Consider the following 144,179-nt stretch of genomic DNA (forward strand, 5'->3'; position numbering starts at 1 on the left):
TTAAGAGACGATCGGCTTAGAAATGGTAAGTCCGCCTTAGTTCTTGTTCCTTGTTTGGTTGTGGGCTTAGGGCAGACTCATTAAGTTCAACGGCCTATCGGATCTTAATTATACACAACCGGTATATGTCAAGTGATCTTAGGAGGATATCAAGCATGGAGCAAATCACAAGATTACATTTGGGTCACTACTAAACTCATAAAATTCATACATATAGACTTCCTTAATGAATTACATGCAAGATACTCTTAAGTCGGAGCATAATACCGAAAAATCTAGTTCAATAACAACCGACTTGTCTCTACTATTGGGAACTTACCGCCTGATCATCTTTACGAACTTATGACAGAACTATGTCGCCGAAGAAAAATTCCAGACCTCCAGGCAGCGCAGCAGCAGCACCACCTCCATAGTTTGACTCCGCAATGTTCCAAGCTGCAGTAACAGCAGCCGTGGCAGCCGCAATGTCACAAATTGGTACAAATGGTAACGGTGGTGCTGGATCTGGAGCCACAAATTCTAACCATGAGGACAGTACAGGACGTACGAGGGAATGTTCGTACAAGGAATTTACTAGTGCCAAACCCGATTCTTTCGATGGAGGCGGGGGCGCAATCACCTTGATGCAATGGTTCGAAAAGACCGAAACGGTCTTCGAAATTTATGCATGCCCCGAAGCAAACAAGGTCAAATTTGCAACTTACACTTTGTCTGGCCGGGCCCTCACTTGGTGGAAAAGCCACGTTAAGTCGCTAACGCTTGCAGTGGCTAACTCGTTGAGTTGGGAGGACTTAAAGAAGATGATGCTGAAAGAATATTGCCCAAGAGGCGAAGTGCAAAAGCTGGAGCAAGAACTGTGGGATCTCAAAATGACAGGCTCTGACCTTGCAACTTATACCGCCCGATTCTGTGATCTAGCACTCCTTTGTCCCGCTATGGTCACCCCAGAAGACAAAAAGTTGGAGCGATACCTCTGGGGATTGTCCTCCCAAATTCAAGATAACGTGTTGGCCTCAAGACCAACTACCTTTGAGAGTGCCAAGGAATTGGCACAACAACTCATCGACCATCGTGCCAGCCATGACACTGCGACAACTACCCCTGATCAAGCAAAAGGAGGAAACAACAAAAGGAAGTTTTGCGACAACAAGAGGGGCCAACCAGCCCATGACTTCACTAAGAAGCAACAAATCGTTGTTGTTCATGCTGCCACAACCCACGCCGCGCCAGCACCCATAAATCGCTATGCTGGAACTCTTCCGAAATGCAACAAGTGTAGCTTCCATCACACTGGGGCTTGCCGGGAGATGCATTGCTTAAATTACAACAGGAAGAGACACACTACCCGTTTCTGTAAGGCACCAGCACGATCCATCAACCAGGTCCCCGACATTGGAGTAAGCCCAACTTGTTACGAGTGCGGTGAAACGGGACACTTCAAGAGAGACTGTCCAAGGACAAGGAATGTCGGTGATGGTGGAAGGGTGCTTGCGATCACCGCAGGAGAGACCACCCCGGAACCGCCCGTAAATATCAGTACGTGTTTCTAACATCGACGTTTAAATTCTAAATTTCTTTTTATTGCTAAATCTAGCATCGATTAAAGTATATCAACCATGAATCTCGAGAACACGACCAAACCCAAATAAGTCTTATCATCCATATAAAAACGCAGGGTTTTTACAAGTGAATCTATGATGGCTAGTGTAAACATTATGGTCATATATCATTAAGATTCTATGGACTTAGAATGTGTGATTCCGCCTCATTCCCTATTCCTTGTCTGGTTGTGGGCTTAAGGCGGGGTCACCCATCCGGATGCCCTTGCAATCTTAATGATATAACAACTAGTTTACACCAAGCGATTATAAAAGAACTGGTAGGACTTATAATGCAAATTTCGTCATAATTGATAAAGCATTCGTAATGCTAGTACTCGCAAATTACATTATAAAATATTCATAGTAGTAATACCAAGTATAAAGCGGAGAGCATAAAGGCACACGTAGAATACACTATCATTCCAAAACAATAACTCCTTTAAATCGACTCAGCTCAAGTTACAATAAGAAATTCCAATGTCGTCATTTAACATCAAGCGGGTTGTTCCCCACCATATCAATTCGTTATGCTACGAAAAGTTCCCCCATCTTTCCTCCAAATTCTTGAAGTCCCAGTCGAAACACTAATTTCGGGACGAAATTATTTCTAACGGGGGGATGATGTGACAACCGTCAATTTTTGGCCAAGTCAAAGTCAACTAAAGTCAACAAGTCAAACCGGTCAACTCGTCTAACCCTTGTATGTTAGGGTTTCCATTATGATTCTTATTGTACTACTCGCAATCTTAAAATAAAGTATCACTTAGAGTTTTCACGTGCTTGGAAATTCTAAACCCTAATCAGGGCAAGTGATGAAACTACTAGATAAAACATTATTCCTTAACCCCCAGGGGCATATAACAATCATAACAAGACTTAACGAGATGTACAAACCTTGCGTTACAAAGCCAAACACTCAAAAAGGTCACAAAAGTAGTCTCTCCAAATCTCTTTCACTCTAACTCTCCCAAAACTCTCTAAGAAGGAGAAATCTCTCCAAGAATGTCAAATCTCTCCTAAATCTCTCCACGTATGTGAAATCTCTCCCAAATCTCTCTCTGTGGGAGAAATCTCTCCAAGAATGCGAAATCTCTCCAAAATCTCTCCAAGTATGAGAAATCTCTCCAAGTGTGTGAAATCTCTCCCAAATCTCTCTCAAAAGTTCCTTTAACTTTTTACAATCATTCGGGCCATCCCGACCCTTAACCGGGTCAAAAACCGCTTAAAACGGGGTAAAAACGGGTAAAATAGACTTAAGGACCCGAAACCCCTCCTAAAGGGCCGAACCCCCTTAGGGCCGAAGGTCCCTATAGGGACCGAACTGCTGAAGGACCGAAGCTGCCATGAACCGAACTTACCTTCGGACCGAACACTCCCTCTCGGGCCCGAACCTCGGACGAACCGAACCCGAAGCCTTCGCTTCCTACCTTCGCCTTCGGGCTATTTCGCTTCTTACCCTTTCGCTCCATTTCGCCTTCGGGCCCAGCAGCATTAGGACCGAACCTCGGCCCAGAACCGAGAGGTCTCGCAGGTAGGCCAATTTCACCCGGTTTTCGACTAGTTTTGCATTTAAGCCCGTTTTTAATTATTTTAACGCGGGATTTTCACCCAAAACTTTATTTTAACATATAAGGCCCCATATTTATTAATTTATCACGTTTTTGGGGATAAATCTTATCCAAGAAGAGTGGGTGAAGTACAAGAGGTGGAGTGTTGACTTTTCTTTAGTTTATGACACAAGCAACCACCCCCACACCCACTCCATGACCAGCCACACTCATTCCACCATACCTAGGTCATGTCAATGTACTTTCTCATCATTTCCAGCCATTTCCCACGTTCTTAGAGCTGGAACATCCACCCTCTCTCCTCACACTTCATTCATTCTCTCATTTTCCACCAAGAATCACACTCCAAACTCTCTCATCTTTCTATGTCAATTTCGGGAACTTCAAGGCATACTCCAAGGCTTTTCTCCTTCATTTGGTAAGTATCATCATCTTTCTTATGATTATTACACATCCTCCTACTCAAAATCATAGATTGCTTACACAAATTCCATCACATTGGTGTTAGGTCTTCGAATCTTCAAGCATCTCCCAAGTGTTCTTGAGTTGAACACTTCTTTTCACCATCATCCATCTACTGAAATCACTCAAGGTGAGTTCATACCCCTATCTTTTCATGTTTTCTTAAGTTTTAAGGGGAGGAATACAAGTTAAAACACTAAGAACACAACTAAACTCACTTAACAGCCTTCATCAGAAAAGTTTAACTCCATTCACGGACTGTTTTGGTCCACTTAAACATTTTAGTTTTTAAAACTATATTAGGTACAAATAGTTCAGATTCATACCTTTAAAATGACTACTTGCACATCCCTATACGATTTTTCTACAATTTATGGTGATTTTTACAAAACTGCCTATCATTTCAGAAACAAATTCAGACCAGTCTGTGAATATGAACATTTTAACACAAGTTAAAGACTTCTAAAAATCATAATAAAAATTATGACTAAACTAGACACATTTTGTGAACTCTCAGAATTTACGGAATCAGTTTTTGACTTCGTATGATGTTTTTCTAGGAGTTTTCTAAAACAGTGTAGAAAGGTAAAAATCTAGATAACAGTTTATAACTTTCATCACACTTTGTAACTTGTTGAGCAAAGTGTTAATCTTTGAGGATTTCATATTTTACATGTGTTTCTTGTTGTGGTATATTTATATAACAAAAAATACTCACTAAATTGTAAGAATCCTCCATTATTACCATTAGTACCAAAATAGGGCATGATAACACATAGTTATTTTTTGCTATACATTAGACTTACATAGAAAAGGGTCCTTATACATCACAAACAAACATGCTAGAACTATAATAGGTATAGTTTAGGTTCACTACCACTACCACTATTTGATAAATTATAATATGCATAATTCATGAGCACTATCACTACCACTATTCGGTGAATTATGATATGTATGGTTTATGTTCACTACCACTACCACTATTTGATAAACTATAATATGCATAATTCATGAGCACTATCACTACCACTATTTGGTGAATTATGATATGTGTAGTTTATGACCACTACCACTACACTCTATCTAGCACTGTTAGCTTCCAGCCATAATTACTAAGTGTATGTGCTAGAGTTATACAGAATTTAGTCATGATCGACTTAGAATTGGTGGGCCCGCCTTATCTCCTGTTCCTTGTTTGGTTGTGGACCTAGGGCAGACCCATTACATTCGACGGTTTATTTAACTCAAATTTTATATAACTTATATACACTTAGAGATTATAGAAGGAAACTATAGGAAATTCTAGGATGCACTAATTATTAATATAGAAACTTATGATTCACTCTTTAAGGAAAATATCGGATTTTCTTTGGAAATATACCTCTATTAAAACTACATTACGTCTAGAATTGTTAGGCCTCAGCTATGATTGCTAAGTGTATATGCTAGAGTATTATAAGAATTTAGTCACAATCAACTTAGAATTGGTGGGTCCGCCTCATCTCCTGTTCCTTGTTTGGTTGTGGACCTAGGGCAGACCCACTATATTCAACGGTCTATTTAACTTAAAAATCTTATATAACTTATATACGCTGGACGATTATAGAAGAAATCTACGGGTCTTTCTAGGGTTCATTATCACATAACATAGGAACATTCTTTTCACACTTAACTAAGAAAATATTGGATTTTCTGGAAATCAAACTCTATCGCTTTTACAAGGAAAACGGTTTCTTCCTCAAACAAAACTCTTATGAACTCACCAACTTAATTGTTGACACTTTTTTCAAAACTACTTGTATTCTCAGGAAATCAGTGAAACAGGAAAACATCAGCGCTTTGAGGATGGGACGTTAAATCGTCAAACAGTTTATTTTGTCATCATAATGTAATTGATTTTGAAACATGTAAACATATACTTTGGTGTAACTTTTTCAATTATATTTATGATGGTTGTATTTACTTTGAGCACTATTATACTCGTAGTTGTGATACTTTACATGAAGTCCTCCACCCCCGGACGTTTCCGCCATCCTTGGTTTGGGGGTGTGACAGTTTCGGGGTGTGACACTATATTGCTTCGGGGGATTCACTAGCAGCAAACGAGAATCAATGAGGACATCAAATGAGGGGAATGGAATAAGGGGTGTTTGGTACAGAGAAATAAAACAAGGGAAAAGTAATTGATTCATTTTCTCTTGTTTGGTTACTACAAAAATAAGGAATTCTGAAATAAACTAATTTCTTTTCCATTAAAACAATTCCCTATTTTAAAGAGAGAAAATGAGAGAAAAGAAACCCATCGATGGGTTGAGAATCGGAAAAAAAAGCGGAGGAATCATGTATACCCCCATTCGATCCCCCTTAAGTACAACAACCGTTTTTTTTAATCCCAGCGTATTGAATATCATGCAGTCGGCCGGCGATTCTTCTTCATTTGCCCTACATGTCGAACGATCACATTTAGCACGACATCAAGCACTGTGAAATACCACAACTAGCACGACATCACACTTCTGGTTGCTTCTTCTTGTCGATTTTGTCACCAAAATCTTCCAATTCAAAGTATACCTATTAATCTTGCAATGTTAAAATCGATTCTAGATGTTTGAATGTTGCTTTTGTGTTGATTGAATGTCGATTGTGACCATAGTAAATGCGATTATTGCTACTTTTAAATTCTTATTGTCATCATATTTTTAGGTAAGTGTTGAATGGTGATCGATAGCCATATGTTTCTTGATTGTGCTTGAAGTGTATGTAGAAAAGTAATTTTTGTTAACAATTTCAGTTTTTTTGCCGTAAAATCTTCATACAATCCGGGAATTAGTAGATTGTGTGACATCCCTAAATTTACGGCCATTTTAAAAACTCTTATTTGTGCTTATTGAAATCAGAGTTCATTTATAATTGCGGAATGAGTCCATTAAAAGTATTTACAAAGAAACTGAGTGGTTTAGGTTGGGAAACCTGGTGAGTACATAAGATTTTCAACACACAATAATGTAGTTAATATGTTTAATTATCAAAAAATTAACCCAATTACCCATCCCCGTTTTATTATTTATTCTTCCCTAAGGATCTATCCTAAGGGTCATCTTAGTCATCGTTCCTGAAAATACTGTTACAGGGATTTCTCTGCAATACATGTCAGTAGGTTCGTTTTATTTTCATTCCTAAGGCTTGTCCTAAGGAATAGGCACGCAGTCTATCGCTGCCAGTGTTTATCTAATAGGCACAAAGTCCATCATTGCCAGTGCTTATCTAATAGGTACGAAGTCCATCGCTGCCAGTGTTTATCTAATAGGCACTAAGTCGATCGTTGCCAGTGTTTATCTAATAGGCACGAAGTCTATCGTTGTTAGTGTTTATCTAATTAGAACTAAGTCCATAGCTGCCAGTGTTTATCTAATAGGCATGAAGTCCATCGCTGCCATTGTTTATCTAATAGACACGGAGTCTATCGCTGACAGTGTTCCACGTGACTGTCATCAATTAGTCCGGTGATTGTCACATATACTCTCCTAAGTGACTACATCGTCGGTACACTAGTACCATTCCTAAAATCATGGCGTCCTATCTTTCCGTACATCTTTCATCATAATATGACATCTTTCACTACCCTTCGTTACCCAATGTATTATATTTATAAAATACATATACTGTATATATCATATAAGATCTATCTTTATAATATTTCATCTAACATATAACATCTTTGAACATAAGCACATATAACATTCAATTATCTAAATACTTCATATCTATGTGTAAGATGATAGTAACTACGCACTCACCTGACTTAAGGTGAATGAATCACGATTTGGCAGAGCTTCGCCTTTTATATTTTCTTATGACGTGACCTAATGTAATTATTACTAAGTCTTAGTCTAGTTATTACCTGCTGATAATGGTAGTCTAGATTCCTCACTAATACCAATGAATACTGATAGTTCTATCAAATAAGGATCAACCAGGCAGGACAGTTGGGATGCAGGATCATTTCAGCATATAGCTTTTCTGGAATCCAACAACCAAGCCAACGTAACCATTCGAGACACCTCTCCTGTAAGTAGATCAATCAGTATAACGACATGGAATTATTGATAAATCTTATTTATAGGTTCATAATAACAACTTATGACTATAAATATAAGTTACACCAAAAAGACTAGAGTGTAGCTTAACTTACAGAGATTTCCTAGACAAAAGTTCGGAAATTGCACTGGCAGAGCTTCTGTTGGATAGCTAGTACTTTCCGGGAACTCAGGAGACCTCAGAGCTTCGCCAAAATGTCCTAAGTACTAAGAAAATTCTGACTAAAATAGAGAGAAATCAAGAGAAATTTATTTGTAGAGGTGCGGGGGAAGAATGAGCTCTCAAAGGATATTTATAGACTGTCTAGGGAATCTGCACGCCGCGCAAGGCATGGTGCGTGTCGCATACTGTGGCCTTGCTGGCTCCTATGGGTTTCTGTCACGTGTTGCTGCCTCGTTTGTCCACGTACACCTTTTCTAAAAGGTGGTACGTGTCACCTTCCTATTGTGCCATGTTTTATCATCTCCTTCGTCTACGTCGACATGTCTCAGAAGAAAGGGGCTGCCCCGACAAGGCCACATGGTGCTCTCTCGTGGTGCCACATCATCATGTGCGTCACGCAATTTGCGCGCACGATTTTTAAGATTTGTAAAATGGCGTAACTTCTTCATACGAGCTCCGTTTTTGACGTTCTTTATATCCTTGAAAAACTCTCAAAGAGATATACATATTTCCTTTAGACCTCAACAACTAATTCTCACTCTATCAAAAATTTATATTTTTGATAGGCTTAGGCTGTTAGAGATTGCTGCAGAAAGCAAAACTCCTACATACAAAATTCGTTCTTGATGATCTCCATATCGACAGACTCTTATTGACGAGATCTCCAACTCTCATTTAGATTGTTTAGGCTAACAATCAACTGATCTAAATGTCAATATCACTGCGCATGTTTTCGCTGAATTTTAGAAAAATCATAACTTCCTCTAATGAAGTCAGATTTAGACGTTCTCTATATGCACGCTCTCGGTTTAACGACTACTACAAATTTCGTTTATATTACTAAGGCTAAAAAGTAATTTATCAAAAATTCACTTTTTACAATACGCAGAGTGAGCCGGTTTAATCGCGAAATTTCAAAGAAGCATAACTTCTTCATACGAAGTCGGATTTCAACGTTCTTTATATGTACGAAATCCTTGTCACATATACAATGACTTTGGTTAAGACTATTTATCCTAAATAATCTTCTATTAAAAATTTATTTTTAACGTTTATTATCTCTAAATTAACTAGCCAAAATCTGCAGGCGTTACAATTGTCTCCTCCTTGGGATGATCACGTCCCAAATTGGCCACGTCACTTACAATCTGCTCGAAATCCGATGTCAGGTGCGCGGCGTGCGGAGACGCGCACGAAAAGATTTTCTAAAAATAATAACTTCTTCATGCAAGCTCCGATCTAAGCCCTCTCTATATCTATATGATGATCTCAATGGGTACTACAACTCTCCTTTAGGTTGTTTTTGGCTAGTTTTGACTTTCATTTTTGTGCTTAACGGGGGTAAAAATAAATGATTTTACAAAAATCATATCTCTCTCTCATACGGACCCCGTTTTCGACAAACTTTTTCCTAAACTTAATATCTTGAGGAGTACTATGAAACTCTTTTTTGCACTTTTAGTCAAAACTCAACCAATCTCTATGTACCATTTTGACGTAATTAATTTTAATTACGCGGTTGATTTTTATTTTTATAAAATCTATAACTCCTTCCTTTGGAGTCGGATTTTTACGAATCTTATATCCTTGAGATCACGTTAATGAGTACTATCCAAGTATGTTAACCAATTAGAAAACGTTACAACTTTTCGGACGTTAATTTTTGAGCTTAATGGACGTTTTTAACAAATAAATGTAATGGCACATTTGATTCTTATTATCTTAAAAATCAAATATTACAATACTAAGCTATTACATCTATTTTCTTACTCTTTCCTTATGGTGATCAGTGACGGAAACCTCTCGGTTGTCACAAAATACTTCGAATCTATGTGTAAGATGAAAGTAACTATGCACTCAACCTGCCTTAGGTGAATGACTGGCGATTTTGGCAAAGCTTCGCCTTGGTGATTTATCTTTTCTTCTGACGTGACCTAATATAATCATTACTAAGTTTTAGTCTAATTATTTATTGATGATAATGGTAGTCTAGACTCTAGATTCATCACTAATCCCAATGAATACTGATAGTTCTATCAAATAAGGATCAACCAGGCAGGAGAGTTGGGAGGCAAGATCATTTCGACATATAGCTTTTCTGAAATCCAACAACCAAGACAACGTGACCATTCTAGACACCTCTCCCGTAAGTAGATCAATCAGTATAACGACATGGAATTATTGATAAATCTTATTTATAGGTTTATAATAACGACTTATGACTATAAATATAAGTTACACTGAAAAGACTAGAGTGTAGCTTAACTTACAAAGATTTGCTAGACAAAAGTCCAGAAATTGCACAGGCAGAGCTTCTGTTGGATAGCTAGTACTTGCCGGGCACTCAGGGGACCTCAGAGCTTCGCCAAAATGTCCTAAGTACTAAGAAAATTATAACCAAAATGGAGAGAAATTGATTTGTAGAGGCGTGGGGGAAGAATGAGCTCTCAAAGGCTATATATAGGCCGTCCAAAGCATATGCGCGCCGCGCAAGGAATGGTGTGCGCTGCGCACTATGGCCTTACTGGCTCCTATGGATTTCTGCCACGTATCGCAGCCTCGTTTGTCTGCGTACGCCTTTTCTAGAAGGTGCCACGTGTCACCTTACTATGGTGCCACGTGTCACCTTCCTATGTTGTCACGTGTCACCTTTCTATGGTGCCAAGTGTCATCGTCTCCTTCTTCCACATCGACATGTCTCAGAAGAAAGGAGTTGCGCTGACATGTCCACGTGGCGCTCTCTCGTGGTGCCACGTCATCATGCACAAAGTCGAGCCCATTGAAAATTCACTTTTTACAGAGCCGAGCCGGTTTAATCGCGAGACTTCAAAGAAGCATAACTTCTTAATATGTAGTCGGATTTCAGCGTTCTTTATATGTAAGGAATCATTGTCACATATAAAAGGACTTTGGTTAAGATTATTTATCCTAAATAATCTTCTATTAAAAAGTCAGTTTTAATGCTTATTATCTCTAAATTGAGTAGCCTGAATCTGCAGGCGTTACAAATTGTTTTTCTAGATTGTAGTCCTCTGTCTTTGTTATTTTTTAGGCTCGGAAACTAGCTTAATTGATTAAGATATGGTTAAATGATATAGCCCTAAATTGGGGCTGTTAAGATTATTGTGAACTATTTCAGCACTTCGTAAAATTTTAGTCCAACTTTGAACCACCATAAAATCTTTATAAGATATTAATATTAGCTGATTTGTTTCCCAGATTGCACTCCTCTATCTTGGCTACATTGTAAGATAAAAAAAGTTAATTGATTAAGATTTGGTTGAGTTATACAACCCTAAATAGGGGCTGTTAGGATAGTTGTATAATATTTCAACATTTTTTAGATTTTTTATCCAACTTTGAATCACCATAAAATCTTCATACGAGATCCGCATGAGCTGATGTTTTTCCCGAGTTGAACTCCTTTATCATGGCTACATTGTTGGATAAAAAAACAGTTTAATTGATTAATATTTGGCTGAGTTATACAGCCCTAAACAGGGGTGTTACGATTGTTGTATAATATTTCAACATTTTTTTAGATTTTTTGTCCAACTTTGAACCATCATAAAATCTTCATTCAAGCTCGAATTGAGGCGATTTTTTTTTCCAAATTGTAGTCCTCTATATTGTGTACATTTTAGGCTCAATTAATAGCTTAGTTCGTTTAGTTTTGGCTGAGTTATGCAGCTCTAAACAACGGTTGTTAGGATTTTTGTACAATATTTCAACATTTTTTTAGCTTTTTTGTCAAACTCATCCTTGTTTCTATATATGTAGATGACACGATCACCTTTGACACAACGGATTGTACGGAATAGACAAATTGTTAGGACATCCGCCGTAAGAGAATTTTATGCAATGTATGTTATGATTCATTGGTGGATGATGTATAATTTTGCTATGAATCATTTAGAAAAAGCTACAATATTACGAGAAAAATACCTAATGAGTTACTATAATGGACGTGATTGTATCCATGATATGATTTATAAAAGTGATAAAACAAGTGTGGTTAACATAGGAATGAATATAAATGCATGTACAAGATTATGTGACATGCTTGAACAAAGATGGGGGGTTGAAAAATAGCAAAAACATGTTAGTTGACGAGCAAGTTGCTATGTTCTTACATGTGCTTGCACATAACAAAAAAAATAGTATTATAGTAGAAAGATTCAAAAGGTCAGGTGAAACTGTAAGTCGATATTTCAAGTTAGTTTTAGATGTGATATGTCGATTACATAAAGAATTCTACAATAAACCCGTGCCAAGACCCGATGATGAAACCGATGAGAGGTGGAGGTGGTTTAAGGTTAGTAATTACTTATTATAATTTTATTTAATTCAAATATTTATTAAATAATTTGTTTTATGTACAGGGTTGCCTAGGAGCATTAGATGGAACATATATCAAAGCTAAAGTCCTTGCAACGAAGAGAAAACCTTATCAAACACGCAAGGGTGAGATTTGTACTAATGTACTTCGGGTGTGTTCGAGAGATCTTCAGTTCATATATGTACTAGAAGGATGGGAGGGTGATGCAGTAGATAGTCGAGTATTGTGGGATGCTATTAATATACCACATGGTCTTAAAATACCTCATGATAGTATATACATAAAACATAAAGCTACATAATATTATCAATACAGTCTAACTAAATATGTAGAATTTATTGTAGGAACATACTACCTTTGTGATGTGGGTTATACAAATGGTGAAGGTTTTTTAACACCTTATCACAGACAACGTTACCATCTTAATGATTGGTCTCGACCACCTACAAATGCTAAAGAGTTATATAATATGAGGCACTCATCAGCAAGGAACATAATATGACGATGTTTTGGATTGATTAAATCTGGATGGGCTATTTTACGTGATAATGCATACCATCCAATAGAATCTATGCCACGTATAATCATTGCATGCTGTTTGATGCATAAATTCATACGTACAACCATGACCGAAGACCCCCTTGATAAAGAAATCCCTAGAAATCACACACAATTTGGAGACGAACATGACAACATTATTTATACCGTAAAGATCTTGCAAGGATGGACTGACCGTTGAGATCTTCTTACTAATACTATGTTTACTGATTGGAGTGCAAGGCGTGCCAACAATGAATTTATTCCATGTTTTTATGTAAACTTCATTATCCATTATGTGGTGTTGATACTATGTTTAATGATTGAACAACTCTTTTATTATTTCATTATTCTTGTTAATATTTTGTATTCATTATGTGGTGTGATAATATTTCTTTATGTTTGGATCTATTTGTAACTTATTCATTTATATTAGAAATATGTTTTTCAGTACAAGATGTATATAAAATAATATTAATTGATAATAAAATAAATTATTTGGTAACAAGTAATGTTAAAATGAAAAATTATAAATATAAAAGATGCATATTTTGACAAATTAAAATGTACATCGTAATGCATTTTCATAAAAAAAATGTTTTTTGAAAATGAATAAACAAGGTAAAAAAACTCATTTCCATTTCACTGCCTAATACAATTAAACAAGGGAAATGATTCTCAGAAACATTTCTCTAGTAGATTCTCATTTATACCAAACAGTGGAGTCAATTCTCTTTCTGCAGCTTAATTGTATTTCTCTGCATTTCCATTCTCTACTGCAATTCCATTTCTCTGTACCAAACACACCCTAAATCTCATTACCAAAAATACTGAAGGACAATTAAGTCAGGGGTAGTTATCTAGATAACTATGCCTAACAGTGGTCTGGCTCTGAGGTATTTTACCCCCAGACTCACCCTATCCAGCAAAATAACACCAGACATGCCTAGTAGTGGTCTATTACTGACACACTCTATTGGCTAGGGATGATCAAAGGAACCGAACCGACTGGAACCGGCCCGAACCGGACCCGGCCTGAGAACCGAAGTCAGCCGAAATTAAGAACCGAACCGGACCGCTGGTTCTACCGGTTCCCGATTCCTATCGGTTCTTGCTTTGTCTTCAATTTTGGAACCGGTCCTCGAGAAATAGGAACATACGGTTCTGGTTTTTTCCGGTTCTACCGGTTTCGGTTCCTACCGGTTCCCGGTTCAAAAAAATCCACAAGAATATCGTCCTGGTCCCAGCACGATCGGTTCTATCCAGTTCCGGTTCTGGTACCGGTTCCGAATGGTTCCCCGGTCCAAATGCTCATCCCTACTATTGGCAGTTTACGAAGTTACCTCAAGTACTTCGTGAAAGAAAAAGTTGACACACAAAGCTCATCAAAAGATTTTGCTTCAGAGAATCCTTGGCAGTTGAAAGTCAATAAAAGATGACCATGAAGTGGGAATGGAGCACATCGAATGAACGCACAGTCCTATCCTTGCGACTGGTATAATTTATTTACACTTGCAGACTATGAGTCTTTTGCTCTGCACAAGACGGGTGTCTATGGTTAACATCACACTCCGACAGATGCCCAAGCATACCTTTTGGTTGCCTGATCTGGACCCACCATTTTTGGTCATCCAAAGAGGAGGGGGAAATTCTATTATAGCATGCATGTATGTGGAATTTCCCCACCGATCATCATTACCAATTATCGTAGTGAATCAAAATTTTAGGAGGGGAGAATACATATGTAGTACTTCTGTACGTAGGACGTACCCCACCGATCATCAATCTTGTTACACGCATACTCCTAATAAGATGCTACCTAATATTCAAACTTAATTGAACTAAGCATCCTTTAGGGTATAACTAATCAAGGTTCTAATACCCATAATCATCCCAATGTTCCCGCTCATGTAATATCTTTGTAGTACATCGTAAATCTAACATCTCTTTACTTAACTCAACTAAGCATCCTTTGTAAGTATTATCTCATCACTAAGCAAGACTACAATACTTATAATCTACTTCCAATACCAACTCTGTTTAGGCAACCCTTGTTGGATAAGGTGTCTAAGTCCATAACAATATTTGGTATGTACTTGACCCGATTTAGCACGGTCCATTTGGGTTGCACTTCACCGGAACAATTTGGACTTTTGAGAAGAGGATAATTATGATTTATTAATATATTATAAGTTCTAATATATTAATATGAAATCATACTATTTAATTAGTATTGATCAAGAATTAATTTGGAATTAATTTTGTGATAAAAAAGAGACTAATTAAATATATAGGGACTGATTGTGTAAATCATTCATTCTTATAAAGTGGGCTAATGATCCAAGATTCCTTATGTTAGGATAAACCCATGTGGTGACCCATGGATACTCCATGGAGGTTTAAACCCATGGATCATGAGGAATGTGGAAAGTCATGCACATTAGGGTTTACATGGTGTAACCCTAATGTAACCACACTATATAAGAAACCCTTTGGTTCAAGAAATGGCACCTAGAGTTTTTTGCAAGAGTGTGGCCGATTTTGTGAGCTAGAGAGTCCTCTTCCAAGTTTCCAAGTGTTAGTGGTGATTTGTGATTCCACTTGAGGCATTCACATTATTGGTGATAGGCTCTTGAAGTTCCAAGCAATAAGCTACAACAAAAGGTATGTTATCTAACTTGTTTTATTACCCAAGTATCAAAGTTTTGTATGCTAGTTAGGGTAATACCTTGGACAATGAAAGTTTTGTATAATAGAGAAAACATAGATCCAAGGTATTTAGGGTTGCATGTACACCTTAGGAGTGTTAGAATGCTCAAAACCCATCAGTGGTATCAGAGCCTAGGCTTGTTTTCAATTATACTTGATGCTACTTGCTTGAAAATGCTTTAAAAATAAAAAATCCGCTGTCTCCACAGTGGACTCGCCGAGTCCACTGGGGGACTCGCCGAGTCCCTTCACAAAACAGCTCAACTCGCCGAGTTTGTTCATACACTCGACGAGTCGGAGCCTTTGAGTGCAGATTTTCGAGTTTTAAGGCTGGAATTGGACTAGGATCATTACCCTAAACTGTTTTTGAACTTATAAACCTGTTTTTGATGTGGTAATGATCATAATTATCCAATTCAAAAGATAATTGTGAAAATTTCATGTTTTGTATTAGTTTATATGATTAGTCTAATTACATAGAATTTGTTTGATTTGAGTTATCTTGTTCATATGAGTTTAATCAAGAACTTGAACATGTTTGTTAGTTTAATTGATGATCTTGATGATTTTAGTGGACTCCATAACTTGTCCTCAAGTTATGGAATTCCAAAAGTTTTTCATGTAAATGAATCATTAAAAGTCATAGGTTATAGAAAAATGACGAGTCTCATTTTAAAAGACCATTAAACTCATATGTTATGAAGTTGAAAAGTTTTGAAGAGTTTCAAAACTTGCCCTCATGTTTTGGAATTTGTAAAGTCACACATTAATACTTTAATTCCAAACCCTAGAATTTTAAAAGTTTAAAATTCAACCCTTATACTATTATAATATTATAAGTTTAATAATATATATATGTATAAGAACAAGTCAGTCTTACCGTTAGTAGGCCTCATTCACGAAGCCGGTCTATAAGGGGGGTATAAGGTTATTGCCTATAAAATGACAGTTTAATGGGTGTCCACTCTCACCCACCGCTTCCTTGACTGGTGGAGGGTCGTTAGCCGAACGGGTAGGACAATGACTATAATCCTCATTAAAACTATAATGATAATTATAAAGTAACTAAGCCTTTTATAAATTCCCAATCTTAGTTACTTTAGGAAAATGTGAAATTGATGCTATTCCATGAAATTACAATTTGCACCTTACCAAGTCATTCATGGAGCGTGTGTGGTTAACCGACACATTAACTTGGACTAGTGAGGGTGGCAAAGGGGAACTTAATGTTTATCATAAGGTCAATAGAGCATGTGTGGTTTACCGGCACATTGATTAAGGTGATAATTGACATTAAGAGTACCAAGTACATTTGCATGGTTATTCACACCTTGTTTGTGATCCTCGGTATCCCAATCACAATCCTGAAGGGCATAACCGAGATTAAACATGCCATTGAATTGTTCAATGAGTCTCAAAGGATCTAGGAATTTCAAATCTAATTAAAACTTAATTAACAAATTACGTTTTCATGGTGGAAATTGGTAAATCGTCATTTACCTACCTTCAAATATTTTGCAAGATGGATTACGGCATTACTCTTCCAAATTGTAAAATATTGTGTTAGGTCCTAGCCTTAATATTTCATTTTGGGTGTTATATTAAGGATTATTTATATCTAATCTAAACTTTGTCTTTCTTTCTTTTCAGTTGTCTTCCAACACTGCTTCAGGCTCAAACCCTACCAGCTCCTTCTCTCTCATGAACCTTTGTGGGAGAGTCATCTTCGATGGGACTAATTTCAATGATTGGATTAGGAACATCAGGATGGTCACTCGCTACGAGGATAAGGAATATTTCCTCGACAAGGAGCTTAAGGAAATCGATGAGTTTGCTGCTACTCCTCAGGAGATTGCTGGTTTCAGGGCACATGAGAAAGATGCCACCAAGGTAGCTTTTATCATGCTTGCCACCATGTCTCCTGAACTTCAAAAGTACTATGAGGACTTCTACCCTTTTGAGATGCACCAGGACCTGATGGAAAGATACCAACAGAGTGCTCGTCAAGAGCAGTATGAAATCATCTGATCCACGATTACAACAAAGATGAAGGATGGTGAACCTATCACAGGCCACTTGCAGAAAATGCAAAGGTTTTTGGACCGTCTGCTCAAACTGAATGTGAACTTTGATGAGGAGCTGGCTATAGATATTATCCTACACTCCTTACCTCCATGTTATGATCAGTTCTGCATGACATATCATATGAACAAGGAGGAAGTCACTTTGAGCAGACTTCAGGGCCTTCTGAGGTCTGCCGAAAGTGGTCTTAAAGGTAAAAATGTTGTAACCACTCCTACTGCTAATGCCCCTGTTCTGACAATCGGGCAAGGCAAGGGAAAGAAGAGGAAGACCCCTTCTAAGGGTCACAAGGGAAAGTCTCTTGATGGGTCTTATTCTAGCAAGACTAAAGTCGGTCCTGCTACTCCCTCCTCCAACCCAAAAGAAGCAGAGTGCTTCTATTGTCATGATAAGGGGCACTGGAAGCGAAGCTGCCCCAAGTACTTGCAGGATGTTAAGGATGGGAAGGTTAAACCCACCCATGCAGGTATTTATACTATTCTATCTAAAAACTCATCACATTCTAACTCTTGGGTTCTTGACACAGGTTGTGGAGTTCACATTTGTTCTGATGTGCAGGGCCTAAAAAGAAGTAAGGATGTGGAGCACGGGAAGATAAACTTGATCATGGGGAATAGGAAGGTTTCACATGTCACCAAGATTGGAGTTTACTCTTTATTTCTTAGTATTGGGTTAAAAATAGATTTGAATAATTGTTGCTACTCGTCTGAAATGGCGAGATATGTCATTTCTTTTCATGGTTTGTACAAACAAGGTTTCACATTTTCGTTTGATAATGAAATTGGTGAAATAAATGCTTATTATAATGACATTTTTTATTTTAAAGCATTACCTTGTAATAGTGTATATGAAACTGTGATGGTTGTAGACAACCTAGGAAATAATGTGTTGCATATCGATTCTTCTAATGATTTGGATAAGGCATCCTTGTGGCATTGTCGTCTTGGACATGTCAACAAGAAACGCATAGGCCAACTCCAGAAGGCTGGAGTTTTGGAGTCATTCGACTTAAAGTCAGATGACACTTGCGAGTCTTGTTTACTTGGAAAAATGACTAAGTCACCCTTCACTGGTTCTTGTGAAAGGGGTGAGGGTTTGTTGGATCTCATACACATCGATGTGTGTGGGCCCTTCAGAACCGCCACAAGGGATGCTAAGCGCTTCTATGTGACTTTTACTGATGATTACAGCAGATATGGCTATATCTACTTAATCAAGCATAAGTCAGAAACTTTGAGAAATTCAAAGAGTTTAAGCAAGAAGTGGAGAATCAGATGGGCAGGAAGATAAAGATGCTACGATCCGATCGAGGAGGTGAGTATCTTAGTATCGAATTCCTGGACTATCTTAAGGAGTGTAGAATTGTACCTAGGACACTACAACTTAATGGTGTGGCTGAGAGGCGCAACCGAACCTTGTTAGACATGGTTCGTTCCATGATGAGTCGAGCTTCGTTACCAATCTCATTCTGGGGGTATTCCTTGGAGACTGCCGCCCATATCCTTAATCGAGTCCCAACTAAAAAGGTTGCCAAAACACCTCACGAGATGTGGACAGGGAAGGTTCCCTCGTTAGCACACATCAAGGTTTGGGGCTGCGAGGCTTTCGTGAGGCGCGAGACTCACGACAAGCTCGAACCTCGTAGTGAGCGGTGTATTTTCATCAGCTACCCGCAAAAGTCCTTTGGTTATCTCTTCTATAGACCGAGTGACAATGTTGTCTTCGTTGCGAGGAGAAGGGTTTTCCGAGTGAGGGAACTCATATTCCAAGGGGACAGTGGGAGGCAAATTGATCTTGAAGAACTTCAAGAGTCAAGCGGTGAAGGAACCTCAAACACTAGCGATCAACCTGAGGAGGAAACTCCTGTCGATCCGATTGACGAGTCCGTACCTCTGAGGTGTTCCAGTAGAGTTAGTGTTCCACATGTGTTATATGGTTTTCATATAACATCCGAGGGTGATACATTTATCAGTGATAGCACATTGATAAATTTGGATGAACCTAACAACTACAGGGAAGCCATGGCTGGCCCTGAGTCTGCTAAATGGAAAGAGGCGATGGACAACGAGATTCAGTCCATGTATGACAATCAAGTTTGGAACTTGGTTGACAATTTACCGGGTCATAAGATAGTCGGGTGCAAATGGATCTTCAAGAAGAAGACCGACATGGATGGGAAGGTACACACTTATAAGGCGCAACTGGTTGCGAAGGGCTTTGCTCAAACTCCGGGAGTTGACTATGATGAGACCTTCTCACCAGTAGCGAAGATTAAGTCTATTAGGGTTATGCTAGTCATTGCTGCGTTTCATGACTATGAAATATAGTAAATGGATGTCAAAACCGATTTCCTTAATGGGAAGTTGGCTGAGGATGTTTACATGAGTCAGCCAGAGGGTTTTGTCGATGCTAAGTACCCTAATAGAGTGTGTAAGCTTGAGAAATCCATTTATGGATTAAAACAAGCATCTCGCAAATGGAATCTTTGTTTCAATGAGAAAGTCAAAGAGTTTGGCTTTTCGAGAAGTGAGGATGAGTCCTGTGTATATGTCAGAGCTAGTAGGTGTATAGTTAGTTTTTTTTGTACTGTATGTGGATGACATACTACTCATAGGAAATGACATCCTAACCTTGCAGGAGGTGAAATCCTGGCTTGGGAAGGGTTTCGCTATGAAGGACCTTGGAGAAGCTGCCTATAATAAGGATATTGAGAGATAGGAATAAGAGACTAATTGGACTTAGTCAAAGTACCTACTTGGACAAGGTGTTGAAGAGGTTCAACATGCATAATTCCAAGAGAGGTGACTTACCGATCCAGAGCAATGCCAAACTGAGCAAGGCTCAGAGTCCGAGTACAGAGGCTGAGATAGCTGAGATGAGTCGATTACCATATGCTTCCGATGTTGGCTCGATCATGTATGCTATGACTTGTATTCGCCCTGATGTGGCCTTTGCTTTGAGCATGGTCAGCAGATATCAAGAGAATCCTGGCAAGGCCCACTGGACTGCGGTAAAGAATATTCACATGTACCCGCGAAGGACTAAGGACTGGGTCCTTACACTTGGTGGGAGTGATGACTTGAGAGTGGTGGGGTATAGTGACGCCAGCTTTCAGACCGACAGAGATAATTTCCGATCTCAGTCGGGCTGAGTCTTTACCCTGAATGGAGGAGCAATAACTTGGAAAAGTTCCAAGCAGGAGACAATAGCTGATTTAACTTGCGAATCAGAGTACATAGCAGCAAGAAAAGCGACGAAGGAGGCGATATGGCTGAAGAACTTCATCGGAGACCTTGGAGTTGTACCATCTATAAAGGAGCTTGTGGAAATTTTCTGTGACAGCGATAGTGCGGTTGCCTTAGCCAAGGAACCAAGAGATCATGGCAGGTCCAGACACATCGACAGAAAATATCACTACATAAGACACAATATAGAAGAAGGACTCCTCGTGGCAAAGAGGGTATCATCAGATGAGAACCCGACAGATCCCCTCACGAAGGGACTGAGTAGGGTTAAGCATTTACAGCATGCAAGGCGCATTGGGCTGAGGGATGATATTAATTTTAATGATTAGATAGATGTTTCAAAACTTGTAATAGATAAATTGTAATTGATGTTTGATGCTTAAATAAAAGGTGTTTTTTATTTACTAGTATGGTACTGTCTCATGATAATTGTTTATTATTGTTTCATTTTCTTTCTATTACACATTAAAAAAAGCTAAATAAAATACACCCTAACCCCCACATTCTCTCTCTCTCTCTCTCTCTCTCTCTCTAACTCCCTTCACTTTCGTCTGAAAACAAGAAACAGCCACCATCGCCGCCATGTTCCGCCTCGCCCGAGTTCACTTCCGGTGACCATTGCAGACGAGATCTACACCGGCCCACAACCCCTCGTCATTATCCTCACTGAATAGATGCTTGATTTATTATACCTTCCGGTTTTCTTGAATTTGCGATTGATTTTAGCTTTGAGTTCCAACACAAAGCTTACTTGAGGAAATAGTTGCAGTTCACCTGTTAACCGCCACTACCACCACTATTTTCCATCCCAAACCCATCGCCGCAGTAAGGTACCTCCGTTTTTCTCCCAATACACCCCTTCTATCCATTTCTAAACTCGAAATCAAAATAAACTTTAGTTCCCACATCAAACCAATGTTGGAACCTACAAATCATAATTAATGCTTGAACTTGCAAATCAAATAAATATTTTACAAATCGAATTGATAATCTGCAAATAAAATCGAAGCTTGAAACAAGAAGAACCCCTAGAACATTTAATAACACAACAACAACAAATAACAAGTGTTTGCAAATCAAATCATATGTTATATGAATCCCTTGGGTAACTTGATCGAACAAGGTTTGAACAAAAAGGAACAAACCCCATGTTTCAAACGACAAAAAGTAACAAAAAAATCATTTTCCTTCCAAGTAAAGTATCAAATCAAATGATCAACGAGAGTATAAGAGGGTTTTATCTAACACAAATGACGAAGATCAGAAGTAGGAAGAGATAGAGTACAAAGAAGTTTCTGTCGATTTCTAACCTTAAAATTCATAGATTTCTTTGCACATGGAGGCGATTCTAACCCTAGATTGGTAAGGGAAAAGTTAAACGACACTATTTACTAGAGAAGGCCCTGGTGGTTGTCGCCCTTTTCAAATAGAGGTGGCACGCGTAGGGGTGTCAATTTATGGTACGACACATCAACAATACACGATACGAAACGAAATCGAAATTCAAATTCGTGTTCGTGTCAAGGGTAAAAAACACGACTTCGTGTCGTTTCGTGTTCGTGGTTAAAATTAGACACGAAATTGGCACGATTTAGCATGTTTTTGTTGTGTTATATGTGATTAACTATTAACTAAATAAACTAATAATTGATTTATTTTATGTTTGTCGTGTCGTGTCGTGTTTTAATCGACTCACTTTCGTGTTAATGAAAATAAACACGACATCGTGTCGTGTCGTGTTCGTGTTATATAAAAGCTTGTCGTGTCGGGTCGTGTCAGACAAAAACACGACACGATTGCCCGATTTGACACCCCTACGCGTAGGTTGGCAATACCCGAAGGAGGAGGCGATGGTTGTGATGGCGTTGAAGGAGGTAACAGTGTATGATGTTGGCTAGTGGTGGATTGTGTTTGTTGATGGATCCATCGTTTTTCCCTTTGTCTCTCTTGGTATCGCACTAACACACAAACATACACAATAATATGCGTGTATTTTGTGTTTCTCTACTCCGACGAGGACACAGGCTCCGGAGAGAGAGAGAGAGAGAGAGAGAGAGAGAGAGAGAGAGAGAGAGAGAGAGAGAGAGAGAGAGAGAGAGAGAGAGAGAGAGAGAGAGAGAGAGAGAGAGTTATGTGGGTCATATTTTCTTAATGAATAAAACTTTAAATTAAATAGATAAAAGTATAAAGAAAATATTAAGAGGACAATATAGTCATTTTAGTTTTGGGAGAGACCAAAACCACAACGAAAGATGTTCAAAAGGACCATAACCATAAAAATAAAAGTCAGTGACCGTAACCACATAAATCAACAAACCACATTGACCAAATTTGCGGTCATTTTAGTTTGGTATACTTCATTTAATTACACGTTCGAACAATTCGATCGATATATGTTTCTTACTTCTTTTGGATCTCACTTTTATCTTGATAATATATTAGAATTCTCTATGTTGACAATGTTTAATCTATTTTTATACCAACTAGGGTGATATTACCTCCGTTTTACGGATGACGTAATTTGTAAATTTTCTGTTAGGTAATGACCATTTCTGTTAGCAAACAACGGGGACCACATAACGTGTAATTAAACATTGTCAACATAAAGAATTATAATACATTATCAGCAAACCACATAAAAGTCAATGGACTGTAAACGCAAAAATAAAAGTCAATGGACCGTAACTAAATATTTTTTCTTAAAAAGCTACGAATTGAAATAAGTTATAATCAATATAATTTATGTATGCACTCTATTATATCTTGAAATGAAAATAACATTCGAACATTAATAAACATCGTGAACTGAAAATAGCATTTGAACATTAATAACCATTAATAATCATATTAAAAAGTAATAAAGTTTTTGAATATTAGACGGCAAGAACTAAACAAAAAAAAACTTACTGTATACGTTTTTTAAAATTAGATAAACAGTAGCCCCCATTTGAGCAGCTTCAGATTGATACAAGTCGTATCATACAACAATCATATACTAAAAATAAAAACATTTTTGGCACGACTCTCCATTGGTTTATATCAAATCAGTAATTATTGACAAAAAAAATCTGAACCCCACATTCGACACCTGGTATTTCTCAAAACCATCCACTTTGCTTCCTCGTAGATATTTTTTCATGGCTGCTAGTTTTCTTCCACCAACTTCCATAAATATGTGCCTATATATATTCAACCCTTTTGCTTCATTTCTCTTCAAACCGGTTCTCATCATTAATTCTTTTTAACGTCGGAAAGTAGGTTTCAAATTTCTCTCTTTCTGCTTTGATATCAGAGAGAAAGAAATCGTACATCCATAAGAAACCAAGGCCGCACCAACATAATGACGTTGAATGATATGGCAAGATCTATAAGAATGGTGCGAGTGAAGTCTCTGATAGAGACCGCACCGTTTCAGATTGTCACTCCAATAAAACCGTCTTCTGCACCTAGGTTGGCCACCATTGAGGAAGAACGAGGTGAATGTTTTGAAGAACGAAGGTGAAATATCATATGATACATTCATATATATAACCCGTTATGTATATATATAGGTTTCGAGAGGATATTTGGGGGTGGATTCATGTATAATCCAACCTGATGTTTATTGTCATATAATTAATTTTGTATGTCTTCATTATGTTTTGTTTCTCTTAATGTCTTTGGTGATAATATGATGTAAATAATTTTGTATTATGAACCTTTGCTATTAAAATAAAGTCTATTTTATTAGAAAATAAACATAAAGTGTCTTGTGTTTTAGAAGATGTTTGGATCATAATTCAAACAAACCAATTGATGACAATCACAAATTCAGCAGGCCTTGTAGATGATTGCCATGCTTTATCTTCATATTGGTATACTTCATTTAAGCGTTCGAACATGTTTCTTACTTCTTTTGGATCTTACTGTTATCTTGATAATGTATTAGAATTCTTTATGTTGACAATGTTTAATCTATTTTTATACCAACTAGGGTGATATTAACTCCGTTTTACGGATGACATAATTTGTAAATTTTCTTTTAGGTAATGACCACTTTTGTAAATTTTTTAAGCATATGGGCCGTTTCTATAGAAAAATTATACACAATGACCTTTTTTTAAAATTATAAGTACGGTTTTTGTAATTTATTTTCTACACAAAGACCAAACCTGACAACATATAAAAATCTTAAATACATGAACTGTTTCTATAAAATAAATATGCACAAGATCTTTTCTATAAATTACATGGATATATATATATATATATATATATATATATATATATATATATATATATATATATATATTATGATTATCTTAATGTAACGTACATAATTATTATAAGAAAACATCATTTTTAGGTGTGAAATTAGTAATATAGAGACATTTAAAACTAATAAGGATAGAATGGTGCGCTATGATTCTATCAAGGTAAAAACTCTCCACCTCAGCTACACATAAGATGACGGTGCTAGCCTCTACTTCATATAGTAGGCAAGGAGTGGGAGAGAAGACAAGGAAGAGAAATGGTGGGAAAAGAGATAGATAATTGATGGTTTTTTGGGGGTGTTGAGCTCGGTTCTTGCTATGGTCCCGTGACGTTGTACGCCACGCCCACCATGGTACGTCGCGGCTTATACCACAACCAGTCCATATAGATTGAATAAATTATGGTATATAGAGTTGTGATGTGAAAGGTTGTATTAGATATTAGATGCACTAAATTAAATGACAAATGGAAATACTTTTAAATATGTTTATTCTTATATTTTAATTTTAATTTTAATTTTAAAATTTTCTTTTATAGTAACCTTGTTATTTTTTTACTTTTGTTTAATTTAATTTTATTATTGTATTGTACTCACTTAAGAAAAAAATATTATTGATTTTTCTTTTTTTAATCTATATAATCTGAATTATGTAATTGGTAGGGACGGGATCCTTGACTCATATTCAGGATCCTCGAATACATCTGAAGCATCATGATCCTTAAACATATCCAGAGATCTGACTATTACCACTAATACTTCTAACACTTATAACGACTATATTTTCTTTATTTTTCTCATATGTGCAGAACAAGTCAACACAAGACCCATTCTCAACGGAGAGTCATCTCAACCAGGCAAAAGACCCGGAATACCAAGTCAAATAACGTTCATATGTTGATTCTAAAGGATCCCGAAATTATCAGACTTCTTGTTATTAGGATTAGACTATAAATAACACATGTAACTAGCACACTACAGACACACTTAGCTCATCCACGATACTTGTACTTACATTTACACATTCATCTCTGTAAATCGACTTTTGATATCAATAAAAACATCAAGGCATGTGATTATTATCACCTTCCAAGGTTTTATGCTGGAGATCCTATCAAGGATCAAGGACTTTCCTTGTAACTCACCAGTGTCACTTTGATTATAATTTCTTATTTGTTACTTGATTTACCACGAACATCACAACCTATCATACAATTTGGTTAATTTTTGACCAAAACAATTTGGCGCCCACCGTGGGGCCGTGGGTTTCAAAACCTTTCGGAAAATCATGTCTACACAACCGACCATATCTTCCTACTCCATTCCTCCCATTTCCTCTAAAAATCTTCCTCCACCCCAGGGGGAGCTCCCAAGAAGGCCTCTGAGACACCGAAGAAAACACCTCTCCGGTCGCTATCCAAGGACTTCATGATCCTCCTGTGCTCATTTCCAATAATGAAATCTTCGCTACGATGAAGAGACTGGAACGACAAGTCACTCAACAGCAGGAGGATATCAGGACAATACTCAAGGAAGTGGAGAGAATGAGGACAGAAATCCACAAGCCTCAAGAAGCAGTACCCTTGATCTTGCAGCCCAAGATCCTGAACTTTGATAATACGAGATCCTCAGCGAACCGCCGCGAGATAGGATCCTCAATACCGACCTCTGTTCCCGCTTGGGGTGCAACTCCAAGAGAGCAAGCCCATACGAACCATGATCTCAACGAAACCTTCGTTACTCGCAATAACATGGATCCTGGTAACTTCGTTGATAATAATATATTTACTACTAACTCTATGGATATTGATGCAGGAATGAGCCCGATCATGGCCAAAGAACTTCAACAGCTACGACAGATGATCTCAAGTGTACGTGGACTAGTCCAACCCATACCGAAAGTCTCCCCAACAAGCCACAGGATCTCGAGATTCGCTCTTACAATCGCTGACACCGAGGTCCTAAAGCGCTTCCAAACGCCCTTCATGAAGCCTTATGATGGGACCACAGATCCAGAGGATCATGCCGCACTGTATAGGGAAAGAATGGAGATCATCCCCATTCCCACACACTTGAAGGAAGCTTTCATGTGCAAGGGTTTTGGTTCGACCCTCACAGGACCAACCTTAAAATGGCTTCTTAACGTTCCTCCTTACTATATTACTTCATTTGCTCACTTAGTTAATTTGTTTAACAATCAGTTTTCTTGTAGCAGAATATTTGAAAAGATCACTAGTGATCTTTATCGAGTGGTTCAGGATCCTAAGGAATCCATTAGGACTTTTGTGAATAGGTTTGGCAGGGAAGCTCTGAGTATCCCCAACATTTGATATGGTGACTGCAGTTGAAGCCTTTAAAATGGGCTTAAAATAGGACTCTCCTTTCTACTAAGACCTTGTAATGACCCCATGCAATGGATGAGGTCTGAAGCAGAGCATTAACATTCATAAGACTCGAAGAAGACAAGGAGATCCAAAAAAGGAGCAACCCGCCAAGCTCATATGATCACCCTAATAGGAAGGCCGACTCATCGACACAAAGATCCTACAAGTCAAAACCATATTCCAAACCTGATCATCACAGGGTACAAAACACAATCTAGTGGTCCGACATTAGTTCCTTCAACCCACAAGTATAGTGAGGAAAACTCACCTCGAAATCAAGCATATATTGAAGGGTTTTGAGCATTCTAACACTCCTAACATGTACATGCAACCCTAAATACCTTGGATCTATGTTTTCTCTATTATACATTCAAATATCAATTTTCCAAGGTATTGTTTTAACTACCATAATATGAAGTACATATAATATAAATTTAGTAGAATTACATACCTCTTTGTTGTAGCTTGATTCCATGGAGCTTAAGAGCCTAGTGCCTCAAGTGTGACACCTCAAATGGTTCACACAACATCACCAACATCTTGGAATAACTTGAGAGAAAAGGTTCCTATGCTCAAATCGGCTAGCCCTCATGTGTACACACCTTCATGCCAATTTCTTGAGCCATGGGGTCCTTATATATTGTGGCTATTAGGGTTACACCATGTGTGACAACCCGAAATTTCTATCTTGTACAAATCATTCACTTCAATCAAAGTCAGACTTGTTTATGCTAACTTTTAGCACTGTTTAGAGTCTGTTTGAGCATTCTGAGCCTAGTGCACCAAAGGAATGAGTGAAAGGAAGTGCCAATTGAAGTTGTAACCTACCAAACAAACCATAAACCCTCAAATGAGGAGTTTACGGCCAGGGACCATGAGTTTACGGCCGTAAACTCATGGTGGCCGTAAACTCCATACTATATATATGGTCCTTAGTCATTTTCAATCACTTTTCACATTTCAAGCCTAGAAATCGGATTCTCTCTCAAGTATCTTAAGAAATTTCATCGAAATCTTCAATCTAGTAAGTAATCTTTCCAATTTCAACTTTATATCCTTCCATATCTAGTGAACATACATGATTTCATCCATGAAATCTCTTCTTTTGGTTTGATCATCAAGTGTTCTTCATTTCACCAAGAACACCAAGAACACACTAGTGTTTTTGGACCTTAATCACCCTTTCAAGCTTCTATATCGTAAATACTCTCTCCTTAGCTTGTTGTATACTTGTAATACTTTAAGAACACTTAGAAAACATCCATTTGACAAGAACAAAGGGAGTTTACGGCCAAAACCATCTCCCTTGGCCGTAAACCCTTAAAATGGTGCCATATTGACCCTAAACTCTTCTAGGAGCTAAACTTGTGAATTAGAATACTTCTTCGAAGACCATTAGACCTTAAAACACACTATGGTACAAAATACCATGAGTTTACGGCCGTAAACCCATGGGCCGTGAACTCATGGGGGTATTACCATTTGGGCCGTAAACTCCTATGTGAGGCCCTACATCCCTTATATGCAACCCTATGTGGTTTAACACTTCATTACAAGTGTTTCCTAGTCCCTAAGGTTGTTCCATTTCATGATTAGATGTTATAAACACTAATTAGATACATATATATGTCATTATATGCTAAATAGGATCCGTGTGTGCTCAAGCCTTCACTTGACACTTAGCAATCCTTATCGATCTTTCATTCACATCACTCACTACAAGTGAGTTCATACCCCTTAACTTATCTTTTAAATGATTTTAAATGCTTTTATGGGGGGGGGGGGAAATACAAGTAGAAAACATATAAGTTATATAATCAATCACATGTGATTAATAACTGTGTTTCAAACAAAGGATTTCATATACTTCAAACTGTGTTTCAAACAAAGGATTTCTTATACTTGAAAACTGTATCATCAAACAAACTGCTTTTAAATCGTTTTATAAACTGACATCAAGTCATTAATATTTATTGTTAAACTCTTTAAATGTATTACAAAACCTCTTTTAAAGTTATATATTGTCAAAAGCATGTCTATATATGTATAGTTATATAAATAGTGTTTAAAGGACTTAGGACTGCTAACTCGCCTTATTTCCTTTTCCTTGTTTGGATGTGGACTTAGGGTATCGGTTATTTGTTCGAAGGTCGTCTAAATATTAGATATACATTATGTATACATATGTAGATATAAAAGTACTATCAATCAGTTCAGTACCTTTGGGTAGCAAGGGTATACATTCAGTCATTTTTTCAATTACAGGAATCACTAGTAAACTATAATAGGTATAGTTTAGGAGAATACTATCATATACAAGTACTATAACAGAGAATACTATAACAGAGAATACTACAACAGAGAATACTAGACATAGAATACTATACAAAGGATACTATACAGAGAATACTATACATAGAATACTATTACTATAACAAGGTTCAGAAATAACATAATGTGAGATACTACTTCATGACACAACGACCATTTCGTTGTGTCACGTTTTGTAACCAGAATCACCTGGAGGGAGAGCGTGAGTTTGCGTATAGATCTATAATGGATTGACTATCCTACACCTAGCTGTTCGCTACAGTGGGACTTGCAAGTCTACGGGTGCCAAATGTCATTTCTTCCGACGTCTTTCATCGTTGTGTTATAGTCGGTTTAGCATGGTAACAACCTCATCACATTTTACCTTATATAAGCCATTTGGTTTAAGGTAGTTATTACTACAGTAGTTACTACATGTAATACTGCAGTATACATACAATTTCCCATTATATTCAAATTGTGATCTTCTCACATAAAGGGTAATATAAAACTATATTTTGGTAATGATAGTCATATTTGGGAAAAGCATCCACTTTTACAAAGAAACAAACATACAAAACAGTCGGGTCTTGGTAGAAGACTACTTTTTATACTAGTAGAAAATATAGGATTTTCTAGGAGTTTTCAAACATATACAAACATTTACATTGAACATTTACAAACATTTTCAGTAAACTTATACAAACATTGACACTAAATACTTATGAACTCACCAGCTTTAATGCTGATCTACGCTTTCAAAATAACTTGTATTCTCAGGTCATCAGTAGACAGTTACAGTCAACCAGGTTTTGAGAAGACGGAGCATGTTCAAGACTCGTCTTTTATTTTGATTATTCATTTTAGTGTCTTACTACTTTCGAAGAACACAATTGTATTAAATTATACTATTAATGCAATGGATGATGTTGTTGCTTGTTTACTACTTTGCATTGTTATGATACTGTACATGACGTCCTCCGCCCCCAACGTTTCCGTCGTTCCGATTTTGGGGTGTGACAGAGTGGTATCAGAGCATTGTTTATAGTGAATCGAGTATATCAACTCATAAAAGATATACAAACTATAAACACAAACGGGATTAAAATACTCTGACCAAGAGTTTATACTTTTAAATAATAAAATATTTAACTAAGTATACCTACATGCATTCATACTAAAATCAGTGTCACTAGGACAAAACAAAAGTATTACGATTGTTGAACATCACAAGTATGCTTGGTGATGTATGGTCAGTTCTGGGAATGACATAGCCTGATCAACTATGTTGGTCCAAGAAGTAATTAGCATATGCCCAAGAATGTTTGTGACGTTGCAAAAAGTCTAGAAACTTACCAACACTACTACAATGATAACATTAGAACATAACATAAACCTAAAATACTATAGGAGTATTTTGTGTAACTATAATTACTTATTTGAGAACTAAAAAGGTCTTTACTAGTAGGTCAATAGTTGCTAAGTGGATACACTAAGATTATATGAGACTAAGGTGTCATAGACTTAGAATTTGTGATATTTGCTTTACTTCCTGTTCCTTGTTTGGTTGTGAATTTGGAGTTAGGGTCACTTATTCGAAGGTCTATCCTGTTTTGATTTCATATAACTGGTATGCACTATGCAAGTATTGAAGTAACTGGTAAGGATCATCTTATAATTATCTTAAGTAGTATGTCTATTTATATAAGATTCTTATACCCCTTTTCTCGCATAGATATCATGGCTGGATTCCACATCCCCGGAGACCCGTACTTCCCAAATCAAGGCAATGTTGGATGGCTTGCAGAAGAGCCAGAAGATGATCATCCAATCCCTTTAGATGATCACCACGCAGAAGGTTTTTCAGATGGCTCTGACTCCGAACCAGAAGTCAACAACCTACCTCAAGGGGTTCAAGTCCCAAATCTCAACCCCCGACCAGCATTTCAAGGCCCCACACCCTTGTGGGCGACAAAATTGAACCGTTGGAGTGATGAACAGGGTCAACCATTACCCTTCAATAAAGACCGAAGCTTTTATAATCTAGACGAGGGAGGCTCAGCTGACCGAGCCCTGCCCATTATGGTCCGCAGGATTGCTCGAAATGATGAGCAAGGTCGGGCAGCCATCGACCGAGTTATGGAAGTTGACGCCAATTCGGGTGTTAACACAGTCCGCATTCGCCATCTCGAAGAGGCTATGGAAGGGACTAGGAGAGCCAATAGGGCTCTGCAGCAGCAGCTAGCTGCATCCCGAGCAGAGGTCATAGAACTTCGAGTGCGTCAAAAGGCACATGAGCGACAACTTCAAGACGTAGTGCATCAACTGGCAGAACTGAGGGTTCGCCCGGAGTACCCGTCTCCAGTAGAAGATGTTTGGCTCGTATTTTCTTTTGGGTTAAGGAATAGCTTTCTTATCTGTACTCTATGAAGCACTTTTCCTGTAGAATATTCCTGTCTTTCAAGTACTATAACTAGACTCTATTGCTGTCGAAATTTTGCTATTTCTGATATGATGTAAGACCTGCTCTTAAGTCAATTTTCCCAAACTTATTTCATCCTTAATATCAATGATATTGGCAGTCAACTAATCTTCTGTGGAAATCTTTGTTCAAAAACTTTCATTCTTCTAAATTCTAGAACTCTATGGAACTTATACTCTCATCTAGTTGTTGAACTATGGCGATTTAGTTCATGGGACTCATTCATTAACTTCACTATTGAATTCTTATCATTGTACTCATCTTTTAAACTTATAGTTGAAAGATGCCTCCTCGTAAGTCAACAAGGCGTAATCCTCTGATTATTCTAACTCAAAGACCACCTCCTCCACAATTTGATACGACAGCTCTTAATGTTGCAGTAGCTGCGGCTGTTGCTACAGCCATGGCACAATACCACAACAACCAGGGTACTAGCGGAGGTGGAACAGTCGTTCATTCCACACAAGGTGATGTCATTGTGCGCTCGCGAGAGTGCTCTTTTAAAGACTTCACCAACTGTAAACCCCGAGTCTTCAACGGGATCGGCGGAATCATTGCTCTGTCGCAATGGTTCGAAAAGACGGAATCGATCTTCGAGATCTATTCCTGTACTGAAGGAAGCAAAGTCAAATTTGTTGCATGCACCTTCAGTGATAGAGCCCTGACATGGTGGAATAGCCATGTCAAGTCACTAACTTTAATAGTGGCTAATGCTATTGGCTGGGAAGCTCTTAAAGGGCTGATGATTGAAGAGTACTGCCCGAGGGGCGAGGTTCAGAAATTGGAACAAGAACTCTGGAGTCTGACCATGAAGGGCTCCAACATAGTGGCATACACTGCCTGATTCAGTGATCTGGTGGCACTATGTCCCAGTATGGTTCCCACTGAAGGGAAGAAGATTGAGAGGTACATTTGGGGGTTGGTGTCTCCATTTCAGGGGAATGTCTTAGCTTCAAACCCCACTACTCTCGACAGTGCCAAGCGATTGGCACAGCGACCCATCTATCACGGGGTCTCTACCCCGACAACGACAACAACCCTGGCTATCTCAGAACCCTCCAAAACCGCTGACAACAAGCGTAAGTTCTGGGATAACAAGAAGGGCAAATCGACGCAGAACTCTGCCAAGAAGCAACAGGTTGTGGCTGTTCATGCCGCGATTGCACCTACTACTACTGCGCCGAGGAAGCAGTATACTGGGAACTTGCCCAAGTGCAACAAATGCACTTTTCATCATAATGGTGCCTGCCGGGAAATGCAGTGCGCTAACTGCAACAGGAAAGGGCACACTGCCCGATTCTGCAAGGCTCCGGCGAGGCCAATTAACCAAGTCCCCGACATTGTTGTGGGCCAGGCTTGCTACGGTTGTGGCGAGGTTGGTCATTTCAAGAGAGACTGCCCGAAGGCAGGAAATGCTGGCGGAGTGGGAAGAATTCTGGCAATAGGACACGAGGAAGCCGTAGCTGATCCTACGGTAGTTACTGGTACGTTTCTCCTCGATAATTCATATGCTTGCATACTATTTGATAGTGGAGCGGAAAGGAGTTTCGTGAATCAGAAATTTGCTCTCTTACTTAAACAAAAACCATATGCACTAGAGGAATCATTCACTGTAGAAATGGAAAACGGGGAAACGGAAAGCACTAACTGCATATACATAGGTTGTACTTTAACTTTAGATAGTCATTCTTTCCAAATCGACCTCATGCCGGTCTCAATCAAAAGTTTCGACGTCATAATCGGCATGGATTGGTTGAGTCTTCTTCGCGACGACATCATGTGCTTTGAGAAAGCAGTTCATCTTAACCTCCCTAACAACGAATCACTAGTTATCTACGGTGACAAATCAAGTACAAACCTTCGTATCATTTCGTGTATTCAAGCTCAGAAGTGCTTGCGAAAGGAATATCATGCATTCCTTGCACACATCGTCGATATGAGTCAAGAAGTGAAAGACATTCAGAACATTCCAGAAGTACGCGACTTTACCGACATCTTTCCAGAAGAACTACCAGGATTACCACCACAGCGTCAAGTCGAGTTCCGAAACGATTTAGTTCCAGGGGCTACCCTAGTAGCCAAATCGCATTATCGTCTGGCACCAGCAGAGATGCAGGAAGTTTCCAGTCAGCTTAACAAACTTCTCAGGAAGGGATTCATTAGGCCAAGCTTCTCACCATGGGGAGCACCGGTCTTGTTCGTGAAGAAGAAAGACGGATCATTTCGTATGTGCATCGACTACAGAGAGCTGAACAAACTTACCGTCAAGAATCGTTATCCTCTACCCCGCATTGACGACTTATTTGATCAACTTCAAGGAGCGAACTACTTCTCGAAGATAGATCTAAGATCCGGGTTTCACCATTTACGAGTGCTAGAGGAGGATGTCCCTAAGACAGCCTTACGAACTCGTTATGGACACTACGAGTTTGTAGTGATGCCGTTCGGATTAACCAACGCACCGGTTGTATTCATGGATCTAATGAATAGGGTGTGCCGTCCTTACTTGGATCAGTTCGTCATTGTCTTCATTGATGACATACTTATCTACTCTAGGAGTAAGGAGGAGCATAGTCAACACCTACGAAGAGTCTTAGAAACATTACGATCGGAGAAGCTCTATGCGAAGTTCTCTAAGTGCGAGTTTTGGATTCGAAGAGTCGAATTCTTGGGCCACGTTGTTAGCGAAAAGGGAATTCACGTGGACCCTTCCAAAATCAAGGCCATTGAGAACTGGTCAGCACCGAAGACACCTACTGAAATTCGAAAATTTCTAGGTCTCGCTGGCTACTATCGCAGGTTCATACAGAACTTCTCTAGCATCGGTAAGCTGCTTACTACACTGACCCAGAAAGGCGTGGCCTTTGACTGGGAAGAGAAACAAGAGAAGGCGTTCCAAACACCGAAACAAGCCTTGTGCACCGCACCGATATTATCCCTCCCAGAAGGGATAGAAGATTTCATTGTGTATTGCGATGCATCCAACCAAGGGCTGGGTTGTGTTCTTATGCAAAGAGGAAAGGTCATTGCCTATGCCCCCCATCAACTTAAAACACACGAAGTCAACTATACAACGCACGATCTTGAGTTAGGAGCAGTGGTACTTGCTCTAAAGATCTGGAGACACTACCTGTATGGTACAAAGAGCACTATCTTCATAGACCATAAGAGCCTTCAACATATATTCGATCAGAAGGAGCTCAATATGAGACAACGACGGTGGGTCGAGCTACTTAATGACTACGAATGCGAAATTTGTTATCATCCAGGTAAAGCCAACGTGGTAGCTGACGCCCTAAGTCGGAAAGAATACTCTGGTCGGAGAGTCAAATCATTGACTATGACTATCCATTCACACTTGTCCAAACAAATTAAGGAGGCTTAACTAGAAGCCTTGAAACCTGAAAATGTGGCGAGTGAATCCCTGAGAGGGATGGATAAAAACTTGGAAATCAAGGGTGGCGGAGCCTTATATCTCATGGATCGTATCTGGACACCGAAACACGGTGGTTTCAGAGACCTGGTCATGACTGAAGCGCACAACACTAGATATTCCGTAAACGATTTATCTGGATCTTAAGAAACTATACTGGTAGCCTAACATGAAAGCAGATATTGCTACCTTCATGAGTAAATGTCTTACTTGCGCAAAGGTTAAGGTCGAGTACCAAAAACCCTCAGGATTACTACAACAACCGGAGATACCGGAGTGGAAATGGGAGCGGATTACTATGGATTTCATAACCAAGTTGCCCAAGACAACGGGTGGACTTGATACCATTTGGGTGATCGTCGATAGATTGACCAAATCCGCGCATTTCTTACCTATCAAGGAAACTGACAAGATGGAGAAACTAACAAGAACATACATTAGAGAGATAGTACGACTGCACGGTGTTCCCATATCCATTATCTCTGATAGAGATAGTAGATTCACTTCGAGGTTGTGGCAGTCGCTACAAAGTTCCCTAGGGACTAGGCTGGATATGAGTACAACCTACCATCCTCAAACCGACGGACAGAGTGAGAGAACTATCCAAACCTTGGAAGATATGTTGTGAGCCTGTGTGATCGACTTTGGGAAGGCATGGGATACTCATTTACCCCTTGTCGAGTTTTCCTACAACAACAGTTATCACACGAGCATAAAGGTTGCTCCATTTGAAGCCCTCTATGGCCGTAAGTGCAGATCCCCTCCGTGCTGGGCTGAGGTGGGCGACACATAGTTAGCTAAAGGACACATTCCTGACAGCACTCTCATAGGTCCGGAAATCATACGGGAAACGACAGAGAAGATCATTCAGATTCGTGAACGATTGAAAGCATCTTGAGACCGACAGAAAAGCTACGCTGACAAAAGGAGAAAACCTTTGGAATTCCAGGTTGGAGACTGCGTTCTATTTAAAGTCTCACTCTGGAAGGGCTTGATACGCTTTGGAAAGCGTGGAAAGCTAAATCCAAGATACGTAGGGCCTTTCGAGATTCTCACTAGAATCGGCCCTGTAGCTTACAAACTCAATCTACCGTGTGAACTCAGTAACGTACATTCTACTTTCCATGTCTCGAACTTGAAAAAGTGTCTGTCCAACGAGACTCTTGTAATTCCACTCGACGAGATCAAGATCAACGAGAGCCTCAACTTCGTGGAAGAACCAGTAGAGATCATGGACCGAGAGGTCAAACAAACGAAGCAAAGCCGTATCCCGATAATGAAGGTTCGCTGGAATGCCAAGCAAGGACCTGAATTCACTTGGGAGCACGAGGATCAAATGAAACTGAAATATCCTCATCTTTTCTCTTAGTTATTTTGTTACTTAATTGCTTAAACTCTAATTTTGGGACAAAATTCTCTCTAACGGGGGGATGATGTGACAACCCGAAATTTCTATCTTGTACAAACCATTCACTTCAATCAAAGTCAGACTTGTTTCTGCTAACTTTTAGCACTGTTTAGAGTCTGTTTGAGCATTCTGAGCCTAGTGCACCAAAGGAATGAGTGAAAGGAAGTGCCAATTGAAGTTGTAACCTACCAAACAAGACATAAACCCTCAAATGAGGAGTTTACGGCCAGGGACCATGAGTTTACGGCCGTAAACGCATGGTGGCCGTAAACTCCATTCTATATATATGGTCCTTAGTCATTTTCAATCACTTTTCACATTTCAAGCCTAGAAATCGGATTCTCTCTCAAGTATCTTAAGAACTTTCATCAAAATCTTCAATCTAGTAAGTAATCTTTCCAATTTCAACTTGATATCCTTCCATATCTAGTGAATATACATGATTTCATCCATGAAATATCTTCTTTTGGTTAGATCATCAAGTGTTCTTCATTTCACCAAAACACCAAGAACACACTAGTGTTTTTGGACCTTAATCACCCTTTCAAGCTTCTATATCGTAAGTACTCTCTCCTTAGCTTGTTGTATACTTGTAATACTTGAAGAACACTTAGAAAACATCCATTTGACAAGAACAAAGGGATTTTACGGCCAATACCATCTCCCTTGGCCGTAAACCCTTAAAATGGTGCCATATTGACCCTAAACTCTTCTAGGAGCTAAACTTGTGAACTAGAATACTTCTTGGAAGACCACTAGATCTTAAAACACACTGTGGTACAAAATACCATGAGTTTACGGCCGTAAACTCATTGGGCCGTAAACCCATGGGTCGTGAACTCATGGGGGTATTACCATTTGGGCCGTAAACTCCTATGTGAGGCCCTACATCCCTTATATGCAACCCTATGTGGTTTAACACTTCATTACAAGTGTTTCCTAGTCCCTAAGGTTGTTCCATTTCATGATTAGATGTTATAAACACTAATTAGATACATATATGTGTCATTATATGCTAAATAGGATCCGTGTGTGCTCAAGCCTTCACTTGACACTTAGCAATCCTTATCGATCTTTCATTCGCATCACTCACTACAAGTGAGTTCATACCCCTTAACTTATCTTTTAAATGATTTTAAATGCTTTTATGGGGGGGGGGGGGGGAATACAAGTAGAAAACATATAAGTTATATAATCAATCACATGTGATTAATAACTGTGTTTCAAACAAAGGATTTCATATACTTCAAACTGTGTTTCAAACAAAGGATTTCTTATACTTGAAAACTGTATCATCAAACAAACTGCTTTTAAATCGTTTTATAAACTGACATCAAGTCATTAATATTTATTGTTAAACTCTTTAAATGTATTACAAAACCTCTTTTAAAGTTATATATTGTCAAAAGCATGTCTATATATGTATAGTTATATAAATAGTGTTTAAAGGACTTAGGACTGCTAACTCGCCTTATTTCCTTTTCCTTGTTTTGATGTGGACTTAGGGTATCGGTTATTTGTCCGAAGGTCGTCTAAATATTAGATATATATTATGTATACATATGTATATATAAAAGTACTATCAATCAGTTCAGTACCTTTGGGTAGCAAGGGTATACATTCAGTCATTTTTTCAATTACAGGAATCACTAGTAAACTATAATAGGTATAGTTTAGGAGAATACTATCATATACAAATACTATAACAAAGAATACTATAACAGAGAATACTACAACAGAGAATACTATAACAGAGAATACTAGACAGAGAATACTATACAATGGATACTATACAGAGAATACTATACATAGAATACTATTACTATAACAAGTATACTATAACAAGGTTCAGAAATAACATAATGTGAGATACTACTTCATGACACAACGACCATTTCCTTGTGTCACGTTTTGTAACCAGAATCTTCTGGAGGGAGAGCGTGATTTTGCGTATAGATCTATACTGGATTGACTATCCTACACCTAGCTGTTCGCTACAGTGGGACTTGCAAGTCTACGGGTGCCAAATGTCATTTATTCTGACGTCTTTCATCGTTGTGTTATAGTCGGTTTAGCATGGTAACAACCTCATCACATTTTACCTTATATAAGCCATTTGGTTTAAGGTAGTTATTACTACAGTAGTTACTACATGTAATACTGCAGTACACATACAGTTTCCCATTATATTTAAATTGTGTTCTTCTCACATAAAGGGTAATATAAAACTATATTTTGGTAATGATAGTCATATTTGGGAAAAAAATCCACTTTTACAGAGAAACAAACATACAAAACAGTCGGGTCTTGGTAGAAGACTACTTTTTATACTAGTAGAAAATATAGGATTTTCTAGGAGTTTTCAAACATATACAAACATTTACATTGAACATTTACAAACATTTTCAGTAAACTTATACAAACATTGACACTAAATACTTATGAACTCACCAGCTTTAATGCTGATCTATGCTTTCAAAATAACTTGTATTCTTAGGTCATCAGTAGACAGGTACAGTCAACCAGGTTTTGAGAAGACGGAGCATGTTCAAGACTCGTCTTTTATTTTGATTATTCATTTTGGTGTCTTACTACTTTCAAAGAACACAATTGTATAAAATTATACTATTAATGCAATGGATGATGTTGTTGCTTGTTTACTACTTTGCATTGTTATGATACTGTACATGACGTCCTCCGCCCCCGAACGTTTCCGCCGTTCCGGTTTTGGGGTGTGACACCATGTAACTCATGTCTTTCCATATTCTTCATGCTCCATGGGTTAAAACCTCCATGTAGTATCCATGGGTTTAGCCCAACATGAAGAACTATGGATCATAAGCCCACATATATAAGAATGAATGATTTACACAATCAATCCCCATATATTTAATTAGTCTCCTTTTGATCAAAAAATTAATTCCAAATTAATTCTTGATCAACACTAATCAAATAATATGATTTCATATTAATATATTAGAAGTTATAATATATTAACAAATCATTAATATCCTTTTCTCACAAAAGTCTATCCAAATTGTTCTGATGCCATGCAACCCAAATGGAGCATGCCAATCGGGTCAAGTACATACCAATTATAGTTATGGACTTAGACACTAATCCAACAGATATTACAATATCTCCCTCCTGAGATCAAAGCCGACACCATGAATCACCTATAAGACAGAAGGAACCCAACCTCTGCCTAAAGTCCAAACTCACAAGTTGACTAAAAAGTCAACTAAGTCAGCAAGTCAACCCCATGGTCAACGGTCAAGTCAACAACCCAAAACCCTTATCATTGAGTCGCCATGTTGTGGCCATCCATCGGCCATGTTGTGGCAGCGTAAGGACGAAATAGTTGGGTCCTTTTCCATGTTGTGGCCATCCATCGGCCATGTTGTGGCCATCCGCGGGGGACTGGTCTAAATAGCTTAATACATTAAGCTGTTTTCTAACGATTACAAGAGCTCTAAAGCTTTGATCTGGTCCTTCTCACGGCCTTCATGGTTAAAATTTCCAACTTTATCCATTAAGACATCTCAATAAGTCAAGATCTCAAACCCTTAGTCCTTAAAGGCAACTCAAGCCATGCAATCACCCATTAAGCACTTAATCATTATAGTTACTCCTCCAAAGTTTCTAGAAGGGTTTCCTACACCTAATGGACCATAAAAATCATAGCTATGTGGACATGCATGTCCAATGCATGTCCCTTCCATTTTAGGTCAAAACATGGAAAATAGGCACTCCAAGCTTGTGCAAGGGACCAAAACTCCTAGGATCCTCAAATATGGAACATATAACACTAATATGACCACTATGATCTATAAATTTGCCAACTTTATGGAATCCAACATTCCAAACTTCCAATCCATGAAGATTAAGGGACAAAAAGGCCTAGATTTAGAAGCAAGTAACAAACAATTGGATCTTGGACACTTACAAAGGTCCATAGAATGCACACGGGAGAGATGATGAGGCTTGCTTGCTAAATCCACACTCTAAAGCACCTTCTTCTTCTTCTTCTTCAAGCTACCAAGAGCACCACAAGAACCAAAAATAACCAAGAGAGGCTAGTGGTTGGGTTTAGGAGTCTAGAGAGTGATGGAGGTTGGGGATGAGCAAACCTTAGCCCTTACTTTCCTTTAAATAGGGCTCAAACCCAAAATATTAGAGTTTTTGTCATCAGGTGGCTGCCACGCCATGGCAGAATCCTGCCACACCGTGGGGACCAAAACATGACACGCGTTACATATTGCTTGTCCATGTCGTGGTGGTGCTTCCACCACGTCGTGGCAACACCAAAAATCATAATTCTCTTTATTAATATATACCTTAAGGTCCGGATGTTACAAATATCATTCAATAATGATTCTTGAACATATAGATCCAACACTAAGAAAATCAACTTTAGCATGTTTCCGTTTAGATGTATGTCCAAGTCTTTTATGCCATGTCTTTACAATGGCTTCCATGGCTCGTCTTCCTTGAACCATCGTCATTCATTATAGTCCCCCTTCGCATCTACCCGCACCAATCAAGTTTCTCCTCTGTAATCCCTGCATAACACAAAAATCAGGAAAGAATGATATGCATGATTGAAGTTCGCGAGAAAGATGACTATCGGAAAAAAAGTTTCATTTGAAATTAGGAATATACAGAACCCATTTCACTTTCGCTCCTCCTAGAAGGGTATGATCCCCTTTCCATTTGACTGAAATAGGATCCCCGGTGGGAATAACAACAGGTTCCTCAAAAGTGGTGGATTTCTTATTATCAAGAACGTGGGATAGGTGAGTTATATATTTGATGCAACCCGAATCAATAATCCACTCACCTTTGACATTTTCTTTATGAGGCATGTTAGCAACAAGTTTTGCACTTTTACCATTAGCCGATCCAGAAAAATGATTCAGGAAGAGTTGGTAGTCCTCGTATGTTAATCCAGGAATGGGACTTGTTTCTGTCCCGACACATGCAACCTTGGATTTAGTCTTTTATCCTTTCTTTCTGTGCCACCACTCCGGATACCTGATCAACTTAAAGTGGCCTTCACGCTTGTGACCATCTCTGCTGCATTCGGTGTAGTGTTTAATCTCTTTTTTACAATTTTGGGTCCATTTCTTTCTTTGTTTAAACCCAGAAGTGTTGGATTAGGTGTATAAGCCCATAACTATAATTGGTATAAACTTGAATGGATAGTAGCATAATCTTTTTGGGCTGCCCTCAAACCTAGCAACTGCACAAGATGATTTTTGGAGAGAGAAGTTGATTTATTATTTGATTAATAAACTAAAATAAATAATTTGTTAATATATTATGAGAATAATATATTAATTAGAAATAGTAATATTTAATTAATAATTTATCAGAAACTAATTGGAATTAATTTTGGGGTTAATGGAATTAATTAAAAGTGTAGGGTCTAAAGTGAAATTGTTTAATAGTTGAGCAAAAGGCTCCAGAACCTTCCACCAAGAGGGTGGACGGTTTCTAGGAGATATTCTAGGGTTTCTAGAATATCCCATGTGGATAAATGTGGAGTTGGATAATTACCAATTTCAAATATTATTATTATATTCAAATTAGGGTTTAAAGGCCCCTAAGCCTTTGATTTTCGGCACTCATTATTTCCCCAAGGTTTAGCCGAATTTCTTCCCACCTTCTTCCTCTCTCCTAAATATCCTTCTTGTTAGCTTGGGTGTGAACCATTAGAGGCACGACGCTTGCGGTGCTTGCTTCCAAAGCTTCAACAACACAAGGATCATTGTTATTTGCTATAATAACAATAAGGTATGTAATCCTAAACCATTTTATGTGGTTTTTGAAAATAACCTAGGGTTTCTAGGGTTCTTATTTTGATGTTCATAGTTATAGGTTCAATAGTGAAAACATAGATCTTGTTTTAGGTTGCATGAACACTTAAGAGTTTTACGTTTGTTTTGTAATGTTTAAAACCCATCAGTGGTATCAGAGCATTGTGTTTGTTTTTCAATTGAATTGGCTATAATTGGTGAATTGATCAAATTAGGGTTTATGGCAATTAAACCCTAAAGGGCCTCAAATTTCAAAATTGAAATTAGGGTTTCTTGCCTCCTAAATTTCGAAATTAGGGTTAGGGTTTTGAAACCCTAACCCTCCTCCCCAAGAAATTCGATTTTTAGGTAAAGGTTTAAAACCCTTACCTTCCTCTCCAATTTTTCAAAATTGTAGTAGGTTATTAGGCTTTTTCAAATTTTTGGTAATTATCATTTTACTTGCCTAAAAGGAGATAATTTAAATTTGGAATAAATCATATACCCTATTTTCAAAAATTTAGAGGGTAAGTCAGTCAAACCGCTAGTACGCCACATTCACGAAGCTAGTCTATAAGGGGGTATAAGGAAACTGTCTATAAAATGGTAGTTGAATGGGTGTCCACTCTCACCCACCGCTTCCTTGATTAGTGGATGGTCGTTAGCCGAACGGGTTTGATAGGACAATTAACTCTCATTAATAAGTATAATTCTATTAAAAGTAACTAAAGTTTTTTATTAAAATCTTAATCTTAGTTACTTTAGGAAAAATCTGAATTTGTATGCTAACCCATGAAATGGCACATTGTACTTTATAGTAGTTAGTGGAGCGCGAGTGGTTAACCAGCACACTAATAGTGACTATAAAGAGTTATAATCGGCATCTAGAAAATTATCATTGATTGATGGAGCACGTGTGGTTAACCGACACATTAAAATGAGATTATAAATGACATCGAGAGTGCCAAGCTAATTTGCATGGTTATTCACATATTGTTTGCGATCCTCGGTATCCCAGTCACAAATGGAAGAGCATAATCTAAGATTAAACATGTCATTGAATAGTTTCAATGAGTCTCAAAAGATCTAGGAATTTCACTTAACTAAATTTCTTTCAAATTTCGTTTTCTATTGGTGGAATTGGTAATCGTCATTTACCTACCTTTATAAAATTTACAATTAGATTACAACATCCCTTTTCTAAGTTGTGAATTTTTAGTTGGATCCTAGCCTTAATATTTCATTATTTTTGTTGTTATATTAAGGATTGTTCTTATCTAACTAAAACTACCTTTCTTTTACAGATGTCTACTTCAAATGATGCTTCTGGTTCCTCCTCCTCCCATAACTTTTCGGTGTGGAACATGTTGTAACGTCCGTCTCTCGAGGTATTATTTAATTTAAGTAATTAATATTTGTTAATTGGACTAATAATGGGACAAGTGGATTTTTGGAATGGACCTTAAGCAAGCGGGCCGAGAATTTGGGCCGCCCATAAGATGTACGTTGGGCGTAGCCTTGGTGTACGCGGGTCGTAGAGGCACGCTTTGGATACGGGGGTCGCGCCACGTACGCACAGCGTACCAGGAGTACGTGCAACGTAAGTGAGCAGATGCCAAAACCCTAATTTTTAGGGTTTAAGACATATAAATACCCCATTATAGCCACCCATTGGCCTCCTTACCGGTCCCTCACCCTCAGAAAACCTTAATACGCCCTCATACTCCATTGTTGTGTGTGTTTGACCTTTTGAGCTCATTTTTGGTGAAGAAAAGCTTGGAAGAAGAGAAGAGGAGTTGAAGAAGAAGAACATGAGTAGAGCTCAAGGATCTGGGATTATTTCATCTTTTGGCACTCAAAGGAGGTATAAAGCTTCAAACTTTCCTCTTAGAAGCTTAGATCTAGGATTATGGAGCTTTGGACCTTTTTAGGTCCACATGATGGATCTTTATCATGCAACTTCATTTTTGAGCTTACGGTTGCCACCCTTGGAGCTCAAAGCATTCCTTTAGCAGTAAAGTTTCAACCTTTAAGGACTTTATGTAACCATGCATGAGATCTAGGCATTTCTATGGAGTTAGTTGCTATTATTCAAGGTTTGAGCTCATTTGGTGGGTTGCAAGCCACCAAGTGATCGACTTTATGGATCAAGACATTGAAAAGGACTAGGATCTGTGATTATAGCCTTTGCATTAGATTATTAAGCACTTAATGGGAAAAGTGACTTAACAAGGAAGTACGTTGGGCGTACATGCAGGTACGCGCATTGCACACGCCATTTAGCCAGTACGCTTAGCGTACAGAGGAGTACGCCCCACGTACTCAACGGATATGGCTTGGTGTGTCATGGGCCTCGGTTTGGCCCATACTTTGGACTTTGGGCCTTAGTGGGCCATCAGAAGTAAGATAAATTGGGACAAGAATATGTTTGGACTTAGGGTAAGGCCCATTAGAGGGAATGGGCCCAATTTAGCAAATTGGGCCATTAGTGGGCCACTAGTGGGCTTGGGAAGCCTACCTAGTGTGAGACCTTTTGTATTATGGTCGTGGACCTTAGATATGGACCAAGTAGGACCAAGGGGTAAAATGGTCATTTTACCCTAAGAAGATTATCAGATTTTGACAAAGTATTATTGTATAGAGTTAGTCGGGGAGTCGTGGGAGAAGCCAACAGAGATTCCTCACGCACGAGTTCAACATTCAGTTTGAGAGGCGAGTCTTCTCCTATAGGAACGAGTCTAAGGCACCAAGGCCGGCCCGTTTATGTGTGATTGTATGTGTCGGGGTTAGCCCGATGTAGATTTTATGTTCCGGACTTCAGTCTGATCTCGGGGCAAGCCCGAGGAAGTTAGTATGCTTGATGTCTTCGTGATTCTTGCATGTGTCTGATTATGTGTTCCGGACTTTGGTTCGATGCCGGGGCAAGCCCGAGGAATGTTAGCTTTCATGTTATGTTTATGTTTATGTTTATGTTATGCTTGTTGATATGATATGTATACCGGACTTCGGTCTGATGTCGGGCGGGGCCCGATGCATGGGCTAGGCCCAAGTTATGCCGGACCTCGGTCAGATGCCGTGCAGGGCCCGATGCCGGGCGGGGCCCGAGGCAGTGGGCTAGGCCCAGTATGTGATTATGTATATGGTATGTGGTAGCTTGGGGGACTCACTAAGCTTCATGCTTATAGTTTTCAGTTTGGTTTCAGGTACTTCAGCTAGCAAAGGGTTAGGGCTCAGGATGATCGCATGGCACACAACACAACTTTCTAGCCTGGGAGATTGACTCTGATATTTTTACATGATTTTGATACAGTATTCGATATGATGTTTTTGAGATACACGATTTATGGATTTTTCTATATGATGATGGTTGAGTTATGGTTTTATAAATGAATTTAAAAAGAAATTTTTGGACCGTATTTTTGGGATGTTGCAAGTTGGTATCAGAGCCTTGGTTTGAGGGATTCGGGCACACTCTTGGGTGTGTCTGAACTCAAACTAAGGACAGGGTATGAAAATTTTCAAAAGAAAATCATTTTTATAAAAGAATTTTTTTTGAAAAAAAAAAGAACTTTGAAAAGAGAAAAAGGGTGTGGTGCATGCAATCATGGGAGCTCAAGTAAGTACTCCCAAATTACCCATACAAGTTTATGTTATGATATGTTTATAAGAATTGCATGCTAGTTTAGGACTAAGGGTCTAGGAAGGATGCCTTATGTGCCTATTATATGTGTATCAACTTTATGAGAATTGCATGCTAGTTTAGGACTAAGGATCTAGGAAGGATGCCTTATGTGCCTGTTATGTGTATCTCATCTTTATGAACCGCATGCTAGTACAAATTAGTTAGTGATGGCCTGAACGTAATATGCTTGATTATGTGTGCTCGATGCTCGAATGCTGCTTGCTTTGTGCTTTTACGAGTTCTAGTTATCTCTTACTAACTAGTAAATGAATATGTTACGTTACATATTGCGAGGACTAAATAATTTCAGAAGGTTAGGTCTAGCTTTATTGTGTAGCTCTTGTTTGAGTCCAACCGTTGTAGGGTAGGATCTTTCATTCGAAAAATTATCTAGTCTTAGTGATATGTAATAGTATTCACGAGCTAGTTAGGGGGAGGTAGCAGGGACTTCTTATGTAGTTGATGGCGGAGAGTGGGTTGGTGATTAACCTAGGGCAAGCCTAGTATGAGATTAGCATGAGATCAGCAGCAATAGTAGAAGGGACTTGGTGGAGTCGAGGCAGATCTTGAGGAAAGTTCGGATTGATGTGGAAGGTAGTATGGGCCCGTACTACTGAAAGCAGAGGATCCGTACTCGAATCAAGGAAGGCTGAGATGAATCCAGGATACTTGTAGTATGTTAGATCTCTCGAGATATGATGAGTATACTGATGTTTGTTATGGTGTATTTTCAGTATGGTGACGTTACGCCCTAGGCCGACTGGCACTGGTGAGGGATCAGGCTCGGGCTCTGGATCCGGGCAGATGGATGAGCAGACGAGGGAGTTTATTTCGTCTGAGATCACACGCAACATTATCGATCAGACTCCTATGATTTTTCGATCGGTCAAGGAGGGTATTTTAGAGCTTCTGGATGAAAAGCTGAGCACTTTCCGCACTGAGATGGCGGCCATGATGGGGTCGCGCACCTTGACTTTCAGGGAGTTCAGAGCTTGTGGAGCTCCCGACTACCATGGGGCTTGGGACCCCATTGAGAGCACCAGATGGTTGGTGGATGTCGCCAATGCATTCCGCACTAGCAGATGTCCCGAGGGGGACAAGGTTCGACTTGCATCCTGTCTTCTGAAGGACAGGGCACGAGACAGGTGGGAGGAGGTCGGACATGCCATCGGTGATGATGAAGCTCTTGATACAATGACCTGGGCTGTCTTTTCAGCTAGGTTCAGAGCCGAGTTTGCACCCGTGATAGAGGTGCAGCATCTAGCTAGGGAGTTCCAGGATTTACGACAGACGACTGACACAGTGGCGGAGATTACCGCCAAGTTCAGGGAGAGGGCCCTTCTCGTTCCGCAATACGTGACGGATGAGGAGATGAAAAAGGCCCGATATCATGAGATGTTGAGGAGCGATATTAGACAGTTTGTGAGCCGCTCCAGCTGCAGGACGCTGGAGGATATGATAGCGAGGGCTCGTGAGAGAGATATTGATTTAGAGATGGAGACGAAGAGGAAGCCAGAGGTGGCGTCTGGCATGGAGAGTTCGGGCAAGAAGCCTAAGGTGTCTGACTACCGGTCTAGGAGCCAGCAGGGCCGCAGCCGTTCTGGCAAATGCGGCAAGTTGCATGATGGGCTGTGCAAGGTAGGGAGTTCCGACTGCTTCAAGTGCGGCCGAACTAGGCATATGAGCAGGGATTGTACAACTACTACCACCACCACCACATCATCAGATCTGATTTGCTTTCAGTGCAATCAGAGGGGACACAAGCGGTCCTAGTGTCCGAGTTTAGCAGCAGCAGGGCAGGTGGCAGCACCCACTCCTGCAACATTGAGGATCATATATGGCCGCCAGGGTCGGGAAGAGGCACCGGTGGCCAAGAGCAGAGCCTTTCAGTTGACAGCTGAGGAGGCACGAGCAGCGCCTGACGTGGTGACGGGTATGTATCTTACTCTTCTCTCTTTATTGATATTGTTTATTACTTATGTTTGTATGTTTTGTTATAGGATCGTTCTTAGTGAACGGTATATCAGCTTTGGTACTGTTTGATTCGGGTGCACCCGATCTTTTGTGTTGCTTGCGCTTTGCAAACGATTTTGTAGAGCTCCGGGGGAGTTGGATTGCCCGCTTGATGTAGAGATAGCAGATGACAGGACCATCAGGGCCGTGAGGGTTCACAGAGGTTTTACACTACAGTTGTTTGATGAGCAGTTTTCTATGGATCTAGTCCCTATTCCCCTGCGAGGGAATAAGGTTATAGTCGGTATGGATTGGTTGAGCCCCAATGGGACAGTGATCGATTGCGATCAACAGCTGGTGAGGGTTCGGACTCCTAGTGGGGTAGGGTTAGTGATTCACGGCGAGAGGCCACATCGCGGACCAGTCGTATGTTTAGCAGCGAGGGAGAGGTGTTACCTTCAACAAGGTTGCGTAGGTTATGTCGCTTATGTGATGGATACCCGGGATAAGGGTAAGGCGACAGTGGACGATGTACTGGTAGTGCGAGAATACCCGGACATATTCCAAGAGGATTTACCTGGGATACCTCCGGAGAGACAGGTCGAGTTTAGGATTGACCTAGTCCCTGGTGCGGCTCCGATAGCCAAGGCACCATATCGGTTGGATCCTCCCGAGATGCAGGAGTTGTCTACGCAGCTGCAAGAGCTGATAGACAAGGGTTTTATCAGGCCGAGCAGTTCACCATGGGGAGCCCCGATCCTGTTTTTGAAGAAGAAGGACGGGACACATCGCATGTGTATAGACTACCGGGAGTTGAACAAGGTAATGGTGAAGAACCGTTACCTACTTCCGAGGATAGATGATTTGTTTGATCAGCTTCAGAGAGCATCTTGGTTCTCCAAGATTGATCTACGGTCTGGGTATCACCAGATGCGAGTCAAGGATGATGATATACAGAAGACATCTTTTAGGACTCGCTATGGTCATTATGAGTTTGTGGTGATGCCGTTTGGGCTCACCAATGCTCCAACCGTGTTCATAGACCTCATGAACCGCGTGTGCAGACCGATGCTGGATCGGTATGTAATGGTCTTCATTGATGACATCTTGGTTTACTCCAAGACTCAGGAGCAGCATGAGGAGCACCTGAGGGAGGTGTTGGAGACACTGAGGAGGGAGAGACTTTTTGCAAAGTTCTCCAAGTGTGAGTTCTGGTTGCGCGAGGTGCAGTTCCTTGGGCATCTCGTCAACCAAAAGGGTATTCTGGTCGATCCGGACAAGATAGAGGCTGTGACTGCAGTTCCTTTGACCCGACTGACCAAGAAGTCGGTGGTATTCCGCTGGGGGCCTGAGCAGCAGGCAACCTTTGAGACCCTTAGACAGCGGTTATGCGAGGCGCAGATTCTGACCTTGCCAGAGGGAGTTGATGACTTTGTAGTTTACTGTGATGCTTCGATCACAGGCATGGGAGCAGTTTTGATGCAGTGGGGCCATGTGATAGCTTATGCGTCGAGGCAGCTGAAGCCTCACGTGGCTAACTATCCGACGCACGATTTAGAGTTGGGGGGATGTGGTTTTTGCCCTCAAGATTTGGCGGCATTACCTTTATGGGGTTCGTTGTACCATTTACACGGACCACAAGAGTTTGAGGTACCTCATGGATCAACCGAATCTGAACATGAGGCAACATCGGTGGTTAGATGTGGTGAAGGACTATGGCTGTGAGATCCTTTACCACCCGGGCAAGGCCAATGTGGTGGCCGATGCCTTGAGCCGCAAGGCGGTAGCGGCCCCGATTTGAGACATTTGTCTAAGGATGACAGTGATTACTCCATTGTTGGAGCAGATTAGAGAGGCGCATGTGGAGGGCCTGAAGGAAGAGCGCCAAAAGTGCGAGAGGATTGTAGGCCCGGTTGCCTTATTTGATTATGACAGCCGAGGGTTGTTGACCCTGCATGGGAGGGTCTGGGTTCCGTACTGGGTCGGAGTACGATAGGTTTTGATGGATGAGGCCCATAATTCGAGGTTCTCCATCCATCCTGGGGCAACGAAGATGTATAGAGATCTTCGACCCGATTACTGGTGGCCCTGCATGAAGCGGGATGTAGCTTGGTACGTAGAGAGATGCCTGACCTGTAGTAAGGTCAAGGCAGAGCACCAGAGGCCTCACGGCAAGATGCAGTCATTAGACATCCCCGTGTGGAAGTGGGACGACATTACTATGGATTTTATCACTAAGCTTCCCAGGACTGCACGTGGGGTTGATTCGATATGGGTCATCGTGGATCGGTTGACCAAGAGCGCTCACTTTATCCCGATCCAGGAGAGCATATCGGCCGAGAAATTGTCCGAGATTTATGTGCGAGAGGTAGTGGCACGACATGGAGTGCCAGTCTCGGTGGTGTCAGATCGATATGTCCGTTTTACTTCCAGATTTTGGAAGCGGTTTCATGACGAGATGGGTACTCGTCTCCACTTCAACACCGCTTTCCACCCCCAAACCGACGGACAGAGCGAAAGGACGATTCAGACTCTCGAGGACATTCTTCGTGCATGTGTTTTGGATTTCGGCGGCAGTTGGGATACGTATCTTCCGTTAGTGGAATTTTCGTATAACAACAGTTACCACGCCAGTATAGACCGGCCTCCCTTCGAGATGCTTTACGGGAGGAAGTGTAGGACCCCAATCTATTGGGGTGAGGTCGGTCAGAGGGTCATGGGTAGTACGGAGGTAGTACTCAAGACCACAGAGAGGATCCAGTAGGTTCGGAGCAGGCTCCAGACTGATCAGAGTCGGAAAAAGAGTTACGCCGACAAGCGGCGTTCAGACTTGGAGTTTCAGGTAGGCGACATGGTCCTCCTGAAGGTGTCACCTTGGAAAGGTGTCATCCGGTTCCGGAAGCGGGGCAAGTTGGGCCCTAGGTATATCGATCCTTTCAGGGTTATAGCCCGGGTGGGCAAGGTGGCATATCGACTGGATCTTCCGGCAGAGCTCAGCCAGATCCACAACATTTTCTATGTTTCTCAGCTGCGAAAGTGCTTAGTGGATGAGTCAACAGTTGTACCTTTAGAGGATATTCAGGTGGATGATAGCCTGAACTACATCGAGAGACCAGTGTCTATCCTCAACATGAAGACAAAAGAGCTGAGGAAAAAGATGGTGGAGCTGGTGAAGGTGTAGTGCCAGCACCTCAAGGGCTCGGAATGGACCTGGGAGCCCGAGGAGGAGATGAGGGAGCACTACCCGGAGTTGTTTCTGGATTCAGTAGACTGCGAGGACGAAGTTTGATTCAAGTGGGGGAGAATTTTAACGTCCGTCTCTCGAGGTATTATTTAATTTAAGTAATTAATATTTGTTAATTGGACTAATAATGGGACAAGTGGATTTTTGGAATGGACCTTAAACAAGTGGGCCGAGAATTTGGGCCGCCCATAAGACGTACGTTGGGCGTAGCCTTGGTGTACGCGGGGCGTAGAGGCACGCTTTGGATACGGGGGACACCCGCACGTACGCGTAGCGTACGTGAGCAGATGCCAAAACCCTAATTTTTAGGGTTTAAGACATATAAATACCCCATTATAGCCACCCCCTGGCCTCCATACCAATCCCTCACCCTCAGAAAACCCAAATACACCATCATACTCCATTGTTGTGTTTGTTTGACCTTTTGAGCTCATTTTTGGTGAAGAAAAGCTTGGAAGAAGAGAAGAGGAGTTGAAGAAGAAGAACTTGAGTATCTTGAGCTCAAGGATCTAGGACTATTTCATCTTTTGGCACTCAAAGGAGGTATAAAGCTTCCAACTTTCCCCTTAGAAGCTTAGATCTAGGATTATGGAGCTTTGGACCTTTTTAGCTCCAAAGGATGGATCTTTATCATGTAACTTTGTTTTTAATGGGAAAAGTGACTTAATAGGGAAGTACGCTGGGCGTACATGTAGGTACGCGCAGCGTACATGAAGGTACGCGCAACGTACACACCATTTAGCCAGTACGCTTAGCGTATAGAGGAGTACGCCCCGCGTACTCAACATATATGGGCTTGACGTGTTTTGGGCCTCGGTTTGGCCCATACTTTGGATTTTGGGCCTTAGTGGGCCATCAGAAGTCAGATAATTTGGGCCAAGAATATGTTTGGACTTAGGGTAAGGCCCATTAGAAGGAATGGGCCCAATTTAGCAAATTATGCCATTAGTGGGCCACTAGTGGGCTTGGGAAGCCTACCTAGTGTGAGGCCTTTTGTATTATGGTCTTGGACCTTAGATATGGACCAAGTAGGACCAAGGGGTAAAATGGTCATTTTACCCTAAGAAGATTATCAGATTTTGACATAGTATTATTGTATAGAGTTAGTCGGGGAGTCGTGGGAGCAGCCAGCAGAGATTCCTCACGCACGAGTTCAACATTCAGTTTGAGAGGTGAGTCTTCTCCTATAGGAAAAGGTCTAAGGCACCAAGGTCGGCCTGTTTATGTGTGATTGTATGTGCCGGGGTTAGCCCAATGTAGATTTTATGTTCCGGAATTCGGGCTGATGCTGGGGCAAGCCCGAGGAAGTTAGTATGCTTGATGTCTTCATGATTCTTGCATGTGTCTGATTATGTGTTCCGGACTTTGGTTCGATGCCGGGGCAAGCCCGAGGAATGTTAGCTTTCATGTTATGTTTATGTTTATGTTATGCTTGTTGATATGATATGTATACCGGACTTCGGTCTGATGCCGGGCGGGGCCCCATGCAGGGGCTAGGCCCAAGTTATGTCGGACCTCGGTCCGACCGGATTCATCCGATGCCGAGCTGGGCCCGAGGCAGTGGGCTAGGCCCAGTATGTGATTATGTGTATGGTATGTGGTAGCTTGGGGGACTCACTAAGCTTCGTGCTTACAGTTTTCAATTTGGTTTCAAGTACTTCAGCTAGCAAAGGGAATGGCTCGAGATGATCGCATGGCACACACCACAGCTTTCTAGCCTGGAAGATTGACTCTGATATTTTTACATGATTTTGATACAGTATTCGATATGATGTTTTTGAGATACACGATTTATGGATTTTTCTATATGATGATGGTTGAATTATGGTTTTATTAATAAATTTAAAAAGAAAATTTTGAACCGTATTTTTGGGATGTTACATATCTGCTCCAAGGTGACATTGGATGGCACCAATTATAACAACTGGATGCGCAACATTAAGATGGACCTTCATTTCGAGGACAAGGAGTATGCCCTTAAGAAAGAACTGAATCAGATAGAGGAAGAGAAGGCCACTCCTGAAGAATTAGCCGCCTACAAGAAGTACTACACACGAAAGGCAGTGTACCTATCGATTAGCAATATAGTTCAAGCAAGTAGGGTATCGAACACTGGGAACGGTAACAATTAAATTAAATACTAGTATTACCTAATTAAAAGAAGTAATAAAAATGGAGTTTTCTCTAGTTTTGCAAGACTAGAAACTTAAGCATTCATATAACACTCAAACAAAAGACAATTAGTCAACTAAAGAGAACAAAAAGACAACTAGATTCAATGATAAAAGAGACTTCTATTCAGATTCAATTCACTTCTTCTTATGGTTGATTTCGTGGCAAGTGTAATGGATCAATATATCAATGGTTACCAATTTCTAACGTGATTACGTTCATGTTCACTATTACTAATCCTTTAGCAAACTAGTTAATTCAAACAGTGATCAAGTGATTAAACTAACAAGTTTCCTAGTGTTCATTTCGAATCAAGTAAGACTTGTAATATTAGTTAACTAAATTTGTCAATTCAATCAACTCATATGTGGTTGTTCATCACACATGCTCACACATTAACTTACTTATTTTCTAGTTAACCCTAGGTTCATGTTCACTAATACTACGCATACAATCTTGTTTTCACAAAACTATATGATTCAAGCAATTAAGAAGATGTTCATACAACTCAATAAAATTGATTATTAATAGAAAATAATTATCATTAACATGCAAGGATCTTTTAACAAGCTTAAAAACATAAATAACCAAATCAAATTAATCCAAACCATTCAATCAAACCATATTCATAAGGTCATCTAGTCTAAACAGAAGTATGGAACTTTTAACTCATAACTACAGCAAATAGCATCCTAAAATCGAAATCTAATGATTCAAACATGGCTCACGCAAAAGATTAAGATAAAAGTAATGTTTGTTTGCCTTTGATCTCTTCAAAACTGACTGCTAGGATGAATTCTCGAAAACCACAACTATAAGAACCCTTCTGGCCTCCAAAAATCGTCCAAAGCCTCCAGCATTAGTTAGGGTTCGAATGAGAAACAATCTCTCTCTCTCTCTCTCTCTCTCTATATATATATATATATATATATATATATATATATATATATATATATATATATATATATATATATATATATATATATATATATATATATATATATATATATATATATATATGTACATATTCTGAAAAACAGCGCAAATCGACGTGTTTTTGGGAAAAACTTGTCGAGTTTTTCATTTAAATCGCGTGTACGACAAGTCAGCGTCAAGAATCACGAAACTTCTATTCAACTCGTCGAGTTGGAGGCCCAACGCATCGAGTTCGCTTGGAATCAACATTTTCTCAAAACACAAAAGTCGTCCGAAATTGTGTCTAGTTTTCAGAACATATTGAACCTCGTCAATCGGGGTTACGGTTCATGAGATATGGCCAAAACACTGACGAGGGGTCAAGCTGTCCAGCAACATCCTTCTTTTTCAAAATCCAAGATCCAAGCTTCCAATTGCTAAATCCGCTTCCTTTTCCATCCGAGCATGTCATTGTCGCTGAAAAATGAAATTCTAAACTAATTAAGCACCTTTTGTTCATTAAATGAGATAAAAACAACATAAAGTATTAATATAATGCATGGATTTTATAACTAAATATGCCCATATCAAAATACCCCACACTTGACTTCTGCTTTCCCCCAAGCAAAACTGAATTTTAGCCCACCAATACCACATAAGATAATCCTAATCGAACCCAACCATTATGCCAAGACCGCAACACATGCATTTGTGTTTAAATTTTTCCTAAGGACCCCCTCTAATCCTAAATACTAACAATCCTCATAAACACTCGCCCACTTCTTTTGAACAACACTAATTTTATGCATCCCTCCGAATCCATCCGCATAAAACTTTCTTAACCTCAAGGAATATTTGGTTAAACCCCCAAGCTCACATACGGAAAAATAACCTAGAAAAGAAAATTACAATAAAAATAAAATACTTGATAACTCTTTGGCTTGAATCTTCAATAATTTGTAGCTTTTCTTCTTGATATTTCTTCTATGTCTTCATAGCTTTGTAGATTCTTTCTTTCAAACATTGCATCACTCTTTTTTTTTTTTTTTGCAAACCACACTTTTCACTCAAACTAAAAACCTAGAAAAACAGATGCTTAAGCAAGGGGATTTAACTTCATCCTTTATTGATTAAAGGCATTAGCCTTAGTGTGCAATGACTACTTAAGCTTTCCTGGATACATTTCAAGTACACGATGCTAAACATGTTGCGATCCTCAAACTAAGCGAGGTTGTGTTTTTTTCCATGATTTCATTAGAATAAAGGGGGCCACAAATGCACTATAACGTCTATTGGCTCAACTAAACATTTAGGTCCTCAAAGAATCATCAAACACAATACTAGCATGGAATCCTAATTGATTTTACCAAAATTTTCTAAATTAACCCTAGCAATATTTATGCATTTTTTTTAAATTAAACCTAGGATTCTAATGTCACTAATGTAACCAACCCCCTACCCCACACTTAATTTTTGCAATGTCCCCATTCCATGTTATGCATGATAAAGAACATAAAAGTAAAGAGAGAATTGGAACAGACTCCCCTAGGATAGAAGTTGCGAGGTTGATCTTCTTCTTTTTTAACTCCATCTTCAGCTGACTTTGGCATGGGAACAGCTCATCCATGCCTTGGGTGTCAAACATCTCGTGTGGTTGACAACTCTAAATGTTTAGGAAAAAGCTTCTTGGAATCGCCTAGAAACGGTCTTCGAAAATATAGCCAATTGTCGTCTTGAATGGAATCAAATTGAATACTTGAAAATAAGAAACTGAGCAACTCGCCCAGTTTAAAGTGGAGACTCGTCGAGTTAGATCGTGACTCAGCATAAATCAGGAAATTCCTCTTGAACTCGTCGAGTTATAAGGGTGCACTCGATGAGTTTTCGGCTCTGATCGGGCAGTTTCTTCTTTCTGCTTGAGTTTTGATTTTGTGTTCAAGGAGGGTATTAGGGTAATACACCTCCTCTGTTTCTTCAGCAACGAGACTCTTTTTGAACCATTTTAAGCATCAGACTCATAGTTTGACTCAAATCTTCTAATCTTCTCGTAGTCGACTCGACCCCTCACTCTAATTCTCTCACACTTTTAATTATAAGATCAACTCTCACCCTAAACTTCTGAAAAGATCAAAAACAAAAAACTACATAATAGCAGGAAAACAAACATTAAATTTAAATCCTACATTACCCCTATTTACTATAAGAAAGAAAAAGAAAAAGAAAAATCAAACTCAAACGATGGGTGGCCTCCCACAAGCGCTTATTTTTGTGCGAGTTTTGAGCTGGACTCTCAAATTAATAAACTTGATGCCATTCCATCTGTTGCATTGAATAATTTCTTTGGACCAATTTGTAAAATTTTGCTCTTTGCTTCAAAAATTGGCCAAACGAGCTTGAATTCATGTAACCCAACAATCTTGACAAGGGTTGGAACCGGTTGGATACTAATCAGAAATGGATCGTGACTCGGAACTTTCTCCAAAGTTGGAATCGTCACCCCATGCTTCGAAACAAAAACTGGAAAAACAGGAGGCCATGTCGTGGTAATGCTCAATCTACGACTTGGTTCCTACAACTCAGATAGTTCTTGTTCTTCGTCTGACCCCTCTGCTAGAAACCTTTCCAGCTCTTCCAAATCTCTTTCTGGATTAAATTCTTCATCTTGTAACTTTAGCTCTTGTAACTCATATTGCTCTTGTTTGTTAGGTAAGATGTTATCTAACCATCTTCCCAATTTCTTTAAATCTTCATCTGAGTCATATTCATCATCTTCTCGCTCAAATTCCTGTACTACTTCCTCAAGAAAAGCATCATGAGCATCGAGATTTGGAAAATACATAATAATAAATATTAAAATAGAAAACTCGTAACTTTATATTAGATAAATCTCACACAAAGGATCGATAATACTAGCAAATAAAATTAACTGTTAGAACCGTTCCCCGGCAACAGCGCCAAAAACTTGATACGTGTGAAATATACTAGTTTTAATCCTACTAACCTAGACACAAAAATAGACACATGAAAGGCAGTGTACTTATCGATTAGCAATATAGTTCAAGCAAGTAGGGTATCGAACACATGGAACGGTAACAATTAAATTAAATACTAGTATTACCTAGTTAAAATAAGTAATAAAAAGGAGTTTTCCTCTAGTTTTGAAAGACTAGAAACTTAAGCATTCAAATAACACTCAAACAAAATACTATTAATCAACTAAAGAGAACAAAAAGACAACTAGATTCAATGATAAAAGAGACTTCTGTTCAAATTCAATTCACTTATTCATATGGTTGATTTCGTGGCAAGTGCAATGGATCAATATATCAATGGTTACTGATTTCAAAACGTGATTAGGTTCATGTTCACTATTACTAATCCCTTAGCAAACAAGTTAATTAAAACAGTGATCAAGTGATTAAACTAACAAGTTTTCTAGTGTTCAGTTCGAATCAAGTAAGACTTGTAATATTAGTTAACTAAAATTGTCAATTCAATCAACTCATATGTGGTTGTTCATCACACATGATCACACATTAACTTACTTATTTTCTAGTTAACCCTAGGTTCATGTTCACTAATACTAGGCATACAATCTTTTTTTCACAAAACTATATGATTCAAGCAATTAAGAAGATGTTCATACAACTCAATAAACTTGATTATTAACAGAAAATAATTATCATTAACATGAAGGATCTTTTAACAAGCTTAACAATATAAATAACCAAATCAAATTAATCCAAACCACTCAATCAAACCATATTCAGAAGGTCCTCTAGTCTAAACAGAAGTATGAAACTTTTAGCTCATAACTACAACAAATAACATCCTAAAATCGAAATCAAATGATTTAAACATGGTTCACGCAAAAGATTAAGATAAAGTTAATGTCTTTTTGCCTTTGATCTCTTCAAAATTGACTTCTAGGTTGAATTCTCGAAAACCACAACTCTAAGAACCCTTCTAGCCTCCAAAAATCGTCCAAAGCCTTCAACATTAGTTAGGCTTCGAATAAGAAACGATATATATATATATATATATATATATATATATATATATATATATATATATATATATATATATATATATATATATATATATATTCTGAAAAACAGTGTAACTCGACGAGTTTTTGGGAAAAACTCGTCGAGTTTTTCATTTAAATCGCGGGTACGGCAAGTCAGCATCAAGAATCACGAAACTTCTATTCAACTCGTCGATTTGGAGGCCCAAATCGTCGAGTTCGCTTGGAATAAACTTTTTCTCAAAACAATAAAGTCGTCCGAAATTGTGTCTAGTTATCAGAACATTTTGAATCTCGTCAATCAGAGTTACAGTTCATGAGATATGGCCAAAACACTAACGAGGGGTCAAGCTGCCCAGCAACATCCTTCTTTGTTCAAAATCCAAGATCCAAGCTTCCAATTGCTAAATCCGCTTCCTTTTTCCATCCGAGCATGTTATTGTTGCTGAAAAATGAAATTCTAAACTAATTAAGAACCTTTTGTTCATTACATGAGATAAAAACAACATAAAGTATTAAGATAATGCATGTATTTTATAACTAAATATGCCCATATCAGCAATGATGCGACAAAAGTTTCTTGCATCATGGTAGCCACCATGACTCCTGAATTTCAAAGATTCCATGAGGATTACTTGTCATACGAGATGAACAAGGACCTTGTGGAAAAGTACCATAAGTAAGCTCGTCAAGAAAAGTACGAGGTTGTAAAGTCCCTTATAGCAAGCAAAATGAAAGAGGGAGAGTCTGTTAGCAGCCACGTGCAAAGGATGCAATGATACATGGATCTCCTTGTTAGGCTAAATGTGCATTTTGATGAGGAGTTGGCTATTGACATATTTTTGAACTCCTTACCTAGTTGTTATGATCAGTTCATCTGAACAACAATGAGACCACTTTGGCTCAATTGCACAAACTCCTACGAACAGTTGAAGCAGGGATGATGGGAAAGGGTATTATCTCCACTCCTTCAAGGGAATGGGAAGAAGAGGAAAGTTCCTCCAAAACACAACTAGAAGGGAAAGTCTCAAGCTGGGTCGTCAAGCAATGGACCCAAAGGTAAGTACAGTTCTGATGCTCCTCTTGTCTCTGATCCCAAAAGGCCACATGCTTTTATTGCAACCACAAAGGGCATTGGAAACGAAGTTTTAGAAAGTATATCCAAGATATTAAAGATCGCAAAGTGAAGCCGACTTCTGCATGTATATACACTATCTTATCTAATAACTCTTCATCTTCTCGTTCTTGGGTCTTTGATACAGGATGTGGATTTCATATTTGTTCTGATTTGTAGGGGCTAAGAAGAAGTGAGGAGGTGGAGCACGGTAGAATAAACTTGTCATGGGGAATAGGGGATCTTCACCTGTCACCAAGATTGGAGTTTATAGTCTAGTGCTTAGTGATGGTGTTAGTGTAGATTTGTTGAATTGTTGCTACTCGTCAGAAATGACGCGAAACATTGTTTCTTTTCATGCATTATTCAAACAAGGTTTTAGATATTCTTTTAATGATGAGAGTGGTTCTATTTCTGCTTATAAAAATGGTATTTTTTATTGTTAAGCTTTCCCTTGTGATGGTGTGTATGAAATTGTGATATGTGTAGACAATTTAGGAAATAGTGTATTTCAAATTGATTCGTCTAATGGTATAGACAAATCATGCTTGTGGCATTATCGTCTTGGACAAGTTAACAAGAAACACATCACCCAACTCCAAAAGGATGGAGTGTTGGAATCATTTGACCTAAGGTTGGATGATGCATGCGAGTCTTGTCTTTTGGGTAAGATGACAAAATCACCTTTCAATGGATTTTGTGAAAGAGGTGAAGGTTTGTTGGACCTCATACACACAGATATGTGTGGGCCTTTCAGATCCACCACAAGGGATGCAAATCGATTATATGTGACTTTTACTGATGATTATACCAGATATGGTTATATCTACTTAGTCAAGCATAAGCCAGAAAACTTTGAAAATTTCAAAGCGTTTAAACAAGAAGTCGAGAACCAATTGGGCAACAAGATAAAGATGCTCCAATTAGATAGAGGCGGAGAGTATCTTAGTATCGAGTTGCACGACTACCTCAAGGAATGTGAAATAGTTTCACAATTGACACCTCCTAGGACACCACAAATTAATGGTGTGGCTGAGAGGCGCAATCAAACCTTGTTGGACGTGGTTCGTTCCATGATGAGTCGAGCTTCTCTTCCAATTTCGTTCTGGGGGTATGCCTTAGAGACTGCCACCCACATTCTTAATGTTGTCCCAACTAAGAATGTTGCCAAAACACCTCACGAGATGTGGACAGGGAAGGTTCCCTCGTTAGCACATATCAAGGTTTAGGGTTGTGAAGCTTCTGTTAGACGAGAGACTAACGACAAGCATGAACCTCGAAGTGAGAGATGTATTTTCATCGGCTACCCATGAAAGTACTTTGGATATTTGTTCTACAAACCTAGTGAGAGAGAAAGAAAGAGAGAGAGAGAGAGAGAGAGAGAGAGAGAGAGAGAGAGAGAGAGGTAAAGAGTGAGAGAGAAAGAGAAAGAGAGAGAGAGAGAGATCATATACAAAGAGGACAGTGGGAGTACCATTGATATTGAAGAGATTTAAGAATCAAACGACGAAGGAACCTCTAAAGATGCTAGGGTTCAACTAGAGGAAGAGATTCCAGTTGAACCAGTTGACGATTCATTTCCTCTTAGGCGTTCCAGTAGACTTAGAATACCACATGAGTTCTATGGTTTCCATATTACTACAGACGGTGATATATTTATCAGTGATAGTACACTAGTAAATTTGGATGAATCGACTAACTACATGGAAGAAATGGAAGGCCCTGAGGCAGGCAAATGGAAAGAGGAAATGGACAGCGAGATAAAGTCCATGTAGGACAACCAAGTTTGGAATTTGTTTGATAATGTACCAGGTCGTAAGACAGTTGGGTGCAAATGGATCTTCAAGAAGAAGACCGACATGGATGGAAAAGTACACACTTTAAAGGCTCGAGTGGTTGCGAAGGGCTTTACTCAAACCCTAGGGGTTGACTATGATGAGACCTTCTCACCAATGGCTAAGATAAAATATATTAGGATAATGCTCGCCATAGCTGCGTTTCATGACTATGAAATTTGGCAGATGGATGTCAAAACCACATTCCTTAATGGGAAGTTGGTTAAGGATTTTTACATGAGTCAGCTAGAGGGTTTTGTTGATGCAAAATATCCAAATAGAGTGTGTAAGCTTAAGAAATCCATCTATGGATTGAAACAAGCGTCTCGCAGATGGAATCTTTGCTTCGACGAGAAAGTCAAGGCGTTTGGTTTCTCTAGAAGTGAAAATGAGTCATGTGTATATTTCAAAGCTAGTGTGTAACATCCCGATGTTCAGGTACTTGTAAATTCATCCTTATAATTCTATTTCATGTCACTTTGGTCCCTAAGTCCAAGAAGTTATGATTTGAAGCCCTAGTGGCAATTTCATAAATATGGCAGGAGGAGTACGCCATGTGTACATGTGTGTAAACTGGGAGTACTAGGGTGAGCCCTAGTACGCAGGGCGTACACTTATGTTCGCGGGGCGTACTAGCTTCAGGAGGAAAACCTTAATTTTTAGGGTTTGGCTCGTATTTAAGCAACATTATGTCTCATATTCCCTCACATTTTCAGCCTCCACATCCTTTGAGACATTTTTGCAAACCCTAACCCTCTTAGTGTGTGTTTTGAGCTCAAGAGTGTGTTCTTGGTGTGTTAAAGGAGGAAGAAGTTGCATTGAGGAGCCTTGAAGTGGAAGCAAGCTTGTGGATCTAGGATCTTTACCTTCTTGAGAAGCTCCAGAAGGTATAAAGCCCATACCTTGATGTTTTGGTTGTTGGATCCCATTTTAGGATGTTTTATGTTGCTTTTCTTGTCCCAAAGGTCCCATATTGTGCATGGTTTGTTCTTCTCATTTTGAGCTATCCTTTCAGACCCTAGGAAGGGTCCTAGGCCATAAAAATAAGGTCCCAATTGCTAGAATTGATTCATGCATCTTGTACAAGGTCTTAATGGATTAATACCTTGTGCTAAGCACTTTGTGGACTTGTAAAGTCATAAAGCTGGAAACTTTATGACTCTAGGGGGCATTTGGACCGTAGATCTGAAGTATGGGCTTAAGTGCTTAAGCCATTAAGCACTAAATGGAGTTTGGAGGTTACGAGGGTACGCCCCGCGTACATGGGAGTACGCCTCGTGTACTCGGTCAACCACCTCGATGGTGGTCTTCTGTGAGGCTTTGCGTACGCTAAGTGTACCTCCGGAGTACGCCCCGCGTACTCGCATGGGTCAGCCTTGTTGAGTTGACTCGGTTGAGTTGACTCGGCTAAGTTAACTCGATTGATTTAGTGGGTTTGACCAGTTGACTTTCACTTTGACTTTGACCAAGTTTGGCCTTAAGGGCATTTTTGGTATTTTGGGATTTTGATGGAAATGGTCACTTGGTGGAAATAAGTATCAATTAGAGAGCTGAGATTCGGAGTCGGGCCTCATCAATTTTGTTCAATTTGCGAGGTGAGTTTTCCTCACTGTACTTACGGGTCGAAGGCACCAATGCGGCCCATTGGATTGATATCTTGTTATGCATGCTATTGTACAGTAGTGATCTATTAGATCGGTATCCTGGTATATAGGAAGATGTTATGCTTAGTGATCTGTAGATCTGTTTGACTGGCTGTAGACTGTTATATGATTATATGTTATATGTTCACATGTTTGGTCGGTGGCTGATGCTTCACTACTTTGTGCTTAAGCTAATAGGCTGAGGCATACCAACCCGATGGTTGAATGGGCCCGAGGGTATTCCATACGATGATGATTGGACACATAGTATGTTGGCATTCCAACCCGATGGTTGAGGGCCTAGGGTATTCCAACCCGATGGTTGATTGGGCCTATAGTATGTCGGCATTCCAAACCGATGGTTGAGGGACCTATGGTATTCCAACCTGATGGTTGATTGGACCCATAGTATGCTGTTATTGTATATGTTTTATTTGTTTGTGTGTTGGTACTTTGGGGGAACTCACTAAGCTTTGGGCTTACAGTTTTGGGTTATGTTTTAGGTACCTCAGATGATCGCAGGAAGGCGAAGGCGTGATCGTACACCTCCTCGTGTTTTGATTTATGATTTTGGGAAAACTCTGATATTAAACATGTTTTGAAAACTATTTTGTAAACAATGATGATTTTTGGATTGGTTTTAAAAGTTTAAAATTTTCATGATTTTTATGGGTGTTACAAGTTGGTATCAGAGCCTTGGTTTGAGTGAATTGGAGGAACACTCGTGTGAACCTAGTCTCAAACTAAAGATAAAGATTTTAAAAACAATTTTCAAATGGTTTTCAAAATAATCAAGGATGATGCAATGTGTACGATCAGTCGGAGCCAGTAAGTAGACCCCAAATTACCACACTGTTATTTGATATTGTGATATGTTAGAAGAGCATGCTAGTGATAGGCTAGGGATCTTCAGGAATTTGCATGATAGAATTGCCTGATTATATGATGTCTGATAGCCTAGGATTCTTCTCCAATGGAATTGACATCATTATTGTAGTTGCTTAGTGTATGCATCAAGGTTATACATAACTAGGATTCTATAGCCTGGGAATTTTTGGTTTGGCCTTATTTCCTGTTCTTATTTGATGAAGGGCTTAGGGTAGGATCAAATATTCGACTGTCTATAGGGTCCAGTGTTATGTATGATTAGCATACACGAGTGCTGCAGGGTTGGTGGAAGTTTCATGGATGAGTTGTGTGGGGTTACCCGACTAGTCTCATGATGTTTAGCCTTCTTCAAGGGAGTGAGGATTGAACGAATGAGTATACTAGTGTGTATTGTTAGGGCTGTTGTAATGATCCTCTGAGACAAATACGGGTAGGTGTGGAAGGTAGTATGGGCCCGTACTACTGAAAGCACAGGACCCGTATGCGTAATAGTTCGTTTTCTGTTGAGCAGAGAGCTGCTGTGTCTTGGGAGCAGTTATCGGAGATGTTCCGCTCTAGATATGTGTCGTTAGTTGAGCGTGAGAGGTTGGACCAGGACTACCAGGATTTGAGGCAGGGGACGGAGACGGTGACCGAGATCACCAGGATGTTCACAGAGAGGGCCATGTTTTGTCCAGAGTTTTCCACTTCTGAGCAGGCTCAGATGACCCGTTACTTGAGCATGCTCAAGACGGAGATCCGACAGTTTGTATCCACCCAGTGCTATGGTTGTTTGTTATATTTGCAGGAGGCCGCCATGCGGTGTGAGATTGAGATTGAGTTGCAGACGAGGGAGTAGAGACCGATCCCGGTGCAGTCGCAGCTTACACCGAAGCAGTTTAGGACCACTGATTCTAGGTCAGGGAGTCATAAGGGCCGCACTTGTGGGAAGTGCAGTAAGGTGTATGAGGGAGCTTGTCGATCTTCTTTGAGATGCCAAAAATGTGTCAAGCATGGTGACATTTCTAGGGATTTCCGGCAACAGGCTACAGCTTCTGGCATCAGACTTTGATATCATTATGATCAGGTGGGCCATATGAAGGCCCGATGCCCTTTGCTTGCTGCCACGTCGGCGCAGGCTCCAGTGCCGACTACTTTGAGGATCACTGATGGGAGTCAGGGCAGGATGGAGCCCCCAAGGGCTCGAGGCGCGCTTTCCAGATCACTACTGAGGAGGCCAGAGCAGCTCCTGATGTTGTGACTGGTATGTTTTTATTCATTATCATGTTGATTATTGTCACAACTAGCATCTTAGCTAGGGAATTATATTCTCATGTAAACATTCATCTAGTGTAATGACTTGTACTCTAAATGAATATCATACTCTATGCTCATTCAAATACATCTCATATGTTCAAGTTCATTATGGACTAGGATTCTCTTATTGGGCCTAAGGGACCAATAAATCACCAATTCGACTATATTGGGCCCAAGAAACCCTAATTGGGTTCTAATTGGACCCACATTCATAAAACTTAACATTTTGGGCCATGTGGTCCTAAAATGGTTCATTTTATTCCTAATGGGCCAAATTGGGCCATAAATGATTTAATTAACCCTAATGGGCCATAAACCCATTCCTTTTTTACCATATTGGGCCGTAAGCTTTCATAAAGGCCCAGTGGGCTGAAAAATATGGTTAGACTTCTTAAAATTCGAATAAGGCCAAGGTTGGGCCCAAATCATTTCATTCTTATTTCCTTGGCCCAAATCTCGGCCTAATAGAAATAATGTTGCATATTAGACAAAAAAAAAGGGAAATGAAGGAATTTTGTACACATGACACCTCATGTTTGCATGGTGGATATCCATGCAAACATCACCTCAAACTTCCTCTCCTCCCCTCTTCTTATCTTCGGTCGAGACTCCCACCACCCCACCTCCATTTCTCATTTTAAACACTCTCAAGAAATCTCTCAAAAACCTCTCCTTCTTCCACCAAAGTTTCGAGATTTTGGGTGTGTTTCAAGAGGAGTTTTCATCAAAGATCATCATCCTTGGTAAGATCTCACAACCTAAGTTGATTTACTACATCTTTAAACTCAAATCACTCCTCTTACACCATATTTTCGTGGATCTTGATTCATAGAAACATCCAAGTTCGAAAACCTCTTCAAAAGGCTTGCTAAAGTCGAGATCTCCTTCAATCTCTTCATCAAACCGAATCCAAACCCCAAAGTGAGTTCATACCCCGTAGATTTTGGTTTTACATTGTTTTTGGGGGAGGATACAAGTTGCTATGTGTTAGATCTTTGTATTTGTGCATGTTTATGTGTGTTTTCTAAGTGTATGTTGTGATTGTGTGAAGAAATTCATAGATCTAGACAATATTTGGAAACCACAACACTTTATACAACTTACTATAAGGACAAATATGCTAAAACATGTGAAGATCCATAAGAAAACTAAACAACTCTTGAAAGAGGGTTATTTTTGACAAATAAACAAAAGATTGAGACTTTTATGCCATATACGGTTTTGCAAGGGCTAATATGGTCTCATTTAAATAAAAAATGAGTTTTTAGAATATTCATAGTTTCCAAGGGGCTAAAAGTGAAATTTTTCGCATAATGGGCCATAAAATGGGCCTTACGGTTTTCTTAGGCTTAAAGTGTAAAACTTTGGTTTTTGGGGACTAAAATGTCGTTTTATACAAATTTGAGTCAAAATGTGAATTTACGGAATTTAGGGGCTGAAAATGTCACTTTCCTTGAATTTGGGCCAAAAATGTTATTTTTATAAAATTTGGGCCGAAATTGTCAGTTTTATAAAAAAAAATGGGCTGAAAATGTAAATTCTCATAATAAAGGGGCTGAAAACAGCAATTTAAATATATTTGGGCCAAAGATGTTATTATTTATGATTTTGGGCCAAAAATGAAGTTTTTACCAAAATGGGCCATAAAAGCTATTTTATTAGAATTAAGCCCATAAAAAAAACTCTTAGCCTTAAGGGACCTAAAGTGTCAAATTTTCCAAAAATGTGACTAAATTGTATATTTTCGGTCTAGTGGGCCAAAAATGTCACTATTACGAAAATTAAACCTTTTTATGTTATTCTGTTAAACTCTTAAACAAAAACAAACAACGAAATAATAATGATTAGGCTAAATACCTTGATAACATTTTATTGGGCCTAATACCCTCGTTACATGGCTAATGGACCTTAGGGGCCCATTTAAATGTATATTGGGCCTAATATTTTTCCATTACATGTTTATTGGACCTTTATGGTCCATTTCCATGTTAATTTGGGCCTGAGCTATGGAACACATGTTTATTGGGCTTTAGTGGTCCATTTACATGCCTATTGGGTCTGGATTACCCTTTCATGTGTTTATTGGGCCTTATGGGTCCATTTACATGCTAATTGGGTCTGGACTAAACATCACATGCTTAGTGGACCTTAACCGTCCCACTACATATTTGTTGAACTTCATGTACTCATACATACGTTTGGATTTGAAAACTTAATACATACCCGTAAACATTATACTTGGTGTAGTACATTACTCGTGAACAAGTTAAGGATCTAGTGAGACTTGTTGGTTGACACCCTTGAGTGTATGATCGTAGCCTGTAGTTATAACCAGAGTCTTCTGGAGGGAGAGCGGGAGTTTGTGTATAGATCTATACGGGGTGACACCCCACACCTGAGCTGTTCGCTACAGCTAGAGTGACAAACCTTACCTTCGACAAACCGGCGTCTGATACGCCATGACAGGCGAATTAGTGATTATTAAGAGTGGTTGTAACGACTCACATAGAGATCAATACCATCAGAATATTACGGAATACAAATACAAATCGTGACGACACAAAACGTACACACACTAATACTTGGTCTTAGGGTTTTAAGACTACATTAACTACTCGCAGTACGACGAATCTGGTTTGAAGGGTCGTATAGGGTTGTTGGATTTCATAAGTGCTATAATATCAAAATGGTCCTGCCCTCCGGTGTTTCATGTCTGGCCCCTGTCTGTACATAGTGGTTGAAAAGTATTGTTTAACACTTATAAAACGATATCACTTGTATTTAGTAATTAGTCGTAATAAATATTAGACTAAAATCTAGTAATAATGATACCAGGTTTCGTCGAAGGAAAATAAAGTTGTTAGAAGCAAAGTGTTGCCCGAATTACGAATCGTCACTTTAACAAGTGAGTGCATAGTCGCTTTCATGAACATGATTTTAATACAAGTATTGATTAAAGTATTAAATATATGTTTGTGTGTGAAATATTTTTTATTGGTGGAATACGTGTAAAGAGCATATCTGATAATATTTGATGATTTAGGATACAGAGTAAACCTAAATTAATTAAGAGGAGTATTGGGTAGTATCCTATTATGATTCTGAGTGAGATTTACACGGAGGGTAGAACTTTAAAACTTGTCATTGATCCGAGAGCATGGATTAGACATAGTCATTTGTCCTTAGTCTGGGAGTATGGAGAGGACATAGTTAATTGTCATTAATCCGGGAGCATGGATTAGACATAGTCAATTGTCCCTAGTCGGAGAGTATGGAATGGGAATAGTTATTGATCTGAGAGCATGGATTAGACATACGTGATCCGGGACTATGGATTAGGTAAAGAGGTTAATTTTAGATCCGAGAGTAAAGATCGTGTCGTTGTGAGGATCGACGGCGTGGGGTAAAACTGCTTATATGAGGTGAAATTGTGTATATTGTGAGTTCTAAAACACACACACACACACACACACACACACACACACACACACATATATATATATATATATATATATATATATATATATATATATATATATATATATATATATATATATATATATATATATATATATATATATATATATATAGTTGATGTGTGTAAAACCAACTAGTTTTAATCCTACTAACTTAAACACAAAGACGAACACACGAAAGGCAGTGTACCTATCGATTAGCAGTTTAGTTCAGGTAAGTAGGGTATCGAACACAGGGAACGGTAAACAATTAAAAGAAATGCTAATATTATCTAAATAAAACAAGTAATAGAAAGGGGGTTTCTCTAGTTTTGCAAGACTAGAAACTTAAACAACTAATACTTAGACTACTTAACTAAAAACTAGATAAGCAAAGATTCAACTAAATTCAATAACGAAGGGAACTTCTGTTTAGTTCAACTCAATTGATCCTATGGTTGATATTATGGTAATAGTGCAATGGATTAATTCTTCTATTGGCTACCGATTCAAGTGATTAGATTCACGTTCGCTGCACTAAATCCTTAGAGAACAAACTAACTCAAACAGTGGCCAGTTGTCTAATTTAATTCAATTCACTAGGTTATTTATTCGGGTTAATTTAGACTTGTAATGGTTAACTAATTTGGTCCTTTAGTTAACCTCTTGTTGATGGTCATCACACAAGCTCACACATGAATTTACCTATTTTTCTATTAATTCTAGTTTCACAGTCGCTAATCCTAGTCATATAATAAAGTGGTCACATAAATTATATGAGGTAGCAATTAAGAGATGTTCATGCTTCTTAATTATCTTCCTACTAACATAAAAACAGTTATCATTCACACATAAGGTTCTTTAACAAGCTATAATCAACAAAATCACCAATATTAAATTAATCCTACCATAAAATCAAACCATAATCACAAAATCATCTATCCTAAACAGAAGTTATGAGTTTTTAGCTCATATCTACAGCAAATAACAAACTAAAAACATAATCTAATGATTGAAACATGGTTTATGCAAAAGATTAAGATAAAAGTAGTGTGTTATTGCCTTTGATCTTCTTCCAATTTGATATCTAGGTTGAAATCTCGAAAACCACAGCTTCTAAGAACCCTTCTGGCCTCCAAAAATCGTCCTAAACTTCCCCCATTCGTTAGGGTTCGAATGAGAAGCGTTTCTATATATATATATATATATATATATATATATATATTCTGAAAACAGGGGCTACTCGGCGAGTCCAGTGACCTACTCGCCGAGTCCATCACTTAAAATCCCGTGTACGGCAAGTCAGCGCGTCTTTATCTTCTCGAATCTTCGATGCGACTCGCCGAGTAGTCGCCCCTACTCGCCGAGTACCTTGTGTTTTTAGCATTTTCTCAAAACATGAAAGTCGTCCGAAATTGTGTCTAGTTTTCAGAACATTTTGAATCTCGTCAATCGGAGTTACGGTTCATGAAATATGGCCAAAACACTGACGAGGGGTCAAGCTGCCCAGCAACATCCTTCTTTCTTCAAAATCCAAGATCCAAGCTTCCAATCGCTAGTTCCGCTTCCTTTTCCACCCGAGCATGTCTTTTATTGCTGAAATTGAAATATTAAGCTAATTAAGTACCTTTTATCCATAAAATGATATAAAATCAACAATAATTAATAAGATAATGAATGATTTCTATGACTAAATAAGCCCATATCAATAGCATTGTGGGATTGAAATCCCTATGTACTCACCAGGTTTCCCAACCTGACCCACTCAGTTTATTTGTATCACAGGTATCGATACGAAGGTACATTACACTGAGAGATTAAAGGAGATGTAAATCACTAGTGTAAATGAATGTAAGGTCTGTTTATGCTTATGCTTCTGTATTGACGATGTCATCCCAAAGTTTTAATATAAATAAATACATTTCTTCGGAAATGCTTTGATAACATTATTATCATGTTTTTCTGGGAACAAATTCCTCAATACTACTTTTCAAAAGGGATACTCTAATTTTTAAATAAGCATAAATAAAATTTTTAAAATGACCGTGGATTTGCGGATGTCACAGTTGGTATCAGAGCATTAGTTTAAGTGAAGTAGGAATTGTAGGAAATTTCTAGATTTAAACTTAGAATGTTAAGCGATGATTGTGAGATGAGTGTCTGAGCACTAGCTTATTTTAGGAAGGATGCCTAAATTGCTTTTATGTGCTAAATGATTTATATGTTATTATTGATGGGTTTTGAGCATTCTAACACTCCTATGGTGTAATGCAACCCTAGAAACCTTGGATCTATGTTTTCTCTAATATACATGCAAATAAGAATTTTTCAAGGTTCTCATCCTAACTAGCATGACATGGGGTACTTGTAATATAAAAAACTAGTAGAATGACATACCTTTGTAGTTTCTTGGATTCCTTAAGACCTTGTGAGCCTAGCACCCCAAATGTGATGCCTCAAATGTTTCACACAACACCACAACTCTTGGAATAACTTGAGAGAAGAACACTTTCACTCAAAATCAGCTAGTCCTCCTTGTTCTTTTCTTAGTTACCGATTTTGCTCACTATGAGGTTCTTTATATAGTGTGTCACATGTAGGGTTACACCATGTAAACCCTAATGTGCATGGCTTTTCATTTCCCCCATGATCCATGGGTTTTAACCTCCATGGAGCATCCATGGAGCACCCAATGGGTCCTAGCCCAATCTAGTCTCTTTTGATCACAAAATAAGAATAAAATATTTGTCTATCCAAATGTTGAGATGCATAATCAATCTCTTTTGACCATAAGCCCAATCTAGTCTCTTTTGACCATAAGCCCACTATTAAAATATTTGCATAATCAATCCTCATATATTTAATTAGTCTCTTTTGATCACAAAATTAATTCCAAATTAATTCTTGATCAATACTAATTAAATAATATGATTTTATATTAATATATTAGGACTTATAATATATTAATAAATCATAAGTGTCCTTTTTCGCATTTTGTCTATCCAAATGTTGAGATGCCGAGAAACCCAAATGGACCATGCCAAATCGGGTGATGTAACACCCAAAATTTTCAAGCCAATTTTAAACTTTTTCAAAACACTTGAAACCATTTAATCATTACATAGTTTGTTTTCAAAATACTGATTATCAGAGTATCCCAGTATCAAATCATAAAAATCATAACAGCAGGAGGAGGGGTACGATCATGCCTTCGCCTTCCCGCGATCACCAGAGGTACCCGAAACAACAACTGAAACTGTAAGCCCGAGAGCTTAGTGAGCTATCCCCCAAAATACCAATCTCATAACCATATCATATAATCAAATAGGACAACAGCATGCATAATGAGCCTTCAGCCTGACTGGACCGCCTCGCATGCCTTCAGTCTACCTGGACAGCTCCCCGAGCCTTCGTCACGTCTGGACTGCCTCGTAGGGCCTACAGCCTATCCGGATCGCTCGTCGGGCCTTCGGTCTGACTAGCATCCCCTCATGGGTCTGTAGTACATCCGGACCGCCCTGGGTATGTTGGCCTTCAGCACAAAGCAGGACCGCCTCAACCCTACCCCCAAATCAAACAACATGTGCATATACAATCATATGCTATCATAATAACAGTCAAACCGATCTAACAGATCCCAATAGCATAGCAACATCCTATAACTAGGACATCGACCAAACCAGGTCACTAAGCATAAGCATATCACCACCCTAACTAACAGGATGCAAAACAATAAACATATCATGTAATAATCCGGATACAAATCCATAAAGGGCCGGCCTTAGTGCCTTAGACCCTGTTGATATAGTGAGGATAACTCACCTCTCAAGTGTCGTCTGAAACTAGAAATATCAACTCCCGGATCACCAACACAAACCCCACCACCTATAGAGACCATACAACCCTTTTTCATAAATTTCCAAATTTCCAGAATACCCTCAGAAGTCAACTGGTCAACCCTTGATCAAAGTCAACAGTCCATGTTGACACGAATCGTCGAGTGCAGTACACCTACTCGTCGAGTCCTTCCTGAACTCGAGAAGTTGTGAAATCCTTGTTTGGCTCGTCGAGTTCCCCTTTAACTCGTCGAGTTCATACGTGTCCAAAGATTGGGAAAAACCCTAGCCGACTCGCCGAGTCAGTCGACTGACTCGCCGAGCCCAAGGCAATCTTCATCGGACTCGCCGAGTTGTTCATCAACTCGACGAGTTCATGACCATCTTCATATGACTCGCCGAGTTGACTATGCAACTCGCCGAGTCCTTGCAGACCTTCATCCATGCAGACACTTTTTAAGCCATGCCAAGGTTCCAGATTACAGATCCAAGCTTCTAAGGCATGTTTATCACGTAAAGTTGCAAACTTTACACACATGCAAGGCCCTAAAGGCTCTAAATGACCAATCTAAGCTTCTAATGGAGCTTTACACCTTAGGAGAGTCTCATCCTTGCAAGAGCTGGAAACTTTATGGACTTAGGACTCAAAAGAGGTTCAGATCTGAAGTTTCAGCTTCAGATCTAGCTCTCATACCAAAATCCCTTCATGAATAACTAAAGAAAGGCCTAGCCTCCACATATGAATGATTCTAGAAGAAAAGAGGTCAAGGTAACAGCTTATTACCTCCAAGGAGTGCCCAAACAGAAGTAGACTCTGGATCCACACGAAATCCTTGATGCTAGTCTCTTGATCTACAAGTTTCCTTCACAAAAATCACTTCTCAAAGCTCCAAAACACTCTCCAAGCTCACACTCACAGAAATTTGGGTTTCTGGCTCTCAAGGGGTGATGGAGGACAGTGGGAGGCGCTAGTGGTCCAATATATTGGGTGCAAAAACCCTGAAACTTAGGGTTTCCACTGCCAGCTCCTACTCCTCGAGTCCCCCATGCCGACTCGACGAGTCACTCATTAAATGACGTGTCCTGGCCCGCTGCTACTCGACGAGTCACAGCGTCAACTCGTCGAGTAGACCTTAAAACATGAAATCTAAATGGAATAATAATGATACCTGACGGTTGGGATGTTACAATTCTCCCCCACTTAACTTAGACTTCGTCCTCGAAGTCTGCTGTAGCGAATAACTCCGGGTAATTCTCCCGCATCTCAGCCTCCGACTCCCAAGTCCACTCGGATCCCCTCCGATGCTCCCATTGCATCTTCACCAACGAAACCTCTTTGTTGCGCAGGACTTTCACTTTCTTTTCCCAGACAGAAACCGGCCTCTCAATATAATTCAGGCGCTCATCAACCTGAATGTCATCCAGTGGCACTACTGCCTCTGGGTCCATAATGCACTTTTGCAATTGCGAAACGTGAAAGGTATTGTGAATCCGGCTGAGCTCATCCGGCAGCTCTAGCCTGTAAGCCACCTTACTAACCTTGGCAATGATCCTGAACAGCCCAATATATCGGGGTCCCAATTTTCCCCTCTTGCTGAAGCGGATCACACCCTTCCAGGGCGAGACCTTCAGGAGTACCATGCCACCGACCTGAAACTCTAACTCGGAGCGGCGCCGGTCGGCGTAACTCTTCTGCCGACTTTGAGCGGTCTGCAGCCGCTGCCTAATCTGCTGAATCTTCTCGGTAGTCTACAAGACCACCTCCGTCCGACCCATGACCAACCTCACCCCAACAAACCGGGGTGCGACATCTCCGCCCGTACAACAGCTCGAATGGCAGGGCGCCAATGCTGGAATGATAGCTGTTGTTGTAGGCGAACTCTACAAGCGGTAGGTGGGAATCCCAACTCCCACCAAAATCAATGACACACTCCCTCAACATATCCTCGAGGGTCTGAATGGTCCGCTCGTTCTGACCATCAGTCTGCGGATGGAATGTTGTGCTGAAGTGCAACCGTGTGCCCAGCTCCTCGTGAAACTTCTGCCAGAAACGGGAGGTAAACCTGACATCTCGATCAGAGACAATGGAAACGGGAACCCCATGGCGAGACACGATCTCGCGAACGTACATGTCGGCCAATTTCTCGGCCGATGAGCTCTCCCGTATGGCCATGAAATGGGAACTCTTGGTCAATTAATCCACGATGACCCATATAGCATCAAACCCCTTCGCCGTCCTCGGCAACTTGGTAATAAAATCCATCGTGATCTGTTCCCACTTCCAGATGGGGATCTCCAGGGGCTGCAGCTTGCCATGCGGCCTCTGATGCTCGGCCTTGACCATCCTACAGGTCAAGCACCTCTCGACGTACCAAGCGATTTCTCGCTTCATGCACAGCCACCAATAGCTCGAACTCAAGTCCCGATACATCTTGGTGGCCCCCGGGTGAATAGAGAAGTGAGACTTATGAGCCTCCTCCATAACCGTCTGCCTAACCCCACCAGACGCCGGAACCCAAACCCGACCGCATCGGGTTAATAATCCCCGACTATCCTACTCAAACCGGGTATTCTCACCCTTGATCCTCTTCAGCTTCCAATTCTATGGTCGCATGCCCTCAACCTGGGCATCTCTAATCAAACTCACAAGCGGAGAGTCCACTGATATCCTCATACATACCACTCGGGTGGAAGACCTAGCTGACTTGTGGCTCAGAGCGTCCGCAAACACATTCGCTTTACCAGGGTGGTAAAGGATCTCGCAATCGTAGTCCTTGACTACATCCAGCCACCTGCGCTGCCTCATGTTCAGGTTCGGCTGATCCATGATATATCTTAAGCTCTTGTGATCCGTGTAAATGGTACAACGGACCCCATAAAGGTAATGTCTCCATATCTTAAGGGCGAACACCACTGTCCCCAACTCCAAGTCATGCGTAGGGTATCTCGTCTCATGCGGCTTCAACTGCCGCGACGCATAAACTATCACTCGCCCTCTCTGCATGAGGACCGCCCCTAAACCTGTGATGGATGCATCACAGAACACTACAAAATCCTCTACTCCTTCCGGGAGTGTCAAGAATGGGGCCTCGCACAACCGCTGTCGGAGGGTCTCAAACGCCCTCTACTGCTCAAGGCCCCACCGAAAATCCACCCCCTTCCTCGTCAGACGAGTGAGGGGTGCCGCAATCTTGGAGAAGTCTTGTATGAATCTTTGGTAGTACCCTGACAATCCCAAAAATCTTCTAATGTCTGAGGGAGATTTCGGAACCTCCCACTGCATAACCGCCTCGATTTTGGCCGGATCAACCAAAATCCCCTCCTGGTTAACGAGGTGTCTGAGGAACTGGACCTCTCGTAGCCAAAACTCACACTTCGAGAACTTGGCGTACAGCCGTTCTCGTCTCAGAACTCCCACTAACTCCTGTAGATGTTCCTCATGCTGCTCTCGGGTCTTAGAATACACCAAGATATCGTCTATAAACACTATAACCGAGCGATCGAGCATCGGTCTGCAGACCCGATTCATCAGGTCCATGAACACTGCTGGCGCGTTGGTGAGCCCAAACGACATCACCATGAACTCGTAATGTCCATAACGAGTTCGAAACGCGGTCTTCTCTACGTCCTCCTCTCTGACCCTGACCTGATGATACCCAGACCTCAAGTCTCTCTTGGAAAACCAAGACGCGCCCTGCAACTGATCGAAGAGATCGTCTATCCTCGGGAGTGGGTAACGGTTCTTCACCATTAACTTATTCAACTCCCGATAATCAGTGCACATCCGGTGCGAACCGTCCTTCTTCCGGACAAAAAGAATCGGTGCTCCCCATGGAGAACTGCTAGGTCGAATGAACTGCTTGCCTAGCAGTTCCTGTAGCTGTGACGACAGCTCCTGCATCTATGGTGGTGCCAATCGGTACGACGCCTTAGCGATAGGGGCCGCACCTGGCACCAGGTCGATCCTGAACTTGACCTGCCTCTCCGGAGGTATCCCTGACAACTCCTCCGGAAACACATCTGCAAACTCCCTGACCACCGAAATATCGGAAACCGAAATCTGATCCCTGGCTCGCGTATCCAATACATACGCCAAGTAACCCGCACCCCCGTGCTGAATATACTGCCGAGCCCTGGCGGCTGAACAAAATCCTGATCCCACTCTGGTGTCCTCGCCATATACAATCAACTCTCCCCCCACTTGGGGTTCGAACCACTACCCGCTGACCCTCACAGTCAATCATGGCACCGAAACGACTGAGCCAGTCCATCCCCACAATCACACACACATCCCCCATGGGTATCGGAATCAAGTCAATCGGAAAAGGTACCCCGAAGATCTCCATCTCGCACCCTCGATAGATCGAAGAAGCAGAAACCCCGCGTTCGTTGGCGATAGAAACTCGCAACGGACACTCTAGCTCGCCAACTGGCACTCTGAACTCCCTACTAAATGTCTGAGATATAAAAGACCGACTCGCCCCCGAGTCAAATAAAACCAGTACAGGTAAGGAGTTCACTAGGAACGTACCTAACCACAAGCACAATAGATAAGCATACAGCAGATATAGTAAATGAGATAAAGGATAGAAACATACCAGCAACCACATCTGGTGCTGCCCTGGCCTCCTCGGCCGTAAGCTGAAAGGCGCGCCCCTGAGCCTTCGGGGGCTCTGCCCTACCCTGCCTCCCATCGGTAATCCTCAGTGTAGCCTGCGCCGGCTTGGCCGCAAGTTGTGGACAGTTGGTCTTCACATGACCAACCTGATGACAATGATAACATATCCTCATATCCGAGGCAGGGGCAGACTGACAGCAGTCCCTAGAAAAATGCCCCTCCTTGCCACACCTGTAGCACCCGCTACTAGCTCGACAAGCCCGAGTATGACCCTTGCCGCACTTTCCACAAGTGCGGCCCTGCTGACCCTGATCCTAGAATCAGTGGTCTTAGACCGCTTCGGCGCCGACTGCGACTGCGCCGGGGCCGGCCGCTGCTCCCTCAACTGCAACTCGATCTCCAACTCACGCCGCCTAGCGGCCTCCTGTAACTCCAATAGAGTATCGCATCGCTGTGTGGCAACAAACTGTCGAATATCAGTCTTGAGCATGCTCAGATACCGTGTCATCTTGGCCTGCTCAGACGCAAATTCAGGGCAGAACATCACCCTCTCGGTGAACATGCGGGTGATCTTCGTCACCGTCTCTCCATCCTGTTTTAGACTCAAAAACTACTGTGCCAAACATTCCCGCTCGACCCGCGGAATGTAATAGGCGCGGAACATGTCCCGGAACTGCTCCCAAGTAACCGCACCTGACCTTTTGGTCAGTAGGTCATGAACACGTGAAGAAACAACCCTCCACGTCGGATAACCACCTCATGGCTCGAATAGGATCCTGGGTACCGTCAAATGTCGGGGGCTTCATGTTATCGAAGTCCCGATACTGGAAACCCCTGCTGACTCCTCCCCCTGCTGCGGATACAGCTGATGCAGCTGCTGCGGCAGCTGTCTCTGCGAGATCCGCGTAGCGCTCATCAAAGTACTCAACCATGGCGGTCTTAATCGACCCGAACATCTCCGGCAGCTGTGCCTGGAACATAGCAGCAACCTCATCATGCAGGATCTCTCGAATCCTGGCATCCAACTCGTCCGTACCCATTTGCATCACCTGCTCAGGTGTTGTTGGCCCCTCCTGGCCTCCGTCTCCTGACCCAGATCCCGAACCAGATCCAGCCACAAAGCGTCTTGTCATCACCATTCTGAAACATAACATGAAGATATCAGACAATTCGCATAAATAACCGGGAACCAACTCCCGGCTAATCCCTAGGGGTTGTGACTTCCTTGCTACGCGTATGGGTCCTGTGCTTTCAGTAGTACGGGCCCATATTACCTTCCACACCTACCCATATTTGTCTCAAGTATCACCACAACACCCTAACAATGTACATAAACATAGCGAGCACTCAATCCTCACTCCTAGAGGAAAGCTAGCCATACATAACACTGGACCCTATAGATGTTCGAATATCCAATCCTACCCTAAGCTCCCAATCAAACAAGAATAGAACATAAGGCCAAATCAAACATTCTCAGGCTATAAGATACTAATTATGTATAACCGTGATGCATACACTAAGCAACTACAGTAATGATGTCAATCTCATATAAAGGAAACCCAAGGCTAGAAGGCATCATGTAATCAGGCAATTCTATCATGCAATTCTTGAAGATCCCTAGCCTATCACTAGCATGTTTTTCTAACATATCACATAATCAATAACCGTATGGTATTTTGGGGTCTACTTACTGGCTTCGGCTGATCGTACACCCTGCATCCTCCTTTACTTATTTTGAAAACCTTTTTGAAAAAAAAAAATTTTGAAAATCCTTTCCTTGATTTGAGACTGGAGTTACACGAGTGTTCCTCCAATTCACTCAAACCAAGGCTCTGATACCAACTTGTAACACCCAAAATTTTCAAGCCAATTTTAAACTTTTTCAAAACACTTGAAACCATTTAATCATTACATAGTTTGTTTTCAAAATACTAATTATCAGAGTATCCTAGTATCAAATCATAAAAATCATAACAGCAGGAGGAGCGGTACGATCATGCCTTCGCCTTCCCGCGATCACCAGAGGTACCTGAAACAACAACTGAAACTGTAAGCCCGAGAGCTTAGTGAGCTATCCCCCAAAATACCAATCTCATAACCATATCATATAATCAAATAGGAAAACAGCATGCATAATGAGCCTTCAGCCTGATTGGACCGCCTCGCAGGCCTTCAGTCTATCTGGACCGCTCTCCGAGCCTTCGGCACGTCTGGACCGCCTCGCAGGGCCTACAGCCTATCCGGACCGCTCTTCGGGCCTTCGGTCTGACTAGCATCCCCTCTTGGGTCTGTAGTACATCCGGACCGCCCTGGGTATGTTGGCCTTCAGCACAAAGCAGGACCGCCTCAACCCAACCCCCAAATCAAACAACATGTGCATATACAATCATATGATATCATACTAACAGTCAAACCGATCTAACAGATCCCAATAGCATAGCAACATCCTATAACCAGGACATCGACCAAACCAGGTCACTAAGCATAAGCATATCACTACCCTAACTAACAGGATGCAAAACAATAAACATATCATGTAATAATCCGGATACAAATCCATAAAGGGCCGGCCTTGGTGCCTTAGACCCTGTTGATATAGTGAGGATAACTCACCTCTCAAGTGTCGTCTGAAACTAGAAAGCTCAACTCCCGGATCACCAACACGAACCCCACCACCTATAGATACCATACAACCGTTTTTCATAAATTTCCAAATTACCAGAATACCCTCAGAAGTCAATTGGTCAACCCTTGATCAAAGTCAAAGTCCACAGTCAAAGTCAAAAGTCCATGTTGACTCGACTCGTCGAGTGCAGTACACCGACTCGTCGAGTCCTTCCTGAACTAGAGAACTCGTGAAATCCTTGTTTGGCTCATCGAGTTCCCCTTTTACTCGCCGAGTTCATACGTGTCCAAAGATTGGGAAAAACCCTAGCCGACTCGCCGAGTCAGTCGACTGACTCGCCGAGCCCAAGGCAATCTTCATCGGACTCGCCGATTTGTTCATCAACTCGACGAGTTCATGACCATCTTCATATGACTCGCCGAGTTGACTATGCAACTCACCGAGTCCTTGCAGACCTTCATCCATGCAGACACTTTTTAAGCCATGCCAAGGTTCCAGATTACAGATCCAAGCTTCTAAGGCATGTTTATCACGTAAAGTTGCAAACTTTACACACATGCAAGGCCCTAAAGGCTCTAAATGACCAATCTAAGCTTCTAATGGAGCTTTACACCTTAGGAGAGTCTCATCCTTGCAAGAGCTGGAAACTTTATGGACTTAGGACTCAAAAGAGGTTCAGATCTGAAGTTTCAGCTTCAGATCTAGCTCCCATACCAAAATCCCTTCATGAATAACTAAAGAAAGCCCTAGCCTCCACATATGAATGATTCTAGAAGAAAAGAGGTCAAGGTAACAGCTTATTACCTCCAAGGCGTGCCCAAACTGAAGTAGACTCTGGATCCACATGAAATCCTTGATGCTAGTCTCTTGATCTACAAGTTTCCTTCACAAAAATCACTTCTCAAAGCTCCAAAACACTCTCCAAGCTCACACTCACGGAAATTAGGGTTTCTGGCTCTCAAGGGGTGATGGAGGACTGTGGGAGGCGCTAGTGGTCCAATATATAGGGTGCAAAAACCCTGAAAGTTAGGGTTTCCACTGCCAGCTCCTACTCCTCGAGTCCCCCATGCCGACTCGACGAGTCACTCATTAAATGACGTGTCCTGGCCCGCTGCTACTCGACGAGTCACAGCGTCAACTCGTCGAGTAGACCTTAAAACATGAAATCTAAATGGAATAATAATGATACCTGACAGTTGGGATGTTACAGGTCAAGTACATACTAAATATAGTTATGGACTTAGACACCTTATCCAACAATTATTTGATTGGATCTATGGTCTGTTGCCGACCGGATCTGTAAATTTTATGTGTTTAGATTTCTAAACGTTTAAATACGGTATTAGAACTGGCATATAACTTTTCAGAGTAATAAGAAGATTTATACGTTTATTGTAAATAAAGCTTTCCATATCTAAATTCTCATTACTGCACACCGAACATCTGATTTGGTGTATAGATCGACATGGTGAGAACTCGAAGCGGATTGGAAAGTGGTAACCCGCAGCCTGAGCCACAAGTGATTAAGCGTGCACCAGAAGTAGAAGTTGCACCCGAGCTAATCACGATGGCAGGAGTACAAGCAATGATGCAGATGATGTTGGATCGTCAGATGGAAGAGACAAGGCGTTTACTTATGAGCACTCATGAATGTTGAATCCAATACTCAAAACTTATGAGCACTCATGAATGTTGTAGCAACTTTTGCTATGTCTAACATCTTAGACATCTACAAGCCTAATTCATGACAGTCTTGATTCATACCTACTTCCAACATATGACTGACTGTGGAAAGTTTGAATAATCTAGTTATTCGGGAAGTCAAAACATGCAAAATGAAACACAAGAATAATACTAATCCTATATGGCCCCAAGCACCTTTGAGAGTAAATAAAATACCTTTTATTTAAACACCATATTGATTACACATTATTCATTGTATAATGTTTCGATTTATCAACCTAATACTTGAATTAAAACTATAGTCATGCCATGCTCCAAGCATGCACACTATGTTTGTCCAAACAATAGTAATGCCATACTCCAAGTATGCACACTATGTTTGTCTATGATCCTTACTTTGTGAAATAGACCAATTGAACATGATTCCAATGATGCTCATTTCACAATCCAAATCCTTATCGTAAATGTAAGAATTCCAAATTCCTACCATTTACCGAAATCTTTTAGATTCTAAACTTATATGGATTGATCCTCTAGTAATGACTATGCACAAAGTCACAATGACTTGTCAACATACATTACAGAGTATTCCAATGGAGATCAATTCCATGGAAACGAAGTCTCAAATTCAAAGTACATTCATTTGAACATCCTTCCTGTTTTAAGTTTTTTTCTAATCTTACACAGATTAAAGAAAAACTTCCACCTATGGAAACATTTCCATATTCCATTTTGACTATCACTTCTGAACTAGAGTTGCCTCCTTTCAGAATATGTCAATATGATCCTTTTCAAAATTAACACTATACTTCCAACTGTCCATGAGCAACCAATCTTTGGTAAACCTCAGATTGTCCTTGACAATTGCTTAATTATTTTAGTCATATCCAGTTCTAGTACTTTTTCCCTCTTAATGCCCTAGACATTTGGAAAATTTAGAAAGGATAAATATTATAGCACATGTAATCGATCCTATACCCAAAGCATATGGGACACGATTCATGATGTCTCACATCAAGACATGATCCTAGACCAGCCTTTTGCTACAATATTTTTTTTATTTTCCATGTTATTATAATTCGACTATGAAGAGGGATGCCGTAATCATAATCGAATTTTGAGAACGCAATATATATATAGAATTTCCTTATGTTGAACCATTCCAACATAAAATTCATATATATATATATATATATATATATATATATATATATATATATATATATATATATATATCCTTGACTAAAGATGACTAAAATCTCAATCTAATCTTTTAGAATTGAAATGAAGTATAATTTCCTCTCCCTTAATTATAGCAAAACAACTTTTCCCAACTGAAACCTTTTGTTTTCTATAATTAACATTGCTAACTTGCAACACTTATCATAATTGATTATGCTCCCACTAGCATAATAATTACTTTTATCATAACACTTATGCTCCCACTAGCTTTGACATATATCCAGAAATCAGCTGGACTTCTAGAAATTAATACTTTATTGACTTTCTTACCAAAGTTCAGATTTCTGATACGAGATTCTCTGATAATACTTTATCAAAATCATACACCTTTCCTTAGATAGCTCACATCTGTGTCTAAACAATTTTAGAACTATGAAAAGGGATGCCGTAATCATAGTCTCAATTGTTTAGACCTTTGTCATTTCTCACAAGTCCATGTTAGTGTGCCGGTTAACCACACACGCTCCACTTAACGACTTCGAGAATGCAAATATCACAATTTCTATCTACTTAAAATCTACTTAGTGAAAGCGTTTCCTCACCATCATTTTCATGAATCGGAGAGAAACCTAATTACACTTAGATTTTATGGTGTATGTGTTCCTATCCATGTAAATTTGTCAAAACCAAATTCAACCTCATATGGACTGAACTTGTTCATTCTTAATTTCTTGCCACCTGGTAGCACAAGGGCCTACCATTGCTTCCAGGTTGTTATGCAACCAATTGAGAACTCTCAGAACTCATATGCAAAGCCAACTTTAACTGGAATGGGCAAAAAAAACTAGAATATGTCAACACGATAGGCTATAAACCTCAAGTCGTGTGCTAGTGATAAACTACAAGTTTTTATTCTTGATTAGTTCTTGAACCTTTTCAAGATCTTTAAGACTCCCACTGTCCTCTTGACATATAAGACTCTCTTGCCAAGAACCATTCCTTGACAAACAAATATTCAATAGATAGTCCTGATTCTTATCAAGACAAACACTTCACACAGTTGGCCTTAGTTGGTCTTTGTTTTGTCCAAAACATCACAGCTTACCAATTTCAAATGTACAAAAGTAGAAAACATTTTACTCTACATTTGACAAGTGTTATAAACCTTCTTTAAGATATGCCACTCAAGTTACAATCTTAGAGTATGACTCTAAGAATTGTTTTGGAATGAAGTATGATTCATCTTCTTGATTTAACCATTTCAACAATTCATGATTCCTCTTCTTAGCCATAGGAATGTACTAAGATGTCCTTAGAGGATCAATTGTGATATGGTTTCTTAATCATTAAGATGATAATAAAACATGAATCTAAAGTACTCTCCCATCTTTTCAGATTTGAGAAACTTTTATCTTTCTGCCTAATTTGATTCTTCTCATTCGTTCTGCCATACATTGAAACTTTATCAATGTTTCAGAATTATATTTAAACTTTTAAGTATAACCATATTTACTAAACTTTCGTAAATCATGACGAATAGTCTTATCGATCTTTGTGGTGGACTTGACCAGTGCACAAGAATGTGTACTCGATCCCTTAGTCCTTCACTAGACTTACATATACATGTGAACAAGGAACTAGTCTTAAAGTTCCATAAATGAAAATTCTCATTTATCATACAATACAACTTGCATGATTCCAAGTTTCTGTCCAATTGAAACTTGGGTGACGAGAATCTTTCCTTATTTGATAATTTTAGACACTACCACAAAAGAAAAAATCAAATTCATATTTCCAATATTGCTATCAATGGAATCATATAAGGGATATATACAGTAAAGTCCCAATATTTTCATTGATTTGACAAGAAAGTCCAAAACTTTATTTTTTTGACAGTAAAGTCCAAATTACCGGCAATTTTTGACACTTTCGCCATTTTTTCCCGGTTAGCCGATAATTAGGACTTTTTTGTCAAAAAAATAAAGTTTAGGACTTTCTTGTCAAATCGTCAATTAGGACTTTATTGTCAAAAAAACAAAGTCTAGGACTATCTTGTCAAATCGTTGAAAATAATAGGACTTTAGTGTATATCCTTTTTTTGTTAGAAATTTAATGGTAGGATACTCTTTAAGCATAAGAGTTATTAAAACCTTCTCTAGTCAACTAGATCCTATTGAAATCCTTTACATTTGCTTCTTGTTAAATAGTTTTTTTAATCTCAACAAACAAACATTGAAAAATGGAGAAATAAGAAACCGAACCCTGGTTCTTTCTTTCTTTCTTTTTGATTATCTCAATTTTTTTCAATGTCGGTTTGTTGAGATTCAAAAAACGATTTAACAAGAAGCAAACGTTAAGGATTTCAATAGGATCTAGCTGATTAGAGAAGGTTTTAATAACTCTTATGCTTAAAGAGTATTATACCATTAAATTTCTAACAAAAAAAAATTATATATACACTAAAGTCCCAATATTTTTAACGATTTGACAAAAAAGTCCTAAATTTTATTTCTTTGACAGTAAAGTCCTAATTGACGATTTGACAAGAAAGCCCTAAACTTTATTTTTTTTGACAAAAAAGTCTTAATTACCGGCTAACCGGGAAAAAGGGGTAAAAGTGTCAAAAACTGCCGGTAATTTGGACTTTACTGTCAAAAAAAATAAAGTTTAGAACTTTTTGTCAAATCGATGAAAATATTGGGACTTTACTGTATATATCCCATCATATAAACAACAATTTTCACAATTCCCATAGTAGGGATACTTAAAATAAATAAAATCAAAAATTTTCTTTTATTTTAAAATTGAGGAAAAACTTATCCTTACAATGCATATACATATGAAAATTATGTTATTATGCATTCCTAAACAATCTGTTATAACTCTTAAGCAGCAGCTCAAAATTCTAATCATCGAACCTTGCGATCGAAATCCATATATTCACGATCAGAATCAGCTTACTCTTCTTTTAAGTTCCCTTTCATTTCTTCGATTCTACAAAACATCAAAATGCGACCTAGTCACATCATGTAATAAGAATCTCCAAATAGGAACTTAATAGAGTTAGATGGTTGACTTACCTGAAGTAGAGTCATACATTCCGACTTTACAATCCTTATGATTCTTCAGGTAAATAGGGCAGCTTCGCAACCAATGCCCATTCCTTTGGCAATAGAAACATATGGACTCTTTGGTAATGGTACATAGGACTATCACAGACTTAGCCTTTCCCTTTACCTTTTGGTCAACCGGGTTGACTAAGGCCGATCCCTTTCCATTAGGAAGAGAAAGCTTTTCCGGACTTCCAATGTTACCATTGTCAATGTCCATGGAAGTTTGAGAAGTAGATCTTCCACCTAATTTTACTTTTCCAGTGCGCCAAAACATTTCTGATTCAGCAGCAACAAGCAAATAAGTAAGATCAATAAGGGTCATGTCGTGGTCTGTCACATAGTAGTTCTTAATGAACTCACTATACGACTCAGGAAGTGACTGAAGAACCCAGTCAACAGCCAATTTCCTTGAGACTTCGACACCCAACACTCTCAGCCTGTCGATATGTTACTTCATCTCTAAGACGTGAGAACACACAGGTCTTCCATCTTCATGTTTCATTACAAGTAGGGCTTGAGTGACCTTGAATTTTTCAAGTCTTTGAGCTTGTGGGCCAGGGAGAATAATTGGAGGAGGTGGAGGAAGAGAAGTATGATTTCCATGATCCAATCGTGGGACATCATCTTCATTAGAAAGCTTGTTCCAAGAGATTTGGGAAGATCATAGTTGTCTGAACCAGACATCTACAATGGGGGAAATTCAAGTTAGTTGATTTAAGTCCTTAATATAACATCCAATCTGATATATTAAGGCTAGGACCCAACACAATATTTTATAACTTGGAAGAGGGATGCCGTAACCCAAGCTATAAAATATTAGAAGGTAGGTGAATGACGATTCACCAATTTCCACCATGAAAAACGAAATAGGTATTAGGTTTTAGTTGGATTGAAACTCCTAGATCTTTTGAGATTCAATGAACTTTTCAATGGCATGTTTAAATCTCGATTGTTCCCTCTCAAGTTTGTGACTGGGATGTCGAGGATCACAAACAAGGTGTGAATAACCATGCAAATTAACTTGGTACCCTTAATTTTATCACCTAATCGATGTGTCGGTTACCCACACGCGCTCCACCAATCTATGATAAACATTAAGTCACCGTTTGCCACTCTTACTAGTCCATGTTAGTGTGCCGGTTACCCACACACGCTCCACCAACGACTTGGTAAGGTACAAAGTGCAATTTCATGGGTTAGCACCAAATTCACATTTCCTAAGTAACTAAGATTGGGAATTTATAAGTGTTTAGTTACTTAGTATTTATCATTATACTTTTAATGAAGGGAGAATTATAGTCCTGTCAAATCCGTTCGGCTAACGACCCTCCACCAGTCAAGGAAGCGGTGGGTGAGAGTAGACACCCATTAAACAACCATTTTATAGGCAGTAACCTTATACCCCCTTATAGACCGGCTTCGTGAATGAGGCCTACTAACGGTAAGACTGGCTTTGTTCTTATACATATATATTATTAACTTATAATACTATAAAGTATAAGGGTTGAATTTTAACATTTAAAACTCTAAGGTTTGGAACCAAAGTTTTCTAAAGTGACTTTACAAATTCAAAACCTTTCATATTCATAACTTATGAGTTTAATGGTTTATTAAAAATGAAGACTCTTCACTTTATGTAACCTATGGTTCTTTAATGACAATTTTAAAAAGTGACTTTTGGTAATCCATAACTTGAGGACAAATTATGGACTCCATCAATAACATTTAGATCAAGAATTATATCATCAAACAATTTGCAAATAATTCCTATGATCTTACTAAAACTCATAAGCATGAACATTCATATCAACAATTTCAAGAATCACATAAACACATATAAAACTTAAAATTTTGATAATAACCATTGCAAATGGATTAGCATAATCATTACACCATCAAAAACAAGTTTTATAAGTCCAAAACAGTTTAGGGTAATGATCCTAGTCCATTTCCAGCAGCAAAACTCGAAATTCTGCACACATGTGCATCACTACGTCGTGGTAAATACTGCCACGTCGTGGTGAGCAGTCAGAAGCAAAAATGGCAGAATTTCAACTTTGGAAAAACATGTAGCATCATGTATAATTGAAAACAAGTCTAGGCTCTGATACCACTGATGGGTTTTGAGCATTCTAACACTCCTATGGTGTACATGCAACCCTAGAAACCTTGGATCTATGTTTTCTCTAATATACATGCAAATAAGAATTTTCCAAGGTTCTCATCCTAACTAGCATGGCATGGGGTACTTGTAATATAAAAAACTAGTATAATGACATACCTTTGTAGTTGCTTGGATTCCTTAAGACCTTGTGAGCCTAGCACCCCAAATGTGATGCCTCAAATGTTTCACACAACACCACAACTCTTGGAATAACTTGAGAGAAGAACACTTTCACTCAAAATCGGCTAGCCCTCCTTGTTATTTTCTTAGTTACCGATTTTGCTCACTATGAGGTTCTTTATATAGCGTGTCACATGTAGGGTTACACCATGTAAACCCTAATGTGCATGGCTTTTCATTTCCCCCATGATCCATGGGTTTTAACCTCCATGGAGCATCCATGGAGCACCCAATGGGTCCTAGCCCAATATAGTGAATCATGAACCATAAGCCCACTATATAAGAATAAAAGATTTGCATAATCAATCCTCATATATTTTATTAGTCTCTTTTGATCACAAAATTAATTCCAAATTAATTCTTGATCAATACTAATTAAATAATATGATTTTATATTAATATATTAGGACTTATAATATATTAATAAATCATAAGTGTACTTTTTCTCATTTTTTCTATCCAAATGTTGAGATGCCGAGCAACCCAAATGGACCATGCCAAATCGGGTCAAGTACATACTAAATATAGTTATGGACTTAGACACCTTATCCAACAATTATTTGATTGGATCTATGGTCTGTTGCCAACCGGATCTGGAAATTTTATGTGTTTAGATTTCTAAACGTTTAAATACGGTATTAGAACTGGCATATAACTTTTCAGAGTAATAAGGAGATTTATACGTTTATCGTAAATAAAACTTTCGATATCTAAATTCTCATTACTGCACACCGAACATCTGATTTGGTGTATAGATCGACATGGTGAGAACTCAAAGAGGATTGGAAAGCGGTAACCCGGAGCCTGAGCTACAAGTGATTAAGCGTGAACCAGAAGTAGCAGTTGCACCCGAGCCAATCACGATGGCAGGAGTACAAGCAATGATGCAGATGATGTTGGATCGTCAGATGGAAGAGACAAGGCGTTTACTTCAACAAAATAAGGACGAACCTACTGTGCCAATACGCCAGGAACCTACTCTTGAGGCAGCCATCTGGGTTGCTAAGTCTATTGAAGAAATCAAAGGAAGAACTGCCAACAAGGTTGAAGTTGGTGAGAAAAGGAAGATTGAGGTATCCTCAAGATCTGATAAGAAAGGAAGATTCACGAAGCCCAACCTGGACGACCAAAAGTATGGAGGTAGTGGTGGAACCAAGTGGTGTGAGAAGTGCAAGAAGAAGCACTTCGGGAGATGCGATGGAGAAGTGACTTGCTATAAGTGTGGTAGGACCTGCCACTATTCCAGAGATTGTACATTTGACAACAAGAAGTGTTACGCATGTAGAAATGATGGGCATATTTCGAAGAACTGCCCAAAAAAAACGAAGCTACAAGAGCGAATGCGCCTCCAAATCCAAAGGCAAGAGCATCTCAGATGATCCTTGATGAAGGAGATGACAATGCAAGGGATCAGGAGTGAGGATCTATATATCCAAAGATAGAGATATGATGTATCCATATAGATAGTATCATGTGGTATAGCCTAATATAAGAGGCATAGTATAGGGTCAACTTGAACATCTATGTAATCGTTTCAAGAAATAATATAAACCTTGGTTATGTTATCTGATGTGTTAAGTTGCTATATGAACTTTCTTGTGTGGTGACTTGGAGAACTGCAAGACTATACTTGGGACAAGTATGAGTAGGTGTGAAAGATATTAGAGGCCTATACTACCGGAAGCATAGGACTCGCACTTAGATCAGGGAAAGTCACAAGGTTAACAAGGAACTAGTAATTGATTCCGTTTTGTTCATGTATGTCGTTACCATCGTTTCGGTAGTGACTAAGAAGATGATTATTATTCAGACCCTAGTGGTCATATCAAATCGAGTACGAATAAGATAAAGTATGTTACATGGTTCGAAGAACCAAGTTTGATGTAGCATCTGACGTAAGCCAGAAGATTGAAGTAAAAGATAATCGAAGCGATCAATAGAAGTATCCCGATCATCGTTAAAATAAGAAACTTATATCTTGAAGTGCTACAAGCTATAATGTGATTATATAACATTAGAATATGAAGGAAGGTATCTTCCATTTTGGAATTTGGCTCAAAAAGACCTGAGTCTAAGCGTTGCATCATACGATGAGAGGTCATTAGAACACGACCCATCAGTCTATTATGGTAATTGAAGGAAAGAACTTATCTTAAGTTTGTTAAGAAGAAGAAGGAGTCTCCAATAAGGATCAAGATTGTGACTTGAAGGTCACGATTGAAAGTACAACTTGAGATAGAGAGCGGGTGCAAGATCGAGCACCGCCTACAGTTAAGAATTCCAAAGAGTTAGATACTCATTCGAAGGAACATAGGATTTACAGTTATTACCTAGGGTGAAAAGATAACATATGGAGTCATTATACAAGCCCTGTTTTGTTGATGATTCCTGGACATAATCATCCTAAGGGGGAGCTAATTATAACACCCGCAGATTCGGGCTAGTCAATTTAGAGACAATAAGCATCAAAAATGATTTTTTGATAGAAGATTATTTAGAATAAATGATCTCAACTAAGTTATAGTATATTTCACAAGGGTTCTGTACATATAAAGAACGCTGAAATCCGAGTTATAACAAATAAGTTATGGCCTGTCGAAGTTTTGCGAGAAAACCGGCACGGCTCCGCGAAACGTAAAAAGTGAATTTTTGATAAATTACTTTTTAGCCTTAGCGATCTAAACAAAAGTCGTATTATATGTTAAACCGAGAGCGTGCAAAGAAAAAACGTCCAAATCTGACTTCGTTTGAGGAAGTTATGATTTTTCTAAGATTTAGCATAGCATTGCACAGCCCGAAAATCGAATTTTAGATCGATCAATTTTTAGTGGACACAACCTAAATGAGAATTGAAGATCTCATTCATAGGAGCTCAATGATATAATGACATTCGAAAACAGACGTCGGATGAAAAAGTTATGAATTTTTAACGGATCTTAACTATCTAAGTCTGCTAAAATATAACTTTAAAAATAAAGTCAAAATTAGCCAATGGAGTCTAAACGAAAGTTGTATATCCCATCAATACCTACGCGTGGATATAAAGAAAGTTAAAAATGGAGCTCGTATGCAAAAGTTACGGATTTTAGAAGATAATTAGTTTTTGGAGTAACCAGCGAACGACATGTGGCGCGATCTGAGCCACTGCTTCCTCACCACGGCTTGGCACGAGATGATGACACCTGGCCACGAACGCCCAATGTTCAGCAAGGGAACTCCCCGCGTTCGAACTGGACTCAACCTATAAATATAGGCGCAAATCACCCCAAAAACTCACACCTTTCCCATTCTTTCTCTCTCAAACACCCATCTTAGCCCATCCCATTCCCTAGCACTTCTCGAGTGCTAGAGGCGAGTCCCGGAGCGCCAGAAGGCTCTGAGAAGAAGAGCTTTTGGCTCGGAAGTTCTACCCCCGTAGAGCCCGGTTCCTAGCCAAACCTCCTAGTAAGTGAGTTATGCTTACCCTACTTGAAGTATAGCTTATGTTTAAGTTCATTATCGTTATTATGAACTTATAAACAATATATATATATATATATATATATATATATATATATATATATATATATATATATATATATATATATATATATATATATAATATACAAAGTGTTATTATAATATCTTTTAACTACTCGCGGTATGGGGAATCTGGTTTGAAGGGCCGCATAGGGTTGTTGTATTTCAGAAGTGCTATAATGCCAAAATGGTCATGCCCTCCGGTGTTTCATGTCTGGCCCCTATCTGTACATAGTGGTTGAAAAGTATTGTTTAACACTTATAAAATGATATCACTCATAGTTAATAATTAGTCGCAATAAATATTAGACTAAAATCTAGTAATAATGATACTAGGTTTCGTCGAAGGAAAATAAAGTTGTTAGAAGCAAAGTGTTGCCCGAATTGCGAATTGTCACTTCTAACAAGTGAGTGCATAGTCTTTTTCGTGAACATGATTTTAATACAAGTGTTGATTAAAGTATTAAATATATTCTTGTGTGTAAAATATTTGTTATTGCCTGAAATACGTATTAAGAGCATATCTGATAATATATGATGATTTAGGTTACAGAGTAAACCTAAATTAATTCAGAGGAATATTGGGTAGTATCTTCTTATGAGTAGGAGTGAGATTTACACGGATGGTAGAACTTTAAAACTTGTCATTGATCCAAGATCATGGATTAGACATAGTCATTTGTCCTTAGTCCGAGAGTATGGAGAGGACATAATTAGTTGTCATTAATCTGAGAGCATGGATTAGACAGAGTCAATTGTCCCTAGTCCGAGAGTATGGATAGGGCATGGTTATTGATCTGAGAGCATGGATTAGACATACCTGATCCGGGAGTATGGATTAGGTAAAGAGGTTAAATTTAGATCCGAGAGTATAGATCGTATCGTTGTGAGGATCGACGGGGTGGGGTAAAATTGCTTATATGAGGTGAAATTGTATATATTGTGAGTTCTAAAACATATATATATATATATATATATATATATATATATATATATATATATATATATATATATATATATATATATATATATGTGTGTGTGTGTGTGTGTGTGTGTGTGTGATATAGCATTGTGGGATTGAAATCCATATGTACTCACCCGGTTTCCCAACCTGACCCACTCAGTTTATGTGTATCACACATATCGATACGAATGTGCATTATACTGGGAGATTAAAGGAGATGTAAATCACTAATGTAAATGAATGTAATGTCTGTTTATTTGATAACATTATTATCATGTTTTTCGGGGAACAAATTCCGCAATACTACTTTTCAAAAGGGATACTCTGATTTTTAAATAAGCATAAATAAAAATTTTAAAATGACTGTGAATTTGGGGATGTCACAATATCTTTATGGGGTCCGTTGTACTATCTACACTGATCACCAGAGTCTGAGGCATATTATGGTTCAGCTGAACCTGAACATGAGGCCGCGCAGGTGGCTGGACGTAGTCGAGGATTATGAATGCGAGATCCTTTACCATCCGGGTAAAGTGAATGTAGTGGCGGATGCTTTGAGCTGCAATTTGGTTGGGTCTTCAGATATGGTGACGTGTATGAGGATATCAGTTGATTCCCCGCTTTTGGGATTGATCAGGGAGGCTCAGGCCGAGGGAGTTCGGAAAGAGAACTGGAAGCAGGAGAGGATCAGAGGTGAGATTGACATATTTGTCACAGATAGTCATGGGTTGTTGACCAGGTGTGGTCGGGTCTGGGTTCCATTTTATGGTGGGATCAGGCAGGTTGTATTGGAGGAGGCTCATAAGTCTCGTTTTTCTATTCATCCGGGGGGCCACCAAAATGTATCAGGATTTGATATTGAATTATTGGTGGCTATGTATAAAGAGAGAGATCGCTTGGTATGTGGAGTGATGCTTGACCTGTAGGATGGTCAAGGTTGAGCATCAGAGGCCGCATGGAAAGTTGCATCCTCTGGAGTTTCCCATGTGGAAATGGGAGCAGATATCGATGGATGTTATCACCAAATTGCCGAAGACGACAAAGGGTTTTGATGCTATATGGGTCATCGTGGATCGATTGACCAAGAGTGCCCACTTTCTGGTGATTCGGGAGAGTTCTTCGACCGAGAAGTTGGCCGATGTGTATGTTCGCGAGATCGTTGCTCACCATGGCGTTTCGGTCTTCATTGTTTCAGACCGTGATGTTCGGTTCACCTCCCGTTTTTGACAGAAGTTCCATGAGGAACTGGGCACGAGGTTGACCTCCAGCACTGCTTATCATCCGCAGACCAACGGACAGAGTGAGAGGATGATACAGACCCTTGAGGATATGTTGCGGGCCTGTGTTATCGATTTTAGTGGGAGTTAGGACTCCTACCTGCCTCTTGCGGAGTTTTCCTACAACAACAGTTATCACTCCAGCATTGGTGCTCCGCCTTTCGAGTTCTTTTATGGGCGGGGATGCCGTACCCCGGTTTGTTGGGGCGAGGTTGGTCATAGGGTTGTGGGGAGTACCAAAGTGGTCCTTCAAACCACAAAGCTGATTCAGCAGATCAGGAAGAGACTGCAGCCCGCTCAGAGTCGGCAGAAGAGCTATGTCGACCGTGCTGATCATAGTTGGAGTTTCAGGTCGACGATATGGTATTACTGAAGGTCTCACCTTGGAAAGGTGTGATACACTTTAGGAAGAGGGGGAAGTTGGGTCCCTGGTATATCGGTCCTTTTCGGGTGATTTCTAGGGTTGGCAAGGTTGCTTACAGATTGGATCTTCCTAAGGAGCTCAATCAGATTCACAACACTTTCCATGTTTCGCAACTGTGAAAGTGCGTATTAGATGAGGATGCAGTGGTTCCTTGATGATATTCAAGTCGATGAGCGCCTGAACTATGTTGAGAAGTCGGTGGCTATTCTGGAAAGGAAGATGAAAGTTTTGCGCAACTAGGAAATACCTTTGGTAAAGGTACGGTCGCAGCACCGGAGGGGCTCCGAGTGGACCTGGGAGCCGGAGGCTGAGATACGGGAGCATTATTTTGAGTTTTTCACCGCAACAAACTTCGAGGACGAAGCCTAGTTCAAGTGGGGGAGAAATGTAACACCCCTATGTTCAGGTACTTCTAGATTCATCCCTATAATTCTCTTTAATGTCATTTTAGTCCCTAAGTCCAAAAGTTATGCTTTGAACCCCTAGTGGCAATTTCGTAAATATGGTAGGAGAAGTACGCCATGCATACATGGATCTGGGATCTTTGCCTTCTTGAGAAGCTCCAAAAGGTATAAAGTCCATACCTTGATGTCTTGGTTGTTAGATCCCATTCTTGGGTGTTTTATGTTGCTTTTCTTTTCCCAAAGGTCCCATCTTGTGCATGGTTTGTTCGTATCATTTTGAGTTGTCCTTTCAGACCCTATGAAGGGCCCTAAGCCATAAAAATAAGGTCCCATTTGCTAGAATTGCTTCATGCATCTTGTAGAAGGTCTTAATTGATTAAGACCTTGTATTAAGCACTTTGTGGACTTGTAAAGTCATAAAGTTGGAAACTTTATGACTCTATGGTGCATTTGGATCGTTGATTTGAAGTATGGGCTTAAGTGCTTAAGCCATTAAGCACTAAATGGAATTTGGAGGTTACGAGGGTACGCCCCCTTCTGCGAGGCTTCGCGTATGCTAAGCGTACCTCCGGAGTACGTCCCGCGTACTCGCATGGGTCAGCCTTGTTGAGTTGACTCGGTTGAGTTGACTCGGCTGGGTTGACTCGGTTGATTTAGTGGGTTTGACCAGTTGACTTTGACTTTGACTTTAACCAAGTTTGACCTTGAGGTTATTTTGGGATTTTGATGGAATTGGTCACTTGGTGGAAATAGGTATAGATTAGAGAGCTGAGATTCGGAGTCGGGCCTCATCAATTCTGTTCAGTTTGTTAGGTGAGTTTTCCTCACTGTACTTACGGGTCGCAGGCACCGATACCGACCCATTGGATTGATATCTTGTTATGCATGCTATTGTATTGTAGTGATCTGTTAGATCGGTATCCTAGTATATAGGATGATGCTATGTTTAGTGATCTGTAGATCTGTTTGACTGGCTGTAGACTGTTATATGATTATCTGTTATATGTACACATGTTTGGTCGGTGGCTGAGGTTTCACTGCTTTGTGCGTAAGCCAATAGGCCAGGGCATACCAACCCGATGCTTGAATGGGCCCGAGGGTATTCCATCCTGATGATGATTGGACACATAGTATGTTGGCATTCCAACCCGATGGTTGAGGGCCTAGGGTATTCCAACCCGATGGTTGATTGGGCTCATAGTATGTTGGTATTCCAACCCAATGGTTTAGGGGCCTGGGGTATTCCAACCCGATGGTTGATTGGACCCATAGTATGTTGTTATTGTATATGTATTATTTGTTTGTGCGTTGGTACTTTGGGGGAACTCACTAAGCTTTGGGCTTACAGTTTTGGGTTATGTTTCAGGTACCTCAGATGACCACGGGAAGGCGAAGGCATGATCGTACACGACCTCGTGTTTTGATTTATGATTTTGGGAAAACTTTTATATTAAACATGTTTTGAAAAATATTTTGTAAAAAATGATGATTTGTGGATTGGTTTTACGAGTTTAACTTTTTAATGATTTTTATGGGTGTTACATAGTGGGAGTATAGTAACCTTCCTAGTGTTGTATGTTGATGACATACTTCTTATAGGAAATGACATTCCAACTTTGCAAGTGGTTAAGTATTGGCTTGGAAAGTGTTTCGATATGAATGATCTGGGAGACGCTGCTTATATTCTGGGGATAAGAATTTTGAGAGACAGGAGTAAAAGGCTAATTGGACTTAGTCAAAGTACATACTTGGAAAAGATGCTAAACGTTTTAGTATGGAGAATTCCAAGAAAGGAGAACTGCCTATCCAGAGTTATACCAAACTAAGTAAGACTCAGAGCCGGGGTACTAATGCAAAGATATCATAAATGAGTCAGATTCCATATGCTTTCGTTGTTGGATCGATCATGTATGCTATGACATGTACTCGCCCTGATGTGTCCTTTGCATTGAGCATGGTCAATCGTTATCAGGTAAATCTAGGTAAAGCTCATTGGATAGCAGTTAAGAATATTCTCAAGTATCTGCGAAGGATTAAGGACTGGGTCCTAGTACTTGGTGGCAGTGATACATTGAGAGTAACTGGGTATAGTGACGCCAGCTTTCAAATACACAGAGACAACTTCCATTCTCAATCTGGCTAGGTGTTTAGCAAAAATAGAGGAGCAGTTACTTGGAAAAGTTCCAAGCAAGAGACAGTGGTTGATTCTACCTGTGAATCAGAGTACATAGCGGCAAGTGAAGCATCAAAGGAGGCAATTTGGTTGAACAACTTCATCAGAGACCTTGGAGTTGTTCCAGCCATCAAGGAGCCAATGGAAGTTTGATGTGATAATGAAGGAGCGGTTGCTTTGACAAAGGAACCAAGAGATCAAGGCAGATCAAGACATATCGATAAAAAAATACCATTTCATCAGACATCGAGTAGAATAAGGTCACCTCGTAGTGAAGAGGGTATCATCTGAAGAGAATCCTGCAGATCCACTCACAAAGGGTCTGAGTAGGGTTAAACACATTCAACATGCTAGGAGCATTGGTCTGAGAGATGATATTAGTTTTAGTAGTTAGATAGTTAGTTTGAAACTTGTAACAAAGTTAATGTAATTGACTTTTGGTGATTAAATAATAGAGAATTATTTATGAGTTTGTTTACTACCTTTTGTCAATTGGTTATTCTTGTGTTTCATTTTGCATGTTTTACTTCCCGAATAATTCGATAATTCAAAAGTCCACAGTCGGTCATACTTTTGGAAGTAAGTAGTTAATTAAGCCTGTCGTGAATTGATTTGTAGATTGTTTAAAGAGTTTTGGACATAGCAATAGTGTTGCTACAATGTTCACGAGTACTTAGAAATGGAGATTTAAGTATTGGATTAACCCATGATCAGTGTAACACTCAAGTTTTGGTAATTTTCTTTTCTATCCCTTTATGCTAAATTGTTAACATTTTGGTCCTTAAGCTAATACGCGGGGCGTACTCTAGAGTACGCTTGGTGTACTAGCTCAATCCAGATCACGGGACTCACCCACGTACGTGGGGCGTACGTGGAGTACGCATGGCATACGCAAGGCTGGGATAAACCCTAATTTTTTAGGGTATGTGCCCTATTTAAGCGACTTAAACTCATCTCTTGGAAAATTTATACCAGTCTCCATCTCCCTTTGCCCTGAAATCGAAACCCTATAGTGATTTGGTGAGTTTTGAGCTTGAAAGAGTGTTTGTTGGTGGTTTGTGAAGGAGAAGAGGAAGAGGAACACTTGGAGGAGTGGATTGAGCTTGTAGATCCAGGATTACCTTTTCATTTGCAAGATTTTTGAGGTAAAAAAAACTCACACATTGATGATTATTTATGTTAGATCTACTTTGTAGTGTTTCTTGGGCATTTCTGGGTCTTTTGAAGCAAATATGAGCTTTTGATCCACACCAAAAGTAATGGATGCTAGATTTAAGCTCCATTTAGGCCCTATGTTGATAAAAATGCAAGCTATATGGATATTTTTGGTCCATGCATGTATTAATAAGTCCCCCTTTAGTATCAAATCTGAGAGTTTGCCTTGAGGTCTTAACCGATTAAGTGCTTAATTGAGTAGGTTGGAAAACTGGGGAGTACGATAGGCATACCCAGCTGGTATGTTGCGCATACTAGCCCCAGATGGAGTACGCTAAGCGTACGAGCTGAGTACGCCCCGCGTACTCAACATATGGGCTTTTGGGCTTGACGTTCTCGGTATTTGGCCATAGTTTAGGTTTCTAAGTTTGGGCTTTGTTGGACCATTAGACTTTTGTTTTGGACTTGGGGCTAGCATGTTGGGCTTCCTTGGATTTAGGCCCATGATGGGCTTTGGGCCTAATTTGGAAGATTGGGACATATATTGGGCTTTGGGTTGCCATTTAGGATTCAGTCCTTTTGAGTAGTTGAGTTGGGCCTTGACTTTGGGGCAAGTTAGATAAAGGGTAAAATGGTCTTTTACCCTGATTATGGGCCAAGTAACTTAGACTCTTGGTTATCGGTCGGAATCCAATTAATAATTGAATATTATTTGATATTGATAGCGCAAGGATTTTCCAGACCAGCAGTCAGAGATTCATTCGAGTGATTCAACAGCTACAGGTGAGTTTCCTCACTGTGTTTAGCACGTCGAAGGCACCAATGTCGGTCCATGTTTTTTATGTTAGGTTGCTAGATGTATGCGTGACTCTTGCATGTGTTATGTGCTTGTATGTTTACTGGGCAGGGCCCAATGTCGGGCGAGACCCAATGACTATTATGTATGCTATTTATCTTTGTGATTATTGCATGTGTTGTGTGTTTATCTGTTATGATTATATGTATGCCAGGTGGGGCCCGATGACTGAGAGATCTGTATGTCGGGTGGGGCCCATTATATATTTATTATGTATGTTATGTGGTATTTTGGGGACTTCGCTAAGCTTTGTGCTTACAGTTTTCAGTTTATATATTCAGGTACTTCTGGTTCGAAAGGGAAGAGCCTGGGATGATTGCAGTGCACACACTACCTCGTTCCGCAATTTATGATTACTCTGATGTATCGGATACACTTTGTTTTATCTTGGTTTTATGATGATGTTCGGATTACATTTTCATTAATTTAAAAATGAAAATTTTTGGTCTTAAATTTTGGGACGTTACAAATTAGTATCAAAGCCTTAGTTTGAGGAATTCGGACGTACTCTCGGGTATGTCTGAACTCAAACTGAGGATTTTGTAAAACAATTTCAAAAAAAAATGTTATATGTTAGGGTGCAAAGTCACTCTTGGATGTCATGAGTGCTTCCTCCTTTGTATGCGTGTAATGAGTTGTCTTTCCTTTATAAGGAAGTGAGTGACACTCATTTAATGTAAGGAACACTTTTGAGAGCATTAGTTTAGAGAGAGAATTATTGCAAAACCATTTGTACCCTTTCTATCAAAACTAATGAGATCTAAACCCAGATTTATTTACTCTTGTGTTCTTCATGTTCATGATTCTTGAATGATTCACTAGATCTTATCAATTCCGCATTTGTTATCATAATCAACACCTCTACAATTGGCTCAGAGCGGGTGTTCTTGATTTGATCAAGAATTTATCCATCATGACTTTCTTGATTTGGTGATTCTTCATTTGATCTTTGATTTTCGTGTTATAAAGAGTTTTTGGATTCTAGAAATCGAATTCATCCTTGATTCAATTCATAATTCGATTTTCTTCACTAGAATTCAAGTGGTTTTTTCTTTCTCGCTCTAGAAAACTCATTCAAAATCACTTTCTCTCTCTATAAAAACCCAAGATCTTATTGATTGATTCGATATGGAAGAACTAATTTGTGAATTGTGGTATGTATTAGAAGAAAGAAAATATACATATTCATACAATTATGAAGAACTTCTTTATTCTTTGGTTGTTGGATCGATCAAAAGTTCTTCAATCATCTCTTGTGGTGAAAAAGATGAATTTGGAAAGATGATTGGATATGAAATTGGTCATGAAAAGAATAAAAGTTTGTTTGATCATTTGGTTGCAACTTATCATGAAGGAAGAAGGAAAAAGAAAGAATATGAAATCATTCAAGGAATTTGTATTGATTCTTTAAAAAGACGTTTCAATGTTATTCAATTTTACGCGGATGTTCATGAAGATCATAAGGAGGTTCTTGAAGAAGTTCATCATGTTGTTGATGTTATTGAAATTCATGATAAGAAGATTCAAGTTGATTTTCAAGAATATGAAAAAGTTTTTTGCTCGATTGGAGTTCAAACCGATGATATTTTGTGATCTTGTGATTCGTTTGAAGGAATGATTCCTTATCGGAAATCGTCAATCCAAGAAATTCACAAATATCAAACTACAAAAGTTATGATCCAAACTTGTCAAGTTGAAGTTGTGGAAAGTGGGTTTGTTTATGAATTCAAATCTTCAAGATGCAAGAAGATGAAAAAGAAAAAGAAGAAGAAGATCAAACGTAAGAACAAGTGGGTTTATGCACAAAAATTGTCAAATGTTGTTGTGAAGCTGAAATCCATGAAGCAAATTTGGGTTCCAAAGCATCAATCACCAAATGTTGCATTGAATTTGAAGTCAAAACCCAAAAGTGTTGATGGTTCTTATGAAGATGTTCATAGATCGTTGAAGAACACGAAGAACGAGTTATACAACACGCATCATAGGTGGTACAATGTTTAAATTGGAGATTTTCTCGTTCCAACAAAAGAACCAAGATCTTCAACATTTGATTCGTTCGTTGCAAATGGAACTCGAATCATCAAAAAGGTATCTCAATTTCTCAAATGGATTCCAAAACGTTCATGAATTCGATTCATATTTTTCCTTTTTCATTTTTGATCGATTTGTCTCGTTGGATCAAATCCGTTTCTACCCCATTGATTGATCTAATTAATTTTTTTTAGATCAAACCTCAAAATCAAAAATCATATTCTCAAATAATTTTTTTTTTAATTTCGAAATTCACTGTTCATCAAAATGAATTGTTTTCGAAGCCCAAAACAATTCCAATCCAATACTGTTCATATTCTTATATTCAGCCCAAAATCCAATTTGTTTACTGTTCACTCAAGTTCGATTTCTATCCCAAATTAATGTTCGAACACTCCATCTGTTATTGACTTTTGGAGTCAATATTCACGATCAAACAAAAGGAAATTGATTCTTGCAAAAAATTGGAATCAGAAGTCCTTTAATTGGAGATTAAAGTCGATTTCGACTGATATTACTTGGTATAGATTGATATCGAACATGAACCTGGTTTCAATTTAGGGCTTACTTGGAATCGAACAGAAAACAGCTTGGAATCGATTGGAATCAAATGGTGTTTCCTGGGAGTCAATCGTATTGTGGTCAAGGGATAATGAAAATCGAAGGCTAGAAATTTCGACATGTGATGGTATTAGTCACGAACAAGAAATCAATTTGGAAGTTGACTTTTTGGAGTAAAAAATTAGATCGATTGATTTTGGTTATTCGCATCAGGTAGTTCGAATTTGACTGATTGGAATGGTTCAACTCGTGCATCTGGTACATCAAGTAGTTCGAATTTGACTGATTGGAATGGTTCGACTCGTGCATCTGGTGAGTTCGATATGAGAAAGTTTGTGGTTAGTATCGAAGGGTTATGATTTGATTTGTAATTGGTATGTTGATGTCGATTTTGGAAGGGCTATGATTTCGATTTGACTGACCATGTTCAAAGGTTGATACCGAGTCTTGAAATCGAAGGGTTGAGTAACAAAAAGAGAAGTCTGTGATTTGTGATGTCGATTGGGAAGATTAAACAGATTTCGAAGGCTTGATTTGAAATCAGTGATCGGTGTCGATGGTTCTTTTGATTTCAAAGTGTTAATGTCGATGGTCATTGAAATGGTATCGACTGAAATGGTTACTAATTGAGTCGACTTCGAAAGGGAAGCATGTTTGACTTGATATTGACAACTAGATGGAAAATCAAAGAATCCAAATGGGTCATATGAGAATCGACTTTGGTTCATCGATGTTGATTTCGCTTTTGATTAATTTCGAATGTTTTGTTTTTGGATCGATGTCGAGGTCAATGCTTTGATGTCGATGTTCGAAGGGCTGATATCGATAGTTTCTATTCGATTTCAAAGGATTGTTATTTTGATTTCGAAGGGTTAATTTTGTCGGCTCGAGTTGGAAAAATTGATTTTGAAAGATGTGTGTTTGGGAAATCAATTTTGGGGTCTCACTGGTTCGTTGTCGATGACCAAACAATGTTCGATAATCAATTCAGGTTCGTTAGCGAAGGGTTGGAATCAATTGATGTTCGTTAAGGAAGCGTTGTAGTTCGTTGTCGAGGTATTGTGGGTGAAAAGCGAAGGTGATTTGTCATTCGCTTTCTGTGAAATGAATTGGGAAGAAGAAAACACATAGTTTCGAATTACACCCCTGAAGTTTCTAAGAAATGGCAAAACACATCCACATTCGACATTGAAGTGAAAACAATTTGTGAAGAATGAAGATGTTTCTCATTTAGTCCTTGCAGTTTCGAAATGCTGGCAGAAACTATCCAACTTCGAAATAGGACTAACAATTCTGAGAAATGTAGAAATTTACAGTTCAGCCCCTGCAGTTAATGCGACTTAACGCTTTATGCCCAGATTCGCAATTGGGGTAGAGTATCGCATCTTAGGTTGTTTTGGGCGCAACGCGTCCCTACATAATTCTGATATTGCCAGTTTTTACCTGGATTTTCGAAATTCTTGCAACTCTCACCCAAAAGTCGAAAATTTTCACAAAAATTGGAAATTTTGCAAGACTTTTTCGTGATTGTTTTTTCATGCAAGATTTTCGTAGGATGTTTTTTTTGGCACACATCAAGGGGGAGTTTTGTGAAGATTATTCCTCAGGCGCTTCTCACCTTTAATGGGTTTTATAGTCATTTGTTGATTATAAAAAGGGAGAGAATGAAGAGTGGGTATTCGTAGCTTCTCGGGTATTCATTTGCGGATTTAAAGACCGGAGTTACTTCAAGGGGGAGTTAGTCTTGATCACACGAGCTCGTTGGATATTGAAGCCATGACATCAAATCCTAACTTTGAGGGGGGGAATGTTAAGGTGCAAAGTCACTCTTGGATGTCATGAGTGCTTCCTCGTTTTTATGTGTGTAATGAGTTGTCTTTCCTTTATAAGGAAGTGAGTGACACTCATTTAATGTAAGGAACACTTTCGAGAGCATTAGTTTAGAGAGAGAATTATTGCAAACCCATTTGTACTCTTTCTATCAAATTTAATGAGAGCTAAACCCAGATTTATTTACTCTTGTGTTCTTCATGTTCATGATTCTTGAATGATTCACTAGATCTTATCAATTCCGCATTCGTCATCATAATCAACACCTCTACATTATATAAAAAGAGTTTCTAATAAAAGAAAAAGGTGTGGTGCATGCAATCGACCAAGCTCAAGTAAGTTTTCCCAAAATACCCATACATGATTTATGATATGATTTGATTTATGAATCTATGAATCGCATGCTAGTTAGGGCTAAGGATATGCTCAGGATTTGCATGATAGAACGCTAGGAGAGATGCCTTTATATGCCTACTGTATGAGCTTGTAGACTTGTATGCTAGTACTGATCAATCAGTGATAGGATGGTCTGATTAGGTTATGCTTGATTCCGATTACTCGATGCTCGAATGTTGCTTGCTTTGTGTTTTTTAGGAGTTCTCACTAACTTCAGCTAACTAGTAAGTGAATATGTTAAGTTATATATTACGGAAACTAAATAATTTTAGAAAGTTAGGTTTTAACTCTATTAAGCATCTCTTGTCTGAGTCCGACCGTTGTAATGTGAGACCTTTCATTCGAAGAATTATCTGGTGTCAGTGATATATAATTGTATTCATAAGCTAGTTAGAGGGTGTTGGTAGGAGTTCCCTCTGCAGCTAATGGCGGAGAGTGGTGTGGTGATTGCCCTAGGAGAACCTAGGAATTGCTTTAGTGTTAGGAGCCTTGTCTTATTGAGGAGTGTATGTGTGTGGATAAGGAGTGACTTGGAGGATTCAAAGGAAACCTTGAGGAAAGTACGGATAGATGTGGAAGGTAGTATGGGCCCGTACTACTGGAAGCAGAGGATCCGTACTCGAGACAAGGAGAACTGCGATGAAACCAGGGAGCTTGTAGAGTATGAGACTCCTCAATATATATATATATATATATATATATATATATATATATATTGATGTGTATTCTAATGGTTTATATGGTCTATTTTCAGTATGGTGACTCTTCGAGGCAGATCGGTTGGTGGTTCTGGTGCTGGTGAGGGCCCAGGCTCGGGTTCTGGAGTTGGGCAGTTGGATGATCAGACGCGGGAGTTCAATTCTTCTGAGATTACCCGCATCATACTTGAGCAGACTCTTGTGATCTTTGGTACGATCAAGGAGGGTATCATGAAGGTGTTGGAGGAGTGCTTGGGCTCTTTCCTTTCTGAGATGGTGGCCTTGATTGGGGCATGTTCACTGACCTTCAGGGAGTTCTGGGCATGTGGGGCTCCGGATTACTATGGGGAGAAGGACCCGATCACGAGCATGCGTTGGTTAGCGGATGTCGCTAACGCCTTTCGCACTAGCAGTTGTCCCGATGGGGCACGGGTCAGACTTGCTTCCTGTCTTTTGAAAAGACAGAGCTTGAGACAGGTGGGAGGAGGTTGATCGCTCCGTTGGTGATGAGGTTGTTGCTTCGATGACATGGGACGATTTTACGACCAGATTCCGAGCTGAGTTCGCACCACTGATTGAGGTGCAGCGGCTGGCGAGGGAGTTTCAGGACCTACGCCAGACTACTAAGACGGTGGTGGAGATCACAGCGATGTTCCGTGAGAGGGCGATGTTGGTTCCGCAATATGTGGCGGATGAGGAGATGAAGAAGGCAAGATACCATGAGATGTTGAGGTGTGACATTCAGAAATTTGTGAGTCGATCCAGTTGCAGGACACTGTAGGATATGATTGCATGAGCCATAGAGAGGGAGATTGATCTTGAGATGGAGAGGAAGAGGAAGTCGGATCAGGCTCAAGTTTCAGGGGGATATGTCAAATCCCCATTTTTACGGACATAAAAGACCGATTTCGTTTATGCTTTTATAATAAAATCAGAGTAATCTTTCAAAGAAAAGTGTTGCGGAATTTGTTCCCAAAACAAAACATGATAAAAATTTATCAAAGCATTTCTTAAAGAAATGTATTTTCATTACATTACAAAACTTGGGATGTCATCATCGATACAGATCATAAGCATAAACCAAAAACATCATAGGCCACAAAACAAATTTTGGCCTCAAAACAACATAGGCCTTACAACATTCTATTTATTTTCTACTGGCCTAAAATCCATAATCTTTCGTCAGATCATCCAACTATGCTTTTGCCACTACCTGTAATACAAGAAACTGAGTGGGTCGGGCTGGGGAGCCTGGTGAGCATATAAGGTTTTCAACCCACAATAAATAAGTTTATTATTTTCAACAATCATTCAACCTGATAACCCGTTCCCGTTATCCTCACATTACGTCCCTAAAGCATCTATTAAAAGGGACCTCTCCTAAGGAATTTCATCGGGATGGACCCTACTGCTAAGGGGATTCCTCAGCCATATAGGTCCATAAGGAAACCATGGGGGGATGGAGTACACCGGTGAACACATCGTTCACAAACACCTACAGGTTGCGAGCCTGCTAGCGTTCCACTGGACTTCCTAGAAATGTTCGTGGTCATCATCCATACTCCGCTAGATGACTGGATCAACGTCAACATCGAGGCCTCTCTTCATTTTATTTCATCACACACCACCTATTACATCTACCCATGTTTTACCCAATATATTTGTAGATATAAAATACATATACAGCTCAGATATGAAAACGAAGTTTATTTTTTTCATACAACATAGATTTCAAGTATAAATTATCCATATATCAGGTTTAGATCTGAAAATTTCAGATCTGAAGTGAGAAAGTCTAGATCTGAAGGAAAAGGTTCAGATTTGGAAGAAAAAGTTTAGATCTGAAAGAAAAAGTTTAGATCTTAAGGAAAAGGTTCATATCTGAAAAGAAAGAGGTTCAGATCTTTCATTCAGCATAGATCCCAAGTAAACAGATAATATATATACACATAGCACGTAATTTACATAAAATACTTCATATCTATGTGTAAGATGAAAGTGACTATACACTCACCTGATAAGGAGTGATTCGGACAGCACTTCGCTTCTTAAAACAATCTTCTTTGACGAAACCGGGAGGTTTGCTTGAAAACCGGGCTCTGCACGGGCATAATTTTAAACCGAAAAACTCTTTTTCTCGGATCCTTCGGGTGCTCAGGGGCTTTCTTCTAATGCTTGAAAGGTTCCCTAGGCTTCAGGGGGTTTAGAGTGGGCTAGAGAGATGTTAGAGACAGAAAGAGAATGGTTTTGGAGTGAGTTAGTCGGCTGCCCTCGCACTACGCTGGGCGTAGTGCGGAGTACGCCGTGTAGAGGGAAGTTCTTACAACACGCGTCGGTCTTTCGGATGGAGGGACGTGGCTGCTTCTGGACCGAGGAAGGTTACACCGTTGGGCGTGCAGGGCGTACTTCGTACGCTGGGCGTACCCCCTCGCATCCAGCTTCACAATTAACACACTTCGACTTCTAAAATTCATAACTTTTGCATACGAGCTCCGTTTTCGACGTTCTTTATATCCACGTGTAGGCGGGACCGTACTCTACAACTTTTGTTTAGACTCTGTCGGCAAATTTTCAGTCTATTGTAAAACTAATATTTTTAACATGCGGGGATAGGAAAAGTCCGTTAAAAATTCATAACTCCTTCATCCGATGCACGTTTTCGTCTGTCTTTTTACCGTTACGCTACTATCAACGAGATCTTCAATTCTCGTTTAGGTTGTGTCGGACAGAAATCGTTCGATCTAATATTCGAACTCCGGGCTGCATATTGCTAAGCCGAAACTTAGAAAAATCATAACTTCCTCATACGAAGTCAGATTTGGGCGTTCTTTTTATGCACACTCTAGGTTTAACGAACACTATGAATTTCATTTAGATCGCTAAGGCTAAAAAGTCCTCTATCGTAAATTCACTATTTACGTCACGCAGTGCCGTGCCGGTTCTATCGCGAAACTTCGACAGGCCATAACTTCTTCTTTATAACTTGGATTTCGGCGTTCTTTATATCTCCGGAATCCTTGTCACGACCCCTACAACTTTCGTCATCGATATCGGGCTAATATAACATTTTATTTTTTACGCTTATTTTTATCCTTTATTTATTATATTATTATAAACAAGTAATTGTTGGATTAGTGTCTAAGTCCATAACTATATTTGGTATGTACTTGACCCGATTCGCATGGTCCATTTGGGTTGCATGGAATCATGCATTTGGATAGACTAAAATGAGAGAAATAACACTTAAGGTTTACTAATATATTATAAGTTCTAATATATTAATAAGATTATTTAATTAATATTGATCAAGAATTAATTAAATAAGTGATCAAAAGGAGTCTAATTAAATATATGGGTTGATTGTGTAAATCATCCATACTTGTATAGTGGGCTAATGCTCCATGGATTATCAAGTTGGGCTAAAACCCATAGGATGCTCCATGGTGTTTTTGTACCCATGGATCATGGAAATGAAAGGCCATGGCAATTAGGGTTTACATGGTGTAACCCTAATTATGACAAACTATATAAGCATCTTATTCTTGTCAAAATCGGTGACCATGAGAGAACTATGTGTGTATGGTGAGGGCTAGCCGATTTCATGAAGTGGTTCATTTCTCTCTAAGTTATTCCAAGTGTATTTGATGTTGTGTGAACCATTTGAGGTGTCACACTTGGGGCACTCGGCTCTTAAGCATCAAGGAATCAAGCTACATAAAAAGGTATGTCTTCAAACTTGTTTTATTACCCAAGTATCAAAGATTGTATGCTAGATAGGGTAACACCTTGGAATATTCATATTTGCATGTATAATAGAGAAAACATATATCCAAGGTATTTAGGGTTGCATGTACACTTAGGAGTGTTAGAATGCTCAAAACCCAACAGTGGTATCAAAGCCTAGGCTTGTTTTCAATTATACTTGATGCAAAGTGCTAAAAAATGCTGAAAAAATTGATTTTCGGGCTGTCTGGGCACTAGACTCGCCGAGTCCACTGATGGACTCGCCGAGTCCATGAGGAAACTCATCCTACTCGTCGAGTAGGTTCATACACTCGACGAGTAGGACCCCCTGAGAACATATTTTCGATTTTTAAGGCTGGAATTGGACTAGAATCATTACCCTAAGCTGTTTTTGAACCTATAAACCTGTTTGTGATGTGGTAATGTTCATTCTAATCCAATTTCAAAGATAATTGTCAATAGATTCATGTTTTGTATTAGTTTAATGGTTTAGCTAGTTACATGAAAAAGCTTGATTGAATTATCTTGTTCTTATGAGTTGCTTAGATTAATAGAAAATGTTATGTGAAATTGTTGTTTTGAATCCAAATTAATCTAAGAGTTGGTTCTAAAATGTGTTTTTGTAACTTGTCCTCAAGTTATATGAAAAGTCACATTTAAGATTCATAAAACCCATAAATATTTTCATAGGTTATGAATAAAGAAAAGTCATATTCTTTTAATAGTTTAAAGTCTTCCATAACTTGTCCTCAAGTTATGGAACTTGAAGAGTTTTTTGAATTAAAACTACTTTAAACACATAAGTTATGGAATTGAATAGTTTTTAATAGTTTCAAAACTTGCCCTCAAGTTTTGGAATTTGTAAAGTTTTCCCTTATGAATACTTTAATTCCAAGTTAAGCCCTTAGAATTTTAAAAGTTAAAATTCAACCCTTATACTTTATAATATTATAAGTTAATAATATATATATATATATATATATATATATATATATATATGTATAATAGCAAGTCAGTCTTACCGTTAGTAGGCCTCATTCACGAAGCCGGTCTATAAGGGGGGTATAAGGTTATTGCCTATAAAATGACAGTTTAATGGGTGTCCACTCTCACCCACCGCTTCCTTGACTGGTGGAGGGTCATTAGCCGAACGGGTAGGACAAGGACTATAATTCTCCCTTCATTAAAAGTATTAATGATAAATACTAAGTAACTAAACTCTTACAAATTCCTAATCTTAGTTACTTAGGAAAAATGTGAATTTGGTGCTAACCCATGAAATTACACTTTGCACTTTGCTTAAGTCGGTTAGTGGAGCGTGTATGGTTAACCGGCACACTAGCTTGACTTAACAAGGTAGGCAAAGGGTAACTTAATGTTTATCATAGTATCGGTGGAGCGCGTGTGGTTAACCGACACATCGATTAAGGGGTAAATATTAAGGGTACCAAGTATATTTGCATGGTTATTCACACCTTGTTTTGTGATCCTCGGCATCCCAGTCACAAAACTTGAGAGGGCACAATAGAGATTGAAACATGCCATTGAAAAGTTCAATGAATCTCAAAAGATCTAGGAGTTTCAAATCCAATTAAAACCTAATATTTATGTTTCGTTTTTCATGGTGGAAATTGGCGAATCGTCATTCGCCTACCTTCAAATATTCTATAGCTTGGATTACGGAATCCCTCTTCCAAGTTATAAAATATTGTGTTGGGTCCTAGCCTTAATATTTCATATTGGGTGTTATATTAAGGACTTTAAATCAACTATCTTGAATATCTCCCAAAAGATGTCTAGTTTAGACATATATGATCTTCCCAAATCTCTTGGTACTTCACTTCCTCCACCTCCTCCAATTATTCTCCCTAACCCACAAGTTCAAGGTCACTCAAGCCCTATTGGCAAGCAAAGTCTATGTGTGCTCACATCTTGGAGATGAAGTCAGATATTGACAAGCCGGGAGAGTTGGGTGTCAAAGTCTTAAGAAAGTTGGATGTTCAATCACTTTCTAAGTCACATGCTGAGTTCCTTTGGGACTACTATGAAACAGACTATGACATGACCCTTAAATGATCTTATCTATTCGCTTGGTGCTGGTGAATCAGCAATGATTTGGAGGACTAGTAAAGCAAGTTTGATTAAGAAGATCAACTTCTCAAACCTTAAATGGACATTGACAATGGTAACATTGGATATCCAGAAAAAGCTTTCTCTTCCCAATGGAAAGGGATCGACCATAGTCAACTCGGTTGACCAAATGGTAAAGAGAAAGTCTAAGTCTGTGATAGTCCCGTGTACCATTTCCATAGAGTCCATATGTTTATATTGCCAAAGGAAGGGTCATTGGTTACAAAATTGCCTATTTACCTGAAGGATCATAGGGTTGATCAAGTCAAGATGTTTGATTCTACTTCAGGTGAAGTCCACTATCTAACTCTGTTAAGTTTCTACTCTGAGATTCTCATTACATGATGTGACTAGGTCACATGTTGTTGTTTTAAGAATCAAAGAAAAGTGAAGAAACTTCAAGGAAGTATATGTTGATTCTGATCGCGAAGATGGATTTCGATCGCATGGTTCGGTGATCACAATTTTTGAGTTGTTGCTTAGGAGTTATGATATATTGCTTAGGAATAGATAACAATAAGTTTTTCATATGCATTTGCACTGTAAGGATAAGTTTTTTCCGCAAAGTTTTGAAATAAAATAAAAAGGTTTTAATTTATATTTATTTTAAATATCCTTACAGTGGCATTTGTGAAAAATGGTTGTTTATATGATTCCATTGATAGCAATAGTGGAAAAATGGACTTGATTCTTTCGTTTGTGGTAGTGTCATAATTTACCAAATAAGGAAAAATTCTCATCACCCAAGGTTTCAGTTGGATAGAAACTTGGAAATCATGCAAGTTGTATAGTATGATGAATGAGAATTTTCATCTTTGGAAAATTAAGATTAATTCCTTGTTCACATGTATATGTGAGTCAAGTGAAGGACTAAGGGATCGAGTACACATTCTGGTGCACTGATCAAGTCCACCACAAAAGATCGATAAGACTATTCGTCATGATTTACTAAAGTTTAGTAAATATGGTTATACTTACTAGTTTAAGTATAATTCTGAAACGTTGGAAAAGTTTCGATGTATGGCAGAACGAATGAGAAGAATCAAATCAGGCAGAAGGATAAAAGTCCCTCAAATCTGAAAGATGGGAGAGTACTTTAGTATCATGTTTTGTGATCATCTTAATGATTTATAAATCATGTCACAATTAGTCCTCTAAGGACATCTTAATGCATTCCTATGGCTAAGAAGAGGAATCAAGAATTGTGGAAATTGTTAAATCAAGAAGATAATTCATATTTCGTTCGAAAAACAAGTCTTAGAGTCATACTCCAAGACTGTAAGTTGAGTGACATATCTTAAAGAAAGGTTTATAACACTTGTCAAATGTAAGAGTAAAAGTGTCCTACTCTTGTACATTTGAAATTGGTAAGTTGTGATGTTTTGGATAAAACAAAGACCAACTTAGGCCAATTGTGTGAAGTGTTTGTCTTGATAAAGAGTCTGCATTATCTCTTGAATATTTGACAAGTGAGTCTTATATGTCAAGAGGACAGTGGGAGTCTTAGAGATCTTGGAAAAACTTCAAGATCTAATCAAGAATAAAACTTGTAGTTCATCACTAGCATACGACTTGAGGTTTATAACCTATCGTGTTGACATATTACTACTTTTGTGCCCATTCCAGTGAAAGTTGGCTTTGCATATGAGTTCTGAGAGTTCTCAATTGGTTGCATAACAACTTGGAAGCAATGGCAGGCCCTTGTGTTGCCAGGTGGCAAGAAAGTAAGATTGAGTTCAGTCCATATCAGTTTGGATAAGAACACTTACACCATAAACAATCTAAGTGTCATAAGGTTTCTCTCCGATTCATGAAAATGATGGTGAGGAAACACTTTCATTAAGTAGATTTTAGGTAGATAGCAAGTGTGATATTTGCATTCTCAAAGTCGTTAGTGGAGCGTGTGTGGTTAACCGGCACACTAACATGGACTTGTGAGGAATGGCAAAGGTCTGAACAATTGAGACTATGATTACGGCATCCCTTTTCATAGTTCTAAAATTGTTTAGACACACATGTGTGCTATCTAAGGAAAGGTGTATGATCCTGATAAAGTTTTATCAAAGCATCTCGTATCAGAAATTTGAACTTTGGTAAGAAAGTCAATACAATATTGATTTCTAGAAGTCTAGCTGATTTCTGAGTACATGTCAAAGCTAGTGGGAGCATAAGTGTTATGCTAATAATTCTCATGTTAGTGGGAGCATGATAATTATGATTAGTATTGCAAGACAACAATGTTAATTATAGAAAACAAAAGTTTCAATTCGTGAAGTTGCAGGGGTTGACAAGTTGTTTTGCTATAATTAAGGGAGAGGAAATTATACTTCATTTCAATTCTAAAACCTTAGATTGAGGTTTTAATCATATTTAGTCAAGGATATATATGAATTTTGTGTTGGAATGGCTCAACATAAGGAAATTCTATATATGGGTCCATTATTTGCGTTCTAAAATTCGATTATGATTACGGCATCCCTTTTCATAATCTGAATTCTGAGAACTTGGCAAATAGATACAGAAATATTATAGCAAAAGACTGATCTAGTATCATGTCTTTATGTGAGACATCATGAATCGTATCCCATATGCTTCGGATATAGGATCGATTGCATGTGCTATAATATTCATCCGTTCTAAATTTTCCAAATGCTCAAGGCATTAAGAAGGGAAAATTCTAGAATTGGAAATGACTAAAATGATTAAGCAATTGTCGAGGACAATCTAAGGTTTACCAAAGATTGGTTGCTCAGGGACAGTTGGATGTATAGTGTTAATTTTGGAAGGATCATATTGACATATTTTGAAAAGAGGCAACTCTTGTTCAGAAGTGATAGTCAAAATGGGAATATGGAAATGTTTCCACAGGTGGAAATTATTCAATCTGTGTAAGATTAGAAAAACTTAATGCAAGAAGGATATTTCCATGGAGTTGATCTCCATTGGAATACTCTGTAATGTCTATTGACAAGTCTTTGTGACTTTGTGCATAATCATTACAAGAGGATGAGTGCATATAAGTTTAAAATCTAACAAATTTTGGTAAATGGCAGGAATTTGGAATTCTTGCATTTGCGGTAAGGCTTTGGGATTGTGAAATGAGTATCATTGGAATTATGTTCAATCAATCTATTTCACAAAGTAAAAGATCATAGACAAACTTAGTGTGCATACTTGGTGTATGGCATAACTAATGTTTGGAAAAACATATTGTGCATACTTGGTGTATGGCATAACTAGTGTTTAGAAAACATAGTGTACATGCTTGGAGCATGGGACAACTATTGTTTTAATTCAAGTATAAAGTTGATGGCTGAAACAGTATGCAATGAATAATGTGTAATCAATATGGTGATAAATAAAAGGTGTTTTATTTATATTCATAAGTTCTGAGACCATATTGGATTCAATTATTCTTGTGTTTCATTTTGCATGTTTTGACTTCCAGAATAAACTAGGTCATTCTTCCTGAATGACTAAGTTATTCAAACCATCCACAGTCGGTCATATGTTGGAAGTAGATATGAATCAAGACTGTCATGAGTTGGCTTGTAGATGTCTAAGATGTTGGACATAGCAAAGTATTGCTACAACACTCATGAGTACTCATAAGTTCTGAGTATTGGATTCAACCCGCGCTCATTTAAATCACTTCATGGATTTTATCACGAGTGATCATGAGACGATAATATCTTATATTCTTCAAACCTAGATATATGAGTTGTTACTATGAGTTGGTTGTACATTGATTGCGCGAAAAGGCATTGGTAACTCGATGTTATAAAACGTTCCTTTTGTGTATGATTCAACAAGTAGTAGAACAAGCCATATGAGTCGAAGTTTATCCATTCCTTTTACCTTCGGGATAAAAGCGATATCTGTGGGGCCCTCGATGATTTAATGGTGACACATGTGAGTGCTTGGCCAAGCCAAGACTGATTTGATCTGTTCAATCAGTGAGTCGTCATGAATCGGAAATCGGGAAGCAACAAATGGACTGAGAGAATGATTGATAATCCGTGTCTCAGTCCATATGATATCTAGAATGGAGGAATATATAATCACTTATCTAATGAACAAGTCATTGACGAGATCAGAGTACAGTTACAACCTCAGAGTTCGACAGCGGCTTAAAGAGCTACGATTGCCAATCGGTTCTTGAAGTCATACTCAATAATAGTTTTACACTTATCCAAGTGAGAGACTGTTGGATTAGTGTCTAAGTCCATAACTATATTTGGTATGTAGTTGACCCGATTGGCATGGTCCATTTGGGTTGCATGGCATCATGCATTTGGATAGACTAAAATGAGAGAAATAACACTTAAGGTTTACTAATATATTATAAGTTCTAATATATTAATAAGATTATTTAATTAGTATTGATCAAGAATTAATTAATTAAGTGATCAAAAAGAGACTAATTAAATATATGGGTTGATTGTGTAAATCATCCATACTTGTATAGTGGGCTAATGCTCCATGGATTATCAAGTTGGGCTAAAACCCATAGGATGCTCCATGGATGCTCCATGGTGTTTTTGTACCCATGGATCATGGAAATGAAAGGCCATGACAATTAGGGTTTACATGGTGTAACCCTAATTGTGACAAACTATATAAGCATCTTATTCTTGTCAAAATCGGTGACCATGAGAGAACTATGTGTGTATGGTGAGGGATAGCCGATTTCATGAAGTGGTTCATTTCTCTCTAAGTTATTCCAAGTGTATTTGATGTTGTGTGAACCATTTGAGGTGTCACACTTGGGTCACTCGGCTCTTAAGCATCAAGGAATCAAGCTACATAAAAAGGTATGTCTTCAAACTTGTTTTATTACCCAAGTATCAAAGATTGTATGCTAGATAGGGTAATACCTTGGAATATTCATATTTACATGTATAATAGAGAAAACATAGATCCAAGGTATTTAGGGTTGCATGTACACTTAGGAGTGTTAGAATGCTCAAAACCCAACAGTAATAAGCACACAAATTCACGTAATAATCAAATAATTCTTCTTTATTACTTCAAAGTAGGTTACAATGGTTGACCTAGACTATTACATCATCATTAATGCTTAGCCCAGAAACACGGGCGTTACAGTTCTCTCCCCCTTAGGATGATTCCGTCCCCGTAATCATGCATCATCAAACAAATGCGGATAGCGACTCATCATATCACTCTCCGTCTCCCAGGTGAGATTTGGCCCATTCAAATGTTTCCATCGCACAAGCACTAAGTCGACCATCTTGCATCACAACTTCTTCGTCTTACGGTCAACAATCACCTCCGGCTCTTCGATTAGCCTCTTATTCTCATCCATCCTTAACTCTGAAATTGGAATTATGTCGGGAACTTCTCCCGTGAATTTCCTCAAATAACACACGTGAAAAGTGTTATGAATACCATCTAGTTCTTCTGGTAGTTCTAGCTTGTAAGATTGGTTACCAATCTTCTGAAGAACTTTGAACGGTCCAATGAATCTTGGACTCAACTTTCCTCTTTTCCCGAATCTTATAAGTCCCTTCCACGGTGAGACTTTAAGCAAAACCGAATCCCCAACTTCGAATGTCACCAGTCGTCTTTTCTTGTCAACATAGCTCTTTTGACGATCCTGAGCTGCTAACATCCTTTCCCTAATCACCCTTAGCTTTTCAGCAGTCTGATGGACTATCTCGGGGCCCATAAACTGCTTTTTTCCAGCTTCAAGCCAACATGACGGCGTACGACACTTTTGTCCATACAAAGCTTGATAAGTTGCCATCTTGATGCTCGAATGGTAACTATTGTTGTAGGAAAATTCTACCAGAGGCAAGTGTTCATCCCAGTTACCTTGGAACTCCAGGGTACACGCTCTCAGCATATCTTCAAGTGTTTGAATCATCCTTTCGTTCTGACCATCGGTCTGCGGATGGTAGGCTGTACTTAAACACAACTTCGTACCTAATTCCTCTTGTGACATCCCCATTTTTACGGCCAGAAAAGACCGATTTTGTTTATGCTTTTATAATAAAATCAGAGTAATCTTTCAAAGAAAAGTGTTGCGGAATTTGTTCCCAAAACAAAACGTGATAAAATTTTATCAAATCATTTCTTAAAGAAATGTATTTTCATTACATTACAAAACTTGGGATGTCATCATCGATACAGATCATAAGCATAAACCAAAAACATCATAGGCCACAAAACAAAGTTTGGCCTCAAAACAACATAGGCCTTACAACATTCTATTTATTTTCTACTGGCCTAAAATCCATAATCTTTCGTCAGATCATCCAACTATGCTTTTGCCACTACCTGTAATACAAGAAACTGAGTGGGTCGGGCTGGGGAGCCTGGTGAGCATATAAGGTTTTCAACCCACAATAAATAAGTTTATTATTTTCAACAATCATTCAACCCGATAACCCGTTCCCGTTATCCTCACATTACGTCTCTAAAGCATCTATTAAAATGGACCTCTCCTAAGGAATTTCATCGGGATGGACCCTACTGCTAAGGGGATTCCTCAGCCATATAGGTCCATAAGGAAACCATGGGGGGTGGAGTACACCGGTGAACAAATCGTTCACAAACACCTACAGGTTGCGAGCCTGTTAGCGTTCCACTGGACTTCCTAGAAATGTCTGTGGTCATCATCCATACTCCGCTAGATGACTGGATCAACGTCAACATCGAGGCCTCTCTTCATTTTATTTCATCACACACCACCTATTACATCTATCCATGTTTTACCCAAAATATTTGTAGATATAAAATACATATACAGCTCATATATGAAAACAAAGTTTATTTTTTTCATACGTCATAGATTTCAAGTATAAATTATCCATATATCAGGTTTAGATCTGAAAAGTTTAGATCTGAAGTGAGAAAGTCTAGATCTGAAGGAAAAGGTTCAGATCTGGAAGAAAAAGTTTAGATCTGAAAGAAAAAGTTTAGATCTGAAGGAAAAGGTTCATATCTGAAAAGAAAGAGGTTCAGATCTTTCATTCAGCATAGATCCCAAGTAAACAGATAATATATATACACATAGCACGTAATTTACATAAAATACTTCATATCTATGTGTAAGATGAAAGTGACTATACACTCACCTGATAAGTAGTGATTCGGACAACACTTCGCTTCTTAAAACAATATTCTTTGACGAAACCGGGAGGCTTGCTTGAAAACTGGGCTCTGCGCGGGCAGAATTTCAAACCGAAAAACTCTTTTTCTCGGAGCCTTCGGGTGCTGAGGGGCTTTCTTCTAATGCTTGAAAGGTTCCCTAGGCTTCAGGGGGTTTAGAGTGGGCTAGAGAGATGTTAGAGAGAGAAAGAGAATGGTTTTGGAGTGAGTTAGTCGGCTGCCCTCGCACCTCTATTTATAGGTGCGAGGCCTCGCACTACGCTGGGTGTAGTTCAGAGTACGCTGCGCGTAGAGGGAATTTCGTACAACACGCGTCGGTCTTCGGATGGAGGGACGTGGCTACTTCTGGACAGAGGAAGGTTAGACCGCTGGGCGTGCAGGGCTCGTACGCAGGGCGTACTTCTTACGTTGGGCGTACCCCCCCCCCCCCCCCCCGCATCCACCTTCACAATTAACACACTTCGACTTCTAAAATTCATAACTTTTACATACGAGCTCCGTTTTCGACGTTCTTTATATCCACGTGTAGGCGGGACCGTACTCTACAACTTTCGTTTAGACTCTGTCGGCTAATTTTGAATCTATTTTTAAAGTTATATTTTTAACAGGCCGGGACAGGAAAAGTCTGTTAAAAATTCATAACTCCTTCATCCGACGCCCGTTTTCGTATGTATTTTTACCGTTCCACTACTATTAACGAGATTATCGATTCTCGTTTAGGTTGTGTCTGCCAGAAATCGTTCGATCTAATATTCGAACTCCGGGTTGCATATTGCTAAGCCGAAACTTAGAAAAATCATAACTTCCTCATACGAAGTCAGATTTGGGCGTCCTTTTTATGCACTCTCTCGGTTTAACGAACACTACGACTTTTGTTTAGATCGCTAAGGCTAAAAAGTCCTCAATCGTAAATTCACTATTTACGTCACGCAGTGTCGTGCCGGTTCTGTCGCGAAACTTCGACAGACCATAACTTCTTCGTTATAACTCGGATTTTGGCGTTCTTTATATCTCTGGAATCCTTGCCACGACCACTATATCTTTATTCATCGATATAGGGCTTATCTAACATTTTATTTTTGACACTTATTTTTATCCTTTATTTATTATATTATTATAAACAAGTAATAATCACACAAATTCATGTAATACTCAAATAATTCTTCTTTATTACTTCAAAGTAAGTTACAATGGTTGACCTAGACTATTACATCATCATTAATGCTTAGCCCAGAAACACAAGCAGTGAGGGTAGCAGATCCCATAAGAACTCTACAGATAAGCGTGCTCGGGCGGGAGTAGTACCGGGATGAGTGACCCCCTAGGAAGTCCTCGTGCCGAGTCGCCCAAAGCGGACAATATTGTGATACGTGCCAGAGGGGATGTTACAAATGGTATCAAAGCTGTGGCACAGGTCGATGTGTTCGACAGGGACGTCGAACTCTATAATGGGGGGTGAAGGTGGGTTGCACCTGATGCCACATCGGCTTGGAAGGAGAGCGAAACATTTCCTTATAAGGGGTGTGGATACCTTCCTTGTAACAACGTGTTTTAAAGCCGTGAGGGCAGCAGATCCCATAAGAACTTTGTAGTTAAGCATGCTCGGGCGGGAGTAGTACCGGGGTGGGTGACCCCCTGGGAAGTCCTCGTGCCGAGTGGCCCAAAGCGGACAATATTGTGATACGTGCCAGAGGGGGATGTTACAGGATCGAGCAAGAGGCCCAATGTATTTGATTCTATACCGAGAGGCCAGCAGGGCCGAAGCCGTTGTGGCAAGTGTGGCAAGGCGCACGATGGGACGTGCAGGGCGGGTGGTTCTGGATGCTTCAAGTGCGATTGGACGGGTTATATTAGAAGGGATTGTATTGCTACTACCACCACCACCACCACCATAATATTTGATATGATTTGCTTCCATTGCAATCGGAGGGGCCATAAGAAGGCCCATTATCTGAGTTTGGCAGCAGCGGGACCCGTGGTAGCACCCGCTCTAGCATCGTTCAGGATCCCCGACGGCCGCTAGGGAAAGGTGGATGTGCATGTGGTGAAGAGCAGGGCTTTTCATCTTACGACTGAGGAGGCTCGCGCAACACCTGATGTGGTGACAGGTATGTATCTTCTCCTTATCTCTTTATTTATATTAAATTGTTTGCTTATATTTATGTGTTTTATTTTAGGATCATTCCTCGTGAACGGTATTTCTGCCTTGGTATTATTTGATTAGGAGGCTACCCGATCTTTTGTATCACTTGCGCTTAGCAAGAGGTTTGCTGGAGCTCCGGGGGAGCTGGATTGTCCTTTAGACGTCGAGATTGTAGATGATCGATTTTTTCGGGTATCGAGGGTTCATCAGGGTTGTGTTCTTCAGATGTTAAGTGAGCAGTATCCGATTGATTTGGTTCCCATTCCTTTGCGCGGGAACAAGGTTATCGTAGGGATGGACTGGTTGAGCCCCAAAGGGGCAGTGATCGATTGTGAGCATCAGTTAGTGCGTATCCTGACCCCAAGTGGGGGAGAGTTGGTGGTTTATGGAGAGAGAGCTCAGTGTGGGCCAATTTTATGTTCAACGGCTAGGGTCAGACGCTATCTTCATCAGGGTTGTTCCGGATTTGTCGCCTATGATATGGATACTCGGAATAAGGGTAAGGCGACTGTGGATGATGTGTCGATTGTGCTGGAGTGCCCATATGTATTTATGGAGGATTTGCCTGGGGTGTCTCCGGAGAGGCATGTGGAGTTTAGGATTGACCTGGTTCCTGGTGCGGCTCCGATAGCCAAGGCACCATATCGGTTAGCTCCTCCAAAGACGCACGAGTAGTTTACACAGTTGTAGGAGCTGTTAGACAAGGGGTTCATTCAATCGAGCAGTTTGTCATGGGGAGCACCGATCCTATTTGTAAAGAAGAAGGATGAGTCTCATCGGATGTGTATCGATTATCGGGAGTTGAATAAGCTAACAGTGGAGAACCGTTATCCACTCCCGAGGATTGATGATTTGTTTGATCAGCTTCAGGGTGCACATTGGTTTTCCAAGATTGATCTACGTTCGGGTTACCATCAGATGAGGGTAAGAGAGGAGGATGTGCAGAAGATGGCCTTCCAGACTCGTTATGGTCTTTACGAGTTCGTGGTGATGCCCTTCGGGATCACCAATGCTCCAGCCACGTTCATGGACCTCATGAACCGCGTATGCAGGCCGATGCTGGATCGGTCTGTGATTGTATTCATTGATGATATCCTGGTCTATTCCAAGACCCATGAACTGCATGAGGAGAACTTGAGAGAGGTTTTGGAGACTCTGAGGAGGGAGAGAGTTTTTGTGAAGTTCTCCAAGTGTGAGTTCTGGTTGTGCGAGGTGCAGTTTCTGGGGGCACCTTGTCAACCAGAACAGCATTCTGGTCGATCTGACCAAGGTCGAGGTCGTGATGAGGTGGGAGGTTCCGAGGTCTCCATCTAAGATTCCGAGCTTCCTTGGGTTAGTAGGTTATTATTGGATATTCATCCAGGATTTCTCCGAGATAGCGGTTCCTTTGACTCAGTTGACGAAGAAGACCGTCACTTTTCACTGGGGCCGGAGCACCAGGCAACTTTTGAGACCCTGAGGCAGAGGTTGTGTGAGGCGCGCATTTTGACCCTGCCGAAGGGTGTTGAGGACTTCGTGGTTTATTGTGATGTGTCGATCATGGGTTTGGGTGCAGTTATGATGCAGAGGGGCCGCGTGATCGCTTACGCTTTGAGGCAGCTGAAGCCCCATGAGGCGAACTCTCCGACACATGACTTGGAGTTGGGGGCTGTGGTTTTCGCCCTCAAGATTTGGCGACATTACCTCTATGGGGTCCGCTGTACTATTTACACGGATCACAAGAGCCTGAGATATCTGCTGGATCAACCAAATATGAATATGAGGTAGCGATGGTGGTTAGATGTGGTGAAGGATTATGATTGTGAGATCCTTTACTATCCGGGGAAGGCCAATGTGGTGGTCGTACTCTTAGCCGCAAGGCGGTCACGGCTCCGATCAAAAATATTTGTTTGAGTACGACCGTGATTACTCTGATTTTGGAGTGGATTCGTGAGGCTCAGATCGAGTCCATGAAGGAAGAGCACCGGAAGAGTGAGCGCATTATGGGTCAGGTGGCTTCCTTTGATTATGATAACTGAGGGTTATTGACTATTCATCAGAGGGTATGGGTTTCGTATTGGGGCGGTGTGCGTCAGGTTCTGGTGGAGGAGGCGCACAAGTCGAGGTTCTCCATTCATCCCAGGCGACGAATATGTATAGAGATCTTCGTCCTGATTATTGGTGGCCATGCATGAAGTGGGATGTAGCATGGTATGTGGAGAGGTGCATGACTTGTAGGAAAGTCAAGGCCGAGCACCACCGACCTCACGGCAAGATGCAACCGTTGGATATTCCCATTTGGAAATGGGAGGAGATTACCATGGATTTTATTACGAAGTTGCCTCGGATTACGCGCAGAGTGGATTCGATTTTGACCAAGAGCGTGCATTTTATTCCAATTCAAGAGAGTATCTCTGCAGAGAAGTTGGCTGAGATATACATCAGGGAGTTTGTAGCACGACATAGAGTGTCGGTTTTGGTGGTTTCAGATATGGATGTCCGATTCACTTCTATATTTTGGAAGAGGTTCCACGAGGAGTTGGGTAATTGTCTCTATTTCAGCACGACATTCCATCTGCAGACTGACGGTCAGAGCGAGCGGACTATTCAGACCTTGGAGAATATGTTTTGGGCGTGCGTTTTGGATTTTGGTGGGAGTTGGGATACGTATCTTCTTTTAGCGGAATTTTCGTATAACAACAGCTATCATGCGAACATCGATCAACCTCCTTTTGAGATGCTTTATAGGAGGAAATGCAAGACCCCGATTTGTTGGGGTGAGGTCGGTCAGTGAGTCATGGGGAGTACCGAGGTGGTACTCAAGAATACTGAGTTGATATAGCAGGTTCAGAGTAGACTCTAGACAACTCAGAGTTAGCAGAAGAGTTATGCCAACAAGCGCCCATCAGACCTAGAATTCCAGGTTGGCGACTGGTTCTCCTGAAAGTGTCACCTTGGAAAGGCATCATCTGATTCAGGAAGAGGAGCAAATTGGGCCCCAGGTACATCGATCCTTTTAGAGTTTTGGCTCGGGTGGGCCGGGTTGCTTATCGCTTGGATCTTCCCGATGAGCTCAGTCAGATCCATAGCACATTCCATGTCTCTCAGTTGCGGAAGTGTTTAGTGGACGATTCCGCAGTGGTTCAATTAGAGGATATTCAAGTGGATGACCGCCTGAATTATATCGAGAGACCGATGGTGATTCTTGACCAAAAGACGAAAACCTTGAGGAATAAGGTTGTTGAGTTGGTGAAAGTCCAATGGCAGCATCGCAAGGGTTCAGAATGGACGTGGGAGCCGGAGGACGAGATGAGGGAGCACTACCCAGAGTTATTTGGAGCAGCGGACTTCAAGGACGAAATCTGATTCAAGTGGAGGAGAAATATAACACTCAAGTTTTGGTAATTTTCTTTTCTAGCCCTATATGCTAAATTTTTAACATTTTGGTCCTTAAGCTAGTACGCGGGGCGTACTGTAGAGTACACTTGGCGTACTAGCCTAATCCAGATCGTGGGACTCACCCACGTACGCGGGGCGTACGTGGAGTACTTATGGCGTACACAAGGCTGGGACAAACCCTAATTTTTAGGGTTTATACCCTATTTAAACGACATAAACTCATCTCTTGGACATTTTAGACCAGCCTCCATCTCCCTTTTCCCTGAAATCGAAACCCTAGAGTGATTTGGTGAGTTTTGAGCTTGAAAGAGTATTTGTTGGTGGTTTGTAAAGGAGAAGAAGAAGAGGAACACTTGCAGAAGTGGATTGAGCTTGTAGATCCAGGATTACCTTCTCATTTGCAAGCTTTTTGAGGTAAAAAGCTCACACCTTGATGATCATTTATGTTAGATATACTTTTTAGTGTTTCGTGGGTATTTTTGGGTCTTTTGAAGCAAAGATGAGCTTTTGATCTACTCCAGAAGTAATGGATGCTAGATCTAAGCTACATTTAGCCCGTATGTTCATAAAAATGCAAGCTTTATGGATGTTTTTGGTCCATGCATGTATTAATACCTTGATTAAGCTCTTTTTGAGCTTTTGAGTCCCATTAAGCCATGCATGAGGGTATAGTTGCCAACTTTACGTGATAAGTCCCCCTTTAGGATCAAATCTGAGAGTTTGGCTTGAGGTCTAAACCGATTAAGTGCTTAATTGAGTAGGTTGGCAAACTGGGGAGTACGGTGGGCGTACCCAGCTGGTATATTACGTGTACTAGCTCCAGATGGAGTACGCTAAGCTTACGAGCTGAGTAAGCCCCACGTACTCGGCAGATGGGATTTTGGGCTTGACGTTCTCGATATTGGCCCATAGTTTGGGTTTGTAAGTTTGGGCCTTGTTAGACCATTAGACTTCTGTTTTGGACTTGGGGCTAGCATGTTGGGCCTCCTTAGATTTAGGCCCATGATGGGTTTTGGGCCTAATTTGGAAGATTGGGCCATATATTGGGCTTTGGGTTGCCATTTAGGATTTGGTCCTTTTGAGTAGTTAAGTTGGGCCTTGGCTTTTGGCCAAGTTAGATAAAGGGTAAAATGGTCTTTTACCCTTATTATGGGCCAAGTAGCTTAGACTCTTGGCTATGGGTCGCAATCCAATTAATAATTGAATAATATTTGATATTGATAGCACGAGGATTTTCCAGGCCAACAGTCAGAGATTCATTCGAGTGATTCAACAGCTAGAGTTGAGTTTCCTCACTGTGTTTAGCGCAAAAGCACCAATGTTGGCCCATGGTTTGTTATGTTAGGATGTTGGATGTCAGCATGACTCTTGCATGTGTTATGTGCTTGTATGTTTATCGGGCATGGCCCGATGCCAGGCGGGGCCCGATGACTATTTTGTATGCTATTTTTCTTTGTGATTATTGCATGTGTTATGTGTTTATTTGTTATGATTATATGTATATCGGTCGGGGCCCGATGACTGACAGATCTGTATACCGAGCGAGGCCCGATGATGGGCGGGGCCCATTATGTGTTTATTATGTATGGTATGTGGTATTTTGGGGAAGTCACTAAGCTTTGTGCTTACGGTTTTCAGTTTATGTTTTCAGGTACTTCTGGTCCGAAAGGGAAGAGCTCGGGATGATTGCAGTGCACACACCACCTCGTTCCGTATTTTATGATTACTCTGATGTTCCATGATGTATTTGATACACTTTGTTTTATCTTGGTTTTATGATGATGTTCGGATTACAGTTTCATTAATTTAAAAAACTAAAAATTTTGATCTTACTTTTTAGGACGTTACACTCATAGAATTACTTCATGGAATTTATCACGAGTAATTCTGAGACGATAACATCTTATAATCTTGAAACAACGATATATGAGTTGTGGTTTACAAGTCAGTTGTGCATCGATGATACGTAAACGCATTAGCAACTTGATGTTATAAAACATATTGTTGTGAATGATTTGATGAGCAACTTGTGCAAGCATATAAGTCAAAGTTTATTCATTCCTTTTGCCCTAACGGGAAAAGCGATATCTTTGGGCCCCTCGGTGATTTGGTGTTGACTTATAGTGTCGGGCCCAGCCAAGACTAAATTGATGCATTCGATTAGAAGTTCTATGTCATTACAAATCAGAAATCGGGAACAAAGTATTGGACAATGAGATTGATTTTGTTCCATGTCTCATGTCTGAATGATATCTTGCAGAACGGAGGATTATATGACCACTTATCTTAGGACACATAACTGACTGGGTCAGAATTCGACATCGGCTTTTAAAAGCTACAATTTACCGATCAGTTTAGAAGTTATACTGGCAATTATAGTTACAGACTTATCCAAGTGGGAGACTGTTGGAATAGGTGTCTAAGCCCATAACTATAATTGGTATAAACTTGAATTGATAGTAGTACAGTCCTTTTGGGTTGCCCTCAAACCTAGCAACTGGACAAGATGGTTTTTGGAGAGAGAGGTTGATTTATTATTTGATTAATAAATTGAAATAAATAATTTATTAATATATTATGAGAATAATATATTAATTAGAAATAGTAATATTTAATTAATAATTAATCAAAAATGAATTGGAATTAACTTTGGGATTAATGGAATTAATTAAAAGTGCAGGGTCTAAAGTGCAATTGTTCAATAGTTGAGAAAAAGGCTCAAAAACCTTCCACCAAGAGGGTGGACGATTTCTAGGGGATATTCTAGGGTTTCTAGAATATCTCATATGGATAAATATGGAGTTGGATAATTACCAATTTGAAATATTATTATTATATTCAAATTAGAGTTATCTAGGCTTCTTTGCTGCACTATATAAAGGCCCCTAGGCCTTTGATTTTCGACACTCATTATTTCCCCAAGGGTTGGCCGAATTTCTTCCCACCTTCCCCCCTCTCTCCTCAATATCCTTCTTGCTAACTTGGGTGTGAACCATTAGAGGCACGATGCTTGTGGTGCTTGCTTCCAAAGCTTCAACAACACAAGGATCATTGTTATTTGCTATAATAACAACATGGTATGTAATCCTAAACCCTTTTATGTGATTTTCGAAAATAACCTAGGGTTTTTAGGGTTCTTATTTTGACATTCATAGTTATAGGTTTAATAGTGAAAACATAGATCTTGTTTTAGGTTGCATGCACACTTAAGAGTTTTAAGTTTGTTTTGTAATGTCTAAAACTCATCAGGAAGAACATTTCGCCTTTCAAAGGCCTTGAATGTAGCAGATTCATGTGGGTTTATATTCTAATTTGAGATAGATCTCCGCATCTCATCCTCAGCCAACATATGATACACCATATCAAGAGAAGTAGTTGGCTTTGTGGCTAAGATTTGGGTTTTAATGACCGAGAACTCGGTATCCAAATCCATAAGAAATTCATAAAGGTGCTCCTTTTCTTGATACTCGTTGATTCTCTTGCCAATATCACATTTATATTTATCATATGTGCATCGAGGGAAGGGTTGTATAGATTGGGTTTCGTCCAATATAGACCGCAATTGAGTGAAATAAGTGGACACTCTCCTTCCTAAAACGTTCACTTAGATTTGACCATATTTTTTATGTTGTATATGCATACTTCATGTTGTTTCGTATGTTTTTCTCCATGGCGGTTGTTAACCATCCATTTATCATTGCATCAACACACATCCACGACATGTAATTTGTGGATGTTTTCTCCGGTTTCTTTATCGTCCCATCAACAAACTCCACTTTGTTTTTGGCAAAGAGGAAGTTTGTCATCTCTTGACTCAATCGGCATAGTTGTTGTCGATGAGGACCTCTTTTATATGTAGTTGTTTGGGGTAGTCGGATGAATGAAGATAAAAGGGTGAGTCGTGTGTGATCCCACCACCAGACACTTCTCCACCTTCATCTTTGTTCTTGTCCCTTATTGTCATGCTTTAGGTTTGTGATTGATTAAGAGCAAGGTTTGTGAAAAAACCGTTCTAATACCATCTAGAATTCGATGGATGAGAGGAAAAAGAAAAAGATGTGTTGTTTTTATTTCTTACATGGAATAAAAAAGGAGAATAAGAAATAAATATAGATACAATCGTTGACCTCTCTATAAAGGGAAGTGATTCGTACACAACAATTTTTTGTCATACACAACAATTTATGCATTATAGAGTTGTACAATACAACATTTTAAAATACAAATTGTTGTGTACGGAGAAAAATGTTGTGTACGAATCAGTTCCCGTAAATAACTCTTCTAAATATGTAGAGGAAATAAGCTATAAAGACAAGGAAATCAAATATAAAAGAGAAATATATTTGAAATCCTATAGTATTTCTATGGTATTAAAACATGTTTAAATGATGGTTTATAATACAAACGTGTTTGTCGCTTTTGGCCAGTTTATATATAACTATATAAGTGGTGTAGCGGGAGTGGGCGGTTATAATTTAATTCCGATGGTCGGTCAAAATGTTAAGTGGCTTCATTACATTATTGACACGTGTTTATCCGCAGACACTTAACCAGAATAATGTTCGAAATATTTTTCTTCATTTTTTTTTTACATCCGAAGAAATTTGATGAAAAAGACGTTTGACAAATAATTTGTGTATTATAAAGACGCACCACTGTTTTTAGGAAAAGTAATGTTTTATGCTCACTGCTCACATATTCTATAATTACTTACCTAATATAAATTAAAATTAACATAGATTGTTTTGTAAACGAGATGGAGTGATTATTGTATTTTACGTTCTATATTTTAATGACATATGTAAAAAGATTATTAACAATATATATATATATATATATATATATATATATATATATATATATATATATATATACACGGCTACGTTATTTTGTTTCTACATTTATTGTGTACTAAAATTCACCAATAAGAATTTAGTAAATTAAATAAATATAAATATTAAATGATTTCCATAATTATATGTTTATTAAATGATATCCATAATTATAATTCTTTTTTTATGGAAACTAATTAAATCTGTCATTAATGTCAGCAATAACATTCTTTCAGAATGAATTCGTATATAGGCTTTTATATATGAGTTCGTATTTTGTTTCAGGACTCATTCACTTAAAATACAATAAAGTTGCATGGAATATGAAGAACGAGAGTGTATTCTATTAGAATACACTCTCATTCTGCTGGAATACACTCTCATTCTTATAGATATGAATTCATTCTGAAAGAATATTATTGTTGACATTAATGACGAATTTAATTAGTTTCCATAAAAATGAGTTATAAGTATGGATAGCATTTAATATACATATAATTAATATTAAATTCATATTGGTGCATTCTAGCACACAATAGATGTGAGAAACATTTGAACCTACCTCTATATATATATATATATATATATATATATATATATATATATATATATATATATATATATATATATATATATATATATATATATATATAAAGCTATTTTGTTTAATTTTGATCAAACCAAGTGACTTCATGATTATGAAAACTTACATGTGTTTACTATTTTTTATTGGAATATATAACTGACCATGTGTAATATTATGATAATATTTTTGTTTGTTTTATCTATAACTTTTCATGAGAATAATCGGAGTGACGACGTTCATAGATCCGGGTTGTTTTTTTTTCCCTAAAAAGACTTGTCATACGTTGATATGTTACAAAAAGAGGCCACTCTATCAAATACATAAAAAAACTAGTTGGTACAGCATAATATATTTTTTAATAGCCAATTTATAAGCAAAAGAATGAAAGATAATTTAAAATATGTGTCGCAGCTTGCTTCCATTCCTACAAATATGCAAGCTTCGCCCACAAAAGTAAACTTAACATAACTTAACAAAACAACACATTGGAAACTTACGATTAGTTGACTTACATACTTCCACTACGATAAATGTTTCGGAACATAGACCTATCCTTTAGAAGCGGGTTGTGGCAGATTACGGCTCCATTCCTTTTAACTTGTATAATTCTTGAATGGAATGAGATGATTTTGGTGAAGTGGTTATTAACGTGTGGAATCAGCCGTGCATTCGGTTCCTTGCAATAAACAGGTGGTGCTCAAATTAAAGACAGTGTTAAAAGACGAAAGAATGTGATTAAAGAGTAGCAAAATAAGAATAAGTTAGAAAAGGAAGGCGTTAAAAAGGAATTGTAGGGAAGGCTTAGAGATATTGATAGAGACTAGAGTGATAGATGGTGGAAGTGGTTCTCAACAATTGATGGATGAACGTTTAAATATTGTGAAAAAGGCTTCATGATTATGAAAAAAGGGAAATGCTTGTGGTGGTTCAAAAGAGAAAGATCAAGTGGGGTATTGAAGGGGATGAAAACTCAAAATGTTTCCATTCTTAATAGAAAACGCCGACAGCTAGCAACCCGTGGAGTTAAATAAAATGGGGCTAGGATCGAGGAACCTAATGCGGTAAAGAAGGTTTTTAGTTACGATTTTTATTTTGTCAAATTCATCAAGTTTGATGGGGGCAACTTCTAAACCATACCCTTCAATTTAATGCCCATTCCTCGGCTCAAGTTGCTTTTTTTGGAGGTGCCTTTCTTTCTGGATGAGGCTAAAAGTGGCGTTATTGGTCTTGTGGTGGTGATAAAGCTCATGGACGAGGTGGTTTTCTAATTTATTGTAAAGGCTATGGGATGTGCTAAAGAATGATGTTTTTGAGAGTATCATGGATTTCTTTCACTCAAAGAAATTTTCAAAAGGTTGCAACAACTCTTCATCACTTTGATTCCAAAGGTGGCGAGTCTCATGTTAGTGTCAGATTACAGGGCTATCAGTCTAATAGGTATGTAGTATAAAATTATAGTCAAGTTGTTGTCTAATCACCTTGCTATGGTGGTGGTTAGTATTGCCAGTTTGGAGCAGTTGGCCTTTGTTAGAGATAGACAGATCCTTGATAGCCCTCTTATGGCCAGTGTGCTGGTAGCTTGGTATAAGAAACTGAAAAAAATTTACTTTTGTTGAAGCTTGACTTTGAGAAGGCTTATGAATCGTACTCATGGGAGTTCTTGTTTTTAGATCACGAGGTTCTTGTGTTGTGGTGATAAATGGGTTAGATGGATTCAGGCATGTATGGTCACATGGATAGCTCTGATCATGGTTAACGAGGCCCCAACTTCAGAGTTCCATCCTAAAAGTGGTATGCGTCAGGGAGGTCATCTTTCCCTGTTTCTTTTTATTCTTTCCATTGAGGGTTTAAACGTAGTCATTAAAATGTAAATAAGTGTTTTGCATGGAGTTATGGTGGGTAAGGATAATCATTTCATCTCCCATCCTTTGATGAAGACAATGTTTCATTATTGGGGTGAACGGAGTGTAAAGAATATTTCTAATATTATTTTAGTGTTAAATGGCTTATATCTGCTTTTTGGGCTAAAGCTTAATATTTATAAGTGTTTTTTTTTGGGGGGGGGGGGGTGTAACATCCCAAAAATTTCAACAAATTTGAACCTTTCAAAACAATCCATTTACTAATAAAAGTGTTTACAAAACCATTGTTTCCAAAACATGATTTAAAATAAGAGTCTGCCAAGATCCAATCACTTGTAAAACCAAGGATGTGTACGGTCACGCCTTCGCCTTGCCACAACCATCTGAAGCACATAAAATAATAAACTGAAACTGTAAGCACAGAGCTTAGTGAGCTCCCCCAAAGTACCACCACATACACATAACAAACAAATCACATGCACAAATACTCATGTCTGGCCCAATCAGCCTCGGGCTGGAATACCAGGCATGTCTACGATGGGCCCAGTCATCCTCGGGATGGAATACCCTCGTATCATAAGCATGTTTGGTCCAATCAACCATCGGGTTGGAATACCAAACAAGTCGGGTCCAATCAACCATCAGGTTGGAATACGCCCGGCATGTTGACTGACGCACAAAACAGTCCAGTCTCACCATTTATCATAACAATCATGTCGGGTCCAATCAACCATTGGGTTGGAATACCCTAGGACCAGTCAATCATAGGGTCCAGTCATCCTCGGGATTGAATACCCTAGATTGGAATGCCAATATATACATAACTCGGGTCTAGTCAACCATCGGGTTGGAATACCCTCGGTCTGTTGGCTTACGCACAAAGCAGTAAAGCCTCAACCACCAACCAAATATATGCACATATACATATAAACATACAATCAGTGATCAGATAATTAGGTAGATCTACAGATCACTAAACATAGCATCATACTATCACATATCAGGATATCTAATCAATGGGTCGGCCATGGTTCCTTCGACCCGTAAGTACAGTGATGAAGACTCACCTTAATCCGCTGAAAATCAAATAACGGCTCGGACCGCCGAACCGGATAACCTCGCGCCAACTAACAATAAATACAATCTTAATCAATAATTAACCTGATAACCCAAAATACCAGAGGTTAAACTTGGTCAACCCTGGTCAAAGTCAGAGTCAACGGTCAAGATCCAAATGTAAATATTTCTTCCCAGCGGAGTACGCCCTACGTACCAAGAGAGTACGCCCAGCATACTCTGATGTTGACCAATAGTAGGGCACTGACCGCGTACGCGCAACGTACCACCAGGTACGCCCAGCGTACTCAGCCCAGTCCCAAAACCCCATTAAGAGCTTATTACATTAAGTTCTTACATCTAAAACGCATATACAAGCCCAAAATGATGTCCTAAGTCATAAAGTTTCCAACTTTATGACTTTACATGGCTATAAAGTGCTTAATGTCCAAAACCCTAAGTTCTTAACCCAATAAGACATCACAACTCTTGCATGGAAGGGATATAAGGGCCAAGATCACATTTTTATAGTTCATAATAGCTTTATAATGGATAAAGTTTCGAACTTTATCCATTAGAATGGTCCCAACAAACAAGATCTAGTCTTTAAGTCTCAAAGGGACCCAAAAGTTAATCTTTTCAACTTAATCCATTAAGTACAAGTCTCCAACTTTCAAATCTGAATCAAAATGATGTTTAGATGGATAAAGTTTCGAACTTTATCCATAACAAGGTCACAAACTATCATACCCCCAAACCGGAACGGCGGAAACGTTCGGGGGCGGAGGACATCATGTCAAGTATCACAACACATGCATTATAGTAATCAAAGTACAACAACCATTGCATTAATAATGTATAAGTTTTCACATGAGTGTTCAAACATTAGATATTCAACATCAAAAGTAGATATAGAAAAAGACAAAAGACGCAGCACGGTACTAGGCTGTCTTCTCAAAAGCTCCGGGAGTGTACCTGTCTACTGGATTCCTGAGAATACAAGTTATTTTGAAAGAGAGTATCAACATTTAAGCTGGTGAGTTCATAAGTATTAGTTATGGTTGCTTTAGTTTTAAGAAAATGATTGAATACGCTCCAGAAAGTCCTATACTTTCTGGTTTACAATTAAAAAGTAGTTTTAAAATCCCATAAAACCGTTCTGTTTAAGTATTATTGTACTTATAATATAGTTTAACATAATTTTAACTCTCCATAAAATTATAAGAAGAATGTTTTCCGTTTTGTTTGTGAAAAGTAGTTTTAATCCCATAAAACCGTTATGTTTAAGTATTATTGTACTTATGTAACATCCCAATTTTCAAGACCAAAAATTTCATTTTGATATAATAATTTAGAAAACATTTATAAGAAAACATCATCGAGTCACATCATTTCATAAAACCATAATCTCATGTCTCAAAATCATGTCATAAAAATAGTAATAAAATCAGAGTACAATCCCATAGATCTCAAAATGCGGAATCATGTGTGAATGTGATGTGCAGCTACCGCGCCGACTCCTTCCCCTTCGCTGAAGAGGTACCCGAAACAAAACTGAAAACTGTAAGCACGAAGCTTAGTGAGTTCCCCCATCATACCACATACCATACGTAACACATACTGTCAGGCATACCGGGGTGCCCGACCTACCCCATGCCAGGCATATCTGGGTGCCCGACCTACCCTGCTGAGCATACCGGGGTGCTCAACCTACCCCTGTCAGGCATACCGGGGTGTCCGACCTACCCCTTGGTCCTAATAACCGAATTTGGGGACTATTCCCCTCCTACTACCATTACCACATAAAACATATCATACTAGCACATAAACATCTCAGGTAGTAGCACACCTAGATGAATATCACAAAGACAATCATCTAACATACAACACCTACTGGTGGGCCGACATTGTGGCCGTAGACCCACCGCTACTGGAAGGTAACTCACATCGATGTCGCGTAGTGTCTGCACAATCCTTGGTACGGAAATCCTCTCGTCTCAACCCCTCAATCCCTACACAACAACCCTCCTTGATTACTAATCCGTACCCACAACCCTCCTTTACAAGGGTCAACTCAAGTCCAGGTCAAAGTCAACTTTGTTCAAAGTCAACCTCCAGTTGACTTGACTCGCCGAGTTGGTCCACCAACTCGTCGAGTCCCGATTCTTTCAAAATGATACAACCCCCGTCTCTATTCGTCGAGTCTAGCAAGAACTCGACGAGTTCTCCTTCATCCATAAAATCGGGACCATCTTCAACCGACTCATCGAGTTCATCCTTGAACTCGTCGAGTTCATCTTCATCATATGAATGTGTCCAGTATACGACTCACCGAGTTCTATGAACAACTCGTCGAGTCCGTCTTCATGGATTGGGAGATTGCCTTGGACTCGCCGAGTTTGCTCATACACTCGCCGAGTCCCATAATTTCCAGGTCCATAATCACGTCCATCTTGTTGAGTCCCCTTCTAGACTTAACCAGATTCCTCAGAAACAGAAAAGGTTGGGGAACCAATACCCGACTCGCCGAGTCCCATAAACGACTCGCCGAGTCCCCTAAAGTCCATGTCCATAAACTCGATTTCTGTTGAGCTCATCTCATCCAAAGGGTAGATCTGACCTTCTAGGGTCGATATAACACGTAAAGTCACGAACTTTACGTCCATGCATGGGTCTTTAAGCTCAAAAGACCCAAAAATGAGGTCTACAAGATGCATGGGGCTCTCATGGCTATTAATTTGGCACCTTTATGCCATGAGAACCCTCCAAGGTTCAAGATCTGAAGCCATTACTCTACATTACACTCTAAACCCGAAATGGCTTAGAAATACCCCAAAAATGTCAAGATCCAAGCCCTAAAGTAGATCTAACAAATAAGAAGTCAAGGTTGGAGCTTTTTACCTCCAACAAGCTGGAAATGCAACCAAATCTCTGGATCTACTGACTTTCCTCTTGAATCTCCAAGTCTTTCCTTCCTTCTTCAAACTTCAAATCACAAAGAATGGCACAAATAGCTCAAGAACACTCAATAGTTGATTAGGGTTTCGTGAATGGGGTTTGGAGGTGATGGAGGCTGGGGTGGAGGCCTCATAAAGTGTTTAAATAGGGTGCAAACCCTCAAATTTAGGGTTTCACTCAGACAGCTCCTACTTGCCGAGGCGGTCTTCCAACTCGTCGAGTAGGTCACTTAACCCCCCCCCCCCCGATCCGAAGTCGAACCTACTCGACCAGTTGGGCCTCCAACTCGCTGAGTCCCAGTGTAAAATATGAAGTTTTGCTTGAATTTAAATACGTACCTGAAACCGGGTGTTACAACTCTCCCCCACTTATTTTAGACTTCGTCCTCGAAGTCGGCTGCTGAGTCCTGAATAAAACTCGGGGTAGTGCTCCCTCATCTCTTCCTCCGGCTCCCAAGTCCATTCCGGCCCCTTGCGGTGCTGCCATTGCACCTTCACCAACTCCACCCTCTTGTTCCTTAGATCCTTCGACTTCCTGTTGGAGATCGCCACTGGCCGCTCGATGTAGTTCAGGCTGTCATCCACCTGAATATCCTCCAAGGGCACCACTGTCGAGTCGTCCAACAGGCACTTCCATAACTGGGAGATGTGAAACGTACTATGAATCTGATTGAGTTCCTCCCGGAGACCTGACCCATGTGCTACCTTGCCAACCCTTCTTGGAGAGAATCCTTTTTGTGCTGACAGGATAATGCATCCTTCAGCTCCCGCAACAACATACATAAACAACCAGCTATCAAGCACGAACATTCATACCTGGCCCAATCAGCCTCGGCTGGAATACCAGGCATACTTACGTCGGGTCCAGTCATCACTAGGATGAAATACCCTCGTTTCACGCACATGTTTGGCCCAATCAACCCTCGGGCTGGAATACCAAACACGACAGGTCCAATCAGTCATAGGGTCCGGTCATCCTCACGATGGAATACCCTAGACTGGAATACCATTGCATACATAACTCGATTCCAATTCCATAACTTGAGATCCAAGGACCTATCCTTACATTTCCCCCGAAACCTCGTGAATCATCACAACCCATTGCTACCTTCTGAGACCTGAAATCTACCATAGCCTGGCTTCTCGACAGCTCGCCCTTGCTGAAGCAACTCTCGGTCAATCTCTCAACTGATAGCCAAAACAATCATAACCTTTTTAACCCTGATCACACATCGACCTAACCCAATCTTCTAGAATCATCCCTAGAGTAATTCTTCAAACTCAATGGAAAAGGATTCCTCAATCTCTCGAGTAGAATCAATCCTACTTTCCTTAAAATCTGAACCCTAAGGTCTCAGTGGTGTGGCTCCCGGTCAGACCCCTCCGACCGAACTGTCACCCATTACGCTGTTGCTGAAAAGGGAACAAGCTACTGTCCATCAACGGTTACAGAACACTTACCCCCGACGGAAGGATCAGATAATCCTTCGAGTATAAGATTCGTCCCTGTCACGGTTAGACTCATACGAGAGCTGGGCAACAAGACCAAATCGACTACTTTGAGATTATTTAATCCCACTGCGAGTGACTTATCACTTCCCAATCAATCGGTTACTCCATTCGTATTTGCAAATCTAAGACACTAATACTGTCTGAGGCACCAAAACTGCCCAAAACACTGAACTACCTGAAGCGGCATGCTGCCTCCTAGCTATTCTTCAAAATCCACCGAGACCTCCCTGGTCTCAATTCGTTCGCCAGCCATCTGAGTACCAGTTTCTGGCATGGTTGCGGAGCCAAAAGACTCCCACGCAGTCACCCCACACGACTTACGAACGAAATCCTTGTCTGACAATAGTTGCCACTAGTTATCTCGCCACTGTGGCTCTAACGACCTCCCGATCCAACCGATCGGATCCATGCATTGAATCTCGTCGTTACCAAATCCATGGCTAAAAGTGATTACTACATGACCAATGGTAGCCTTACATCACAAGCAACCTTAAGCAATCCATTGCTTCCTTGATCTCATAACTTGTAGTGACGTTCCCACAGTCTTATCACTGGCTTAACCAGGTCTAATCCCCCTGGGGAAATCTATAAACCAATCCGTGGATTTCCACGCCCTTACTGCTACACCCGATTGGTGGGTACTACTGTTCCTTCCGCGTCCTAACAACGCACTCATGCTATCTACTGACCTAGTGAATGCTACGGATACACCTGCAGACATACAACACTCTATCACTATCTGCCAACCCCATGAATGCTACGGTTACACACGTAGACTTACAACACTTTCCATGCTAACTGACTGTTAGTGAATGCTACGGCAACCCCCGTAGTCTTACAACACTTTCCATACTACCTGACTGCTTGTGAATGCTACGGATACCCACGTAGTCTTACAACACTGTCCATACTGGGTCGAACACACACCCGACCTATCACTCAACTGAACTTGAGTCCTAACTGGAGCTCTAATCTGGTTCCCGAAACCTGCTGTATGAGAGTCTCGAAGGCTGCCTGCTACTCAGGCCCCCAGCGGAAGGCCACCGACTTCTTGGTCAGTCGGGTCAAAGGAACCGCAATCTCGGAGAAGTCCCATAAAAATCTCCGGTAATAACCCTCTAGACCCAGGAAACTCCGAATCTCAGTTGGAGACCTCGGAATCTCCCACTGCATCACGACCTCTATCTTGGCCGGATCGACCAGAATACCCTTCTGGTTGACAAAGTACCCAAGAGATTGCACCTCGCGCAACCAGAACTCACATTTGGAGAACTTTACAAAAGAGTCTCTCCCCCACTTAGATTCGACGAAGTCTTCACGGTACGTGGGAATTGAAGGATTCCCAATCCTTCTTACTTCCTAATGGTCCAGTTTCGACAACCTGTGTTTAACAATGCTAGCGTTCCACTACCACTCAAACCTTAAGATCACCCGTTCTCTGAAATCTTGAAGAGTACTCCTGAAATCTGATCTAGTCCGATACCTCAATCCACAAACCTCTCACGCAATACCCCGGAGCCGATCTCGACCTCAACCCTGAATAACAACCAAACACTTGGAACTCTCTATACGAGATACAATCCCTATTCTAATCCACTAACAACTCATGGTATGCAATTGGCATATGATATTTCTTGAATTTATAATCCACACACAAGTAGAGAAATAAACCCATGGATACACTTACCCAAAACTTAGTGAGATTCAAAGCAAATACAACTGTTGATTAAGAGTGGTTACACCATAACTTCATTACAGAAAGGGAAATTTTAAATTACATATCAGCGATCTATTGCGGCTCGATCTTGACTTCCTGCGGGACGATGTGCGTTGGAATCTGAACTCTTTCCGCCACCAAAGCAGGACAACGAGACTTGAAATGACCTGGCTGGTGACAATGAAAACATATCTGATTCTTCTTACAATCCCGATGCACATGCCCTCTTTCTGACACGCCCAATGATGTTGGGTAATTCCTCGCGTACGGCTCGTGAAACCTCCACAACGTGTAGTGGACTCTCCTGGAGACAAGGTGCGTAACCCACATCCGATCCCAGATGACAAGAGCTAACAACGGGATCCTCCTTCCCGAAGGATCCCAGGGATCCACGAACATTGGGCTCCGGATGAGCCCCTAACTGCCCCGTAGTGATCTCGGCCCGAAAGGACTCGAGGCGACTATCCAAAAGCTCCAAAATCCCCTCCTTGACCGAACCGAAGATCACAGGAGTCTGGTCAATGATACCTCACGTAATCTTAGCTGAAATAAACTCTCTCATCTGCTCCCCGAGCTGCCCGGCCCCTGAGCCCAAGCCTGATCCCTCACCGACGCCTGAACCGCCATCTGGTCCACCCCGAAGCATCACCATTCTGTCATGCAACATAATAACCATCAGAATACTCATTACTACTGAGGGATCACATACGCACACTACAAGTTTCCTGGTTTTATCTCAGCCCTCCTTGATTCGAGTACACATCCTATTCTTTCAGTAGTATGGGCCCTACTACCTTCCACATCTATCCGTACTTTCCTCAAGGATTTCCTTGACTTTACCAAGTCCCTTCTACTACTACTGCTCTCTGCACTAATCTCATCCTAGGCTTACCCTAGGGTAACTATCCGACCTACTATCTGCCATCAGTTGCATAAGGAATTCATGCCTCCTTTACCTAACTAGCTTGCGAATACCATTACATATTGCTAAGACCAGATAATTCTTCGAATGAGAGGCCCTGACCTACAACGGTTGGACTCAGACAAGAGCTGCACAATAGGGCTAGACCTAACCTTCTGAAATTATTTAGTCCCCGCAATATGTAACTTAACGTATTCGTTTACTAGTTAGCTAAAGATAACTAGAACTCCTAAAAGCACAAAGCAAGCAGCATTCGGGCGTTAAGTAATTCAATCAAACATACTCTATCCAAGCTATCATATAACTGACTAATCAATATTATCTTGCAGCTCAATTAACACATATAGCAGGCACATCAGGCATCTTCCTAGATCCTTAGCCCTAATCTAGCACGCAGTTCTCATACATATACAGTAGGCATATAAGGCATCCTTCCTAGATCCTTAGCCCTAATCTAGCATGCAGTTCTCATAATCATATGATATCATAACATAATACATATGGGTATCTTGGGGAAAACTTACTTGAGCTCGGCCGGTCGCGCACATCACACATCTTGTTCTTTTTCAAAGTTCTTTTCTCTTTTCAAACTTCTTTTCAAAAAAAATGATTTTCCTTTTGAAAAATTCATACCAAGTCCTTAGTTTGAGTCCAGAAACACCCGAGAGCATGCTCGAATCCCTCAAACCAAGGCTCTGATACCAACTTGTAACATCCCAATTTTCAAGACCAAAAATTTCATTTTGATATAATAATTTAGAAAACATTTATAAGAAAACGTTATCGAGTCACATCATTTCATAAAACCATAATCTCATGTCTCAAAATCATGTCATAAAAATAGTAATAAAATCAGAGTACAATCCCATAGATCTCAAAATGCGGAATCCTGTGTGAATGTGATGTGCAGCTACCGCGCCGGCTCCTTCCCCTTCGCCGAAGAGGTACCTGAAACAAAACTGAAAACTGTAAGCACGAAGCTTAGTGAGTTCCCCCATCATACCACATACCATGCGTAACACATACTGTCAGGCATATCGGGGTGCCCAACCTACCCCATGCCAAGCATATCTAGGTGCCCGACCTACCCTACTGAGCATACCGGGGTGCTCAACCTACCCCTGTCAGACATACCGGGGTGTCCGACCTACCCCTTGGTCCTAATAACCAAAATTGGGGACTATTCCCCTCCTACTACCAATACCACATAAAACATATCATACTAGCACATAAACATCTCAGGTAGTAGCACACCTAGATGAATATCACAAAGACAATCATCTAACATACAACACCTACTGGTGGGCCGGCATTGTGGCCGTAGACCCACCGTGAAAGAACCCCTTTCTATACTTTCATATTTATGAAAGACCCAAATTTTCATATTTGACAATTGTTATTCCGAAACATGCTACATGCATATTCATAAAACAATATTTTATATTGATAAAACGGTTACAAACTACTGGATACAAACCCACTATTTCATAGTGTTATATATTACATAACTCCCCAGGATACTATAGTTTTATACATATGGGAGTGCAAAATACAATAGTTTCAAACTATTCGGAAATCTTCTATCAAAACAGTAGTTTCAAACTATTCAAAAATCTTCTATCAAAACAGTAGTTTCAAACTATTCAAAAATCTTCTATCAAAACAGTTGTTTCAAACTATTCAAAAATCTTCTACCAGTATATCACTATACTGGGTGCTTATCTCCTGCGAATTAGTTAAACATTGAAGGGGTAAGCGGTGACGCTTAGTGAGTTCAATAATAGATACAATATAACGTTATGCCATATATATATTGTAATATGCCAGAAGCAAAGAGGAACAAGGAACAACAAAGGCATAATGCGAAAAGCTTTCCATATTAATCAATGAGACATAACAAATTCCATACTTGATATATAATCAATAAAGTTTCAGCACAAATGGCACAGTAAATACTCAGGAATATCATTTTGCTAGAATATTTAGGCTTTCAGCCTTATCTTAGCATACTACCGAAGCCAAAGTGATGCCTATGTCATACACTTCATGGTCAACGGTTCATACCAACACCCAAGTGATGCTTATGTCATACACTTCAAGTCAGAGGTACAGCCTTGCTATAAAATAGCAGATACAACAACTCGAGATGATAACATGGAAAAGTACATAGCACATATAACACATAACATACAATTGTTCCTATATATTAAACTCACCGAGAAATAACCGGGGGTCAAAATAGTAATTTGGGCAGCACTTCGGCTTTAAATATGACTTTCTTCGTTGAAAACCGGGAGTTTTCTTGAAAACCGGGCTCTGCGAAGGTAGAGGTTCGAAACCGAAAAGATAAATTTTTTGGGCTTCTCGGGAATCTCGGGGCGTGTTTCGGGCTTTGGAATAAGTACCGGGGCTTCGGGGGAAGTCGGAATGCAAGAAAATGTTGGAAAGGGGTGAAAAAGACCAAAATTCAAACATGTAACCGGGAGGTCTCGCACCCTTTATATAGGTGCGAGCCTCGGATCCGAAGCGAGGAGAGGAGGGCATGTGTGCGAGGCTCGGAACACGCGGCAGCAGGGCGAAGCTTCGGCCGGAGAGCTGGCTGCTTCGGATTGGGTCGGCTGCTTCGGTCCAATGGGAGGAGGACACGAGGGTCGGATCACGTGTTGCATGCGAGGATCACGTGTGGCATGCGAGGATCACGTGCTTCTTCGGAAACCTGTGCGACACGCGTCGCTTCTCGGAAATGCCACGCAGCAGCTTCGGACACGTGGCCAACTCCGAGCGAGGGTGATGTGGCAATCACTATTCATGCGAAATTTCTCGAAAAATGTGCCTAATCTTGTAAAATCCATAACTTTCTCATACGGACTCCGTTTTTGACGTTCTTTATATGCACGCGTAGAGAAAATTATGCTCTACAACTTTCGTTTAGACTTCGTCGGAAAATTTTGACTTTATTTTTATATTATTATTTTTAACAGACCAGGACTGGTAAATCCGTTAAAAATTCATAACTTCTTCATCCGACGTCCGTTTTCGTCATACTTTTTACCGTTGTACTACTAATGACGAGACCTTCGATTCTCGTTTAGGTTGTGTCGGCTAAAAATCACTCGATCTAAAATTCGAGTTTTTAGCTGTCTACTGCTAAGCTGAAACTTGTAAAAATCATAACTTCCTCATACGAAGTCAGATTTTGGCGTTTTTTTTATCGAACTTCTCGGTTTAACGAATACTACGACTTTCATTTAGATAACTAAGGCTAAAAAGTAGTTTATCAAAAACTCACTTTTTACGTCATTCGGCACCGTGTCGGTTTTATCGCGGATCTTCGATTGGTCATAACTTCTTCGTTATAACTCGGATTTCGACGAGGTTTTCGCCTACGTGTTTCTAACGAGATTATCTACAACTTTCAACAATAAAATTTTACTTAATTTCAAGTTTTATATTTTCGCTAAATTTCACTATTTAGCTTTTAATTGGAATCTCATAAGACTTCCAATAATTTATGAGTGATTCTAAACATAGTTTTACCTTATTTCTAGTAAAAACTATCTGTTAGAACTCAGTACTCAATATCACATAATATTTCATAATATTATTTATATAAAACACGATCTCAAAACGTGTATGTTACAAATACCTCCTCCTTTTGAGAATTTCGTCCCCGAAATTACATCGATTAAAATAAATGGGGATATTTTGCTCTTATCTCATTCTTATTCTCCCAAGTATAGTTCGGGCCTCGATGGTGTTTCCACTTGACAAGCACCAACTCTACTTCTTTATTACGTAGCTTAGTCATTATTTCGTTTACGATCTCTTCAGGCTCTTCTACATAAGTTAACTTATTATCCAGTTTCACCTCGGATAATGGAACTGCTTCATCATAGATGCTCAAGCATTTGCGCAGATAACTCACATGGAATACATCATGAATACCTGCCAAATCTTCAGGCAATTCCAAGCGGTATGCTTGTTTACCAATCCTCTGGAGGATTTTGAAAGGACCAACAAATCTAGGACTTAGTTTTCCTTTCTTTCCAAATCGCATAAGACCTTTCCATGGGGATACCTTCAACATTACGAAATCCCCCACCTGGAATTCTATTGGTCGTCTCCTCTTTTCCGTATAGGACTTTTGTCGATCCTGGGCGGCTTTCATTCTTTCTCGTACAATTTGAATCTTGTCGGTGGTGTCTTGAATCATTTCAGGGCCTCCAAGGATTTTCTGTCCTATTTCACGCCAACATAATGGAGTACGACACTTGCGACCATATAATGCCTCATATGGTGGCATTTTAATTGAAGCGTGGTAACTGTTATTATACGAGAATTCGATAAGAGGTAAGTATTTATCCCAGTTACCACCGAACTCCAAGACACATGCACGAAGCATATCTTCTACAGTTTGGATTGTTCTCTCCGTCTGACCATCTGTCTGGGGATGATAGGCTGTGCTGAGAGCAACTCGAGATCCCAATTCACGTTGCATACTCGCCCAAAAGTGAGAAGTGAAGCGAGTATCACGATCGGAAACGATCTTTAGTGGCACACCATGGCTTGCAACAATTTCATCCAAGTATACTTGTGTGTATTTCTCCATTGGAGCTGTTTCACGCATGGCAAGAAAATGAGCGCTTTTAGTCAGGCGGTCGACGATTACCCAAATGCTATCATGCTGTCTAGCAGTCTTTGGCAATTTGGTAATAAAATCCATGGACAGTTCTTCCCATTTCCATACAGGTACACTAAGGCTTTCTGGGGTTCCGTAAGGCTTTTGGTGCTCTGTTTTGACTTGTAAGCATACTAAGCATTCTTGTACATATCTTCCAATGTCTCTCTTTAATCCAGGCCACCAATAATCAGCTCTTACATCGTAGTGCATTTTACTTGTACCAGGATGTATTGACAGTTTAGACTTATGGGCTTCATATAAAGTCTTCTTTCTTAATCCACCAATCTTCGGAATCCACAGCCGATTCTTGAATACCTTCAATCCTTGGGGATCATCAAGTAAAACATCGGTGTAATGTACCATCCCTTCTTTCTTCACATTTTCTGGCTTTAGGGCTTCTACTTGCCATTTCTCTAGTTCATCTAGGATAGTGAACTTTACTGTGGTGTGAGTAATAGCATAACACATACTATTACGATAAACCTTTCTGCTAAGTGCATCGGCAACTACATTAGCCTTTCTAGGATGATATAGGATTTCACAGTCATAGTCTTTGATCAGCTCCATGGCTCGTTATTGTCTCATATTCAGAGTTTGCTGACTGAATATATACTTGAGACTCTTGTGGTTGGTATACAATTGACATTTTGTACCAAAGAGGTAATGTCTCCAAAGTTTTAGGGCAAATACCACTGCAGCGAGTTCGAGATCATAAGTGGGATAATTCTTTTCATAATC

The 144,179-nt window shown here is 39.7% G+C and overlaps 1 pseudogene; it reads left to right on the forward strand.

Annotated features, from left to right (window-relative positions):
* The first annotated feature begins 11,920 nt into the window (after positions 1–11,920).
* Positions 11,921–102,351, forward strand: LOC145158397 (uncharacterized; annotated as a pseudogene).
* Positions 102,352–144,179: the final 41,828 nt, after the last annotated feature.

The sequence above is a fragment of the Lactuca virosa genome, chromosome 2 (assembly GCF_052849685.1).
Source record: "Lactuca virosa cultivar CGN04683 chromosome 2, Lactuca_virosa_CGN04683_v6, whole genome shotgun sequence".
Lineage (NCBI taxonomy): Eukaryota > Viridiplantae > Streptophyta > Magnoliopsida > Asterales > Asteraceae > Lactuca > Lactuca virosa.